The sequence below is a fragment of the Dicentrarchus labrax genome, unplaced genomic scaffold (genome assembly GCF_905237075.1).
Source record: "Dicentrarchus labrax unplaced genomic scaffold, dlabrax2021, whole genome shotgun sequence".
NCBI classification, from domain to species: Eukaryota; Metazoa; Chordata; class Actinopteri; family Moronidae; genus Dicentrarchus; species Dicentrarchus labrax.
This window is the reverse complement of record NW_026136722.1, coordinates 2,815,867-2,937,372: the sequence shown is the minus strand read 5'-3', so window position 1 is coordinate 2,937,372 and position 121,506 is coordinate 2,815,867. Positions and strand designations below refer to the sequence as shown.

At 40.7% G+C, this 121,506-nt stretch overlaps 1 protein-coding gene across 2 annotated transcripts; it reads right to left on the bottom strand.

The window, feature by feature from the left end:
• Positions 1-8,401: 8,401 nt before the first annotated feature.
• LOC127356201 (protein kinase C beta type) lies at positions 8,402-105,481 on the bottom strand. 2 transcript variants are annotated; one of them, XM_051387758.1, is made up of 17 exons: positions 105,023-105,481; positions 103,289-103,320; positions 75,828-75,910; positions 64,634-64,745; positions 64,136-64,264; positions 56,191-56,347; positions 55,457-55,591; positions 53,239-53,335; positions 49,514-49,657; positions 42,020-42,193; positions 39,864-39,955; positions 38,736-38,798; positions 37,640-37,778; positions 36,709-36,789; positions 35,420-35,527; positions 28,653-28,793; positions 8,402-12,345 (listed from the first exon to the last, which is right to left on the bottom strand). In XM_051387758.1, the coding sequence occupies exons 1-17, from the start codon at positions 105,199-105,201 to the stop codon at positions 12,190-12,192; spliced, it is 2,022 nt and encodes a 673-aa protein (XP_051243718.1). In that variant the 5' UTR covers positions 105,202-105,481; the 3' UTR covers positions 8,402-12,189. The 2 variants fall into 2 exon arrangements, with proteins under 2 accessions (XP_051243718.1, XP_051243717.1); XM_051387757.1 differs by lacking the exon at positions 8,402-12,345 and adding an exon at positions 20,709-24,958.
• Between the last annotated feature and the right edge of the window lie 16,025 nt (positions 105,482-121,506).

Genomic DNA, 121,506 nt, shown 5'->3' with positions numbered 1-121,506 from the left:
ATTACTGAATGAAATGGACGGATGAATAAAGCCCATACGTCAGCTCTATGAAGAGAGAGTTGACGGTGACCGAGATCCGTCGTGTGTTTTCCACTCCAGCTGTTGACTCATTGACATGTTTTCCCCTCCTCCTCGGTGTCCACGGTACACGCTACAGAAACTCGTCCAAACACGCAGCCGCTAATACAAACATATGTATTTTTTCTTCTTCTCACAGATTATCTGCAGTGGAGAGACACGCAGCGCGGGTATTTAAGTTGAACGCGATTTAAATAGGCACCAAAAATCAGACCAAGACGGGATTCATCAAATGTCTCCTCCAAAAACGGCCACCTTTCGCTCTCCCTCACCGCCGAAGTTCAACCACAACCGGGACAGACCGTCCGATAAGACGCCTGCTGACGGAGCCTGTAGGACAGCTACACCCGCCTGGGTTTGCTCCCGAGAAACGTGCCCGTTGGTACAAATGAAAAAAATGACAGCCGTCGCCTCCTCCTCCTCCTCCTCCTCTCTTCTTCGTCTTCCTCCTCCTCCTCCTCCTCTCGGTCCAACCAACACAAACTAAAACTAACCGCGCGTCTCCTCAAACTCCGCCTGAGGCCGGATTGGGCTCGTGAGTGACAGCGCCCTTCAGGAGCTAATCACGTACAGTCACCGCCGTATGTCCCGCCCACCGCCGCAACGCCGTCAGTATAAAGCATGGGGGGCTCCAGACCAGAGAGGAGAGGGTATTTTTGAGTTTCAGTGAAAGACGGGTTACTTCTTTTTAGTGGGGGTATTATCAGAGGCACATCTGTATGTGTCTGTAGTCAGGAAGGGTAATATGAGCTAGAAAGTGCTCAAACTCATTAGATATTGAACTGTATCTACACAAGAGTGTTATAAAAACAGTCATTTTGTTCACAGACCAACCGCTTCCAATATCTTAAATGCAGCTTTCAGGTTCTGTAGGCAGTGCCGCGCAGTGCCGCGCAGTGCCGCGCCGTGCCGGTTGCCGCAGACGCGTTGGGAGCTTCTGCCGCGTCCGTTGAGCTGTCCATGGTGCTGAAGGTACGACTCAACGCGCTGTGGCGCTGTCCTTGGTGCTGACTCGAAGCTAGCGTTATTCTCCCCTCTGTTTGCCTCTCTCCTCCGCCTGCGCGGCGCCAGCAGCCTCTGCACCGCACTGATTAGTTAGAAGAGAGAGTAAAAGAGAGAGAGAGGCAGATAGAAAGAAAGAGAGAGAGAGAGAGAGATTGGCAAGCGATGCATGAAGAATCGCGCCCGGGAGAGAAGCAGAGACGCCACTTAAAGAGCCACGGACCGTTTTTAATGATTCCACTCCAGCGAGGCTTCCACACAAGGCGGTCTGAGCTTCACAGTTCACTTAACACACGGGAGTGCGTGTGTGTGTGTGTGTGTGTGTGTGTGTGTGTGTGTGGCGCGCGCGCGCGTGTGTGTGCGCGTGTGCATGGGGATGCACAAGTGTGTGTGCATGTAGGCCTACTGTAGGCCTGTGTCTGCTTATGTCTGTGTTCACATGACTCTGTTGTGTGCAAGTGTGTGCACATATGAACATGTGTAAGTGTATTGTGCGTGTGTGTGTTTGTGTGTGTGTGTGTGTGTGTGCCGCAGGCGGATGAACAGATCTGACTCTTTTAAAGCTTATTGTATTGCCTGTTTAAACAGCAATGAATGGAAGCCCATCTTCGTCACTGGAGACCAATACAAATGACAGGATGAAAGGGCTGCAGGGATAAATAAAAGCATGTATCCTCCCTCTCTAATTGCTGGATATGTTATTTACTGCCAGTTTTTTCTTTCTTTCTTTCTGTCTGAGCATGCAGACCCATATTCATTAATCAATGAGGATCAATGAGTAGGTGGCTCTGTGCGCTCTGTGATATCCAGTGTGCATGTTTGTGCTGAATGAACACACCCACGCACACGTAGAAGAAACAGACATTTCTTTCTCTCTTTCTGTCTGTCCGTCTGTGCATGTTTATCGAGGTGACAAAAGACAGACAAGTGGACAATGATCCTTAGTTAAACGTATGTTGGTGTCAATCTGGTTCAGCATTTAAGTGCCATAAATGACTGACTGACTGATTTACTGACTGACTGTCAGGCTGTAAGTGACTTAAAGATGGAGTGGGTGATGCGCTGACTGACAGAGCGACTGGCTGCTTAGCTGATAGAATTGGTGGTTGTTGGACGGACTACAAAATAAACAGGGAGGAAACAGAGGAATTAAAGCGATCATAAACAAACAGAGAGGGAGAAAAGTGAAGAGAGAGGGAGAAAGACGGATTACAGTTAATAATTAAATAATTGCATGAACAGATCAACAGAGAATGCAGTGACAGGTCCTATCATCCTTCTCACTTGCTCTGCCAGTGTGTGTGTGTGTGTGTGTGTGTGTGTGTGTGTGTGTGTGTGTGTGTGTGTGTGTGTGTGTGTGTCCGAGGCCTTTGCTGCCTGCGTTATCTCACAAGGAGACTCATTAACATAGAAATGACTTCAGGAAGAGAAGTACAGCGTTTCACCTCTGGTGAGGGACAGGAGGGAGGGAGGGAAGCTGGAGAAAGGAGGGAGGAGGAGTGACAGCACAGGAGGAGAGGAGGGAGGAAAATGAGAGGAAGAAGGAAGAGGTGAGAGAGACTGTGGTAGGAGAGTGGGGAGATAAGGGAGGAAAGGATGAGAAGTGGGAAAGACAGAAGGAAGAGAGGCATTGATGGAGGCAACAAATGAATGTGTGAGAGTGAGGATGATAGAAAGAGGTGGTGGAAAGGGAGAAGAGACGAGGATAAAAGATGGAGTTGGGGGAAAGAGAGAGGGAAGAGAAAAACAAGGCAGCCACGGACCAGGGCAACCCTGTCTCCTAGAAATGACGTTTATAAAGAACTAATATGTGTTACCAAATGATGATTTGAGGAGTGTCTGTGTTGTGTTGAGGAAGTTCTACGTTCTACTTGTTAATAAAGTAATTCATTGTATCTAGTGCTTTAAATTAATAAATAACCAATACCATAATATTTTACTAACCATAAAGTTAGAATCTATGCTTCTGTTGCACATACAGCACACAGTATGAGTGGTAGTGGCAGATTGCTTACCTAAACATATACCTATAATACAGCATAATTTCATCTTATTGATATTGGCGTCACTGTTTACTCTTTACACCATGCCAGAGCTGTTACTGCTGCTGGTTCACATGAAAAGTATTAAACTTTTACTGTGAAGACGCCACAGGAAATGCAATGTATTTGTCACTATCATTATCCCTGAGTGTGATCACTCAAAAAATGTATCTACAAAACAAGATAATGGTCATTTTTGTCATTTTGTCCTACAATAGTTTTTTTTTTTTTTCGTAATTTTTTCATTGTGTAATTGTGTAGATAACTACTTTCATCATGTGCGGCATGAAATCACATCGCAGGACTGATGTGGTTACAATCTTAACCATGTGCTGTGGCTTCCTAAACATAACCATGAAATATGTTCATTAGTGTATTTAAAAAAAAAGGAAAATTGTTGCGTGTTCATTACCTTAGAGTGAACCATTCTTATCTAGGGTATCCAGCGAGTCCTCTTCTGTGAAGGCTGCCATATTGAACTGCCATGTTTCTACAGCAGCCCAGAATGGACAAACCAAACACTGGCTCTTGATGGGGCCTTTAGCATTTCTCATGACTTTTGCATCCACCACAGTTTCTTCTACACGCTTGACAGCCCATTCTCATTCACAGGTTGTCAAATACCGACACGAGCGATGGTCAGTTGGTTGCAATCTGCAACTTCACTGCTAGATGCCACTAAATCCTACACACAGGTCCTTTACAAACATTTCTTCATTATTTTTGATGAAGAACCTCATTTTGGAGGCATTACATTTCTACTGAAACATAATGTTAAACCACACAACGAGATAAAGCAGTCTTTTTCCTTCTTATGTTTTTGTGTCACACTCATGGCACACGCCTGCAGATGTCAAAATATCAGCAGCTGTTTTTCTTACCCATTGATGGTGCAAGTCAGCGTGTCTGCACCAAAAAACTGCTGCTGCGGTTACTTACAATATTAACTTCCATTAAAAGTCGGATTACCAATTGGCTTATGACCCTTGTCTTTCTAGGTAGTAGCGAGGGTCAAAGGCCCCTGTGGAGAAAAGTATCATGGGACATTTTTGAAATCATTCAAATCTCTTGTATTTGCCCTTTCTTTGTTTCTCTCTCTCTCCTCGGTTCTCACTTTCCTCTCCTCCTCAGTTACTGGCTGTACAACAGGAGGATGAGGAGAGGAAGACGGGGTGGCTCTTGAAGAGAGGACGAGGAGGAGGAGGAGGACTGCAGGGTTTCTGCTCAGTGAGCTGGAACCTTCTCACGCCTCTGGCCAGTGCTCAGAGACTGGGAGGAAAAGGAGGAGGAGGAGGAGGAGGAGGAGGAGGAGGAGGAGGGCAGGCAGGACAAGAAGAAGAAGTTAGAGGAAACCGAAAACCACAGAGAAATTAGAGAGCGAAAGATAAACTGTTTGGAGGAAAAGAGAGGAGGAGGACGTGCAAGACAGACACACATGTACTGCAAAGTGAGTTGAGCTTGATTCACAGACAGAGAGGGGGACATAGACACATGTCACACAGCCAGTTTTTACTCTAACTTATCAGTTTATGTGTATTCTGGGTCTTTATATATGTATCTATTTGCGAGGATGTGTATGTGCATATTACAATGCATATCTTTGCCTATGCACACTATGTGGGTGTGTGTGTGTGTGTGTGTGTGTGTGTGTGTGCATCTATGTTTATATTTGTTTCTATCTTTGTGTGTGTTTTACCAGATGGGAATGACTCCGGGGCAGAGAGAGGACATATGGTGATGTGGCATGATTCTGGCGTGATGCTAATATGTCAAAATTGTGATTTATGACTTAGACGTCCACAGACACAGCCCCGGGAAATTCTCTACAAAAGAGTGTGTGTTTGTGTGTGTTTATACTGAAAGTGAGACATTTTCAGATGTGAGTTGCCTCATTTGGCAGCAGAAAAAATATGATTTCTGGCCAGATATAAATTCCAAAACGTCATTGCCACTTTTTATAAAATTTTGTAGAAAGTTTAAGGCTCTTTAGGTGGCGCTCTAATGTGAAGTAATAATGTGTGTTTGTGCGACTGTGATGTGTAAGGGAAGACATAAGGTCAGTGGTAATGTGGAAGCATTTCTAATGTGCGTGCATAATGAAAATGTGTGTAAGGGTGTGTGTGCGTGTGTGTTGGACACTGGGTGAGGGTCTGACTGTTAGAATGACTGATTGAGATAGAGAGGAGGTGGAGAGTGGATGAGGGGAAGACAGAGAGAGAAGAAATGTATCTTAATTGTGACGGCACATGTCTGATGGTGTGAAAGTGTGTCTAATATGTTTGCCTAATGAAAATGTGTGTAGGACTGCATGAGAGAGAGAGAGAGAGAGAGAGAGAGTAAAAGAGAGAGAAAGTGAACTATAAAGAAAGATAGTGTGAAATAAATCCAATAAACTCCTCCGTCATGCTCCCCTCTTGAGCGTTTTTAAGATCCACTGAATGAAATAAATAAGAGATTCTTTAGCTTTTCCCTTTTTTTAATCTCTCTCTCCAGTGTGCTGCAGTGCCATGCTGCGTTCCCTTCATCCTTTTCTTTCCATCGACAACAGAACTGGCTTCTTAGCTAGTTAACCACAGAGTTCCATAAATATGGCATCCATTGATAAATCACATTGACAGTTTAGTAAACCCTACCCCCAAACAGCAATTGTCCAATCATAGCTCAGCAACCGTAACCAGGCAGGCCTGCCCAGCTTTGGATTTCTCTGAATTTTGAAGTGGTGTGCATGGGGCTGTTGTAAGAGCGGTAAAGAGTTTGGAGGGTGGTGTCTTTTTTTGTTTGGGAATAAAAGAATGGGTTTAACATAAGAAACAATTCCTAGCATGTTCGGCTCTATACTTGCTACCTACAGTTGTAGTCTACCAAGCCACGGAGCACTTTGTACATTATTTTGTCCAGTTATAAGTTACATAAAACTCTTTGGCTCTGTACATAAAGTGGCTCTGACCTTGTCTTTATTGGATTTGGGGAAATTTACACTCCAGCATGTGATGCATAGCTTTAGCCTCAGTCTTTTAGAAATCATGTGTCTAATGATATTATGTAGCCATTAAGTTCATATCTAAGACCCTTTTACAGGATTTTTGTTTTTAAAACCAGTCAGCTGGAAACATTAAAAAGTCACTCAATAGGTTTTTAACTGATCCATGAAGTTTTAGCTAAATTAGCTGGCTCGTTAGTCGCCACAGCTGATCAAATCTGCTAGCAACAGTTGTCAATTGAGATAGAAAAATCGATGGTGACTGGGATCTGAGAAGCCCGCTTTTCAAAAGGGTCCAACTGCACCACCTCCGAAATCCCTCCTCAGACCCCTCTCTTTAGGCCTCTCTTAAGCATTGAGAGAGGGGCCTATTATCGGCCCCTGGTGTTTGGAGGATTTATTGTATTTTTTTTCAGAAGTCATTTCCTAGGTCATATGGTACACAAATATTACAGGTATATGACTGGTGACTTTCAGCTGTGGTTGCCCGTAGTCATGGCAGCTGTTGAAAACACAAACAGAACACATACCTGTCCTTTAATGCCTTTAATTTTAGTTTATTTTTTACTTTTTCATTTTAACTAAATTATTTACTCATCTGTTAAATATCTGCTCATATATCTCTTCAGCAACACTGATTCACTTCTCATAAAGTTCTTATAATGCGTAAAATATATATTCATATTCAATATATTCATTTAAAAGTGTCATATTCCTCATAAGATGTTAGCTGCACTGCTGATATTCCGCTGAGAGTCGCCAGTTAATTTGGTCACACATTAAACTACAATACTTGCAGTGCAGTAATGCCAAAAGTTGGGACAAGCTTTTAAATTAGGCCTTGTAGATCTAAAATGAGTGAAAATTTAGGGGAAGTTTACATAGCCTACTCCAGATGAAACTGCTACTCATGCTCAAACCCCATTGGCTCATAGAAGTAGGGGCTTCAGGATGAGGGCCACAGTTGGATTCTTCTCATGCTGTTATCTACCCCTGAAACCAAGGTCTCATTGTTTCTAAGATTACAAAAGACTTTGAGTGATAGTGTTATCATTATAAGCTGCATATGTTGCCATGTGAGAACAGAAGGCTTGCCAGGGATACCAACAGTAACTAAGGGGATGCAGGGCTTAGGTTTTAGTTGTAAAATGTCAGAACATAATGTTTGAATTTGTACAGTTTTGTGTATGGAGCCAATGTGCGTGAGTGGTTTATATCACAGTTTTATGTGTATATGCCAAGTGTGTAGGCAAGGGAGTACAGCAGTATATTAGCAACTTGCTGTGTTCCTATCTGATCTCCATCTCCTGTTACTTCTCTTCCTGTCACACCTTTCTTCTTCTTTTCCGATCCACATATTTGTTTTAAATTTCATCCTCCACTCCTTCTGTCCATCCAACGTATCTCATGCTCTCTGTGGCAGAAGATTATATTGATGTTGTCATTATGAGAAGTCTGATTATTATTATCACAGAGGCAGATGAAGCCAAGCATGGCCATATGGGATGTACATATAGAAGTGTGTGTGTGTGTGTGTGTGTGTGTGTGTGTGTGTGTGTGTGTGTGTGTTTGTGTAAATGTGAATTGTAACAGTAATGGCAGCCTGCCAATTGAGCAATATGCATAATAATAAAGATTTATTCCACATTTGCTGTCAAACCTGCACATTGTGCAACACATCATTAACAGATACCCCATTAATCTCAAAACATAGCTTACCGATTTACTGTATCTAATAAACAGGATACCTATCAAGGCCCTGGAGGAAAACCCCATGACTTTTCTAATTGTTGGAAGGCTTCTGAGAGAAAAAAAATATTATTTTGGTAGCACTAAAAATTTGAAGATTTAAACAGTTTGACTTCTACTGAATTTGTTCTGAAAAAAACAGAATAATGAAATGGGCAGTTTCACCTGCTGTTCAAACAAGTACATTCAAACTAATTATATTCACCATTAGTTTAAATGTAGATTTAACTAAATTTAAACAAGTTTCACCACACAAGAAGTTAAAAAATTGCATTTAAAAGAAAAAGATTGCTTGATTGGATAGTACTACAGATGTTTCCTAGCAACTGATTTGCACATAACTAAAGTCTACTAGCTAAGATGTTTCTCAAATTTATTTGTGCAACAAATCATTTGTTTGAAACTAGCTAACTAAGAATGTAGAAAGGAATTAACACACAAAATAAAAGCTAATCCAGAAGTATTTTAAAGTTGTAGTCACTGAGGACAGCACAAGATGCACCAACATCCACAGTCAGTTGAAAAGCACATGACTGGAAACGAGACAATATTTGATCTTTCGACATGATTTATTATTCTACAAGTGAAAACATCACAATACACATTTTCTTATTAGTAAACTATCTCACAAAACACATTCTTACTCTGCTGTATCTTTGCTGTTCTCTGCATGTAAAAACTGTAAATTATTTTCAGGTTATTGTTTAACTATTTGTTAAGCCAAATCAAAGCAGAAATAAGTCCAAGAGGCAAGCATCAGATTTTTAATTGTACTAATAGCTTATCAGATTTCAAGTTTTAATGTCAAGTAGCCTCGGCTACAGACTGCAAAAGAAAAAGGAGAAAAATGAGGCAAATCAGGGAGAGTGAGAGGAGAATGATAAAGAAAGGATTAAAGAAAAGAGGAAACAAGTGGAGAAGAGAAGAGAAGTGAAGAGAAAATGGTGGAGAGGGTGAGCCAAGAAGAAAAGCCTATAGAGAGGGGTAAAGGTCAAGAGGAAGGAAAATGAGGCAAGACAACAAGGAAGAAGGAGAGGGACGGAGGACAGGAAAAGGTCAGAGGAAAAAATAAAATGACAGATGGAAAGGCGTGATTAAAGAAAAGGTCGGAAAGAAAGGAAGGAGTGAAGGAAGGGGGATACTATTTAGGAGTTGGTACACTTGTAGGCCAATACTGTTCCACCCTGCAGAACCTATAAAACTGTATGAGTGGGTGGGTGGGTTGTTAAAGGTAGTATGTTGTTGATGAAAAATGTAATTATATTTCAATTCTCAGATATCTTTCGGCCCTATTTGCATGTTTTCTATTGCAACTAATATTTATATGTTTACCCCTAAACGCATACATTTCTCTGTTTAATATGCAGTTATGGAAATGGAAGACTCTTACCCCTATAGACTTGAAAAATATTTATATATGTACAAATGAAGCAGAACATGACCCTTGTATAATATTTCATAAATAGGTAGCAATGACATGAGATGTACTTTTATCATGAATTAAGCAACATAAACTCTATTAATGTCTAATAAAGTAATTATCACACACCAGTCCATCAATCAACACTTAATATAGGATAAATCCATATCATATGGCACAAGATATGAAAGAGAAAGAGAGAGAGATCATCACATGCATGCATAGAACAATTCCTTATATGATGTGGAATTTTTAACACCAAACATAAACATAATAAGTAACTGGCTGATGATCACATTACTGCTTCTTAAAACACTGTGAATGGAGCTTCACGAGGAGAAAAAACAAAAACCTGTTTCTATATGTGTTACTGTAGATGTTCATCATTTCATGTTTGGTCAGGTGCAGATAGAGGCTGTTAGCTTCTGCCTTTGCCAAAAAAAGAGAGAGATTTCTTATAAGAGTTAAAGAAATACTTATATTAAATTGTACAGTACTTAACATATCTGAATTACATGCACGTACAGTTACACACTCATTCATTCACTCAGTCACACACACACAGGTAGATACAGCTGTCGAGTGCTATTGAATGCTTCAGGGTCTACGATTCCTAACAGATGTTAAGAGTAGGCGTGATTAACATTAGGAGATATTTACACCCTTGACCTGAGCAATATAGAGCTCTACGCTTGAGAAAGGCCAACACACAAATTATACTTTAGTTTTTTACATTATCTAAATAAAGGAACAGGACCCCAGATCCAATGGAATTTCCCTAAAGGTGAGGGAGTAAGGAAGGATGCTGTGTGTTTGTGTATGCCTATATATATATAAGTTATGTACAATATATGCATATGTATTGTATATAGTATACATGAGGGTACTGTTTGTGCTGATTAAAGAGGGGAAAAAACAATCTAGGCCTGTGTAATGGACCTACAGTATATGTTTTGTGTGCCTCCAGGAGTGAACATTTCACAGTCATTGTCCGCCTTGTTATGCTTCACCTAATAATTTCAACCCTCAGTCATGGATTGGACTGTATGGCTGTATTTGTGTGTGTGTGTGTGTGTGTGTGTGTGTGTGTGTGTGTGTGTGTGTGTGTTGTGTGTGTGTGTATACAGTACACAGAGCTTGCTGGCATTATAGCCGATGTAATGTGGTTTGAAGCTGGAAGGCAGATTTACTGAATTTGAGCTGAATTTGAAATAATTGGCACCACACACACACACACACACACACACACACACACACACACACACACACGTTCATACATATATTCTAGCATATTGACATTTGTCAAAACATGCACACAAACACAGCACTGACACCCACATACACAGATGGGTTGGGAGAAGGAAGTGCAAAATAAATAATTGAGAAAAGCAGCATTGCTCTTGTTATTATTGCTGTTTGTGAAATCGCTCACTTGGGGGTTGTCAAAGCAGCTCCCCATTCGCTGCGTGTGCATCTGCATGTGTGTGTGTGTGTGTGTGTGTGCTACATGCTCCACTAGTGACTGCCGCATTGCCAACCCTGTGACACCACGTCATACTAGGCTCCCAGTGAGGCCTCGTCAGAAGTACGGATTAGAGCCAAAACAAAAAAATAAATAAAAGGAGAGCCAACAGGGAGATGGGGGGGGGGGCAAGAGCCAAAGGGAGAAAAAGAAGGGAGAGAAGGACGAAAAGGTTTGACAGGCTGTGAAGTTTGCTCATTAGGCATATTCCTCTGTGATGGCCCTGTGTGAGACGCTCAGTCTGAGAGTGTGTGTCAGCACTTCCACGGTGCAACTCATGACAGTGTACAGGCTGGCTGAAACAGGCAACAACGGTCAAGACACACAAGTTGAACTGATACACAGCGCTCATGGTTTGTGTTACAAAGGCTAAAGCCTGCACAAATCAAGCCTCTGTTTGGCTGCAGAAGAAACTACTCAAACTACAGATACAGATTTGGATGCGTGTTTTCAGGAAGTTATCGTTTTTACTATTATACAGTTTTACAAGATTAAAGTGTATAAAACTGCTAACATCATGACATGCTAACTAAAGCAAAACATTTTTCTATTTGGTCCGCTCGTGATCTAAAAACTTTTGCTAATGCAGAAGCAGCCAGGGTACATTTCCTGTTTATTTTGGTCCCATGTTTCCATGTCCCCTTGTCAAAAACTTAACATTATCATGGGAGAAAAAAAGCATTTATCTGTGTACGGACAGGGGACCAGACACACAATTAAACTAGAATGACCATGTTAAAAAAACAGATTCCCACACATTTGAGACAATGCTCTCAGGGTCTGAGACTGAGTCCACTGCTTGTATCCACTCAGATTTTTTTAACATGGGTTTATGTCATGTCACATGTCAATGATTAGTTACCCTCCTTACATGGTTTGGTTTCAGATGTCACAATGATGCCGTTAAACAACGGAGAACGTATCACAATGCTTCAATTAAGAAAAGTGAAAGATTATGTTGTTGTAGCATTTAAGCAGATTTATGCCATAAACAGACCAGCAAACCAAATTCTATTGTCATTATAATCGTGACCTAAAATTAAGAAAAGGGAGAACTTATCTCATATCATTGTAAAGCATTGTGTATATTATCAATTGCAGTCTATTGGAATTGATTTCTTCCAATAATTCTAGCATACCAGACATCCTTTTGTCCTGTATAAAAAGTAGTTTTTGACACCATACTTCAAAATCTTTGGTATCCGGTCTATTGTGCAAGTTTGGTGTTGTGATACCTTTTTTGTTGTGAAGTATTGGACAAACCCCAGAGTGGCCTAAAAAGGACAGACATTTACTGATCATACACAAAATGATTACATTTTAGTACTTAAGTTTGCCTTCCTATCTGCTCTGAAACCTAATTTTCTACCAGTCCATTAGTGTGATTAAGTGTGTGTTAAATTGCAGGAGCCACATATTCAGGGTTAGTGTAGGAAAAGCCGAGGAAATCGTCCTGGTCCAGGTTCATGATGACGAGCTTGTCTGTCGGCGTCAAGTCCACCGGCATCTTGGTGAATTCCTTGTCAAAGTTACAGGTGTCCCGGCGGTTCCTCTGCAGGTGGAGATTATGAGATTATGAAGGAGAGAGAGGGTATTATGGTAGGGAGAATTGAAAGGAAGGAGGAAAGATAAAAATGATTGGAGGAGAATGGGATGGATTGGAAAGGAGAAGAGGAGAAAGCATTAATGTTAGAAACCATTTAGTACGATATCAATTGCATTATATTTCGACTGTCCCTTCATTCATGTTAGAAAAACATACTTTTTTTTAATGCAACTGCATTATAGTCAAATTCCCTCATTGATGATATGAGCCTGAACAAATGAAATATGATTATAGGAATAATTCCTTCGGGATAAATAAAGTATCTATCTATCTATCTATCTATCTATCTATCTATCTATCTATCTATCTATCTATCTATCTATCTAATTCAACCTTTTGGGAAATAGGCTTATTCGATGATTTTAGACTAGCTGTTTCCCCTTGCTTCCAGTCTTTATGCTAAGCTAAGCCAATTGGCCACTGGCTGTAGATTCATATTTACTGTACAGATCTTCTCATCTAACTGAACTACCAAAAATGTCTAAGCATTCCATTAAGACAAGTGTTGACATCGTTCTGCAGTACGAAGATCTTGTTTTGCTGATTAAGGAGTGTTTTTAAAAAGCAAATGCACTAGTACTGTTAAGATCTTGCAACATATATACGTATATATCATAAATCCAGAAAATCCCTTCATTCCATAACCCCCCTCCCCCCTGCAAATCTGCAATGAACATAATAAATGAATAGAAAAGGAACCCACAAAATTATACTCATTATCTAATTTCATGAAAATGCAATCATTGTCTGTTTCTCACAACATTGTTATTGTTAATGCAATTGTTTCTTAAAAAAAATACCACCATCTGTTTGTGGCAGTGGTGTTTGCACCATCTGACAATCCAAGACACTAGCACCCAGCTCATTGCGAATATAATATACAACATATGAAGTGAATTTGAATTGCTGTCCTTGACTTTTATGTTACTTCCATTCATCTCTCATCTGAACAATCTCTCCAGCTCACCAGCCAATGTCTCTTTTTTTTTTAACATTATCTCTATAATGCCAGGACTGTGGCTTATAGAAATCCAGGTATTTTTACAGCTCTACAATGAGCCTCCTCTTGTCCACTGTGACAGGTACAAGACTACAGAAGACACCTGACAAAAGAAGATGTTGGTACAGTAGACTGGATGTGCTAAGCAATGGTGTGAATCTACAAAAAAAAGCGGAACAAGAGGAACAAACACAGCACCCTCCTCTTGTCCTGTCTTTGCTGAGATGGTCCCTTCTGCTTATGCTATTTGTAGTCAGGTCTCAATGATTTCCTAATATCAAGATGCTTCAAGTAGCACCTGTATGAATGATGGAAGATGAAAGGAGGATAAAAGATAGAGATAGAGATAAAGAAAAAGATCGATAGCCAGACGCCTCGTACCTTGTTCCCAGAGCACAATGAAGTACAAGGAAAAACAAAAAGACATATTAAATAGACAGTATTTCGGGTGGGAGAGTAAGTAAAAGGAAATGCAGAGGGAAGTCAACACTGAGACAGAGGGATGAGAAACAGATGCTAAGCGACGTGAAAGACAGGAAAAAAGAGGGAGACTGGAGTACAGGCAACAGCAACTGTGACTTTGTGTAGGAGGTGAGGGAATTTTCTGTGTGTGTGTGTGTGTGTGTGTGTGTGTGTGTGTGTGTGTGTGTGTGTGTGTAGTGGTGGGTGGGGGTTTCTCCAGAGCAGGGTATTTTCTAACGCACTGCTCGGCTCAGTTGGTGTATGGATAGAGGAAAGAAAAGAGCTAGCGGAATGTTAAAGATGGAGGAGTGTATGTTAGTGAGAGGGGGAGGGGCACGTTAGATGCAGTAAAAAGAGAGCGGCTGCCATTTGATTCACTGACACTGACACACTCACACGGTCGTGGATTTAATTCTTATAGGGGCTTCCCGTGCTATATTATGCACTCATGGCGCTGTAAGGCTCTGTGTGTCAGAGCAAAGGAAAGGTGGTCATACATCATATCACTGTGTGCCATATATGGCCTGTAGCATGTGTAAGGATGTGTGTGTGTGTGTGTGTGTGTGTGTGTGTGTGTGTGTGTGTGTGTGTGTGTGTGTGTGTGTGTGTGTGTGTGTGTGTGTGTCGTCATGGGATTTTGCTAAACTGATTGATTAGGGGCATCCATATACTTCATGTCACACACACCACACACACACACTAACACACACATTTTAATCCTAGGTAGATTAGAGTCAGCACATACAGATTTGTGATACCTGTCAATCAGTTTAGAAGAAGAATGTATGTGTGGCCATTTTTCATCACACTCACCAGCATAAGTCAGCTAATTCTACTCAGAAAAACACACAGAATTATACAGTAAATTCACATTTTAATGTAATTATCATGGTCTGCCCTTTCAAGTGCAATGCTCAACTAATGTGTCTTTTTTTAAGTCTACGTGCTGAATTTTTCAATCACTCCAGGACAGAGTGAGCGGCAGAGAATGGCTCATGCTCTTGCAGATAGCGTTCACGTCAATATCTAACTCATAATAAGGACAGGGAAAAGTTTCTCTGAAAGCTCCAGCATGTCCAACTTAGCATGTCTAAAGCCAAGGCATTCAAGTCCGTTGTTCAATAAAATTAAACCCAAATTTAGTGGATATAGCGCTATATTGTATATTATACGCTATTTTTAAATCTCACACAATCAACACTGTAATCACATTGTCTTGAGTTGTGCAATAACGTGGATGCTCGCCAATCTATAACATGGGAATCTTTCAGATCTCTACCATCATACCATTTGATCAAGACTGCAGCATGAGGCCTTTTCTCTCTCTGCTCGCTCCAGATTTAGCTATCCTTATCATTAAACCTTATCTTTTTTTAGTTAGGCTAAATGAAGAAATATTTATTTCATTTGAAATAAAAAAAATAAAAAAAACTTGATTACTTTGAAGGACTGTGCCTGAGCTGCAGTATGATAAGGTGCTCTTTCACATTTCTTCTCCTTTTTCTGTTTGAACTTTTTATTACTGGAAGCACATTTTGAGCTGTGTTTGCCACAAGATAGATAGATAGATAGATAGATAGATAGATAGATAGATAGATAGATAGATAGATAGATAGATAGATAGATAGATAGATAGATAGATAGATAGATAGATAGATAGATAGATAGATAGATAGCAGAGAGGAAGGGATCGAATAATAGCTGACCACATAAATATTCACAAGCAGAGATCACAGAGAAAACCACACAAGGGGCCATTTCAGAAAATCCACATCCATAAATACATCTAAATACATCCACAAAGTCAAGAGTCGGAGCAACAAATACCATGTTTGAAAAACACAAATAGGCAGTCCAAGTCACAGCACGAGGAAGAGGAAGGTAAGAGGTGAAGAGAGAAAGAGACGGGACTAAAGAAGAGGAGAATCTAGTGCAGTAGATTAAGTTGATTATAATGTTAGTCCAACACTCCTGAAGGTAGAAAGAGCAAGGCGGAGGAAGGCGGGGTCAGAGAGAGACAGAGAGGGACAGGAGAGCTTTCGAGATCACAGGAACCACAAACCAATGTTGCGTCTCCTACCTTCATCTGCCAACTCTGAGAAGAGCTCCCTCCATCCACAGGGACACACCCGCCATAGCTGACCCAGATCCACCTCACGTTCCTGGGCATGTTATCCACTAGAATGCCTCGTCTCAAGGGAGACACTGGTACAACACCCATACGGGCATGGGTGTGATTTACTTTCAAAATATGAGTTGAAGTTTTGTGAACTTTAGATTTAGTTTTATTTAACCTCATGAATCCACGGTTAGTACAAACTCCTGCTGTGCAGCCAAATATCGTTAAAATCCACAGAACTTTATTTTAAACAGTAGTGGAGATCCCAAAGATCCCAAGTATGTCATTTTGAAGAGGTGTGTATAAAATGATGCACAAGATGTAAAGAAGATTTTCATTTGATGGAGGTGGTGCTGCTATAAAAAAACATCTAGTGTAGGGTTTGAATATTTCACTCAGTGTAAACATCACACAGCTTCAATGAAGCGCAGGAACAAGCCGATACAGAATGTGAGCTATATGGTATTATCAGTGTGGAAAAATTAGATTTTTAAACCTAAAACCTTAAACCCACGAGGTGAAACAGGGGGACACTGTATGTTAAAAGTGTTTAGTTAAATTTAGTTATATCAGAGATTTATATCAGAACTTGTTATACATGTTCTTTTTGAGCGGTAGGCTAAGTCTGCCACCATTATGTCTGTGATGAAGCATAGCAACAGTAACTAAGGGCGGGGCTTGGTTAGTTAAAATCACCTGTGTGGGTTTATCCCGAGTGTGCAGGGCCTTTAAACGTTTTTTCTGACGGGTGGTATCCAGCAGTGTAGTTTGAGTACAGCAGTGTGCAAACATATGCTTTCATTATCATATCCTGGAGGAATATTCTATGAAATTGTACTCGTCCAGTCATCCATGTCAGTCCTCACTATTGCTAATCAATATACTGTCAAACTAAATGTCACTCAACGTATGACTTGCAGTTAAGATAAGTTTATCCGACTGGAAATATGAACACACAGACACAATGATGTGTAAGCGTGTGTTTATGTTTCCAAAACCCTTGTAAATCCACTGTGTACACTGCCAAAGACTGTGCACGCAGTTATTTACCACACACACACACACACACACACACACACACACAGCTGCCGGCCATGTAGGCCAGCTCATAATGTGTTCCATCTCAACACGCTTCAATTGCAGTCAGTGCTGTGAGGCAGAGAGACAGAGATACAGAGAGAAAAAAAGGGATGCAGCAAAGGACAGGGAGTGAGATAAATATCAGTGGCCCTTGGTATAGATGTACAGATAGAAAGCTTAGAATACACAATAGCATCAGGGCAATCACACACACAATTGTTTTTCAAGTCACTATGTTCCAGAGGCAGTGGTTTTAATAGAGAAACATGACTGAGTCTTTAATTTAGTCTTTGCCTCTTTATACCCCCCTTCCCTCTCTTCCTTTCCTCTTCTGCCTTCCTGCCTCACTTCCCTCCACCTCTCCCTCCCTCTCTCTCTCTCCCTCTCTCTCACCCCATCTCTTTTCAGTAACGAGAGGATTAGCGGGAGACGAGCCGATGTCAGCTGAGGATGCGGGGAGAGTGGGAGGCACAGAGGAAAGGGGAGGTGAAGAGGAGAGGAGGGTGAATGAAAGGCGGTATCGAACGCTGACCTGTTTTGGGCTGATAAGCGCATGCTGCTTTGTGCTGAAGCCACTGGCTTTAATTTGTGGGCCGCAACATTTGGAATTAATTATCACACGTACTCCAGCACTGCTGCGGCTTACTGTGTACATGGCTATTACATCCACTCCAATACAAACTTTATACAGCTTATGTGCTGGAACTTACTGTTACACAGGAGTTTGCATTGCTGTTATGATAAATTTGCATAAAATAGAGCTGAACTACAATGTTAGTGTACGGTTATACAAAGAGGGATGTGGGGTATGCCGCCTATGAAGAACTGTTCAGGTTATGGGCAAAAGCAACACAAGATTTTTCTTTCAACACTAAAAGATTAAAACCAGTACAATATAGTAGCTTCAGTTGAAGTTGAGTCCTAAAGGCAGTAAGCAGGGAAATGTACTTCACTGAATCTTTCAGTATCCGACGTCAAGGTGATAGGGTTGGTGACTGTTCACATTTTAATCAATACCGGTATCGGTACCTGAAATTCCGTACCGGTATCCAACGGCACCTGTTTTACTACGTAACAAGTATGTAATCTACAGGTTTAGGACATAATAGAATAATTATGAATAAGTAGATCAGCACACTTGCCAACCTCCAGACATCATAGGCTAAATCAGGAGACCAAACCTAACCAGGGTGGCTGCATAGGCATACTAACCTAATGAAAACCTATTATTGGGAATCATCCTCATAACCGTAGTAACTCACTCTCTCTTGCTTGCACACAATGCAGGATGGACACTGACTCTTGTTTGTCCGTGCGTTCTCAGTGTCTCTTTTCGTGCAGTTAACAAAAATGTATTTCTCACTGCATGAGAAAATGGACATGTGGCGTGAGGGCCTGTGAGTTGATAGTCCTGTGGCTTAATCTAGTAGAACTCTAAGCTACCGTCAACCAAAAGTGAGAAACGCTATCTCCAACAACTCATCCAACTAACTAATTATTTACCTGAAGATGTCGACGGATGACTTAAAGTTTCATCCCACATGGAGGGGTCAACTTCAGTGCTCGCTGCAGGTTTGCTAACATTAGCTGCGGATGTTGAAGGGGACTTTGCTATCAGGCTATCAAACACGGTAGCGTTGTGTTTGACCAGGTGTCTCCTCAGGTTAGACTTGTTGCCCTGGCCAGCTTTGCATTTTGCATTACACAGGCTGTGTGCCCTGACTCACTGTGACTTGAACAAGCTGCAGGCGCTCTCTCTCTTTCTGTCTATTATCTACCTTACTCTCTCACCCACATGCGCTCTCAGATACAGAAATTTGGCACAGAGGTATTTAACATGAAATGGTACTCAATCGGTACCCTCAAAAGAACAGAGTTCGGTACTCAACCCTAGAGGTGAGATTAGCTTGCCTGCTAAACATTTTGTGAATGAGTCCGCAAAGCTTGTCAACAGGAACAGTTTAATACCTGCTGAGTTCAATAAAATCGATACCTATAAAAACGAACCTTCAACAGTGTGATATTATAGCGCAGTATTTCACTGGCCAAGAATACGGCCACATTTCCTGTATAAACCATACAGTGGTAAAACACAAGCAGTTGTTTTTACATTTCATTCTCAAGTTTCAGCTAACCTTCTCCTGGCATTAGCTTCATATAGGATGTAGGAAGGGTCCGGGTATCGATCTTCTCGTCTAACTCTCAGCAGGAAAGCAAGCACGTAACATGGTTGATGCAAACAACAAGAGAAACGGCCTAGAGAGAAGCATTTCTGTGTGGCATCTCGGTTAGAAAACATTACGTCTGTTTATGTAGAGGCAATACTGGAATGAAATGAAACATGTATCACCAAGGGCCATGGTGCCAAATCTGCTTAGTAGTTTAGTGCCACCACATTTTTGACTGTAAATCATCCATTGTGACCCATTGTGTACGCTCAGTGTTTATCCGACTGGTTTGAAAAGTTGCCTGCTTGTGTGGGACATAGAACGAGGTTTGTCAAATAATAAAAAATAAGGCTAAAGGCCATGGCACATCAAACACACATTCACCAACAAACACAGATGTTTGCTTGGTGTGCCATAGCTGTCTGCAGTATTTTTTTTTTAGAATTGTTTGTAGATCATGTTCAATCCGTGTTTGATGAAGTTTGATCCATGCTTTCAAATAGACAATTAATAAATGCGCCATGGACAGTTAGTTTCTCAGACAGCTGCCAACATTAGAATATTTCCTGTTGTTGTTCCATACCATGAGCTTAAAACTGTTTTTTTAAACCATCTGAGCCAGATGTCACACTATTATGGTCACAGGCATTGATATTCCACCCAAATGTAAAGAATTTAAAGGTCACCTCAACACGTTTGACTAACTTTATTAAAGTTTAACCCCGCTAGGCAGTTTTTCTCCGTCTACCCGTGGATTTTGAACCGTAAACAGTTCCCTGATCACATCCCCACATTCGCATTCCCAGTGGATAATTGGTGTGTGGTACGTGTTGTTTACCATCACATTGAGCCACGGTTCATACATGGTTCAGAACCACTTGTTAACCCTATACTGTACTAGCAATAGTAAATGGTGCAGGATACAGTAACCCCTATTAAAAGTAAATGTGTGGCTAGTAAGAGCAGTAGCAGCAGCAGCAGCAGCGGCTCGACTACAGTGGATTGGGAGCAGCTTTAGAGGCGGCGTGAAGCGGTTGAGTGGCTCAGCAGGCCTGTGTGTATGTAGGCCGTGTTCTGCATGTTATTTCCTTGAAGTCATCAGACCTACGCTCCCCCATCAGGGAAAGGCTCTTATGATAAGTGGCAGCCATGAAATATGCACAGCCTGTCGTAGCCGCCAGCCTCGCTTCACAGAGCCTCGCTTTGCTTCCTCGTCCCCTCCCTTCCTCCTCTCCACTGTCCCCTCTTACTACCTCTTCCTCTTTTCTCCTCGCCTCGCCTTCATTGTGGAATTGCTTCCCTCTTCTTTTCTTTCATGTTTTCCTTTCTCACTCACATTTGCTCCCATCGCTCTAATCTGTTTCTCCTTACCTCTTTTTACCTCCTTTTCTTCACTCTCCTCCAGATCCACTGTTTTTTTTGAAGCACATTGAAATGTACACAAGGAACATCATGTAAACACAACAAGCAGCCCCTAAAACATCTTTTAAATCCTTTATTTTAGGTATGCCTGTTTTTCCTGAAAAACAAAAAAAATTTGGCACATGGAAAGCATTGTGAAAAGCATTTTTTTTCTCCTTTAGCTATATTTCATTTTCACACATAGCGCACACAACAGTAGCCTGGATCATACTTTTGAAGCACTGCTGACACAGAAAACATGAATCACCCTAATATGTTAAATGTATATAAATCCTAACTAATAAAAAGGTAAAAGCATTATTCATGCAGAGTTCATTTTGCCTCTCCTTCAGCAGAAAGGAACCATACAAACAAACAAAAACACAAATCTTGGAGTTAAGACTTCTCGTCCTCTCGTCCTTTGCAATACTGACCACATGGTGTATAACTATATGAATATATAAACATTTGACACAGCTATGTATATGTTTATGTATAAGTATATATAGTAATTTGTTGCTGTTATAATACAGGAGACACTGACTGTAATAAATACCGACAATGGAGGTACGGTACAGGTAATGGATGTCGTCAAGTCATAAAAAGACAACAGTTGCATTTACTTTCAGACTCACAATTGTGGACGAAATGTGAAAGCACTAAAGTTCCTCTTCTGTGCTGACCTCACCAGCAGTTTAAAGTATGAGACCAGAGATAACAGAGATGACAGACCTTATGCAGATGTTAGTTATGACCTTCCCTAAATCAGTGAATGTTTTTCTTTCTATCCATTAACCCAATCAAAATGACTTCATGTAACAGGTCTCCGTGCCACCAAAAAGCATCGGACGATTGAAGAGCATTACGGGGGACTGTGTGAAATATTCAGACCAGTGATGAGGCAACTAAAGAGAACTGGAAATCCTCAGTGCGTGGCTTATGTCAACTTTAATTGCAGATGACATTTTTCACACTGTGTTGGAAATGTTTGATATTTAAAGCTTATGTCAAATTCTAGTCAACTGTCTAGTGGACAGCAAGTGTAGCTATCAGCCAGTTGTACATGAAGACCTACTTCCCTTCCAGTTACTTCCATACTGTAGATACTCTAAGATATCAGCTACCATCTTCATGATAATCTCCTATTTGTAGTCCTATTCATGGCCTGGTAGCATGGCAGATAACTGTTTGTTCAAGTGAATTAACTGTATGATATTGTTGCATTCTTCTTCTTCTACTGTATAGACAACTTCCTGCCACTATTAACAATAAACACCAGTGAAACCCAATGTGTCCACTTTGCAGAAAAAAACGTCCCTGATGTCCCCCTGTGATGAAGAGGAGTGTGATATGAGGAAGCACTTCAGTCACTTCCACACACTGTTAGTTAGACTCAAGTGTATTAGGTACATCTTTCTCCGTGGCTGAGATAAACCTGCCTACCAATGAGCCTTATAAACTTTTGTACGTAAATGAATTACAGTTTTAACCTGAGCCTTCTGAAGGTCCGTTCACTACCTGCCTTCTTGTCAACATTATTGCTAGCTGGGGAAAACAAAAGAACACACACACACACACACACACACACACACACACACACACACACACACACACACACACACACACACACACACACACACACACACACACACACACACACACACACACACACACACACACACACACACAGTCCTGCTTCAGGAAGCCTAGCTTTAACCTGGGTGTCCATCTTTACTGCTGCTGTAGTTAGGATGGAAATTCTTATTGCGCATGCAGATGGCTACTTGAAAAACACATCAGTGAGTAGAGCCTCAAATCCTTTCTCCAATCCTTTAATCAACTAGACCATAAAAATTAAGCTGCACCACAGAAACTTCTTCCAGGCCTTTGGACATGTTCAGGTAGTTAACCTACATGTCTAAAACAGGCCATAGACCCTAACCTGCAACACGTCCCTAGTACTGACTGGTCATGCTATCCAGGAACTACAGCGTTGGAATTTTTGCAGTGCACAGAAGGTTTAAGACTACAACAACTTATGTACAGCTTCCATCAAGACTCCACATAAGCACTCATTTTCTCTAATATCACTCTTTTTTGTTGAAATTTACTGAAACATCATATTATTCGCTAATTGCTTCAATCTCAATATCATGCATTCCCACAGGAAAACAGCTTTTTTCTTCTCTTCTTCCATCTTTTTCTCCTTTCACTTTCAGAGTATAGTACTAAGTGGATCATACCAACACTGCTTGATATGAAGGGGGGTGCAAACAGTCAGTATACAAACAAATGTTAATACAAGGCCAGGCAAGGTGCTGGGTAGGTATGGACACACATACAAAAATTTAAATGCAAATGTGCATTTTCATACACAGTACTCGTTCACGCACATATAAAACATACATATGCGCACACACATACGTTGTAAACATACAGCCAGGTATCGGAATCATGCTTTTGTAAAACACAAAGAAACTAACTGCTAGTCTCTTTCATTGCTTAAATACTAGATAACAGAAAATCAGAGAATAAGAAGTAGTATTAGCTATCTATTTAAATGACTCAAAGCCTATATAAAGACTACATTTCCTAACAGCATTTTACCATCATCATCCAAATGCTGAACAGCAAATAAGACACAGACAATCTAATATTTGTTGCTTTTTAAAGCACAATTCTGATCTTCCACTATCTCACTAGGTAAAATCATACTCCTACCATGTTTTTTTAATACATATTTTGAAATCCAAGAAAAAACAGCCACACAATGGCAGCACAGGGGTGCAGAGATAAGATGCTAAAATGCTGCTGGGAGACAAAGTCCAGGGCTATTACTGATATAGAAACTCATGCACAAGTATGTGAAGCATTCCAGTTTTAGCTAAGATAAGGATAAACATACAGACACTATTGTTATTATTATACACTGAATAAAAATCACACATTACTACAGGCCAAACTCAGAATGTGCTGGAATAGCCAAGGAATGAGTAAAAGAAAAGTTAAATCACAATTTCCACCAAAAAATGTGTCAACATGGAATGCTGAAGATATGTTATATGTGAATGATGCAGTTGTTTTGGGGGGACTTGTCAATATTCTGTGGTTAGGTTGTGCATTTACTGCATTTGTGTCAGTTAATGCATTACTATCGAGTTACTCATCAGCAAAAAAATACATATAATTTTGTCCCTCAATTGAAATTTTGTATTATGAAGGTCACCATTAATTTCTAATCCTTATTCTGTTGATGTCTGTCAAATTAAACACACACTTTGTTCACACTGTGATCAACACACATTACACCCCAAAAGCTTATGTCGAATCACACTTCCAAGCTTCTTGTTTCTCAAAAACAAAGCTGGGAAAAAGTCAGTGGCTCTTATCCTGTTCACTAGTAATATTTTGATCACATAGAAACATGTGAAAATACAGGATTTCTTTAAATTAAATCTAATCTAAAACTCCCAGTTTAAATTGTATTTTTAAAGCTGCAATATAGTGCTACATGCATTCAGGCCATTTCTTATGGCACATGGACCCTCAGAAGAGGTCATCATATCATCCAGATAGGGTTGGGTACAGTTTTGTCGTGCACGGAGCATTTAACTTCAGCGCTGCCTGCAGGTGTGCTAATGTTAACTGTGGCTGCTGAATGGGACTTTTGGGCTATCAAACACAGTAACGTGACACACTTGTGTTTGACCAGGTGTTTCCTCAGATTTGCATCAGGCCAGCTTTGCAACTTCTCACCCAAATGCATTCTCAGGTACCAAAATTTACAACCAATTGATTTAACATACTTGGTAGTACTGATGCAGTTCGGTCAGTACACTTAAAAATACCAAGTTCGGTACCCAACTCTACATCCAGGTTGCACCAGTGTGAACAACAAATGTGTGTATATTTGTTAAATGCTTACTCGGTATATCTGTGTGTCAGTTTAAGTCATGGCTTCTTGGTTCCTGTGATAGCACAAATCAGGATATTTCTGGATATTTAAAGTTGATATGTGTGTGTGTGTGTGTGTATGTGAATATTCCAGGGGTACACAGGCTTGATACTGGGTAAAATGATTATGTAAGCTATATGTTTGTGTGTGTGTGTGTGTGTGTGTGTGTGAGATTCCATGTGTCCGTGCATGAGCTGAAATCAAGCCTGCTCGGTGGCAGGGGTGGTAGCAGCTCCTGGGAACTCTGGGTTGATAAAGGAGAATCCCTGGAACTCGTCCTGGTCCAGGTTCTGAATCACTTCCTCATCGGGAGGGGTCAGCACCGGTGGGTGGCGTGTGAAAAAACGGTCAAAGTTCTCGGCATCCCGTCCACACTGTTGAGGAGGGTGGGGAGGGATGGAGTACAGGAGAGGGGGGGGATGGGGAAAGGGGAGGAGCGGGGATGGAGAGGAATGGATGGATTGGGGTGGGGTTGGGGGGGAAGGAGAGGAGAACAAAAGAAGGGGAATGGCGGGTTGAACCAGGGTGTGAGATGACATTACTTGAACATGGTTTCAAATATCAGAACAAGGTGCCAGTACTTAGGGTGTGCTTGATTTAACTCTCTGTGTGTATTGGCTAAAAGGCAATTTGTTATTACCTTCAAAGTGATACAGAAATACCACTCTCAGGAGAGGATAAATCAAGCACGCCTCAGGTTTATGCTTTCCTTTTTTTTTTTTTAATATTTGAAACATATTCAACTCCAATTTTAAACAGAACAAGGTCGCTGAAGTCTCAAACGTCCTGTGGCAGTGCACTACATTGGATAGGGGTGCAAAAGTGTAATACACGGAGCAACAACTTTTTAAAAACAAGCATTTCACTGAGAAAGCATTCTACCATGGCTGTAAGTAAAAAGCCAAAAACAATTCTGCTTGGCCTTTCATCTAGATTTTTTGGGTTGTAATGCTTGGATTTAATTGGAATTTCTAAATCGTCATACAAGAAAAGGCTCAAAGCCATGCGATGGTGTAATTGTGGGTTAATTGTATGCCACAGCTGTGGAGACCTGCTGAGATATGATAACCCAAATCAGACAACCAGCTAGTATGCAAAAGAGCGCTGGGAATAACTCGAAATCTCTTTCACATCTACTAACTGAAAATGTCGACACCTACTCTTGCTATTGATAGCGTACCTTTAGCAACAGAAGATCAACTATCAATCAATCAAAAAGTCTTGATTCTTAAATGCTTACAAAAAGTGACAGATGACTAAATTAAATCATCTCGAAGAGTATTGTGCAATTTACATTAGGTAGAATTTGTTTTCTCAAGAAACAACTTGAAAAAAAAAAAAGTCATTGTTCATTTCAGTCCACTTCATATCCTCGTTCTGACTACTGGGAACCCAGAAAGAGCTTATATACCCGAGAGATGTGCGTCCATCTAAGTACATAAAACAAGTTATTAACTGTATGCCTCACAGGGACTTTGGGCCGAGCTATTCCTTTTCCCCCCAATCTCTATCACTGCACTGAGCTTTAATTAACACAACAAGGATTCAGTGTCCTCTGACAACATCACCCAGAGGAAAACTACAAACTCATTAAATCTCTGTAACTCGGAAAACCAAATGAAATTAAGCCAGACTGTTTATAGTTTGGGGAAATATGTGAAATGAGAAATACACCAGGGTCAAATAGTATTTGCAGCTAATTACTGCATGCGTTTGTTTTAACCTGTTTGGGGAGCCAGATGGAAAGAATTTGCCAAATAGGGAGATGATAAGGGCCACAAAGTTTAGAAGTATAGCAATTCAGTACACAACCTTAACCAAGAATTGGCAACTGATGGGGTAACCATCTCTCATTTTCATATTAATACGAGGGATGTGACTAGATTTGGTTTTGATAAAATAACCCTTTACAGGAAAAAAGGTGCTTTTATCGCATATGATTTGAAAATAAGAGCCTAGCAGATTCCTGGACACAAGAAAAGTTACTGTATGATTTAAAAAGTTTGGTTTTGATATAGTTTTATTTTTATTTTTTGTTCTAAGGCTGTGAGGTTTCTGTGAACTGTAGTGCACTCCAGGACAGGTTTCATTTGAGACTGAACCCCAGAGCATGCAAATAAACAGAAACAAACATGAGAAAATGTGAACACAGAGAGAAGGACAAATAAAAATGTGAAAGGACAGATGGGTTTATGCGTGGCAGGAGTAAACAGTGAGAAGATGGATGGATGGAGTCTAGGTGGAGGATGGATAAATGGACTGACAACAGACTGCTTGATGTACAGACAGACAAACAATAATAACTTAAGGGAACAGCTATAAATGGATGTCCAAGGTGATGGCATGACCTCGTCTGTCGGATGAATCAATAAAGCAACCAGTTGGCCAATCATCACATTCAAAAGCTCATCTGATCAAACATCAAACAGACTCTTCAAAGGCATTCACAGTGTGTGAAACCACAAGCAGACCATAATCACAAACAGTTAGGAAACAAACTTCTGACCGAAGTGAGGCTGCCACTGCAACCACTGATTTTAAAAGCATCAAACATCCGTCATCGGTACAATCAGTGGCATAAAAAAAACACCATCACATACCACCCTGAGGAAAACTGATTGGAGGTGGTTTTGAGTCTGAAATATAGAAGAGCCCCTCTTCCAAACAATACACACATAGCTCAAATAACTCTGATAGCATAGCACCAAAAGAGATCAAAGAACCACCTTCAGATGCTAAACTGAACCCTAAACTTTTACGCAGGGTAAGAATGGTTCTTCAAAAAGCTGAACCTTTATTTGTTCTCAGAAGGAATAAAAGAGACATGAAAGAGAGAGGCGAAAGAAGAAGAAAGAAAAGAGAGAAGAGGAGAGCAGACAAACATATGTTAGTAGTCACATCAGAGGTAACACAGCCAGGTCCTAATGGTGACCTCTAATATCCCCACACACAGACACACAAACACAGGAGCATCCATACACACTGCAGCATTACCAATCCAGCTTAACACACACACACACACACACACACACACACACACACACACACAGACACACACACACACACACACACACACACACACACACACACACACACACACACACACACACACACACACACACACACACACACACACACACACACACACACACACCCCCAGTGGGCCAAGACAGCTGCATGAAAAGCTCAACTCAGAAAAACTCTTTAGCAGCAGCCAGGCCTAAGGCTGTGTGAGTGTGCACACATTATTTTGTGTGCGAGTCTTAGTACAAGATGACATCATTCTGACTCCAGTTATGATCAAACTAATTTTGTCGTAGAAAAAAAACAACAAAAGCACAGCAAAGAAAAACACAAAGACACAGTTGTTTCGGGTCACTGTTGCTGACACTGTATGGACGTACACTTGTTCCCTTGAGGTTTATTCTAAACTCAATCTAACCCCCACGATGAGGACGCAAACTATTTCAGCTCATGCAGAATGCGAATGCACCAAACTGGGGGCCGAGTTTGTGTTTTAGCTCAACAGCTGACACCGAAAATGTCTTCAACATCGAAAAAAAGCATCACCACCCAGCAGTCGTTCCTGCTGTCACCATCATCGCCAACGTCTTCTTCATCCGACCCACATTCATCACTGTGCCTTTATATCACCATCATCATCACATCACCACAACCCCTTGCCCTCATCACCACACATTCATCACCACCAATGCCATCATCATCATCATTTCCTGACTTACCTGTGTGCAATGTCCCATACAGAGGAGGGGGAAGAGACAAAAACATCACATTGGAAGTGAACAGATGAGTAAGATAACAGAAACAGAAGAGAGATAGACCTCGAGGGGGAAATAGAGGAAGTTAGAATGAAAGAAGGGAGCAAGATGTGTTCTGCAACCGCACCGAAACATTGTTCAAAGCAGCGTCTTTACCAGGAGTTTAACCACTAACAGGAATTAAAGCCCTGGTCTCTGCTGTGCTGGGAGAATAATTAACCCCCTGGGCCCTGTGCCACTCAGGTGAATTGCATTTTCTTATTTGGGGTCAAGCCGGGTTCAGACTTACAGCTCTGGGTTTGAATGGCGGCTGCACCTCCTTGTTCTCCAGTTTCTCCCAGTCCATGTAGCGGAAGAAGCTGTGGTCCCTGATGTCTCTCTCGCCCTCTGGGCCACAGCCCAGTCGCTTTGCTGGATGCTTCGTCATCAGCTGGACAAAAAGGCGGAAGAAGAAGAATTACTTTGTGTCTCTCCTTCCTTTCTTCCCTCAATCTAACCTTTTCTGTCTCTTTATATTCTCATTTACATCACATCCTTTCTTTCATTGCTTCCTCCTTTTCTGTACGACCTCAATCATTCCTTCACCATCTTCTCTTTCCTCCCGGCCCTGGAAACTAACATATATCCAGTGTTGGGCTAGTTACTCAAAAAACAAACAACCAATATATTACTCATTACTCTTTTAAAAAGTAATATAATGACTTTACTTATTACTTCCTGCCAACAGTAATTAGTTACACTACTAGTTCTATTACTTTTCAGCTACTCCCCACAAAATTGGTCATTGTGTATCTTCTCCCCAAAATTCCGACTTACAACGATTAAAATACAGTTTTGTTTGTTAAAATCAAAGTAATGGAATATTTCCAGCTGCTGAATGTAAGTGTTTCCATCTTCCAAACTAGTTTCCTCTTCGATTAAAAAAATGAATCCAAAGATGTGATTGGATTGTTGGATTTTAGAACAGTGACAACAAAAGTAATATTGTAACTAATTATTTTTTGGAGGAGTAACTGTACTATTATAACTGAAATGTATTAGTAATTAGTTACACTACTAGTTACTGGGAAAAGTAATATTATTACTAGTAGCAGCTCTGTGAGGCTGGGCTTAGGCACAGTGGTGCATTGAGCTAAATGCTAAAATCAGCAAACCAACTAGCTCACTTTGATCACATTTTAGTTAAGCATGTTATGTAATGTTAGTATAGCTGGAACAGATATTTGGTCATAAACCAAATAATTGGACAATACAGTTTTGATGTGATGGTACATGAAAGGTTAAGGGATCACCAAAGTTTTTGCAGATCATCCTGGAGGAGACATGAAAGTGTGTGTAACTAATTTCATGGCAATCCATCCAATCGTTGTTGAGATTCCTCAGTCTAGACCCAACCAGCCATTAAAAGTATCATGCTGCATGGCTAAAAAGTGCAATGAGCTGCTAAGTTCTCTCCTTCATAGCACCTTTGCTTATGCACAACCCCTGACCACACACAAGCTCCACTCAACTACACTTTAACACAATATTAGCAACAATTATCGAAGTTGCATGAGTTTTTTTTTAGCTAGAATAAAACATAATAATAATAGTTAGCTAACTGAGGCTAAAAGGTTTTAATTATTACCCTTTAATGTTGTATGGTGTCTTGTTTTGTCACATTTACATAAGATAAGTTGTAGGCATCATCCTAAACTACAAGGCCAAGTCTGTATCTGATCTACACTCAACAGTGTGCTGCTGCAATGCCCCAAATCTTCCCTCTGGCATCATTAAAGTTTCACGTCATTCATTCTTTTTCTTTCTCTGTGTTTCTGCCTCTGATTCCTTCTTTCATTCATATCTGTTTCTAAATAAACATTACTATTAGTATTATTTCTTCAATGTCATTTTTTTCCTTTCATTCCTTTTAACCATCGATCAATTCTACTATCTATCATCTTAGATGTCCCTCCCCGAGGACCAAATATAAGCCACCAAACCACGGCCTGCAGATAAATGAATAACTGTTGTTTTTCCCTCTTTTACCAGAGCAGTTTTTCCACAGGCGTAATTAAGCACCGTTTACGATGTCTGTCCACACAAAACCTTAAGAACAGCATCAAGGCTAGTGACGTCAGTGTGAGTGTGTGTGTGTGGGGTGTGCCCCCCTCAGGAGCAGCAGTCATAACTCATTACATTAGAACTAAAATAACATTTTCCACGGGTCAGTCAACCTTACACTGTGCACACACACACACACGCACACACACACACACATGTGTGCATATAAACAAGCTGGCTGCTCAGAGATAACTGCATGAGCACACACATACACACACGCTTGTTTGCTCATCCATCCATACTGATGCTTAAATTAACCGGCATCCTCAGATTTTTATCTTTCCACATTGCAAATATATGTCACACAGCCAACTTGCAGATTCCCCGGCACATTCCTGTACAGCTCTTCACTTCTTTTATTGAAGTATCCAGCCATATTGAACATTCTTTTTATATTTGTATATATTGGCTGCTTTTATTGTCTCTATTTTTAATTGTTATGCACCAACTTACCAAAGCAAATCCCTTGTATGTGAATACCGATTCTGATTCTGAAAGTCAATGGCTAAGTTAAGAATAACTTTTTTATGAAAGTATTTCCTCTCTTTCTTTGTATCCATTCCTCCCTCTCACTCTACCTTTAGCACCTCTCTTGCTGTCTATATTGATGTTTTTCTTTCTCTTTTTGCTGGACTATGGCTAAGAAGACTGACTGTCTGGCACACATTGTTGAAATGTGCATGCACAATGTTTTCAAGGCGACCCAGTTGGGCACACTTTAAAACCACACCTGTGCTGCTACAGTAGATTTTAATATCACTGTTACTTTATTTCACAAGAGTATAGCAACATATCTGATGACGTTTTGGGCAGACAATCCCAGCAGCTATTTCTTTTGAGGAGAGTCTAAATCTGCAGGTTTCCTCCCTGTGGTTATGCATTCATTCAGTGAGGGAGAACAGGACATTGAGTAGACCACAGAGCAGCCAGACTGAAACAGGGCACTAATTGCAGGAAATAATGGCATATATGAAAATGGCATGGTTTACTTTTTCTGGTCACCCGGCACTGAGGGGCTGCATTCACCATCTGGCAAAACTGTGTTTACCTAGTTCCAATACAATCATGGTATTTCTGTTACTTTCTGGGCATCCCACCTTTCTATTTTCATAGAATTATGTCAACATTTCAATGACGGGTGATTTAATTGTTTTCAAAATTGGTGGCAGGAAATAAAAATGGTGATATTAGTAAGTTCGTGGTTCCAAAAGAAGCTGCTTGCACCAACATACGTGGAGCTGTGAAGCTGGAGTTATTGTGTTTATGCAGATCAGGTGGTGAAGCACAATTTTAGGCCCCTTTTTGGCAGAGTGCATTTCCACATGTCCAGACAACCTCTTATGCAAAGATGTTTGTTGCTTGAATTATTACCAATAATGTCATCTGTTTGTAGAATCAATTTAGTTAGTTAAATACCTGCAGCCATTATAGAACAGAAGGAATACTGTAATTCCCTTCCAACAATGATGTGTTTCATCTGCAGTCTCTAATTTTAGGGATGTGCTTTGTGTAGTCATGCAGGGCGAAGCAGCACATATATATGGAGAATCTAACAAAATAAGTGCACATCCTCTTCTGTTTATTGTTCATGGGGTGTGTTGCAATAGCTCTGCCATGAAAACATAGTCTTGCTTCCTGCATTGCTGAAAGCAACAGGGAATAGCATTGGAAAAAGGCTGTGTGTGGGTGTGTGTGTGTGTGTGTATGCCTTCGCATGTGTAAGGACATATTTGCACAATTACTCTTTGCAGTAGAATCATGTGAAGTTGAAGACATCATGTACCTAACACTACAGCACACAGGATATTCTGTATGCAGCTTAAACGTGTGTGTGTGTGTGTGTGTGTGTGAGGCCCATTGCTGGCTATGAAATATGGATGCTGGTCAGGGTGGAAGCAGGGGAGTGGAAATGTCTCTGATCACTCCCTTTCCACACATGTACGCACACGCACACGCACATGCACACACACACACACACACACACACACACACACACACACACACAAACCACGAGCCTGCACACTGTAGGCTATTTGAACTCAGTACTTTACAGTAAGCTGGCAGGAATTAAACCCCTTCTAGTCCTGATTATACTAAAGGAAATATGCAACTTAAAGGTTCCAAATGTACGATTCTGAAACCTTTTCCTATTATTTTTATGTATTTAGCACTTTTTATCACCAATGTGTGAACAGGTTGTAACGTAACTTTAAGAATGAGACCTTGCCCGACTTTCTTGGTAGCCTGTGGAATGTTTTATTTGCATTTCTATGCAGGGATTTTCCATTTAATTCCAAGGATATGACGTTTATACAGTCTCCCTGAGTGCCTTCTGTCTCGGCTTCACTACAGTGTCAACAGTGTGCAACAGATACAACCACAGTCCAAAAGTCCAAAGTCAAAGCTAACATTTATGGAGCCATTATTGTAGAAAAACTATTTACAAATGTGCGTGGAGAGTTGTGCAACTGTATCTCAATCTGTGTGTGTGTAATCAGATTTGTAAATGTGTAAAATAATCTGTAAATATGTACTTAGATTTGTGAATGTGTACAGGAATCTGCCAATGTGTGTTTAAAAAATCTGTAAATGTGTATATAGATCTGAAAATGTACACACAAATCTGTAAATGCACAGATGAATTGTCTTCTCAGGCATCACTATGTATGTCTGCATTTACAGATTTGTCCACACATTTTCAGATCTATATACACGCTTAACACACATTGGGAGATTCCTGTACACATTCACAAAACTACATACATATTTACAGATTCTTTTACACATTTACAAATCTGATAACGCACACATGGATTAAGATACATTAGACAACTCTCCAAGCACATTTGTAAATAGTTTTTCTACAATAATGGCTCCAAAAACATATCTATTGTAATATTGTAGGCTTTAGCTGGCTAACGTTAACTTGCTTTTGTTATTTCTGTTATTTAAAAACGGCGACATTGACTCTTACAAAATTAATTTATAGCACAACATTAAACCCTGTCACCTTTGGGTGTTTTTCAAAGGACAACAGGCTAAAGTTAGCTAAAGTTCAACACAATACCAGACCGCACTGTATTCTTTGCAGAGTACTGAATAATGAACATGATCTTTTTTTTTTTTTTTTTTTCAAAATGGAAATATCTTGTAACATTTGAAGAGGAAAGCTTCATGTAGTCTTCACATGCACGAACACACACACATCTCCGCATTGAGTTAACCCAGGCAGTGCTGGCAGCGCGCAGTGGGAGCTGTGGGGGTGGAAGGAGGCGAGCTTTCATGCTCCACTGAAGATCTACTGTTGTAGCAATACAACCCAGTAATCATCACTAATACATAACACAGTGCGAACAGTGTGTGTGTGTGTGTGTGTGTTTGTCATCAATTTGCCTATGAATGCCTTTGCCTTTAAATTTAGTGGAAGGATGTATGACCAAAGTCATGCTGGCAGAGATGTGTGTATCTCAATTCAAGCTTGCACTGTATCTTGATGTCAGTATATATGCGTGTTTGTGTGTGTTTCAGTATGTAGGTTTCTTTCTTTCTTTCCTCTCTTCTTTTGTAAAAACAACCATGCTTACCTTGTTAATGAACGGAAACTGTCTTATTCATGTTAATATTTTTTTTATGCTTGTGTGTTTGTGCGTACAGTATGTGATATAAAGCAAAGGATGAGGGTGATACACTAGAGCTATAAAGCACAGCTCAGTCAGGTCTTGAATGTCAATTAAATCACTAGCAAGAGATGACCTGATGTGTGCAAAAGGACTATACGTGCATCTAAACATTACATACATCCTCCAGTGTGTGTGTGCACGTGCTTGTGTGCATGTGTGTGTTTGTCGTCATGGTCAGTGAAGCGTAGAGTTAGGTGATGAGACAGAGAGGTGGTGGTTTGATAGAGAGGACTCACTGTGTTTATAGCAGTAATCATCTCACTCTCGTGCTCTCTCTCTCTCTCTCTCTCTCTCTCTCTCTCTCACACACACACACACACACACACACACACACACACACACACACACACACACACACACACACACACACACACACACACACACACACACACAACACACACAAACACACTCCAGTCCAGTCCAGTTGGGAAGTGTCAAGGCATAATTTGGGTCTTTTCTGAAGAGGAGTTTCCACAGTCAACTGAGCACACTGCACAAGCTTAGGCTATTAGAGCAGTGCAATGTGTATGTGTGTGTTTGTGTGTGTGTGTAAGAGAGAGACAGAGAGAGAGAGAGAGAGAGAGAGAGAGAGAGAGAGAGAGAGAGAGAGAGAGAGAGAGAATTTGTGTGTCTGCATGTCTGCGTGTGTGAGAGAGATAGAGAGGATGTACAATGAAAAAAGCGAAACAGCGGCTTAACAATGAACACTGCAGAGAGAGAAGGACGGGAAAGTGGAGCGTTATGACAGAGAGAGAGAGATGCAGAGAGAGAGAGAGAGAGAGAGAGAGAGAGAGAGAGAGAGAGAGAGAGAGAGAGAGAGAGAGAGACACACAGACAAACAGGGAGAGAGAGACAGGGAGTGAAATAAAGAGAGAGATGGAAGCAGGACAGATAGTGACAGCGGACAATGTGGTTTCACTCCAAATAAATGTTCCCCCACAATGGTTTTAATTATGCAGATAATTTTGATGTTCCTCTCTGTCTCCTTCTCCTCCTCCTCCTTCCTCCATTCACCTCCTCCCTCTTCTTGTTCCTGCATCCTTCCCTCAAACAAATGTAAACCCCCCCAATTCTCTCTTCCGTGAGTGTGTGAAAGAGAGAAAGAGTGTAGAGAAGAGAGGGAGCAAGACAGAAAGAAAGAAAGAGATTTTGTGAGGAGGGAGCAAGGTTGAGCCTGTGAGACAGACAAGGACTTGTGTTGTAATGTGTTTGTGTGGGTGGGTGTGAGTGTGTGCGTGTGTGTGTGTGTGTGTGTGTGTGTGTGTACACTCACCCCTTTACAGATAGCGACAGCCTCCTTGGACATTGACTTGGGATAGGAGACGTGATGCTCCATGATGGACTGAAATAACTCATCCTCATCTTCACCGTCAAATGGAGGCTGGAGAGGAGAGGAGGAGGGAGCAGAAGCAGAGGGCAGGACAGGACAAATAGAGGATATTTAAATTGAATCATTAAAGGCTTTTTCGTCTGAACGCCTCAGAATCAAAATACCGCAGGCCTGTAAAGCTCACACATTCACATTATCCACTCCAAATGAGATATCCAGGATTTGAAAAATGTCACACCTACTCTAACAATTATTAATGCCATGAGAGAAAAACTCATCAAGGGGTATAATTTCATAGCTAACCTTTCATTAAACAACGTCAAATTTTAAAGGCTACGATCATGAGTGTTTGTTTTTTTCACATTTTTCAGTCATGAAACAAATGCTGTTGTGGGAGTCGTTTTAGTAGCATATTCACGCTGTCTCAAAAGATTGACGTAAAGGTCCAGTGTGTAGGATTTTGTGGCCTCTAGCGATGTGGTTGCAGATTGCAAATCTCTCACTTCATCCCACCCTTCCAAGCGTGAAGGAGAAACTACAGTGGTCATGAAAAATGCCCCCTATCTAGCCATTTTTTAAATGGGGGGCACAAGTGGGGCACTGACTTATGCAGGGTTAGGGTTAGCAAAAGGGAGACTTGTGAATAACCAAAGAACCCATTTCCATTCAGAAATCCTGAGGTCAGAAAATGAAAATGGCCAGGCCAGTTTTTCATCGTCAAAATTTTGCCCAATTTTGGAACGTCAGCCCCCTTCCCGAAATGCTAACATGACATAGTACCAATGGATGCGTTAGGTCATATAGTTTCATATATATAGATACCAGTATCTACTTCCTCTGAACGATGAGTGGAAGAGGGAAGGATAATGGGGTTGCACTTGGGGTGGCCAATCAGATTTCAGGAGTGGCCACCCTAGGCACCCCCCAATTTGGACATGTCCCTGTATTTAGTGCCAATATTTCGTTTGTGCCTTCTGGGCTACTGTAAAAAACATGGCGGTTCAACATGGCAGCCTCTATGGAAGGTGACCCGCTCCCTATAGATAAAAACAGCTCATTCTAAGGTAATAAAAACATAACAATCCTTATTTTCAGGTAATTATACACTACTAAAAACATACTTTGGAATATTATATTCCATTTCTGCCAACAGAAATTCCTAAATGTTACACACTGGACTTTTAATTTCTTCTTTTGAACAAGGTTTAATAATTACACAACACAACACTAACCTGTCCAGCCAGCATCTCATAGAGCAATACTCCAAAGGCCCACCAGTCCACAGATTTCCCATAAGGTTGGTAGGCTATGATCTGAAATATAAGAGACTCTGTTTTAAAGTTTCGATAGAGTCTTAAATCATTAAGGCAAAGCAAGGCAGTGTATACAAAGAATACTGGGAACACAAACTAAAATACCTGAAAGAATGTATTAAGAAATGTATTTAAAAGAGACAGAGAGGGAGGAGACACAATATTATTTAAATGTTGAGATAACAGAGTACATTTTCAGATAGTTCCACAGTGTTGCAGTCTGTTTTTTACATAAAAAGTGCCACAAATATTTGTGTAAAGAATGTAAAAAGATAGAGAGAGAACCCCAAAGCCAGCTGCCTGTCTCACCTCCGAACAGCTGGCCAATCACTGCATGAAGTGGGTCTACATGTTGGATTGTTAGTTTTAGAAAGTTACAGAAATGGCAGCCCATTAAAATGCAGCTCCAATGAGATCAAACTGATGTAGGACATTGAATCCTCCACATGCTTAAAGGATAGCTACCAATGGCAGTACTCAAGGTTCTGATAAATTGTGAACTTTAGAGGTGCTGGTATGTAGATTTTGTTTCCTGTGTCCTGTTTTTGTGCTAAGCTAAGCTAACCGACTGCTGGCTCCAGCTACATATATATTGTATAGATGATTTTGTGGTATTAATCTCCTCTAACTCTAAAGCAAATAAGTGTTTTTCCCAAAACGGTTAAACTACTGCTTTGAGGAATTGGGAGTGTATAGTGTATCACTGTGTGCTACATTACGCACGCTCTATAGCAGCTGTGCACTTCAGGATTCACTATAACATGTGAACATACGGCGGGCCAGATACAACGACCAGAGCGCCTGTGATGCCGGCCCACCCACCGTCACGCACACCGCACACACACTCTACCTCAGGAGCTATGTAGTCTGGTGTTCCACAGAAGGTCTTGGTAGTGACTCCATCAATCATATTTTCTTTACACATGCCAAAATCTGCTATCTTAATGTGACCCTCACAGTCCAGCATCACATTGTCCAGCTTCAGGTCTCTGCAGGAGAGAAAAACAACGTTAAAGGGAAAGGACACTCAATTTGATGACCCTACATGGAACATGAAGGCTCATCATCTCAACATTTTATTTTTTACTCTAATTTTTTCTCCTCCTCTGCAATCTCCCTTAATCATTTCACTAAACTGCGGGTTTGATAGGGAACGATGCTCTGCCTGATCCAAAGATGCAGAGCTACAGTTGATGACGTAGATGTTTGTGATGTCATTTGTGGGGGTGGATTCTCTGCATGATATTATATTAACAGCAGAAAGCAGCTAATTGTAGTTGAAGTCTAAAGGTTAAAACCTACTTGAAATTTCTTCAGTTGCTACTGGGGGTGAGTCAAGTACGTCATCCTGTCCAAATATTATAGATTAATGCGCATTATGTTCAGTCCTTGTGCACTATAGAAACAAAACAGGGACCCAATCGTAAAACATTGCTTGATAGTGCTACTAGTGGTGAAAAATTCCACAGAGTGCCTTTAATGAACAAAATTAAACAACTTGCTACTGCTGAGCTTTACAGTCTCTCTATTCAGATTGTGCTGAAATAAACCTGCAGCACTTCAATGATTAAGACACATTACCTGCTTTTCAATCTTGCGTCATAAAAGGTGTAAAAAAATTCTTGGGGTGCTCATTTTAAGTCAAGACCAAATCTACCAATATAATTGACCAAGAAAATACATCCTTTAATAACTAGAGAATCCTCAACAATAAATAATAAAGTTCCTGTGTGAGCCATCTCTGTGACAGGATGTCACTGAGAGAGTGGTAGAGAATAAAATAATTGCAAGAAAGATGGTTATTGCACTAAAATAATAATAATTACTTTATCTGAATATCTGACTTTTATTGGGATATATGATTTGGAGCAGCGGATATCATAAAAATACTCTTGGTCCAGATGATATTATATATGATGATACACATGGTTTGGTGGGAATCTTACCTGTAGATGATGCCCTTTAGATGTAAGAAGAACAGACCAATGGCTATCTCTGCAGCATAAAATCTACACACATACACACACACACACAAAGAGAAACGAAAACAGTAATTAGAAAGAGGCTGAGAGAAAGGACAGGAGGAAAACAGAGGGATCATTTGTGTGTGTATGTGTGTGTGAGAGTGTGTGTCTGCATAAAGGTCAATGCTGTCTCTTCAAGGCCAGAGAGCAGCTGATAAGATCAACAGGAGGAGTCTGGACACACTGACCACGCAGTCAACTATTGTTTGCGTGAGTGTGCACAATCAGTGTCTGTTTGGAAAAGTGAACCTAAAAGATGTCGAGAGCAGTGTTTTGGAGAGCAGCGTGGAATATGCAGGGCCTGTTCGGGGGCTCGTTGGATGTGTTATCTGTGGACAGGATGACGACCGGAGGGCCGTTGCTGCTGCTGCGAGAAGCTAACACAGCTTTAGATGCAAAATATTAAACACACAGGAAGACAAAAGAGACAAGTTCATGGCGTCCTCACCATCATCCACAGAGCAGAATATCCTGACTGTTGTCTAATAAATAAATTAGGCAGAGCAGAACACATTGATGGCCTTAGATAAACGAGGTCTTCACCCTATTCGACTTGCCCTTCAGCACTCTAAACCTTCTGCCAGAGGGAAGAAGCTCTAATTCCCTATAAAGCAGATGAAGGGCAAACTCCTCCACGGCTCTCGCTTTTCCCCCGACAGCCTGCTTGTCAAATATGTCAGCCCGCTGGTTTGACTTGACACCAGCGATCTTCGCCAGCCACCTTAATTATATTCTGCAGTTTTGGAGGTATCCTACCACACACTGAAAACTTGCTGCTGGATTACTCTCATTTCTTTGAAGTTCTTCAGAGCAGCAACGTGCATCGGGGCGAACAACATATTTCACCCCCGGGCTCGGTTGGGATTGCTCATCCATCACCTGAGCCCGTCAAACTGCTGATGGCTTATTCAGTATGATTTAAAAAAGCATTACCAAAGTGTGAAACACCTATAAGCGTGGGATTAAGATTTTGTGTTATGATGGCATAAGAATATATCTTAGCCTTTAGTCCACAAAAGCTGCTTTGCGTGTGTTTGTGTGTGTACTCACACAGCATGAGGCTCTTTGAACTTGCCGACCTGCTGAATCTGATACATGAGATCACCTCCGTTTATGTACTCCATGACAAAATACAAACGGTCCTGCGAAGAGATAGAGGGGCAGACAGAGAGAGACAGAGGTCAAAATGTATGTGTTCATAAATGTAGGTGAGAGATCACAGAGAAATGGGATGATAGCGAGAAAAAGAGATACTGTAGGAAGAAAGGGATTGTTCAGAGGTATACAGAGAGTGATGGGTCAAATGAGAGAAGATTAAAGGAGAGATATAGAAGAAAAATGGAAGGATAAAAAAAATAAGTCTGTGTGTCCAATCGGTCTGCAACTGAGGGGACACAGCAACTTCAATTTAAGAGCTAATTCTCCTCCATTATCTACAGAAATTGCCAATAAGGTACAGTATGTGAGGGAACATGGAGGGATTTGGTATGTGTTCATGTGTGTGTTTGGAGAAAATACTGTGGAATTGTGTTGTGTGTTGGGCCTTTAATGTGTGTCTGTGTGCTAGTCCTCCTTTCATGCACTGCCTGGTGAGTCTTATGAGCAGTTGTTTGTGTGCAATATGTGCTGATGACGTGATTAAAATGCATTTGTGTGTGCGCACTACACAACATTTGGTATGACTGTGTGTATGCATGCATGTTATAATTGCCTTTGTGTGTGTGTTTGTGTTATAACTGCCTGCTAAGTCCCATATGTACAAATCCTCTGGTCAGAGAATTATTGCAGAGGAGGATTAACACACTCGTTCTGGTTTGTGTGTGTGGATGTGTGTGTGTGTGTGTGTGGTGTGTGTGTGTGTGTGTGTGTGTGTGCGGGGGGTCAACTTTGTCTGGTCAGCCTTTAACCACAGCCTCAAATGGATTCCCAACACATTATGTTCATTAATCAATGAAAACATGTACAAATGAGTGTGTTTACTGTGAATGTAAATGACATGTACTCAGTGTAAAGCATAAGGCCAGTGAACTATATTTACTCCTCTGTTGACTCATCTTTAGTGTAAAATGGATTATACGTCACAAGATGAGCATGAATCAAATATGAATCCAGCCTGTGTATTCCAGCTGTGAGCTGGTGACAGCAGGCAGGGTGGCTGCTGTTAAGACCACAGCGCTCACCAGCAGTCCGGTTCTGCCCTTCAGCAGGACACCACACTGTGGCTCCCTTCATATCAAATATAATGTGAAGACCTGTAGGGGCCTAGGAAGGGTGTCAGTTCAGCTTGCAAAGAATGTAAAGTGGATAGTTATTTTGGTTTCTAGTCACTGTGGGTTTGTTTGTGTGCGTGTGTGGGTGGGTGTATGCAACCAACCAAGCTGTTTCACATTAAACAGAAGTTTTAATGGAAAAATGGGAACTAACAGCAAATAAAACACTTAAATAAAGTGAAAATTGAATGGACATTTGTAATTATCTGCTATATGCATCATTTTGTGAAACTGGGCCCAAATCTGTATTTCTAGTGATACTTTGAACAGTTTCTTACCTCATCATTCACTTTTACTTTATCTTACTTTTACTTTAGTATGACAGTGTTACATTTTGTGCATGTTTTGCTGTTGATGTTGAACTTACGTGTGTAAAAATCAGTAAGGAAGCCCCTTCAGAGAGATGTTTGTTATTTAGCCAGCCCTCATTGATATGAATGGGGTGGACGAATAGTTTCATATCTGTCCATTAAAGCTGGGGTAGGCAGCTTTTTTTGACATCACTGGTGAGCAGCTGGTTAGCTTAGCATAAAGACTGGAACCATTCAACAGTTAGCATGGCTCAAATGGTGTCAAAACAAATTTGGGTTTTTGCTGTTTCTTTTCTAAATCTGGTCATCACCATTCAAATTCTGGCCAGATATAACAAATTATTATGTGTCAGTTATGAGCTTTAGAGGGGTAGGTGGATTTTGTTGTGTTCTGATGGAACCATTTCTCCCTGTTTCCAGTGTTAATGCTAAGTTAAACTAACAGTTTGCTGACTGGAGCCTTATACATGGTCATGATATCAACTTACTCTTGGCAAGAGGTCAATTAACGTATTTTCCAAAATGACACACTATTATTTAAGTTGTGACAGTGTTGTTTTTTAAGATATGAAAGTATTTTATACGATATAATACACCTATTGTGAAAATACATTGGCCCACCTACCATGCTCTGGAAGGTGGAGTGCAGCTGTGTTAAGAACGGGGGCTTTCCAGACAACGCTAGCACTCTCTTCTCCACCATGGTGCATTCCACGTCATCATCCTGGATCACAACATCTTTCTTCAGGATCTTTACAGCGTACAGTTCCTCGGTCCCTTTACGCTCTGCCAGCATCACCTAGAGCGAGAAGAGAGGACAGAAAGGATAGATGTGAAACACAAGGAAGATAAATTCATCAATATTCAAAATGTTTACAGCACGCACCTCCTGTCATGCCTTTATACCAACCTCGGCAGAAAGAGGAGCGCAGGGAAGAAAAGGGAGAAAGAGGGACAGGGCAAAGAAGGGATGGAGGCAGAGAGATGTGAGAGGCAGGGAAGCAGGAGAGACAGAAGAGGTATTGCAAAGGGCAGGGACAAAGGAGCGATAAAGAAAGCTTCTCTGACTGTTTTGGGTTAGTCAGACAGTCAAAGTAAAAATAAAAAGACTAAGGACAAGAGGGAGAAAACTGATTCATCTTTCAAGATGTCATCTGAGGAGAGGGCAAATAGGACAAATGGGAAGAAAAAGACAGGACAGAAGGAAAGGAGTTGATAAAGTACTACAAATAGTGATTCCATGTTACTCTACACAAGGTAGATCCAGTAAAATAAATCTTGTTTTCAATTTGTGTCAGACTGCACAATATACATTTTGAGGTATGTCAAATCATCCCTTTATGCTACCCTCGTTTTTGAAAATGCAGCAAAATAAAAAGGCAAGTTTTGGCTGTAGTGCTGGCATTATTATTATTATTATTATTATTATTATTATCATTTTTAACTTTATTCATTCATTCATTTTATTACAGTCATTCCATGCATACTCTGAGTGGCTGGTTTGTGGACATTGGCCATAGCACAGGCCACGCTGTGAGAATTGACCGTTTGTCAAACCCCTTGACAAACAATGATTGTCCAATCATAGCTTTGCAACCATTAGTCTTTTATTTCTCTTATCTCAGCGTCCTCTTTAAAATATGATGATGGCACAATGTGGTCTAATGCTGAGTGGTATTTGTATCACTGTATTTCTTATTATAATTTGCATGATTGGGCCTTTACATAGATTTATAGTGGTTAATTCTACTGTCAGGAGTACATTACATATAAAAACACCCCCAGGCTCTGCTTAATATAGGGTTTTATATAATAATAATATTAATAGGCTACAATATAGGAAGGAATCAGAATGTAAACAGTTTTTCTAGTCCGAGCTGGGTCATAGTAAAAACAGCACTTAAAAATAAAAAAGATATGGCGACAACTTTAACAATGCTTCCTTTTCCAAATAAAATGTTATAAAATAGTTGTATAAATGCTATAAACTCACATAAAATAGGCGGGATAGATTTTCAGCCAACACACTGAGGTAAGCTAGGCTTGATTAGCTAGCTGGCTACAGTTAATAAGAAATAACCATGTACAGAATCGATGGTTGACAGACGGAATTGCTGCTTTTATTTGAAATCAAGGAACCATGGTTTCAAAAACAAGAATTTTGTGTGGTAAACATGCTGATGCATATGCATCACTGAATGTGATGTGTGAGCATGGACAGCTTGACGGACACAGCAACAATAACTAAAAGGCAACTGCAAAGATGGCCATCTTTGGGTGCCGAAGCTGAATGGTGCACACGTTTCACAACAACAAGGATTTCTGCCCAGAATCGCAGTTTATAGAGACCTAAAGTGCTTGCCTTTACTTCACTGAAGAGGAAGAAAAAGAATGAGCAGAGGTTGGATCAAAAGTTTACCATACAGAGCAGGCTTATTTAGCACTTCTGTAAGATTTTTCCATACTGTTCACCTTCTCTATGCCCTTCACAAACACTAGAGAGGAGAAAAAGTAGGAGAGAAAGAGTATGAAGAGAAAGAGAAAGGAAGGGACTGAGGGAGGAAGAGGGGATTATTTCACATTTCTTTTTCTTAAGGGCACACAGTGTGGGGGCGGATGGAGATAAAGGAAGGTGAATGGGTGAGGAGTGTGGGATTTAAAAAAGTGGGGGAAAGATTGAAGGAGGAAGTGAAGGGCAGGAGGATTGGAAGGACAGATGGAATGACATAAGATTGGCAGCAGTCAAGCAATCCAAAAATCCTATTTCTTTTAATTGTGAAGTCTGGAGGCACATCTACACACACACACACACACACACACACACACACACACACACACACACACACACACACACACACACACACACACACACACACACACACACACACACACAAATAAAAGAAACACACACTCACGCCACGGGTGGTGGTTTCGTATATATAATCTGTGGCTGCAGATTCCCGTGGAGGTCGACCAAACAGATGCCCAGAATGAAACCACTATGAGATGCCTCTGCGTTACTGTGTATATGTGTGTGTGTGTGTGTGTGTGTGTGTGTGTGTGTGTGTGTGTGTGCGTGCGTGTGTGCTCAGCAGTTTAAATGCCTTGTAGCCAAGGTCAGACTCATACTGCTTACAGTCTCTCTAACAAAGGAGTAAACGTTTCTGTCTCGTCTTCCTCTCTCAGGTCTTTTGTTTAGCGTATCCTGTTCTCCTCTCCTTTTTCATCACCATTTCTTCTCTCTTGTTTCTCGATTTCTCCCTTTCCTACTTTCCTCTTCCTTCCTCCTCTTTTGTCCTCATATCTTCTTTCCTGAAGAAGCCAGTAGCTGCTGCTGCTGCAAATAGCAGGCAAAATGTAGGTCAAGTCTCAGCTCGCAGGTCATCTCATAAAAGTTGAAGAAGGCTTGTGACCAGGTCACAAAAGTTCAGCTCTCTAGACTGAAATATGTGCGGAGGAAACCTTAATAAAGAGGAGCTTTAAAGCACTAGTTTTGGGAAATGCATTTATTCACTTTCTTGCAGAGAGTTAGACACTTAATGTTACATCCGTCTGTTCAGTATAAGGCTATAGCCATAAAATGTTTAGCTTAGCACAAAGACTGGAAACAATGTCACAAAAACGCTTTTGAGGTGCTTGAAGGTGTATTTTGTTACCTTTGGACAAAGCCATGCTAGCTGTTCCCCCCTATTTTTAGGTCCCAATGCTAAGCTAAGCTAGCTGACTGCTGGCTGTAACCTCATATTGAACGGAGGGACGGACATGACAGTGGTATAATATTGTCGTCTATCTCTCGCAAGAAAGCTAATAAGTGCTTCATAAAATGTTGAACTATTTCTTTACAGTTGATTTTGTAACTAGAGGCACTGTCTGAAAATAACACAACAATCAAGTATTACAAGCTAGTTTTCATACTAGGTTCAAAGAATAGACAGTATGTGCACAGCGAACCATTTTAACAGGCTGGATTCAACCATTTTAATAGTGTGCAACTTCATTTTTATTTTGAATTTAGATTAAAGCTCACAATGTCAAGCGTGCCATGTCTCTCTTTACTTTCATTGTGACAGTGAATTAATAGCAGAGACGTCCCTAAGGCTCTAGGCCTCAGAAGAACACAGGCAAATTGTCACAAACTGAGGAAAGTTATGTAACTTATGTAAATGATCAGCACAGATAGAGCTCTTTTCCACATGTTAGACTGCGTAGCCTTCCTCTTCCTATCATTCTAAAACTAATACAAGTACTTTAAACGTTTTATCTTAAAACAAGGCAGTGAACGGGCAAGAAGAATGTGGAAGAAAAACGGCTGAGCTTTACATTACATGGCTAGCGTGGTGTGTTTGTAGTTCCCGCGAGGCTAATTGAGTTTTGGGACCTCAACAAAGGATCTTTCATCACTTGTATTTCATATTCAAACCTTTTATTACATTTCTTATGTTGATTTGCATAAAACACAGGGTGAACCTAGTGACCCCAAACTCATGCAACTGCTCAAATGCTCATGTTAGGCTGAGTTTGATTGATTTATTGATGTGTTTAATATGCCATTCCTCTGGTGAAGCAAGCATTGTGTAGATGAAATGCCACAGGCTTAATCTCCACAGTGAGCTGACATATTTTACGTTTGCAAACGGAAACATGTGCTGTCAAATGCAGAGTGAGCAGAACTACTACCTGCTCACTTGTTATAAGCTGCTGTAGATGAATGTTAGCTTAATGGTGTGAAATTAAAAAAACGCATCACACTCATTATTCGTTCCAAAACCGCCACGAATAGAGCAAGAAAAGTGATCTCATATCTACTTATTTTTTTCCCCCCTAAGAGATTAGAAACTTTGCAGCTTTGCTGTTTATGCCTTATAAATATTCAGGCATGATAATGTGGAGAGGTTATTGGGTTTGGGATACTACAGGGAGTGCAGCACAGATGGACAAAGACATACAGGTGTATATGTGTGTGTGTGTGTGTGTGTGTGTGTGTGTGTGTGTGTGTGTGTGTGTGTGTGTGTGTGTGTGAGGGTGTAAATGTGTGTTTGCATAGAGGGCAGCCACAGTTCAAGAATATGAATTCCAATCTTCAGCATTAAAGTTTAGATATCTGTTGAAGTTGGATTGAAGCTGGAGTGTGTGTGTGTGTGTGTGTGTGTGTGTGTGTTGTGTGTTTGCAGAGACTCATCACATATGGTGGCAGTGTGACTCTATGTAAATACAAACTCTATAAAGTTGAAACAGAGAGAAAGGACACCATCTGGTCCAAAACACATTTTATGCAACGACAAGGACAAGATCAACACAAACGAAAGAAGACATTAAACCACAGGGTTTCATCCAAAATCCAAACGCCTCTGCAGACAAAAGGACAAAGCAACAACCAGAGTATTTTGGCATCATTACACACACTCCGTGGTCACATTTCACACATTATACCTTTTATCTTTTGTGTGTTACCTGATGCCTTTAGCTTCTAAATTACATGATCTGATCAAAGTTCAAGGTCATTTTGGTCACTGTGTTATTCATAAACTGCCTACTCTACTATGAATTGTGGCGTTTGTCAGCATCGGCAGTGCCCTTTTATCCAAGAAAGTTGTTCAGGGTCATTTGACAGAAAAGCAGTCCTCAGGATATTAACTGTCATATGTCGTAAATGATGCCACTGTGTTTTCTCTGCTGACCTTGCAGAGTGAATTTACCCAGGGAAAACTAATGAAACCACACTCCACTGCACTGCTATGTTGCATTACACTGGGCTATGTTGTATTACTCTAAACTGTCATATATCATACTGACTACATAGTTTGATCATATCCACAGCGTCAGCGTGTATTTCCTGTCCAGCCCCATGCAGAATCAGAATCCTATGCTGTGGCCTTCACTGTCACCAGATCTCGGCCCAATTAAACACCTACTCTATGGGAAATTTTTCAACTACATGTTGTATAGCGCTCTCCAGCACCATCAACAAAACACAAAATGAAAGAATATATTTTGGAAGAATGGTGGTCATCCCTCCAGAGACTTGTAGAATCAATGGGTGCATTGAAGCTGTTCTGGTGGTACGTGGTGGCCCAACTAGACACTTTATGCTTCCTTTACTTTTTGACCCGTCTATATTAGAAAAACCATATAGCATAACAGTAACATGACTAGCTGGTTCTGGCGTTGTGCAGGAAACTGATCTAATTAGCCTTCTCTGTAGCTGCCCCCTCCTTCTGGAACTCTCTCCCCAAACAAATCTGTGACTGCACCGACCTTCCAGCGTTCAAATCATTGACAAAAACTCACCTTTTTAAAATTGCTTTTAATGTTTAGCTTAGTCCGATGTGTTTTTAGTGTTTTTACTATTTTATGTTGTTTTTGCTGCTTTTATGTTGTCTTTATGTAAAGTGTCTTTGAGTATCCAGAAAAGCGCTTATAAATAAAATGTATTATTATTATCATTATTATTATTATTATTAATTAGTGCCACTAGGTAATGCATTCGGTCAGAGAGGTTAGGCTTTAAGCAGCGAGACTTGGCTTTAATTCACGTAACACAGATATGAAAACATGAAAACACATTAACATATGGTAATTAATGCAACTACATACATGTGTGTTTCTGCATGCATGCTTGTGGTGTGTGTGTATAGAGACATGACAGGTTGAGGCATGCACCTGCCTGTGTCTGCCCATGAGATGTGTGAGTGTGTTATAATCACACTGTAAGCATGTCCACAGAGAAATGTAAGCAACAATGTTCTGATGCAGATGTCCACAGACACTAAGGCAGCTCTGAAGGCACCAGCCTCCCACACAAAAACTCAGGAACCATTAAATTGACACACACACACACACACACACACACACACACACACACACACACACACACACACACACACACACACACACACACACAAACACACATACACACACACGTCATCACATGAACGCCTGTTGTGCATGTGGTAACGTGTGTGTATCTGCGTACATACAATAGGCCAAAATGAGGAATGTGTGTGTCTCTGTATGTTCCAACACCAGCTGCGTGTGTGTGTGTGTGTGTGTGTGTGTGTGTCTACATTTTGTGTGCATACAGAAGGTGTGCACTCATGCATATCTGTGCATGTTTCTGTGTGTCTCCATGCGTGTGTGTGTCGGGTATTCCAGTAATGATCGACCCTCGACTCTCTCCACATTGACGCATCAGTGTTGCTTTAAATGCCTGTTACCATGGAAACAGGCTGCCGGCATACAGGTCTGGTACACAGACAATGGTCTCTCTCTCTCTCTTTCTCTCTCTCTCTCTACCCCTGCTGCTCTACCAGTCGTTTACCCAATTTTCTCTCTCGCCACATCTTCCCATTCTTTCTGTTTCTTGCCTTGATTTTCATTCATTCATGTCAGTCTTCCCTCTCGAAGGCCTCCCCCTTCTCGCTCCCTCCCCTTCTTTTCATTCAGTCTGACGTTTTTACCTCTCTCTCAATTCATTCATGTCAACCTTGCCGCCATGCTCTCACATCTCTGTCTCCCTCTCCTTTCATCTCTCTCTCCACTTGTCACGTCATCCTCTTCGTCTCTCTTTCCCTTCATCCATCTCTGTCTACCTGTGCTTCATCTCCTTTAATTCCTTCTGTCTCTAGCTTCGCTTTCTGTCCGTCTTTTCTTTCCTCTAAGCTACGTGTGTGGATACAGAGCTGTGATGCTCGAACACACACAAATGCTCACAGACATATTCATCACAGCACACAACTAGAACCAATATACTTGTTTTAACTTTGTCTTTGCATACGCATGATGGCTACCACACATGTAATACGTTCCCTGGGAGCATTGGGTGTGTGCATCCTTAAAAATGAGTGTTATATCTACAATTAAGCCGATGAACAGTTGGGGCAGTATGTCAGGATGTGAAGTAAGGTCAGCAGCATACACTTAAAAAACGACAGCAAGCTTCGAAGACAAACTAACATAGTGTGTCGCCATTGCTGGGTTGTTGTTTTTTTGCTGTTATCTTAAAGCAAGACTGTAGCTTTTGAAAGACGTCTATGCAAATATACAGTAATACAATAAAATATGCACCTGTGGCAAATACATAGTAGAAGACGGGACAGACATACAAACGCCATGGCCTCACCTTGCCAAAGCTGCCCTTGCCCAGCACCATCAGGAAGTTGAAGTCAGACAGCTTCATGCGATCTTGGTTGCCATTGGAGTCGAACCGTGATGCAGCGTTGGCCGACTTGCCTTCTGAGTTCTTGCCTGGACCAATCTTAGCCCTCTAGATGAGAGGAAGAGAAAAAAAGAGACTACAATAGACACACCTTCCAACATTCAAAGAAACCACAGGCTGTAAGTGGACTAATAGAGGTTAAGTTGGCCCATAACTCTAATATAACTAGGCGTAATAAAATTAAATAAAAAAATTGGCCAGCTGATGATTGCGGGGCCTTTCAACAGTATTTGTTGAGGTAAGTAAAAGATGTACTACTGACTTTTCTTAATCACATTTTTCCCATTGGTCCTGGGATTGAAACCAGCCACCGAGGTACTATTTGTAGCATTTACTTGTTAATAAAAACTAATATTTTCACTAATTTGAAACACTATCTAGTATCATAAACTCAAGCTTTCAGATATTTCCATAATAGCAGATGTGAGGAAAAAGCCAGTTAGTTATATCAGTTAAACATTCATCTCTTTAGAATGTCCCCTAAACGTTTAGAGGCACTTTCTCAAAATTTTAATAACACAGAGAAAACATTTTTGGAAGTGGAAATGATAAATATGTTTAAAAGATAAGTTTTTAGCCTTTTGTTCCTTCTATGCCATTTATTCTGTGCAGGCACTTTACACTCCACTTCACACTTTCCATTACTAATATGGCCTCCCTGTGAGTCTGCCACTCTGTTCAATCATGACTGTTGTCACTTCTTTGTTTCTGTCCTTCAACCAATCTCTCCCACTCACTCAGAAAGTTTGTAGCCTCTCTCTTTTCTCTAAAATTCATTCCTACTTCATCTTTATACATTTTACCTGTGTCTCTGACTCTCCATTTGTTCATGCCTGTCACCACTTCCCTGTCTCTCTTCTCTATTCACTCTGTTTCATTTCTAGCTCTCTCAGTTCATTCGGCTCTGCCCTTGACCTCGTCCTGTCTGTCATAAGACACAATTATATTCTTAAAATCTAATCTAATGACAATCTTATTCTCCACTTTGTTAAGCCATGCTTCAATTTAAAAATCATTCTTAAGACATTAACAAAATGCCTGCACTCTCACAGGTGCAGGATGAGTACATCTTATCCTATCTTATTTCAAATTGCTGATCCACACTGAAGCTATCTGCACTTCTTCTGTCCTGTGCAATAATTTCTCCATTGCCTTGTCTTGAAAATTGTGAAGCATCCAAGTACTCTGCCGCTCCCTCCACTGTTTGTTGAGTGTTGTGTGTTCGTGCATGTGTGCGAGTGGTGCAACCCATACGGTTCTCGACTCATCAATGGATAAAAGGCTCTATCTGTCTCCATCTGTTCTGACACACACACACACACACACACACACACACACACACACACACACACACACACACACACACACACACACACACACACACACACACACACACACACACACACACACACACACACACACACACACACACACACACACACAGGAGCAGTCGAGGTATTTGTGAGCAGCAGAGCATGCTGAAGGCAACACTCTTAAAGCCTTCAGAGACTAATGCTGCTCTCTCTGCTGCCTGTCTCTCTGTCTACAGCCATGTGTCCAAGTCCAGAATCAGATACATGGACACTGACTTAAGGTGGTTTTTGCTTTTGTGGATAATAAGTATTTTATGCAAACCAATCATCCGTCTCATCCCAGTTACAGTCCTGATGCAGCCTCTGTAGCAACTAGAACAGACAGCTTAACTATTTAAAAACTATTTCTAGCAACATTTAGCCCTTTTTACTGACACAACTACTGCTTCTGATTATATAGTTAGCATCCAAGATATCAGTGCACCTCCATGACACATAATGCATAACATTTAGTTTGCTCCAACCCATAGACATTTAGCTAATTCCTACAGTATTTTTTAATAAGAAAAGTTGGTGGTCAAGTTTGGTAATTATAGTAGAAACATGTTGTGTATCTCTTAATTCCAATAAATCTCCCACTGTCTTTACATCTGTCTCTCTCTCTCTCTCTTTCTCTCTCTCTCTAAAGACAACAGTCCACCATCCTTTTTAACAACCCCACCCCCCCGCCACACACACACTCACGCACGCACGCACGCACGCACGCACGCACGCCGCACGCACGCACGCACACTTCCATTCGACTTAGATCCCTGTAAGTGTAGAAAGAGAAGTGAGATAGAAACAGGGACAGGCACAAGAAGGACAGAGAAGGGAGGAGGAGGAAATGGAGAAACAAAAAGAGTGAGAATGAAAAAAAATAGAAGTTAAGGAGGAGTGAGGGAGGGAGAAGAAAAAAAAAATTGATGGAGAAATAGTGACAGTGAAAATGTGTGTAGTATGTATCATTTAGTTTCCTGTGTTTGGATGTGCTTTGGATCAGAACTCCATGCTAATGAAGCTTGATTAAAGCATTCAATTAAAACTACTCTGCTCCTCAACTTTCTCTGAATAACGTTTTGAGTTTGACTGTGTGTGTGTGTGTGTGTTCATACGACATACATTATTTATTACTGTGACTGTTGTGTGATTCTGGATCGGGTGAATGGAGGCATGCAGGTCATGTTACCAAAGTGAAATCTTCCTCTGTCTGTCTTTGTGTCTTTCTTTTTCTGCCATCTCTCTGACGGCCTCAGCCTTGAAGATTCCTACATTCTTGTGTGTTTGTGTGTGTGTGTGATAGCTGGCCCCCCGAGATTGTGTCTCAGTGAATGTCTGAGGACCGTGACCTTGAGGAGATGGAGGGAAAGAAAAACAGATAAAGAGAGAGAAACACACAGGGGGGCACTGAAGGTGAAAGAGGACAAAACAGATAAGTGAAGGAGAGAAAGGGAAGCAAAATGAAAAAAGGGGGGGTAGACCGAAGAGAAGACTACTATACTTCCCCATAAAGCCAACATCCAGGCTCTTAACTAACAATGAAAATAATGTTATTTCATAGCAATCATCTCAAACTACAATTTGTTTCAACTGATTTCACCATTGAACAAGTAACCACAATATCCCACTACCTTAAAAAATGCAATTTTGAGAGTTGTTAAGTGAGAAACTCGACAAAAAAAACCTTGTGTAAAACCTATATTTTGTTTCACCTACCAATGGAGATTTAGAGGTCCTTCCAGACTTTGCGCTAAGCTAAGCTAAGCAAACTGCCTGTTGGCAGTCCTCTAACCACAACTGAAGCTGAGCTAAGGGACGGTGAGAAAACAAAGGTATTATTGCCCCAAATGGCTCCACTTAACTCTGTGATCAACACATTTCAGAATGACTCTGATGTTTTGTGGCCTAATGTCAGCAAGACAGAAGGAGAAGCGGAAAAGAGAAAAAAAAAAGTGGAAAGGCACAGAGCAGGGTTATCCTCTCCACTGCCAAATGTGTTAATGAGTGGGCCTACTGGTCAGCCACACACACACACACACACACACACACACGTCTGGACCTGCAGTGTGCCAGACCGGATGGTACTACAAGTGTGCCTGCCAACTGCTAACAGCTCTCCCAGAGAGGCCCTCACTCAGACACACAGACGCACAGTGTATACACACACACACACACACACACACACACACACACACACACACACACACACACACACACACACACACACACACACACACACACACACACACACACACACACACACACACACACACACACCTCAAATTTCTGCCGTAGCTCCTCGTTGCCCTCCTCCCCTTCCGGAGCAACAGGAACATTGAAGTACTCGCCTTCTTCCTGGGAGAGCAGCTTAAACCTGAAGAGAGAGAATATTTCCAGTCAAATCAATTCCCAATTAGTTTATACAATTTAAGTGTTTAACTGCTGCCATTAGCTGAAGCTGCTGACAGTTAGCGCACCGATTTAAAGTCCCAAAGAATAATCGGCTGATTATTTAGTAATTCACTCTCCTTCATGGTGATCTAGCAAAGCCTGACAGAGATGGGCCCAAAACGCAGTGGAGATGCTTATCATTTAACAAAATCAATGAATATAATTTTTCTTATTGGCCTCATTACAAATGATGCCGCAACCTCACAGCATCACCACCATATTCATAGTAAATAACATTGTGACGGTGTGTGTGTTTATGCTTTAGTGACACAGATATCGGTGTTTTACTTTTACGCAGTTGATCCTGTTTCATTCCGATTTCATCTTCTCAGAAAATGTGGCTCCTGCTGGTTGAGCAAGATTCCTGTTGTATTCTTTTCAGTGACTTGATTGCTGTGCTACCAACACACAACAACAGTTTGAAATAGATTTATGCGGCTGCTGTTGACAATTTACCAACCTGAGAAGGAGCTTAAGATCCTGAAGCAATCAGACATTTTGACTTGAGTGTTCATGTATGTTACTAGCTGCACAACACACACTGTAACTAACATGAATCCTTTAAATACGTTCATGCACCAAAGGGCTGTGTCTCACTTGACACCAGCAGTTTGGGCCTTTGTTGAAACTTAGAGGAAAGCATCCAGTAATTTATATTTGTCTTTGTATCAGATCTGTACCTCAAGAGGTTATAGTTCATATCCCTAACTTATTGTAGTTAAAATATTATCAATATTATTAGAATTTTTTAGCAATTAGTGTTTTTAGGTGATAAAACTGGCACATTCTCTGAACAAATTTTGAACAGAGGGCACCTGTGCAACATTTTTCCATCTTAGGGCTCTATTTTTATAATTTACTCGACAGCCTCGCCTGGGTCACTTGGATATAGGCGGGATCTGAAAGTATACGTTATACATACAAGTGGGTTTGTCAGAGGCCAATCACATTCATGACATTAAACAGCTCTCTCCACCATTAAACACTGATAGTTTAGGAATCCTGTGTTTTCCCTAGATTGTGTGCAGGGTAGCATTAATGAATATAACAGCTCAAATATACTTCAAAGAGCAGTAAGTTTATAATCTATTGTTAAGGTAAACATATTGATTATAGCCACTTTACAGATGATTGTAAATCTTGGTTCGGAAGCCTTTGCACTGTGGAAACATCTAAAAGGAATGAAAGGTGATCAAACACTGCAAACAGATTGCAGTTCTTCTTTTAGACAGTTGATTTTTCAGCCAACAATTCAACCTTCAGCTGGCTGTTTAGATGAATGACTTGTAATAAATACTGAGCCCTATTACTGATCTCAGTTTGCTTACTACATAAATTAACATTATATGAAATTAACAACAGAACTAAAGTACGCTGTCAGTCCAGGACATTTTTGTGAAGCTGGATAGCCATTTTCACATGTCAGTAAAGTAAGATTATGTCACAAGTTCAACTCTTTTACATTATTTCCTCCCATAGAGGGCCATAACATACAAAAAGGAAGGAGTTCAGCTTTAAACCTCAGCAGTCATGTTCATGTCACTCTCACTCTGTTCCTCCTCCTGGCTGCTGGTGCCAGCGCCAGCAGGTGTGAGGCTTTGGAGGTGCACATAGAAAACACACACACATACACAGGTTCTCTCTGCTCTGAATATCAGCCTTTTAATGGCATCTCTCTCGCACCTCCACCATTCTACCTCAAAGCTGGCATCTCATTAAAAACCCTGACAGAGCAGCGTCAGCAAAAAGAGAGGAAGATAGAGAGATACAGAGACTGAGCTAGAGAGAGGGAGGGAGAGGGAGGGTGGTGGAGAGATAAAGAAGAAGAGATAAAGAGACAGGGTAGAGATTCTTTGGCACAGAGTATCACCAGAATAAAAAAGAGAAGCTCCAACTAAAGTATTTCTCCAACAGTGCAGTAATGAACAAGGTCACCTTCACTCTCCCTCCTCCTCTACCTGTGCTGTTTCTCTGCCTCACGTCTCTCCACCCCCTCCTTCCATTCATCCATACATCCATCCATCCATCCCTCCTTTCATCTCACCATCCATCAACTCCTAGCTTCTGGAGCTCCGAGATGCCGAAGGACAGCGATCCCATGAAGTCATTGCGGCTAGTCAGGTCCCAGTCCCACACCTCCACTGACAGACGGCGGTCCTTATCGTACTCCTTCAGGTGGCTGTGAGTGAAACAAGGACAGTCAACAGTTGGATGTTGGCTGACAGTGATGCCTGTGGATGTTATTTTCATAGTTTGAACATTTCCTTTTAAGTTTTTAACTTTTAAGCCACATGACAGCATTCTTGGATTAATCATTTCCAAATATAAGAGACATAGCCTCCCATCTAGCCTGTGTTACATTCAGGGTGCATTCAGACCCCATATTTGAAGCAGTTTATTAAAACTCTGTTATAGGAAAGGTGCAAAAAAAGCCTTTCAAACTGAACATCTGCACCCTGCAAATCTTCTTCCAAGCAAACCGTGATGCAGCTTATTAAGAATGTAATTGGAGCCAACTGCAGGAAACAAGCCCAAAAGGAAGGTTTCCTGAATAGAAGGAGCCAGATGTTTTTATCTGAGCGCCAGCGGTTACACATGTGGAAAGCCGAGCATAATGTGATCCTCTTAAAAACACTGTACTGAACGAGAGAGAGATGAAAGAGAAGAAACGCAGATAAAATGGGCAAAGACTTAACAAAATGGAAGAGGTAAAGAGGAAGACAGACAGAAAGATAAATAACACAAGAGACCACCAAACATGGTGTATTGAAGTCTTACAATTTAAAGGTCTCATTCCAGACGGGGTTGAGGTTGCACTTTATGGTCTTGGTCTTCTGTTTACTCTCGCTGCGGGGATCTGGGATCAGTTTAAGCTTCACGTAGGGGTCTGATAGACCATTGGGGTCCATAGGGACCAGATTTCTGCCCTCTTTGACTGTCGGGGGAGGAGGAAAGAAAGAGGAGAATGAGATGGGAAAAGAGAGGGAGAAGATGAAACAAAAAAGAGAGAGATGAAGTCAATTTGATTTCAAATAAGCATCAGCAACAATGACAATCTGAAATTGAAATTGATTTTTTCTAGCAAACCAAATCATGACTAACTGTCCATTAGGAAAAATAAAAGACACAATATTATAAATCTATAACATTTAACTGGTATCCATTTTGTGAGACAAACAGAGACACACTGGAATACAGTACAGAGAGAATCATGAATTGGTTTACCTTAAAATATTATGTAATATTAATCACTTAAGTAAATCAAACTAAATGAACAATAATGTAACACATTTCTTTACATTTACTGTACATATTTTAACAACAATTTGGTTACTTTATCAATCATCACCTTTTTAGTTTTATTTACTTAAATGGGAACGGCAATGGGAAGGGAACACCACTTGCTGCATTTCCAAACTTCCTACTTTGAACCTCATGGACAACAACAACTATTGGAGAAGCTGGTATGGACTCTCTGCTCCACTTTGTGAGACATTTTCACGCTTGTATTCACACTCCGCACTAGGTAAGTATATTCAAACACACCTTCATTATACTTGGCCACATGACCTGGAGCAATTGTGCCATTAAATGAGGGTCTTAGGATTTTATGCAGAACCTGGCAGTAACTTATCAACAGCTTCATTCATTTGAACCCATATTAGGTTGGCAGCTTAATTTCAAGTCTTGTGTGTGTATGAGTGTGACCTGAATTCGGGGAGAACTTTCCTGTCAGTAATCTACTTAACAACAAAACTCTCCCCTGACACCAACAAATTTAATTAGGCGTGGTAAACTTGAGGCAATGGAAAACACACACACAAACACACACCAGGACCCTAGAGTTGTATCGGAGGTTAAAGTCTTGAGGTTGCTAGATCTGTCTGTAATGACCATGTAGACAGACGAAGGTTGCCAGTTCCAACACTAATCCTTCTTTTGTGGCCGTCTGTTATTGGGCTGTAATTGTATTCCAGTGGCGTAAAATCCCCCACGACTGGAGTGTGTGAATGTGTGTGTGTGTGTGTGTGTTTGTGCACAATTATTGTTGCTGGTCAAGTTGTGAGGTCACATCCAATTACCACAAGCAGGGTTGGTGCTGCTGTGTCTTAGGCAACTCGCTAGGGAAGCACTCAAGAACATAAATGCACACACACACAAGAACCTTTCCCACCCTTCATACAAACACCCACACCCACACCCACACACACACACACACAGCACAAAGTACTTAGCTGATGTAGCTCAATAATTGTGTTCTGTGGAAAATGACAAGCATAAAAATGGCGAAGGTAGTTGTGTTGGGGCAAACAGTCACATCAAACGGGAGGGCAACGCTGCAAAACTCCTGACCAGGAGTTAGATTCATGAGCCAGTGTTGTTCATAGAAGAGACCAACTCACTGGTTCAAGTTGGTGCCTCTCAGCTTCACACACCTGCTCTGGCTTCTCCTCGCCAGAGAGATGACATTACTTATTTATCACCTTCAAATCTGATCTGATCCTGCCCATGATCCAAATATCCATTTACAAATGCAGGAACCTATAAAAAAACTTCTCTCGGCATCTCAATTTACTAAGTAAAAATGTGGTTCCCACTTATAGTTTATTTTCCTGTGCTAAAGAAAGGTGCAGTGACGAACCAATCAAGACTTATAAACATGAAGCCATATGGACTGACATGTTACTGATTCACTGGACCATTTTAAACTCTTGTTACTAGAGGTCCTCATTGAGACCTGACCCTGGACCTGAGCTGGGCTGTGTCCACACTTTTTTCAGTGTAATCAGTCTAATTGTGTGGTGCCAGCGTCTCAATGGGTCCAATACCCAATCTGCTGGCCGTGTTGGTTTGTTCCATCTCTAATTGGGTCTGTATGGCCGACAGAAATTCGAAACCAGTCTAATCGTCCTACGATGGTCTGTTCCAGATATCAAATTTTTTCCTTTCTAGGGTCCCTTTGAGGTTCATTTCAGACCAGACCTTGCATCATTAGTACAGCACAAACACGGTGTGAGGTGGGGTGAGTAAAAAAAGGTAATTAGGGTGGCAAGTTATACTGCACCTAAATGTTTAGTGTATCTTTCCTGATAGTCTGACAGGCAAAATGAAGAAATATTTAGATTTGAGTATTAGATGAGACTGCAAGTGGACTTCATTTTACAGATTACAAACAGGGGCTGCTTGAGATAGAGAAGGGAGGAGACAACATGTTGTGTACAGCAAATGATGGGGGAATGGTGATGAATTATGAAAATCACACCTGTCACATAATAGGTCCTTCTAGTATTATCACCACAAATGAAGCTCACCTGAGTTCACCTGAAAACAAGACTTTTCAGGCTGTCCCTTACATGATGTGAACACATGGGTAAAACAACTGTTCCTCAGTGGCTACTGAAAAAAAAACTAAAGCACACTTTTAGAACAAAAGTCAAAACGCTTTTTTACAATTAAGAACTGAGACGCAAAGCTCTCACAGCTGCGGGGAACATGCCACATCTTTCTTCAAACCATGACTGAAAGGAGAGCTTCCCAGCAAGCTCGCAGCATGAGAGAACCTCAAGAAGTCAGAGAACTTAGGTTTTCATGCTGTTAAGGCGCTATGCTACGCTAAGCTGCAAGAGGTTAACCACAGCATAGACCCAATGGCCAGCATTAAACCCTCAGCGGAGCAGGTCAATAAATATTAGATGATGCCTGTTAAAGTGACCATCAAATGCTGGTTGAGGGGAGCCATAAAGAGGGTAGCATGCCAAATAGTCTCATAGGACACTTACAGTAAATAGAGGAGGGTGTGTGTGTGTGTGTGTGTGTGTGTGTGTGAGTAGATCTGCTTGTGCATGCCCAGGTGTGTAACGTGCTTGTGACTATGTATGCATGTGTGAAATTCTTGCTTGTGCACAGTTTGTGCAAATTGCAAAGAGCACGTATGGGCCCTTGTACAGATGTGTGTGTGTGTGTGTGTGTGTGTGTGTGTGTGAGAGAGAGAGAGAGAGAGAGAGCGAGGGAGAGAGATAACGTGTGTATTTGAGTCTACAGGGAGGGCAAGTGGAGATAAGAGTGCAGAAACAGCAGAATACTGTATGTGGACATCAGCGTGGGTGTTGGCAGTGCACCTTTTCCCATGTGAACTTGCCTCATCGGAGTCTTAGTAGGTTTCTTATGTTCTGTCCAACCGCCGCTTGCTGGAATGTGTGCTGGAAAATTCGTTTATCCAGATAATTTCATCCTGGCGATGTTGAAACGGTACTGACAGCCATGCCGAGCACATTTACATGTTCAGTTTGTCTGGTCCACTGCGTACGAGTGTGACGCCAAGAGGCCTGATAAAGAGTCTACATCTACTCCTGTAGAACAACCACAGAATGAGTTTAATGGGTCTTAATAGACAAATGTTGACTTCATTTCAGCTACTATATTCCTACATGTGTTGCCAACACCAGAGAGACCATTTGTTCTGACTTTTAACTCTTCCCTCTTAGATTCACACCTACATACAATATGCATTCTGTTAACACAATAACTTATCGAAGGCACTAAGATATAACAGGTGTTGTCTGTCTGTCTCCAATTTTCAATCGTCTGAAAGAGATTCTGCTGTGTCCATTCTGTTATGGACATTTTGGGTAAACAAGAGTCTCAATAATCTCTTATTGCTTGGTTTGGCTGGCATTTAATGCATTTAAGTGAAACTATTGACATTCTATTGAAGATTTTCTTATTGCTATTTGCTACTGATGAAGTGTCTATTATATGTAAATGAGCTCGCCATATACTCAACAAAACTCCAATTTAGCCGCTATGTGTAAATACCTGAATGTATGTACAAATGTGCTGTGTTTAGATGCCTATCTTGTGTTAATATAGTATACGTATAAGATTATGTACAGACTGTGGCAACAAATTGTGGCACAAATTTCTAGGAAAGGACAATAAAGAATCTATCTATCTATATCACTCCCATTTTATTGCCCAGTTATCCTGCCTTTTGAAACATTTGTGCCCTCTAATGTAGCCGTACAAGCTTGTTCTTTTATACTCCAGCTATTAGGCAGTACCAAACAAAGGGGTCACCTTTAAAGGCCCCAATCCCAGGTCTGCATTTTCCCTTCTGGAGCGTCCTTGAGCTAGATGCTGATCCTCCATCTCCATGGGCCCTGTTCTCCCACTGACCCAGAGCTCTGATCTCACAGTGAAGGGGTGGGAGGTGACTTACTAAAAAGTGATCAATAGTGTCACTTTACACCCATGCTTTGATCAAATCCACAACTAGTCCACAGCACAGATGCATCTGTCAGTGTAGCAGCCATTTCCAGCAGCTCCTGCTATGTTAAGCTGTAGAATAATTCCTAGTGGGTCTTCAATTCATTCTCTGTGGTGGTGTTTTTTTTCTCCACCTCACTGCAATAGAGGGAGCAAGCTACTGATGGCTCCACACTGACCCCTGTGGACAGAAATGAGCACTACACCTCTTATTGCCTCATATTATTGCCTTTAAACTATGGATTTTATCACAGCTGGCTGAAAACAGGAGTGTAACACAACATCACAGTATTTTCTGCACAGAAGATTTAGTGTGCAAGTAGTAAAAAAAACATTTGTATCTGTAAAGTACCAACTACAGCTTAAAGATGAATGTAATGGAATAAAAAGTATTGACCTCTGAAATGTAATGGAGTAGATGTATAAAGTAGCATAAAATGGAAGTCCCCTTAATGTGTGTATTACTTAAGTTAAAATATACTTACATTACATTCCACCACAGACCAGTCTATATAACATAATACCATTAACTGTTCATTTTCCGGTTTCCAGTTTCTACAATTCAGCTGTATTTTATTCTATTCTGTTCTATTATGTAGCACTTGTGAGGTTTGGCCTTTGTTGCTGTTGTAGCAGTCTCTGTGTGATAAGTCTGCTCGCTTATCATTTCCCACAGTAAATCCCAGCTAATGATCAGTCTACGAGCGTGGGAACCAGGAAGAGAGAGCAAGAGAGCAAGAAAGAAAAAGAAGAAAGAAAGCCAGTAAAAGACCACAAAGGGAAAATACTTTTACATGGAGAAATGGCTACATCCATTGCACGTATTGTCTCTTTTTAATAAGCTCTCATAATTATTTTACTGGTTTTTAGTGGAGACATTTTCCACTGAGGAACACATCTTGTATATTGATTATATGCAATCAATATATGTGTAATACCAAAGGAAACAATGATTTCTGACTTTCACAGCAAAACTGAAAAATCGTATTTTCTTTCAACATCGTATTTTCAAAATTTCTATTAAGCTACATTTAATTAGTAATTACTAAGTAGCACGGGCAAAAATAAATCAACTAAATTTGACCTTTTAAGTCTCAAAAGTGGCGGTACAACACAGACTGTATGATGATGCATTCATGTGCTCATTGGAAACGCCCTACAAGTTTGTAAGCTTAAGATTTATGGCACATTAAACTGTTATCCATCCATCCATCCATCCATCCATCCATCCATTTCCTGGGTCAACCTATATTATCTACTTGTGTATAAATTGTTGCACAGCTGAGGTTGGAGCAGATTTGCTAATCCACCCAGCAATAGTCAAATAAAGTCAGCTCTCCTTTTTTAATGCTGTGGGTTAGCAAACTGGATTGATTCCACATTACACAGGATTAGAGTGAAATCTGATTTCAACCTAAAGTCAGATGTTTTCAGTTTGAGGCACAGCTGTAATTGAGTTGACAAAGTAAAGGTAATGCAAACCTCTGCTGCTACCTGCAGGTAAGACAAGGCACTGCGAGAGAACTGCTCTCCAGTACATTTATTTATAAGTTAAATAAAAGATGAGGCAAGTCGGGAAACTCTCTCCAGGAAAGAGGTGTGCCTACACTTAACCTATCCCATGAGACTTGAGCAATTAAGTCAGTAGAGATTAATGTCACTGGTAGAAAGCATACTGATGATATTACCCTAAGCAATGGACCCAGATTAAAACTGACAACCCCAAATAATAAAAATAAATTCAATTTTGAAACTAGTTTTCACCAGAAAAAGTCTCCCTGGCCTCAGGCGCCAACGTTAAAGAGATCACAATCAGTCTGAGAGCAGTTGTGGATAACACTGCTTCATATTCACAATCCAGGAAACAATCCAACATTATCACTCATAATATATGCTGTGTATGTTGTTTGATGTATTTTGTTCTGCAGATGCCTGGACAACCATGTATAAAGATGCTTCCAGAAACATTCACACTCACAGTATCCTCAATACACCAGAACACAAAAACTCTCACCCTCCAATTCTAACTCTCACAATCACGTTTGCTCTCAGGTTATAACCCACAGATGCCGACCACTTTTGGCTAAGAGCGACTAGGCAACAAGTCCTACTCTGGGGCTGTGGAAAGGCATTCTGGGAAACATTATGCCTTGAACATTATCCTCCACAAGATTTAACTGAAAGTCTAAAACCAGACGGCTGGAAATCAATGAAGTAGACTGAGGGAACATAAGTACAATGAAATTAAATACATTCCTCTCAAACCAAACAAACAACCATTTCACTTCCCACGTTGCTCTAATCACTAATTTTCTGTAAGAGAGCAACTTCAAAGGCTCCGGATATTTGTCTCAGCTGGTGATTAGTTTCCTACATTACTACTACAGCAAGAGTCACTGGATGTATTCATCTTTTATTAGTTTTCTTTTACCGGTGAAAACAATGTATTCCATCAGGTTTTATGTACCTTAGTCCATGTGCTTATGATCTGTGTGTTGTATGTTCTATCTGGTTGCCAGACAAATTTTCCCATAGAGGCGATAAAGTTAAAGTTGAAGTAGAAGTTATCAATCAGTGTAAGAATATCCTGACAGCAGCTGCCCGCTGGTCTTTACTTAAATACCATTTACTGTACCACATTTTATAGCTAGAAATTGGTACATAATATAAACATGATGGCAACTGAGATGGATTTTGAAAAAGAGAAAAAGAGGACAAATCCTGAGCTGTGATCCTGCACTGTAACAGCTCTTACCCAGTGGTAACACTGTAAGGAAGGCCAGTCATACACTAACTGTGTTAGTGACAATGAGACTAATAGCTGTTTGTTTGGCTCAGTGATGCCTCTTCTCAGTCATCACCCCGACAGCAAAACACAAATGCTTCAGTGGGTGAATGTGTGTGACACACTGTGTAAATGGATCTGACTCCTGCTTTTTTTCTCTCGCTGGCTGGACACACAGTGAAGTATCACCTCATTCGGTCTTGAGAAACCATGGAAATAATCTCATTTACAGATAAATATATCTTACAGTTCATACTTGTTTCATTTCGACAGCCAGATGGTTGACAAAATGATGCAAAATAACAGACAGAAAAGGCCAGTAATATACATGCAGTCTGCGTCTATAATATGGTACTTCAGCATGCAAGAAACTATGATGTATATTGAATTGATTTACAAATTGACACAATACACTCACTTGTATCCAGCTTGATACAGATACATGGTAATCAAGCAGAAATTCTTGCATGGTCCAAGTAACTGACACACAATAAACTAATGCTTTGTGAGTCTGATCCCATATTTAAGTTCTGTGGCATCAATTCTGCACCTCTGCAGGTCCACCAGCAGATGGAGACAGAAGACTGGTATTCATGAATACACACTCCGGGCAAATGTCTTTGTAGCTGAGGGCGTGCAAATGTGTGTGTGTGTTCTCTAAGATATACTTACTGGTAACAGTGAGTACATTAGTCTTGACCTCGGCAATGATGTTGAGGCGACCTCTCCTCTCAGTGTGGTCTGTCCCACACAGGCTCGGCACATTGGCCACACAGCGCTTATGGATGTTCATCATACAGTCTGGAAAACACACACGAACACACACACAGATGTATTTGTAATGTTGTTTAAGCATGTATTTCTTTTAAATATTCGCAGCAAAGACGATGCACAATATTATATTATTTTGGAAAAAAGGGCATTATGGGAATATAATGTGTAATACAGTACTGATGTATACTGATGTCAGCATGAGGTATAACTGTTTTTTAAGGATATATGCCAACACTTTGTAAGGCTGATACAGCTGTGACTAAATTCAAGCAAAGAAGAAACTGTTAGTTAGATGTCTACCAGTATTGACAGAAGATGTAAACTGACATAAAGATGTAGGATGTAGGGATAAGACTGATATAAGGATAGGTGTTAATACTGATATATGATACATACGGTCACATCTCATGCCCTGGTGTATGAGGCCGTAGAGCAGAGAGCCACAGTGGTCGCAGAAGGTCGGGCTGGAGTAGGTGTGGATCTTAAACTTGTGCTTTGCCCTCGGGTCCTGGAAGGAAAGGAGGAAGAGTGAATCATTAAAATCTGTATCTGCACATTTCCACTCTTCGTCATAAACCATAATAAAACAGTCAACAGTATTTTTTGTCAAACATTTGAATGATATTCTGTAAATATCATGTAAAACTATAATAAAAGTTTAGTGCATGTACATGTTGTTTGTTGCCATATGTGCATCATCCTATCTACCGGTATTGATTAGAATAATAAGTGATTGTCTGCCACATATGGTTTTCCTTATTCTTCCGGGTTTTATACATACCCATCTTTTATGCTCCATCTCTGTGCACATTGTGTATGCCTAAAATTTAGCATTCATTAAAATGGGCATCTGCACTGGAATCTGATCGAGATAGGTTTCATCACAATTTTCTTTGTTCACACCAGTTTAGAAAGACTACAAAGGCAGCTACACGTATGACCTCTGTGTGTGTGTGTGTGTGTGTGTGTGTGTGTGTGTGTGTGTGTGTGTGTGTGTGTGGACGTTCATTAGTAAATGAGAGGTCTTTATGGAGTCAGGAGGCAGGCAGGAGTTCAATCTCCACACACACCCACACAATATGGTTTGGCCTAGTTGTTCTTCAAGGTTTCAAAGTTCAGGCCTCTCTGCTTATGGTAAGTGTTTCTTAACTAAAAACTAAAATAAAAACTAAAAAAGATCAGTATTTCTATCATTTAGTGAATAGATTTATTTTTTTCATTTTGATGCAAAGAAACAATAAAAAAAAGAAAACTCAAGTACTAATTCCTCTTTTATTAGGATTCATAACAAAGGCGTAACTAGGGCAGAAACACAGGCTATTTCTGTCTAATGTGTGTGTGTTTGTGTGGGTGTGTGACTGACACCTGCAACCATGGCTCAGTGGGCATTCACACCTGCACCTAAGCACTGTGGTTTCAGTGGCTGGCACACACACACACACACACACACACACACACACACACACACACACACACACACACACACACACACACACACACACACACACACACACACACACACACACACACAGCAACATGAACCCACGGACGGTGAGAATATCCAATCCACCACTTGAGACGGATCCAGGTTGTGCGGTGAAGCAGGGATACTTCAGTGTAGGAGTTAAAATATTTCCATCAAAGTTACCAAACACTCAGCTACAGTAATGATCTCCTCAACCCTAAGATGCTTTGACGGCATCAAATACCCGTGCTTACCGCTAAATGTGTTTTGTTATAAACCGTTTCAGGAAGCAACCGGCGTGTTTGGTGTCTGTAGACATGTGTGTTCATGTCTTTTCACCTCATGAGCCAGAAAAGGGAGCTGATTGATTTCTTCCTCTCCTCCACACCTGTCCTGGAAAATAATGTTTAATTTAGGCTGCCACTGCCTGAATTATACCCAGCTTCCCCAAGGTGTCTTCACAAGTGTGTGTGTGTGTGTGTGTGTGTGTGTGTGTGTATGTGTATGCGCGTGTGCTTGTTAAGTCTGAATGATTGCGTGGCTGCCTTTGCGTAGGTGTGTGGGTTTCTTTGCTGTGTACGTGTTTGAATTTGTTGGTGTGTGTGTGTGTGTGTGTGTGTGTGTGTGTGTGTGTGTGTGTGTGTGTGTGTGTGTGTGTGTCGTCTTTCTCAAGGACGCGACCAACTCCTGCTTGTTTTTGTTCCTCTGAAAAAAACAAGGGAACACTGTGCTGCTGGAGCTCCAGTCATGAGCAACAGCAGACAGGGAGCGATATGAGGGCAGATGAGAGCGGCTGCCAGCTTCTCTACAAACACTAATGACTAAATACATCCATCTTAACGATTCAGGGATTCTTCAGGAAACAGAAAAGCAGGAAAAAGACAGAGAATAGTGAATAGGGACAGAAAAATTAGAGAAAAGATCTATAAAAGTGCTGTTTTGCCAATACGTCTGTTTATCAATTTTACTGTACAAATGTTATAAAGGAGATATTCGTCTAAGACTGTTTTATTTGAAGAATTTTAGCATCCAGTATCTGCACACATTGCAAAAGCAGTTATTACAGTTCATCCTGAGAGGAACATGACTGTCTGTATCAAATGTCAGGGCAATCCATCCGATAGTTACTGAGACATTTCACTAAATACAGAGAATGTCAACCTCATGGTGGCACTAGAGGCAGTAGTTAGGGTATCACCAAATGTCAGCAGGATCTATCCTCTAAGCCAATCTTTGCGATAGCTGTTGATATATTTCCATAGAACCATGATGCTAGCACAATATAACACACAATAAATAAGATTAAACTTTAAGTAAGCTACAATAAAAAAAAAAACAGCCTTGAAGACAAAGCGTTGAATATTAATCAGTTCTTTCCACACAGCATGATCAATGAAGGCATAGACAAGGCCAGAGACCCAATCAATATAATCTATATGATTCAGCAGCAGCTCTAAGATTCAACTCCAGAACTGCTTCTTTCTTTTTAATTAAATTATACTGTTATGTGATGTCTGAAAGGTGGAACACAAATAGTCTTAATTTACTCACAAAGTAGTTATTTTTATTATTTCACACTACGGTTTGTGCACACTTGACTTTTTCTTTCTTCTGCCTTCCTGTCGCCAACTTTTTTTTTTCAACAGTTTCACTTGATTTTACTCACAAAGACCCCACTAATTAAAAGCAGATGGTACAGTGTGGTGCTCCTAGACAAATGAGTGTATTTCATGGCATATGTTGTGTTACTGGGTGTCTAAACCGAAGGCCCGCTCATAACATCAGCAAGCGATGCCAGAGCAGTGTCTACCCATTAGTCAGTGCGAACACACACAGTTTTGACTGTTTTTTGTCATTGTGCTTTCACTCACTCCCTGCTTTCCTTTTGTCTTTGGTTTAACACACCGCTGTCTATTATTTTCCCTGCCAACAGCATCAGTCAACATGCCAGACACACACAGACACACACACACACACACACACACACACACACACACACACACACACACACACACACACACACACACACACATCCTGTCATGTCATTCATGATGCTGTGTGACAGGCAGATTGACAGCAGACAACACAGAGCCATGGCTCACAGTTACTGTTTTCATTGTTTGGTTCCTTATTGATTTTGTCTCCAGTCCACACACTCTTCTTGAGTAAGTGCTTACTGACTTTCTGACATTTCTGCAGTGGCCGTCATCATCCACTGTGCAGAGTACCCACGACTGCATGGCCACCCACAGCTCCAATACCATCATTAAGTCCGCTGACGACAGGAACGTCATCACCAACCACGATGAGACGGCCTACAGAGAGGAGGGCAGAGCCCAGACTTCTTGGTGCCAGGACAACCATCTCAAATCTCAGCGTCAGAAAAACAATGGAGATGATTATGGACAACAGGAAGTGGATGAGAGAAGGACACGCCCCCATCACCATCAAGGGGACTAAACTAGAGAGAGGCAGCAGTTTCAGGTTCCCGGGGTCCACACACTCGGCAGGCAGAGGCTCACCATGGACTCCAGGATACTCTGTAACTTCTACAGGTGCACAATTCAGAGTATCTTGACCAGCTGCATCCCCTCCTGGTACGGCAGTTGTGGTCAAAACTGTTCAGGATATCACCGGGATGAAGCAGCGGTTTAGGAAGGAGGCCAACAGCCACAAACTCTTCTGCCTGATGCAGTCTATATTATATTTAGAGTTGTTCTGATACCAGTAACTGCAATTTCTCCAAAATTGCCACAAATGTAGTATTGGGTATCGACAAGTACGTGTGTTTGTGTACAGATCCGATACCTTTTTCTTTTTTACAAGTCATGACCCACACTACTCAAAAAGCGTTAACCTGAGCCAGGCCATACAATTATGATAGCAATCATAGCTTAGTAAAAAAAAAAAAAAAAAAATGTATGTGTGTGTGTGTGTGTGTGTGTGTGTGTGTGAACCAGCAGCCAACTCTGATTGTATGCTGTCCTTTGTATAAAGCATAAGACTTTATCTGAATAGAGACAAACTATCAGCACTTTGTTTTGTGTACTTCTAGTGTTAAACACTAACTGTATTATTTCCTACAATTATCACGATTAAAGAATATTGTCTACAACTAACCTGAATTTTCTTTGTGATAGTAAACTGAATATATTTGTGTTTAGGGCTTTTTTACTCAGACCAAAGAAGCTACTTAAAGATGATGTCCAAAGGAAATGGTGACAGGCCTTTTTTCACTGTTTTCTGACATTCCATAGACCAAAACAATTAATCAATTCATTACAAATTTGCTACCTGCACTACCTTTGCTAAAAGCACCTTAGTGCACTAAATAACAGATGCAAAAACATTAAACTGGTAACACGCCTCAAATTGCACAGTGTAAAGTTAATCAAAGTGCCCATAAGTGTGGATACCAAAATACTAAAACTGAGTAAACCAATGAGTCTTTCATCCCACTCTGTTCTTTTTTTGTAGAGAGTGTGCAGTCTGTTGATGAATCAAAGAAAACGTGATATTGCTTCTGATCAATAAAACAAATGCACTGCCATTGTGTTTATCCCCCTCAGGCCTGTAATTCTCCCTCTGGGAATGTTTAAGCATTTCTGGGAGATTATTTAAATGATTTCTTGTTTATTTGTTGGGAAGCTATGCAAAGCAATAGGACTAATTGCGCCAGAGGAGCAGTGAAGAATGAATGAGTGACACAAACAGAGGGAGTGAAGAGAGGGCTGAGGGTGGTGGTTTCATCTTCACACCCTGAATGTACTCCCTCTCCTCCTTCCTTCCCTCCTTATGCTAATCGCAATCTCTCCATCACTTTGTCAGCCATCCTCCTCTCCGAAGGTTACCTTGCGGTTTCAGTGTGGTTTTTTAACCATCTGGTCACACATACCGTTACTGTAAATATATCAGCGTAGTTTTACTCAGTGACGCTCTATCGGAAATCACGTTTTTTTTTGTTTGTTTTGTGTACATGTATATCCACATATTGGAAAAAAAGAGTGACCCAGTGTCCATAAAAAAGATATTAATACTCCTCCATTTTAGAAATAAATTGCTGTTCAACTGCTGCCCTAACGCTGTTACCGGCAAAAAAGACTTTTAATGCATAAGATTTCCGCCAACTCAAAGTGAGGAATTACCAAAAAAAATTCACAACTGTCAGTCTTCCTGACCTATATCACTTTAACACCAATATTTTGACTTTGCAAGAGTCACTTGCTAAAACATAATCACTTAATAAAGGGATAAAAACATGGGAAGTTAAGGTTCAGAAGTTCAAAAAGCCTGCGTCACACACTCTGATTTAAAAAGATGCTAAATGTTCTCCCGCTTTCTTTGAAATGACAGGAACTGGAATCAAAAGTCATAATTACTGGCACACACACTCCTAGTTGTGCTCCACAATATGAATAAAAAAAGGAAAATACTCTACACTCTAACACGCGTGAGAAGGACCTGGGGTGTCACATCCCTGCATGAAAATGTAAACTGATATCAGCTTTGAAATGGAAGCGCATTCTCACATGAAATGGGGTGTAAAATATTTTTGCCAAGGAGTCAATAGGAAGGTGATATATATTTCACACTTGGCTGTTAACAGTAGATGAGTTCACAGTGTCACTGGGTTGAAACCTGAAACCTGACAGGGCTCTTTCAGTGTGGAGTTTGTTCTCCGCGTGTCTGGATGGGTTTCCTCTGGGTGTGTCTGTTTCCTCTCACAGTCCAAAAACATGCAGATCAGGTTAACTGTACACTATAAATTGCTGCCTAGCTGTGAATGTGAGTCTGTTTATGGGTGTTAGCCCTGTGAAGGACTGTCCAGGGAGAAACCTGCCTCTCTCATGCTGAGGGAGACTCTGTGGGGGAGAAGTAATTATCATCCTGCTTCAGTTCTGTGCAATAAACCAAACACAAAGACAACCAATGTCTGCAAATGAGAACATCTGTTGCGATGTGTTCGTACATTATTTCTGCATGCCGATTGTCATTCAGTGTTTGTGTGTGTGTGTGTGTGTGTGTGTGCAGAAATGTGTACGGGAATATATATGAAACGTATACTGTGAGTGCATGTGTGTATATGGGAAGGGGGCGGGAGAAGAGGAAGTAAATCTGTTTGACTACGATTTCTCTTTTTAAATCTTCTCCAGAGAACTGATAAATTCCTTTGATATTGCTCGACATCCTCTTGTATCAATATTCTTGAAATATATTATTGCAGGGTATCTATTCTGTACACACACACACACACACACACACACACACACACACACACACACACACACACACTTTTTCTTCAGGTTTCTTCTATTTTCTCCCTGTTGAAGAGTTCCTCCTCTGAAACGAAGGTCTAAGGACAGAAGGTGTCATATGGTGTACAAAGTAAAGCCCCTTGACGCAAATGTGTGATTTGTGATTTAGGACTATATAAATAAAATTGACTTGACTTGACAGTTCTGTCTGGAAAATACATTTCACAATGTCATGATATTCCAGGAATCCTGTGACCAGTGGAAAATAAATATATCATTAATCATAGACCCACACTGTCTTCCTGTCCTCTACATTAAACTGTTCAGCTAGTTTGGAGCAGTGTACATATTCTAGTATCTCGCCTTTCATACACAAACACACACAAGCACAGACAGACAGACAGACAACAACACACACGACAAACAACAGAAACAGACAGACAACAACAGACAGACACACACACACACACACACACACACACACACACACACACTAGTTCTATACCATTAGCAGGCTGTGGGTATGAAATGTAGGTTTCATTAGAGGATCTCATCCCTCGACCTCTCCCACAGGGAACCCATTCTATTAACCCAGATCTATAATTGACTTCTTCTTTTAAACATACATAGCTGGCAAAGAGATGAAGAGAGGGACTGGCATGAGGTAAAATGGGAGTGGTGGGCTGATTGCTGCAGACGATGAGACAATATCCCTGATTACATCTGCGTTCTGCCTGTTGGGTCTTCCTCTACCTGCATCTATCTGCTGTTCTTTAAAAGCATCTCCAGCTTTGCTGTTCCTCCATGTATGTGACCCACAAAGAACTATCTCAACCTTATTGGCTTCAAAGACTCAGAGAAATGCTCAGGATTGGTCGATGCCTAAGGAGACATAGATTAATCCTACTATAACACTGACATGGCAACTAATGATTAATGATTATTATTTAAATTATTGATTAATCTGCCTGTTGTTGTCTCAGTTAATCAATTGGAATACAAATGGGCAGAAAACGTCCAATCAGAAAAGAGAAAAGAGACAATATTCAGCTTAATACATATAATAAATCTTCCCATTTGAAGCTGGAACCAGAGAGTATTTGGTATTTTTGTCTAAAAAGATTTATCAACCTGCCACCTGTTTTTAAATTAATGAATTTATTTTCCTTGATCATCTCAGCTCTACACTGACACTATTGGCTCCAGTAATCTTTTGAGTTTGTAAATATTTGGCTATTATATGAGCATAGCATTACTCCTGAATTTGGACATTACATGGTGGCACTTAAGTGTACTGAAAATGATCTACAAACCAAGAATCTGCCTACGTGATCATTTGAATATGCACTGTTGTCTTCTCTTATAAATACAGGGAAATGGAAACCAAGCAGGATTTCCATATTCTTGAGGAAAAGCAAAGCAAAGGGGGAAAAAAAACAAGCTTTATCTTCCTTCGGCAGCATAGCAAAGCTGAATCTTAAACAGTATGACTCGCCCTAACTATTCATTGTTGTAACTGCTGTAACTATTTGACAGATAAAGCTGTCCAGGACGCCTAAATATAATGCAATATAAAGCTGAAATGTAACCGCTGAAAAGGTTCTCAGTGTTTCGAGTTCATAAAGCCGTTTCTGTGCAGGTGTGCGTGGGTGAAAACACTGTGTCAAGCAATGCAAATCTGACGCCATTATTAGAAAATCTTCGCCCAGCCGTTCCATAATGTTCAATGACAAAGTCTGAACACAAATACAATGAAATCATTTATTTTCTTTCTGGTTTGGTAATCTTACAATGCGGAAAATATGTAAATATCTGTGATGTTCCATCAATTCCCTCATTTTTTTCCTGTCCCAATTATGTATATATATAAAAAACTTCATTATATTCAAGGGATAACATGACCAGGGGAAAAACCAGTGTACTGTGAGCCTCCTCCTCCTTCCATAACCTCAGAGCAGGCTACCTGTCTTGCTGTCTCCTATATTTAAATGTGCAGCTCTTTTGGAGCAGAGATACCTTACTCTCCCACTGTGCAGGAACCGAGGTCATAAGACCATGAACTCATTAAGGAAATGACATGGTGGAGGTGGTGAGGCCCCGTAATTAAGAGCAGGGGGCCCCCTGGGTGGAGTGGCATTTTAATGGAGGATGTACAGAACAGAGTTAGATAAAGAGGGAGGGGCGGTGTAGAAAGAGACGGTGGGAGGAAGATTCAGGGAGAGAGGAGTTCAGCGTACGCCAAATATAGAAATATAGTGTCAGAAAAGGAGAGAATAGATGGAGATATTTAGAGATTTTACGTGACTAATGAAGGAACAGGTTGTCTGCTGGTTCAAAAAGTCAAGTGAAAGACCTTTAAAGGAGGTAAAGGAATGATTCAAAGGGAAATTGGTGTATTTTCCAACCTGTATTTCCCATAAATGTGGCCATAGTGACTCTAAGGGTATTTCTAACTTTGCACTCGTCCTCTATGTTGCAGAGAAACGGCTGGTTTACTGCTAGTCCACTGATCAACAGTTGGTGGCGGTAATGCACAAACAAGCGAAGCAATGTGCCCGCAAAATAACAGTGAAGAAAAATCTTAAATCAACAATATTATATGAGGATAAGAAAGTATTATGTAAGGAGGAGGTAAGGTAATGGTAGGAAGTGTATGGTTGTAATGGCCGCACTGTACACCTATACAAATATGATTAGATGTTACTAACCATGAAGCTCTGGATGAGCCAGTCTTTGTGAAACAGTGACCAATGAGCTAATACGAATGCAACGTCACTGCTTAACGTTGTGCTTTACATTTTAATACATTCTTAAAGTTTTTATTTTAAGGAACCTTAGATATTATAAGAAACACATAAAAAAATGGTTTCAGAGAGGCCTTAGCATGCATTTGGGTACCCGGCTCTGTGAATTCATGACCCTGACTAAAACAGAAGTTATCAAAGAAGAAGAAGCTATTTGCGGCCCTCCATGCGCCACTCAAATGTCACCAAGAAAAAGAGGAAGTAGCAGTCAGGTGAAAGGGGACCGAAAATGAAGTAAGGTTGTTGTTAGACATATTATAAGATGAGAGGAAATACTTATCAGTTATACAGAACACATCACAGGAAGCCAAACAGCCAACACCACGTTTCCTCTGGAGGCGGCTCACTTAGTGTACTCGTCAGTCTGAAAGGGCACTCCAGAGGGAGGTAAGGACATGGCTGAGGAACTCAAAGACCTCTGGGTTTTTGAGAGGACTGACGCTGGTATCCTGTGAGTGCTCTTAACAGAATACAACTAATTTTGTCCTCTTGATAGGACAGATTAAAGAAAAGGTTTACATTTTAATAATATGAATCAGAGAAAAGACACTACTTCTCAGCTTCTTGAAAGAATGGATAAGATTATGATAAGCCACTTAAAGGCACTTCCTTTCACAGCAGATGATGGTGAAGACAATGTTTATAGAGAATTTATAACCTAAGAACAGACAGAACTTTTAACCTCTAATAACACTAATAGATAGATACTTTATTTATCCCGAGGGAAATTCAAGACATACTGTGCAAGCGGGTTAAATAGTGCAATGTATTTGTTTCATTAGAAGTCAACTGCTGTGTACTGTGATTTGGCTGATACGAAAAGCTGCTACATGTCACCACAGAGTACGTACATGATGATAGTTTTTTTCTTACTTTCAAGATACTTAAGACGAGATAAGTGAGATAAGAGTTCAAGTCAGGCCCCTCCTAGGGCTGAATAAAAACAACCAATCAGAGTCTCATTCCCAGGTCGTCCAAACGAACAAACAACTATCTTTTTAATCTCTGATTGGTGCTTTTCACTCAGACGTGGTGGATTCTTAAATATGACAAAAATTGATTTATGAAAAAGTAACCTACAGCAGCTTTAAAGGGAGGGGGCAAACAAGAATAACAAGAGTGAATTTAGACTGCAGCTAAAGAAAGATGGTGCTGCTTCAGGATCTACGGGTGGGTCGATACTGAATTTCTTCATGGAGAAAAAACTATTAAATTCTGTCTCAGAAAGATTTTTGAGAGACTGAGCCCACCACTTAAAACAAGAGATATATTTTTTTGTAGAGATTTTACTTGGAATACCTGTTGGTTGTTTTTGGCTACTTAGGGGCAGGTTTTGTCTGTCTGCTGTTTTGGTGGTGCACAGTGAGTTTATTGGAACTTTTTAGCTGCCTGCTGTTGCTGAAAAAGATCCTGATAATAGTAATGTTAATGGCCGTAAAACTTTGAGTTAAAGACGGGGAAAAAATGTTCCATAGAGCTGAGAGGAACTGCAGAGTCAGGTTATAATTCTCTGTGGGTTCATCAGTAACACAATATACAAATATAATGTTTGTCTCTTTCTTTTTTTATTTTTGTCTTTGAAAATGCTATGCAAATAAACTTGAAACTCAAAAATATACTCATTACATCCACTGATGATCAAAGCACAAAAGGCTTCTAAATATCCTTTAACCTGTCTCCTCCTGCCCCCAATCAACATACTGTACATCCCTAACATCTGAAGTCAACATGGGACTTAATTTCCCATCATGCCAGAGCTGCTCTGTGGTCAATATCGGTTGTATTGGGCAACTTCCGGGTGTTATTTAACTATCTACAGTATTGAGTCTATCAAATATCTAGAGAAATTCCTGTGTCTGACGATACAGTAGAACTGTAAAGACGGGAAAAGGAAGGAGAGAAAAAGATGGAGGCAGCTCAACCGTAGCACTGGCGATGACAGGTGATGGGGTCTCATGAGCTGGTATGCGCAGTCTCGCTCGTCTTCCTGTCTTTCACTACTCATTCTCGCTCTCGTACTGTACTCAGGCATACAATTTTAAAATGATAAATTTATTTGTACTCACATCTGATGCGGGCCCTTTATCAGCACCTGGACAGGAGAAAGTGACGAACTCATGGCAACGTTTGTGAACCACGAAACAACACACTGCGGAGAGACAAAGAAAAAAGAAAGAGAACATTTATGAACATTGGCCGTGGTAAAAAAGCTTGACACATTCATGTGCACAAAATATAATGTTATTCAGTAATGTATGAAGAAAATCGGTTTTGCCCAGTAAGCACACATATTCAAAGTATTTGTTCTTTTTTTTTTTTTTATTTAGAACGTTCAGGGTAACCTAAATGGTTTGGATGTTTAGTGTCTAAAATCCTGGCCTGGTTTCAAGACTCAAACCATATCATGATGAAATATGCGCTGGTATCCTAGTTTTTCCTCAGCGTATTTGCAATAGATGTTTAAAAACCCAGATTGGTTGTTTTTATAGCATTAAAAGGAGTCACACTGTGTTCATCAGGATGAATAAGTCATGCAGCACTGTATCTGATGTGAGTGAGTTGCAGAAAATAAGAGGTGAATCTCCTCATTGTCACAACTGACTAGGCTCGGCTTTAAAATGTGAAAGTGCAATTTAAAATGTTTAAATTGTATAAGTTAAGTTGAAGAAAATTATATTTTTTTTGATGAAAGCTCAGTTATTTTGCTGTCTCTGAGCTTTTCAAAGCAGCACTCACTTAACCTATGAAAAGCTTGAGCAGTGATAAATGTACAGAGGGATGCTGTGCCTCTGTCTTAACACCCACGCACTCTTATTGTCACTCATGCACTGTTGACTCATTGTCAGCTACTCTGGATGAGAGCCCCCCTCTACAGCCAACATCCACAATGTAATGTAAAATGTAAACTCACATTTATATCTCCGTATTAACAGAATTTCCTGTGTTTACACAGTTTGCTGTCAACCGAATTTAAAAATCGGCATTAACAACAAATTCAAAGTTGAGGTATTTTTCTCCCTAGGCACATATTTGTTGAAAATAACAAGTGTACACAGAAACACACGTGAAAGATCAAAGAAAGCCTGTACAGTCAGAATTCTTAAATGAGATGAAAAGCGGAACATGGCTCCACCTTTTCAGGTCGGGAACGATCAGCGATGCTGAAACATGTGAAAGCTCCGATGCATAGCAAGCCTGTCATCTCCACCCTGATCAATGTCAGCTCCACTGACAGGCAAGACGAACAGGAAGGCTAAAAATACCCCACAATCACACAGACACACATACACAGTCCTTATGATTGTGCCCCAGAGTATATTTACACAGTGCGTATCTCTGAGTGAGAGATACCGAGTAGCGCTGTAAATGCACTGAACAATAAAGATTTTGATGATAGCAGCAGCCTAAACAGGTTATAGAGCGACCACTGAAAATAATAAAACATATTGGAAGTATTTTGCTCTACTGCTGGCTTATGAAATCTTGCAAAAGCTGCTTGTATATGTATTGTTATCCCATTAAAGTAGAGCTACAACGATAAATGAATGAATGCATTAGATAATTGATAATCAGCGAGCAAAAATACCAAATATTCTCTGGTCCTGCTGCTTTCTGCTTTCTTTGTTTTAATGCGGTAGTACACTGAAAATCTTTGGATTTTGAAATGTTCAGACAAAACAAGCTTTCTGAAGACATCATCTTCAACTTTGGGAACGTGCATTTTCACATAACTTCTGACATTTTATAGAGCAAACATGTAATTAATTAATCTAGAAATTAATCTGCAGAATAATGGAAACTGGAAATACCGCCCTATGGTTGTATGCCTCTGACAGCCAGTCAGGTTGCACTTGTGGTGAATACTTGGATCACTATCTTTCTGACACATAGGAATGATTCCAGTGAATATATTGTGCATTACACATGTACTTGATTAGTATGTAAAGATCTGTAGCTATACAAAATGTAGTGCTTTTGATTTCTCCTGGTGGGTGACACTCAATCACAAGATCATGATTAGCTAAGCGCACAGTACGTTGTTTGCAGTCAAGTGATTCTGATGACGACTAAAATTGTATTCATTGCGTCATTGTCAACGTGTGTGTGTGTGTGTGTGTGTGTGTGTGTGTGTGTGTGTGTGTGTGTGTGTGGAAATATGGAATCGCCCAATTCATTCTCAAATTATGGCCAAAAGCCCATTTTAAGATCACATGACTTTTGACCCTTGAGAAAAAGTGTCACCAATTCACAACATTTAACCGCTGTGGTATACTTTTACCTGTAATGAAATGTGTTTACATTGCAGTACTGCTTCTTCTATTTCAGTAACTTAATTAACAGCTTACAGTCAGTATATATCAGGCTCAAAAATGCATTGGTACAAGAAATTAGGATGTTTATTTATGAGTGTTATAAGGTAATCCACACCTTCAACAGGCCAATCAATGGGCCAGCTGACACAGGGACTGCCATCTTCTTTACATCATGTTTCTATGCATTTTATATACAGGAGGCACAATCTGCTGCCCTTTTAAAGCTGCTTACTACCAGATAACATAACCCTCATGGTAAGAGAAGTAAGGCCACATAAGCCTGAAAGAATGACTTTGGCAAACACAGTTTTGAAGAAGAATATACAGATTTGTTTTTCTCTCTGCATATTTGTCTCATGCACAGTTAGTATCAGTGATCAGATCAGATATTTTCACTGTCAGCAGTCTCTACCGTCTCATTTACATATTTGAAGACCGACTATTCTATCGTATTCTATTTAATTCTATTGTCAAACCGCCGCTGATCAGAGGGGTTATAATTAATACAAAGAATCTGTCTCTAACACACACACATGTGCACCTCAATGGTGCTTGACTCCCACGCAATATCCTCTTTTTGGTCACACCACCCACTCACTGCGATGATATCACACACACACACACACACACACACACACACACACACACACACACACACCCACTCATTCCAATGATATTGTAGATTGAATACACTGAGTGAGGGTGGAGGGATAGAGGTAGAGATAGAAATGATGAGAGCAGTGTGCACATATTGCTTTAAGGCAACTGTTCTTTTGAAGTATTGTAACTGCCAAATCCTGAGACCAAAACACACACAAACACACAGGCACACAGTCCACTCAAACACTCTAACACCACAAACCCTACACACAAACACACACACACACACACACACACACACACACACACACACACACACACAGACACACACAGACACACACACACACCTGTCACAAAAATAGAACTGTACGCTATCCAACAACATGACCCTTGGGCCAAAACAAAATAATACCTCCTTTCTAAAATACACTGTGACAGAAATGAAGTGTGCCCTCCATTTCTCCCTTTAACCACACTCACAACTCTTCACCCACTCTGACCCCATCCGCCCAATAATTGCCTCACTCCATTTCCATTTACACATCTGTTCATACTTCTCTACAACGGTAGTAATTCAGAATCAGTAAATGTACTCATTATACTGAATGGTGCCTGTCAGTTATGTTGTAGCAATGTAGCATCTGGTTGAGATGGTGCTAGTTTTGAATATATTACATATACATTACATACTACAGTAAGGAAGTTCAATGTCACGTTTCTAGATTTAATTGTTTTCTCACTTTTCTACATTTTTTCCACCATATGTTGCACAGGTGTTGTCAAATTGGAGAAGATGTTATTGTCCCTTCCTTTTGCTTTGTCTCTGCATTAAGCTCTCAGGGCCACCATAGTATATGAGAGGCAATGTTAAGCTTTCTTTGTAAGCTATAGCATCTGTTTGTGAAACGCTATAGTACCCTGGCAAACCTTGAGCTCCAGATAATCGAACTAATACGATAATTTAGGTAGATAAGTTCAGATGTGTCTGTGTCATAAACTATAAATGTCTATAAATTCTTCTCTTCTGTCTCTCCCTTGGTTTCTCTCTCCTATATTGTATCTCTTGTATCTCCCCGGGTTCCCTGGGGGTCAACCGAGCCTGGAAGGTAGATGCTTCCCGAAGCTTTCCCCACACCGCAGCCCCATCTGCCAGTCACTTATACATTTCAATAACAACTATTTCTGCATCTCAGTTCATGGTGTGGTCTTTGCGAGTAAAACCAAGATAAAAGCACCACTCAGTTCTGGTGTCCTTCCAGTCAGTGTAGATACTTCATGCTTGCATCTCTCACAAAACCTCCCCCACTCCTCCTCCTCCTCTTCTTCCTCCTCCTCCTCCTCCTCTGCTGGCCTCTTGGTGCCCTCCATGAGCTGGTCTCAGTCTGACTCTGGTGTAGCTGGCACCCTGCCTATAGTGCCTTCATTATTTATCATATACATTAAATATCCATGGAAAACACACACACACACACACACACACACACACACACACACACACACACACACACACACACACACACACACACACACACACACACACACACACACACACACACACACACACAGTTTGATGCACGTACTAAGACAGGCACAGTTACAGTTTCTCCACATCCTTCTCTCTGTGTCATTCCTCTCTCTGTCCACCTGTTTCTTTGTCTTTCTCTCTATCTCTCCCTCTCTCATCTCATCCGTTGCATCACTGTGGCTGTGATCTTAGGTTAGGGTTTCGGCAGAGGTAAGCAGCCATGTAGTGTACCTGTAGAGTCTACCTGTAACACTGGCTGGGCATTAGGTTACACTACAGGCTGCAGTTTGCACCTTAAGAATTCAGTCTTTGTTAGACTGAGACGGCTAAGCTGCTGTAGAATCAAAGTGTGTGTTTTAATAATCACCCTTACAATTGCTTTTGTGTTTATGTTGTTTCTGAAGATAAAACCAGCTTCACAGTCACTGACACTCTGCAACTAACACCTTCTCTCTAATTTTGTGACTATTATTACTGCTATGCAAGTGTTGACATGCTCTCATGTTGTCCAAAAAGCAGGGATTTTCATGCAGCTTTTTCCCAGGAAGGAACATACCACTGCTGCATGCACAGTCATGTCAGTTGTCCACATGATTCCCTCCTTTATATCCTTCTCCAGTGTACAATAACGGTGGAACTGCAGGGCAAAATCACATTTATACTATGTGAAATATCAATTGCCACTTGCCAGAAAATTGTAATTAATTAAAACAATTTGTAATGTCTTTATAAATGAGTAATAATTCCTAATTTTTCAAGAAAAAGGCGCCTGGTTCTAGCCTCTCAAATGTGAGGATTTGCTGTGTTTGGTTATAGCATTGAACTGACTAGTTTTGGTTTTAGACTGATTGTCAGATAAAATAAGGAATTTGAAGGCACCACTTCAGGCTTTGGGAAATCATAATGAGCATTTTTCACAATTTTCTCAAACAACTGATTCATCAAGAAAATAATCAGCAGATTAATCTATAATGAAAACAAGGGTTAGCCGCAGCCCTAGTGATTTGATTCACTAATTGCTTTTAAGGATGTTCAGTTCTCTAATCCTTATGCATAACATTAACTGATGCAGGCCAAAAAATCCTGTGCTATATTAGAATTTAACAGATACAATTTCATCACGACTGTCATATACTATTACTTGCAGTGTTGTGCTTAAAAGCTTTTTGGTTAATGGTGAACTGAACATATGTTTGCAACTAATGAACGAGGGCGTGAGAGTTTGTGGGGGCTGGACCTTGCACTGATTACTGTACAGAAGCACATTATAACTCTATCAGGGTGAGAATGGATCATATTTTATGGAGAAATTATTGCCGGGTTTTCCCTCTGACGTCCTTTTCTACCTCAACTCGGCTAACTGCTAATGTAGCTGCCGTTGGCATGAAGCAGAGGCAGGCTCAGCCGCCTCCCAGTGAGCACAACCTCAGAGACTGAGGGAGGCCATTTTGTAATGTTAGCCATAGTTAGCTAGTTAGCTCATGCAACTAACATTAGCTGACTTAGCCAACTCGATACTTTATTCCCTGTCGTCAAATTTGACTGGGGGAAGTAAAACATAGCCCTATTGGCGACTGTCCCTACCTAGCGGCCTGTTTTTACAAAAAAAATACTTAATTACGCAGAAGCAAATAGCACTCATTTTCATTTGAATCTGTGTGAACTGAACATTGAGCTAGCTTTTGTAAAATGTGACTGATTACTTATGACTTATGGGTAACCAGTGATTTAGGCACTGAATTCCAAAGTGTAAATACAGATTTCTTTAATCACCTGGTATACAAAGCAATTTTTTTAAAAATGTATTATTATTCCGTGCAGTAGAGCAGTTAAACAAAATAATGCACCACGTATGATTCACTAGCAGCACAACTTCTCTCTCTCTCTCTCTCTCTCTCTCACACACACACACACACACACACACACACACACACACACACACACACACACACACACACACACACACACACACACACCGACTCCCCCTTGAAACTTGTTTTCGGCAGCTTAAGCTCTTTGAAGTGTCCCATGTTGCCCCAATTCCTCCCCAACAGTCACATGACATCATTATGTAACGGCTGCTTGCCAGTCCATATCATCCTGCCATTGAGCTTTCTGTATATCGATACAGCGTGAAGAGGGGGGCTCAGACAGACAGCACCCACCTCTTACATTACAAGAAGAGCACATCACCTTACACTCAGTACGATGAGAACAAATCACTTGTTTTGTTTAAACAGATGATGTTTTCCTTTCACCCTATTAGAGTCATCATTTACTACTATGTTCAGATTGACTTATCGCCAAGGGCAATGGCTTACTCACAATTTAAAAAGCATTAACAGGCAAACTACTTACAAAATGTCTTTGGTTTGCTAAATATGATCTCCTATACATGCTGAACCTTCAGGGGTTTGGATTAATGCAATGTTTTTTCTAATAGCTAAAGCCCCCCCCACCCTTTCATTTCCTGTTCTCTCTTTTCCCCATGCATCTCCTTTACTTTCTATTCTCTTCTTTCTCTGTTCCAGTATATTCTGTTATGAAATGTTGGCAGAACACTGATGTTGTAGATAGCCGTTCCCTCTAATGAGCTGCCAATGTGTGCATGTGCTCGTGTGTGTGCGTGTGTGTCGTTCAATGCTACGACACACGGAGTGAAGAAGCTTTCTAGTTAGTCCTATTTATTAATCTATAGCTGCAGCAGTACATCACCCATAATATATCACTGACACAAACACAGCTACAGTGTTCGCTGTCTGGCTAAAGACCTGCTGTAACTGACTGAGAATCTAACTGTGTGATAGATCGGTCTATCTGAACTATGACGACCTCACGCAGGGTTACACTAATCTGTTAACTGCAAGTTGTGACTGTATGTATCAGTTCTGAACACAGCTCTCACTGTATTAACACTGTGGTTGGATTTTCTCACATGGTATTAAAATTCTTGCACAAAAAGAAATCCAGTGGTGTCACAAACAAATGCATTCACGGCAAATAAGACAGCATTTGTTATTGCCAGAGACTGCCTGAGCTTTAATCGAATTTCTATAAAATCAGCGAAAAGAAAGTGTGAACAAATGCAAGTTTCCGTACTGCTGGGGGCGCTAATTCTCCAGTCGGATGGCATTACCTTAGCACTGCAGAAGAAGAGGGCACAGTGATTACAATGATGTAACCAAGCTCCAGTCAAACCTCTAATGGAGTAAAACCTGATGTAATTTATGTTTGCTTCATGTATTCATTTGAGGAAATCTCCTCATCATCAGTCAACACAAATGAGTCTAATGTAACCGTCTCTATATTTTTATCTAGCTTGGCCTTACTAGGCTTTATCAACACAGAATTTGTGTCTGATCCACTTTCCACCATGTTCCCAAACAGCGGATCTAAATGATGTGGGAGGCTCTTCCAGCTCCTCATTTGATTTCTACATAATGACACAATATACTGGAAAATTAGGACGCTGCACGCTGCTGAGGCACACTCTCCACTGCTCTTCACACTATTGCACATGTGCATTTGATGTGAAAGCCTGGCTACTTTTTGACTGACATGATAAGCTGCTTGCTTGAGACAACAGCTGCCAATTTGATTTTCACATTTACTGCTATATTGACTGACTGGCTGGCTGACTGGCTGAGTTCACTGACTTGACTACAAAACCTCTCCATCAGATCTTCTCCCTGACCACGGCCTGGCAGACCTGGCACAGTGTTGAAACAGCGTGGAGAGAGAGGTCTGGGCGAGCCAGACTGCTGCTCCTGTTTCTGTTTCTTGCTCTTCCTACAGTCTCAGTGAAGAGGAAATATCCTGATGAGTGGGGGTGAAAGACTCAAAGAAGAAGCCGATGCAACAGGAGGAAGACAAAAAGAAGAGCAAGGTGATAAAGGAGAAAAAGCAAGAGGAAGAAAGTCAATAATAAAAACACACCATTCACCTTGGGCACCTCCCCTTCTCTGTGTGTGTGTGTGTATATGTGTGTGTAAAGGCTTATATAAGGGGGCTGAACAGCCTACGCCAATGTATAAATACCCACGATGCTGCTGGTGAAGCAGGGAGAAGGGTCAGAGTGAGTCAGCACACCCATATCACTCCTCCTCTTTCTCTTTCTCACTTCCATCAATCCATCCTCTCTTCTTTTTCTTCTCCTCCTCCAGCTCTATATCTATAATTTTTTTTACATTGTTACAGTATGTCTTTTCATGGGAAAAACACAGGAGATTTCACTTGGCAGGCAAACTATGACCTCCAGTGTAAACAAAACAAAACAATCAATTACACTTTCACGTTCTAAATTGTGGTTCTTTGATGTCAAGTTTTCAAAAGATCTGTCATGCTCAATGATTGTGCGTTTGAGGTTTCAGAACTGCAATTCTATTCATTTTTTTCTTCTATTCATAGGTTTTCAAAAAGAAAAAAATTCTGCGACTGAGGACAAAGTCCATCTGTTTTTTAAGTGGCCTTGCTGTGTTTTAAATTTCAGAATAGCCAAGAGCACAGCACAGAGAGATGCCTGGTCCTTTCATTTCACTCTTCTCAGGGCGCACTGTAGAGGTGTTTGCTTGATATCCCCTCATTGGAATTCTTTATTACTTTTCCAGGAGAAAAGCCAAACGTCCTATAAATGGGTCAAAAATGATGCGTATGCATTTCCTATAGAAATGTAAAGGAACCTTTTATCCTTATCAGTCATATCTGTCAGGTATAGTGAACCACATATCAGCTGTCATGAGCATTATCTCCATATGTAAGTATAAGTATATTATTTAATTGGATAATTAATGCCGACGCAAGTACCAAAAACTGCAGTCCCTCAACCAGCCACTTAAGGCTGCTGCAAAAGTAAGTTGATCTCCATAAGGACCTGTGTTAAATCGCCCAAAAAACGATTTCCGTCTCCAGCAGAACGGTGGCTCAGTGGTTAGCCCTGGTGCCTCACAGCAAGAAGGTTTGCATGTTTTCCCCGTTTTCTCTGGTTTCCCTCACCATCATAAACATGTATGATAGGTTAATTTCTCCAGTTACTACCCTTGACCAAGGCACTGGCTTTAGATCTGGAGTTGGTCCCCATGGCTTAAATGCCATTAAGAGCACTAGAATGAACCCCAGGAATTTTTTCATAGATTATTTGTCTCATGTAGTTACCTACTGCAGCTTCAAATGCACAGGACAAATTTCACTGTGTATGATTGTATATGTGATAAAGTTGATTCTTCTTCTCTCTTCTTCTAAAATCCCCGTTGATGACAACTGTACGGACGGAAAATTTCTATATAACTTACCCGTTTAAATTATATATTTATAGATCAGGAGTCAGTGATACGGTTAGGGTTGGAATCTGACATAAAGACCAAGACCTCCACAGAATTATCACAGCAGAAGAAGAAGAAGAAGATGAAAGAAATGGATCCCATCGTTATTATAGACTATATAGAAGAAAATACAGTATACACACACACGTATATCTGTGCCACCTGTGAATATCCGTTCATACAGTGTGGTATCCCTTTTAATAGTGTACTATCTTACATTCAATTAGAAAAAAACAGGAGACACTACAGTCTGGCTGGCTTCACGCTCCGTTCGATTTCAGTTTCAGCTCTGTGCCAGCGCTGTGAAAGCATTCTGGCACAAGCCGATTTTACGTGGTCCAGCTTACACCTCCATCCTAATCCTCCCTTTCATTCACTCCCTACCTCTCTCTCTCTCTCTCTCTCTCCTTCTCTCCCATTCACTGCATCCCTCTCACTGTCTTCCATTCACTCCATGTTTTCTTTTATTTCTGTCCGTCTGTCTGTCTCTTTGACTTTTTCCTTCCATCCTACTCTCTCCGTCTGATTCAGTCATCTGTCTATTATTCTGTCACTTTTAATTCCATTTCCCTTCTCTCTTTATCACTTGCTGTCTCCATTGTAGCCTTGTTCTGTCTCTCATGCTTAATTTTATTGTAATCATGCTTTTTGTCAACATTGCCTGTATTCACACTCATGCAGTTGCGATCCTCCAGACCTGGGAGCTACCCAGTGTCTGCTCCACTACAGTGTGGGTTGTTTGACAGAACTTGATGAGAGTTGAGAGGGAGTCTAAGTCTGTATCATTTTCTTCCAAATGTGCTTGCAACCTCAGCTAAACGTGACAAGCAGAAATGAATTCAAATTAAAATGAACCTCATTATCAGTTTCACCTAGATCACACAACCAACAAAGTATGTATGAATAGTAATGTTCCTATACTGTATCTATTCTTTATGAGACAATAAGTTCATAATTTTGGTTTATACCATATCACAAGACCATTTTTCTCTATGCAGGTAAAACATTTTACTCCGAATCTCCTGAATATGGAAGATTAATGACAAATCATTCCATCATCATTTCCACTTGGGGATGACGATGGGAAATATCCCAGTTATCTTTATAGTAAGTCTGATCTTCACAAGTCTATTCCAAGGCCAAAGCATTTGACGTTTATGTCCCTTTGTCTTTAACAAACAGAAGACCAGCAATAATGGTAGGCCAGGTGCTGTGCTTCATCCAGTTCTACCTCCATCCTATCCATTCTAGCAGAAAGCTGTCCAATATCCAAATCAAGGTTATCTTGAGTTTGCCTTACTTTATTTTCCATCTCAGCTTTTAACTCTCTTTTCTGTGATAAGTCGCTCAAGACGTTCCACTTTGCAATCAAAAAGTTTTTCGAGGGAGGTATGCACCTCATTGCTTTGTGAGTTAAGTGTCTTGAACTCATCACGGTCCATCAAGTTAGCGTTAATGTCGCTGTTTTCCGCTTCTTTCTTCTCGTTTTGCCACATGGAGTCCTCTCCTTTATCAGTCTAATGTATACAGACATCAGACTGATTTTAGCACATAAATATACTGTCATAATCTGACTGCAATGCATGCCATGTACTAAAAAGGGAATAGAGTGTACAGCAAGCCCCCAGGAAGAGCAGCGGGATTAGAAGCCAATTTGACACAGTGGCCAAACTATGTAATGACAGCAATGGCATCCATCACATGATGGTCCATAAGCGTACATTGTGAAAGAAGAAGCCGAAAAATGGTAGATAAATGTTTTTAAACCCTGCAAAATGACTCGTTTCACTATCAGAATTTCTTCAGTCCAATAACATTTGCAAAGTCTAAAAAAGTTAATTATTTTGTCCCTATTCAAGTTAGCGGAGAGCTAAACTCCAGGTACTTTCTTTACAGCAGGAACTGGCTTTTTTGGTTTCATGCACTACTGACGGAGCGCCACCTCCAACACTGTATCCAGTTCTCCATTAATACATCCATTGTATGCTAACAGCTCTACGAGTCTGTACTTAGCCACAGCAGTGCTTTAACCCAAATGCTAACCTCAGCATGCTAACATGCTCACAATGACAATGCTAACATGCTGATGTTTAACAGGTAAAATGTTTATCATGTTCACTCTGTTAGTCAGGTGTATAAGCATGCTGAGATACGTTATTTAAAAGTACAGCAGAGGTTGATGGGAATGTCATTAGTTTTGCACCTATTTGGTCATAAATCAAAGTATTGGACCCCAATGATGGCACTAGATCAGAAATTAGGGGCTCACCAAAGGGATCAGTGTTTATCCTCTGGTTACCATCCAATTCGATCATCAAAATAGTTGATCTTCTGTCGATGGACTACTAATTAACTTGTTTCAGCTGCCAGGTTCTGGTACTTCACACTTTTCAGTCTGTATCCAAAAAACTACTGAGATTCAATATCCAGTCCTCCTTATGAGAACAGTTTATAATAAAACTTTAGAAAGAAAGAAGGAGGCTGAAAAGCAGAACAAATTGTAAAAAAAAAAACAATGACATTTACATTGTTAATCTGTGCACCAACAACAGCTGTCTCTTCACTTTCCCTGTCTATGTTTGCCTGTGGAGGACACTTAGTTTCCTCTCATAGCAGAAGTACATCTACCTCCACAATATGACCTGAAAATGTCCAGCCAAAACACACACACACACACAACCCTGTAATCTCCTGTACTGTACATCAACTTTTCTCCTGCACTCCTCTCTCTCTCTCTCTCTCTCTCTCTCTCTCTCTCTCCCTCTCTCTCTCTCTCTCTCTCTCTCTCTCTCTCCTCTCTCTCTCTCTCTCTCTCTCTCTCTCTCTCTCTCTCTCTCTCTCTCTCTCTCTCTCTCTCTCTCTCTCTCTCTCTCTCTCTCCCTCTCCCTCTCCCTCAACTCCCCCGCAAACAATACCTGCTGTTTTGGTCCAGACGGCAAGAAATATAACTGAGGGGAGGGAAGAATAAGTGAAGAGAAATAGAACGCTTGAGTGCATAAATTATGGCTGTTCACTGTATTTAATTTGCTGAAGAGTACAGTCATCATCCTCAGCATGTAGTTTTATCCAATCTGCTGATTTACTCATTAATTCAGAGAGAGAGAGAGAGGTGTGGCATGAAGAGGATGAGGGAGAGAGAGTGGGAGAGAGAGGACAGAGGGGTGAGAGTGAAGAGCGGCAGATATTAACAAGAGAGTCGATGAGACTAACAGGTTTGAATACCAAATAATGAACTATACACAAGTTGTAAAGCTGCTACCATGCATACAAGGAAATATAATAAATGTCCTGCATTTTACAGTACAGTGGTTGTAAAATTCAATGTTTTCTGTCTGGCCAGAGGCTTAAAAAAAAAGAAAAACTAAAACTCAGAAAATGGATTGCATCACTCCACCGCTGAAGACACTCCACTGGCTGCCTGTATCTTCTAGAATTGATTTTAAAGTTATTTTACTTGTTTACAAAGCTTGTGACCTTGCTCCTCCATACATCAGAGATGTTCTTTAAATTTATGTTCCAGCCAGGTCACTTAGGTCCTCCACTGCTCATCTTTTAAATATAAGTTATGTGAACCATAGCAGTGCAGGTGAGAGTGCAGTCTGTTTTAATGCCCCTAAATGGTGGAACTCATTGCCTCTAGATATTATAATGACAAGCTCTCTCAGTATTAAAAAAAAATTCTTAATTCTTAATCTGGCTTTTAATTTGGAGTAATGTTATAATTTTTAGGTTTTAATCATTGGTTTTTACATTATTTTTCTCCCTGGTGTTTATGTTTTATATATTTTTACTGTTTCTATTGTAGTAATCTTTAGCCTTGCAACATATTATTTATTGTTGTTGATTTTTGTTTTTATGTGCTGTTTCGATTTTGCTTTGTGAAGCACTTTGGGCCACGTGTTTGAATTTCCCTCGGGATAAAGAAAGTATCTATCTATCTATCTTTCTATGTATGTTTGTATGAAAGGTGCAATATAAATAAAGTTGAGTTAAGTTGAGGTGTGCATTCAAGTTGTTTTGTTGTTGTACTGGACGGCTCTGACTGGAGGGTTTGAATGAGAAACACAAATATGGAGGAGCTCCTTTCAACTTTCAAATGTTACAGTCTACTGCAGTTTTGTGCAACAATATGATTTATCAATAACAATATAACATAACAGTGATGCAAACAACAGTCCACTTTGTGAGAGCTTCTACTGTATATACGCCCATCTAAACAGTGAGTGTGTCGTACATATTTATAATCCTGTGGCACACAATAAGTGATGCATTAAGGGCTGCAAATGGGCACCATTTTATATAGCACTTTCATCCAATGAGTTTTCCTCTCATTCACTCATTCTCACACACACACACACACACACACACACACACACACACACACACACACACACACACACACACACAGATGGCAGAACTACCATTCAAGACACTAACCTAAACACTATAAACTGTAAAAACTTTTCTGATATTTTAAATCTACATACACATTTAGCTTTAGTGTGTAGGTACACTGTGAAAAGCTGTCAGGTAATCATGTGTGCAGTCTTGTTTGAATCCTGAAAACATTCCAAAGGTGGCAAAATGTGTATATTGCATGTAGCCACTTTTACCATGTCGTTCATTGTATTTACTGTTTTTAATAAAGGTACAAAACAGAAAATATAGTATGGTGCTGACTTGGTGTAGTTATCAGTGTAGCGTAAAGCCAAAAACAGTAAAAGCACAAAACTACAGCTAAAAAAACAGGATACGTATTATTTCAATAAACAAAGTTCTACAGTTATTGTAACCCCTTGGCCAAATAACAAGTGGGAGGCAGTGTGTGTGTGTGTGTGTGCTTGTGTGTGTGTGTGTGTGTGTGTGTGTGTGTGTGTGTGTGTGTGTGTGTGTGTGTGTGTGTGTGTGTGTGTGTGTGTGTGCTGGGATTCTGAATATGAGATTGAGTTAGGAACGTTAACAAAGACCGCAAGAGCTTATGTGTGTGCTTGTGTGTCGGTGTGTGTGTGTTTTTGAGGGCAAGGCAGGACATTGTCTACAACAACTCGCTTGAAGCTTGGCAACAGACCAGTGCTGCCTGGCTGCCTGTTATTCTCTTTACATAGAGACTCAAACACACACACACACACACACACACACACACACACACACACACACACACACACACACACACACACACACACACACACACACACACACACACACACACACACACACACGTATTTGAACAAAAAAAATAATAATTTCATCTAGTTTATTCTTGTTCTTTCTGTCCCTCTGTCTCATGTCTTTAAATGGGTTGGAACAGGAAAAACGCCATTACGGTTACAGAGGTTAATCTTCAAAGAACGAAAGATAATGATGATGTCAAATTGAAGATACTGTGGGTGGGTGATATTTAAACAGTACACCGTCTCCTACTAGCTTTAGCACACAAAGTCTCAAACTCAACAATATAATATTCATAAACTGAAAAAGACATGGGCAGGAATGAATAAAAAGGACAATAATGAGAGGTGAGCAGGGTAGAGAGCGACTGCTGGAGTTAGAGAGAGAGAAAGGGAGGAGGAAAGGAACAGACGACGGATGAGAGAGAAAAAGCAAGAGAGTTGAAAGGAGAGTGGCACAAAAGCAGAAAGTCAAATAAAGAAAGACACACAAACGGAGGGAGGGACAGAAAAAGAGGTCTGGGATCACTGCACTCCTGTCGGCTCGTGTCACTGTTGCTAGGTTACCATCCATAGACGAACGGGTTAAAGTATATCTCAGGAGCAACAGTGACATAGTTAGCTGCTGTCTCCATCAGACAACACACACAACTTAGACACACACTCAGAAATGGAGCAACTCTAAAACTGTGTTTAACCCTATTGAGATTTAGATTTTGCAGTTTGCTGATATAAGAAGATGGGCACGCAAACAGACACACAGCCTACCACATAAACAAACACACCACAGACAGAAAGCCCAAACTAGGAGTGAATCCTCATGGCTGTGAACTGAACAGAACCACTGTGGCATGTCTAGAAACACAACATGTTTAGAAATAAATGTATTTTTTACTACCAGGAACGCTATTAGGTTAAACATGTCATAAACGTACAGCAAAACACTGTAAAATAACCATAAACATGCCGTAAACATGGATATTATCGCAAAGTTGGCAAAGCCTCCACCAAAATAACCTTCCAACAACATCTGTTAAACGTCAAAAAGCTAATTGTTTTAGCTGTTTACATTAGTAATAATAAGTAAAAGTAAAACTGCTGTTTCCATGTATGTTTTGTGCACTTTGTAATAAAAAAAATCAGATCCACGGATGCCTGGAGCATCTGTGCAACCATGTATAAAAGGAGTTTACTCCAAACTTTTCAGATTCAACATCAGTATTCAGTCTGTGAAACTGTGTCCACCAACAAGCTGAATGACCTTATGTCCTAGAAATTATATCATAGTACATTTTCAAACCCACAACAGCAGTATCTCTCCCCCAGCAGTTAGTAATCCAGGTGGGCCACCCCACCTACACACCGTGATTCACATTGTAGACATTTAGCTCATCTCCTCATTGAGTCAAATTGCCCTGAGAGCAACTGATCAGGTTCAATTCGAAGATCACTTACATTACAAACAACAAATACAGAGCCGTGCAAAGGTCCTGTGACAGTGATCATGTAGGAGACAAGTGGTGGGAAAGTGAATAATTAAAGAAAGAACGAGCAGAGGGGGCACATGATGTTATTGCGGTGAGAGTAATGTGGGTGGAACGGAGTTAGAAACACACCTTTAGCTTCTTTCCTGAGTCTGCAGTAGATTTCCACAAACCTGGCCCAATATACTTTCTTTTTAATTTCTTTCTGGGTGTACTCTGGTGTCTCTCTGGTATGAACAGTTTCATAAAATACAAGGTGATGGTGTAGCCATTGTTATATGTGCTGTATTTTGGAACCATATGAAGAGGAAACTCATCTGTACAGAGTCACGCCATCATAACATCCATTTCTCACCACAGTAATTTTCTCAGCTTAAAGGAACAATACACGACCACATTTGAGAAATTAGAAATTTACCAATACCTACATTACACGCGTCAATGATGCTTGGTGCTCAAATACAATCAACCTGAATGGTTTCTTTTTATTTAAAGATGAAACATATTCACTATCCTGTTGCTACTGTTTACATTCAGCCAGATGCAAATTCAAAGGATGCACTGCAGAATTATTTCCTGGGTGCATACGTATATGTATATATGTATGTAAATAACTGTAAATATTGTTTTCTTTTAATGTATTCTATTTGATTTATCTTTGGTGTGAGTCCATGAATTTGATTATCTTTTTCTATGTGTGTAGCATGAATGATCTACAAGCTTTCATTTCGTTTTACAGCCTTGTGTTGTGTTATGATGAATACATTTTCCATGAATCCTTGATGTTAGTATGTTCACTTAAACTTCCTTGTTATCTAAAAAAACATCCAATATATTTGTCTAATGCAATAAAAGGACAGGGCCTTGTCTTGTCAGGGCTACAGTATTGGCACAAATCACAAAGTATACAAAGAGGTAATAAAATGTGGTTACTCTGAGCAACAGCACAGCACCTCAGCGCCAATGTTGCTGCCATTAATCCTACCACCAGGAGTCACCAAGTCAGAAACTTTCCCGTCATGCTCACAGAGGCTTTAATGATGCCTGGTTACCCGCCAGAGTGGCTGGTGGCGGCCACCAATATAGCAGCCACAGGCAGAATGAACCATTTCCCCTCTGTGCTGTAGAAAGGCAGCTATTGACAGAGTTAAGAATAGACGATGGTACTCTCTGGGACTGACACAGATTCACAATGAGTTAGCACCTATTCATGTAGTACAACTGTGCAAAAATGTCAACAGCCAAGAACACATTGGTTTAATGAACTGGCATTTTGTAATACCATGAGCTTTGGAATACTAAAGAGTTGGTACCTCTATCTGACAAATAGAGCTAAATTATAAAGCAGGAGATTGCTGCCTATTACTGCAGTCTGATTACCTAAATGACTAAATAGGTCTTATTTTGAGTGCCTTTTTTGTCCTAATATGACCCTTCCAAACAAGACCCTGTATAATGGGAGAGCCCTGATGGCAATAAGCTAAGTGCGTAATAAATAGAGAAAGAATAGAGTGTGTTCTTCCTGGTTTCCTTCATACTTTCCTGCTGCAGATTTAAGGAACGTTTCACAGCATTTGTTGTTGTTGGCGACACAGAATTAGGGCTTTACTAGATCCTTTCTTTTTAGTCATGCTAGTGACATGGCTCAAGATGTCAGTCTGCTGGTGGGTTATCAAGGTTCGCATTGTTGTTTTATTGTTTAATGTGTCATCAACTATTCCATTTTAATTTCCATGAAATATGGTACAGACACTCTGCACTGATTTACAATGTTCTTACTTTGTCAATGTGAGGAGGAATAATATCAGTTTAGTTCCTGGTAGTTGCTTCTGGCTCTTTTTGTTTGTTTGTATGTGTTTTCAGGCTGTGATGTGAAACAAGCTTGACCCACATTGGCTGTCTGATCCGTCCTGATATGTCTCCAAGGTGTCACCGTGGCAACGGGTGTACTATTGCCGCAAATGTCAGCAGCAAGGACAACCAAGCCCTGAAGGAGATAGTCTGTCAATCTGTAACTGAAAGTGAGTACAAGTACACACAGACAAACAAACACACTCTAAGTGATCAGTCTTCAGATGTGTGAAAGTAGATCAGAGCAAAAGGAGCCGGCCCTCACTGACAAGTAAAATTAGACTTTGTCACATGCGCAGACACACACACTCACACCTGTGGAACAACCAATACACACACGTACACACACACACAGAGATGCATCAGATAGCCACCACTGACACCGCTGATAAACAGAAGCAGCGAGCACTCCTGTTTTGACGTCGGCTGCTTCACTCTCTCCCTCACTTTCTCTGTACAAGTGAACAAGGCATGCACGCATATGCAGTCTCTCACATTAGACCCGCTCTTAAACATGTTCACACACTGACAGATACACACGCACACGACAGCTCTTTAGCACCCTCCACATTAAACTGAGAAGAGGAAGCAGTTATGGGAGGAAACACACTGGGTGTTACTGTAGAGTGACTATCAGAAAAACTATTAATATAAACAAAGAGTATCAGTTTATATGTGTGTTTAGTTAAAACTGAAATCAGCTTAATGTCTCAAAACAAAAAGACCAATCTGCATGCAGTCCCTGTCTGTTTTCTTAACTCATTTAATTCATCGGTTTGTTGGATTTTCTATTGCAAGTGCCTTTACTATCTTTGGTCGCACTGCATAATTCTGCATTCGTTTTGCCAATAACTCCCCTTCTTGAGTTCCTCTTTTTCAAATTGTGGCATATCCTGCATCACATTTACTCTTAACAACGCACACAATCAGCTACTGCTGTAATCTGATAGCTCAAATGGGTGCAGCAGTATAGCAAAAATCATTTCAGTAAAACCTACACAGCAGTGTCTCCTCCACTAGTAATAATCAGAGTGAGCCTTCCCACCTCAAACATATGATTCATATTATGTTGTTGTGTGCCATGAGCACAAGCTGTTTAGGATGCAAGTTTGTTGTGTCTGAAAAGCACCAGGGGAATGTAGGAAAAATCAATACACTGTAATGCTGCAATATTTTTGGCCCCCATCGATAAGCCGACTGAGGCTCACTATCAGGGTTGTTATACACACTACAGTGATGTGGCGTGAAAGACAGCACAGTGGACTTATATAACATGAACTCTTGAAAATGCTGAAAATAATGTCCTTGAGAAACTGTTTGGACGAGGTCTGTGCCTCACTGACGACAATCAGGAGGCAGACTTAAAGGACTCGCATAATGCATCGACAGCATTTGCAGGTTTTGCTGCTGTCGTCAGGATTTGCTTGACGCAGGCTTGTGAAAGCCAATAGCGATGCTGGTCGACACAGAAATATCTCAACTACTGCACTGATTGTCGTGAAGTTTTGTAGAGACATTTTGTGCCAGCCATGATTTTATATTGTGAAGTTGAAAGAAGATGAATCCTACTGACTTTGGTGGATTCGGGATGTTAAGTAATCCCTTTATTCATCCCCTGACATTCCCTCTTGAGACATCATCAGGTCCAACACTTCGTTTAGTGACCAGATACCTACAAAAACTCCCATTCCCATTCGATGCGCCTATAATGTATTTTCTTTTATTAAGGTGAATTCAATTTTCCAAAATTTCAATTTTGTCACGACAAGCTTCCAGTTTTCAAAAATTTCCATCAAGATCTCTGATGCCGTATTATTTCACATAACAGCAGAAAGCGAATTATTTTTAAGATTTTAAAGTATTTAAACCTTCTGCCTCTTAAACCGCAGGACTGAGAACCCCCCAGTTTCATATCTTCACTCTGATCGACGCTTTCTGTTATCTCAATAAACACCTCTGTCGGCCTCTGTCGCTTTTTAATCCTTTCCTTTTTTTCTGGTGCTTTTCAATGTTCTCCCTTCACACCTACACACTCAGCCCTCCCTCCTCCTCCATCCCCCTCTCCACTCCCCCATCCATCTATCCATCCATCTATCCATCCATCCATCCCCCATTTGGTGGTACTCTCAGTGGAACACTTGGGCTATTTATAAAAGCATCAAAGCCCACAGCTTCCAACACACAGCCACTAGAGAGAAAGAGGGGGAGATAGAGAAGGGGGGGAGAGAAGTTGGGAGCTTGAGGAATGGTGGAAGGGGGTACTAAGACGAACACAGAAGGGAGAAATGTGGAGAGAGACAGCAGAATGAAGGAAAAGAAGAGGGAATTATGAGCAGGGACAGGGAAAGGAAGCTGGAGAGAAAGAGGGGGGAAAGAAGAGGAAGATGGACAACAAATGGGAGAAGGTGGGGAAGAGAGAGAAAAACTGAAAAGAAACAGGGAGTGAGATACAAAAGGAGAGAGCGGTAGGTCCAAAGAAATCAGGGGAAACAAAGAGCACAGGAGGAGGCGGAAAAACAAAAGACTGGATGACAAAGTCAGATATGTTTTCATCTATTTCCCTTTGCTTCAGGATCTCAATGATACACCTCAACATCAGCTGTGTGTGTGTGTGTGTGTTCATGCATGAAAATCCGTTTTGGTTTTGTGCATGCATTTGTGTGATCTGTGTGTGTGTGTGCGTGTGTGTGTGTGCAGGCGTACGTGCATGTGTGTGTGTGTGTGTGTGCATTTGTGTAGGAGGCAGGTTTTGGATCCGGAGACCTCCCACCCACACAGGTTGGAGTTGCAGAGGCACCTGAGCTGCGTTCGGCACCGCCAACAGACACAGATGTTTGCAAATGTTCACTAACTCATTTGAACCTGAACAGGCTCATAAAAAGGCAGAAAACATGTTATGTGAATCCAGAGAAACTGTGGGCATGGCGCCCAACAGCACCTTGATGCGTACTGGTGAAAGCAAGAGACACCCGATAAAACCTGAGCACAAAACATGCCATCAGTCAAAGGGAGCCTTGAATAGTCCTCTTCATAAATACATACATTTTTCCAATTTGAGACCGCTAATGGCTGCAGCAAACAACACCTTTATGGGCTTGTTCAGGTGCAATCTACACCCCGTGCCTACACCATTTTATCCCTCCCTCTTCCTCTCTCTCTCTCTCTCGCCTGTTTTCTACCTCTTCTTCCATGTCCATTATCTCACCCACTACCTCTCTGCTCGAGTGTCATTCCAACATACCTTTCTCATTCATTTTCAACCATCTGCCTTGTTTAATTTATTCTTTTTATCACAATATATGAAATGTCCTCTGCTTGTGGGAACATACCACTTGAGTTTTGTGCAGTCCTCTTGATCAAGAACATGATCGAATTCTTTTGAAACGTAAAAAAATAAATTTAAAAAAAATGTACTGCGATTTGCCTTGCTGGCATCATCAGCAACAGCACATCATGTTCCAGTATGCACAACAAGACCTCATATACACTATAAAAGGATTATATTTAGGATGCTGAATAGAATGGTGGATTGAATACATTATGGAGAACTTACAGAGCATGCATGTCTTCTATTTCTGCCCTAATTTATCCTTCCTCAATCTCTCCCCTCATTGATTCCTCTTCTTTAAAACCCAGCTTTCTCTTTTTTCCCTCTGTTCTCTTGCTATATACTGTACTGTATGTTCTCTATACAGCGTGTTTCATATTACATCAAGTTACTTTACAAAAACAGCATTTTTTGTTACTGCTCTCGAAGGACATGTTGTTTTTCCCTGCACTTGCTATGAGCTACTTTCATTGGAACTTTCAAGGAAATCATATGCAATCCTCCTCTCCTTCCTACGCCCTTCCCACTCACTTTCTCCCCCTTTTGTCTGTCCCTCTTCCCTCTATGAATTCCACCCCCACTTTATCTTCCTTCACCTCTCCCTCCTCCCATCTCTCATCTCACCATCCTTCTTATCCAAATGATCATGCATTTTTTCCTCTATCCGATTCTCCCTCTCTCCCCCATAATTCCCCTATTTGCCCTGTTTCTCACACTTCCTGCCACTCAGTCCCCCCTCCATCCCTCTCAAGCTCTCTAAAGGAGTAATTTGTCCATTAAGTCTGTGAGGAGACAGTGGAGGATGCTCGACAGCCTGTTACACACTGAAACCCAACTCATTATTAACACACTCATTTAGGACTGCGTGCACACTCACACACACACACACACGCATAAAACCAATCATGTGGAAGCATTAGAGCACACACAGTTCTGCACAAACAGCCATTAAGGAAATAAGCGCTCACCAGCTCATTAAATGGAACATGAAGCACATGCGCACGCAAATTCCCAACACAAAAAAGTATGACATATTCTGTAAACTCACAAACACTTCTTAGAAACACCACATTATGTAATACAAGCTATTACCACCCAGTTAGTCCTACACTCTTTCTAGTGTATGGAAAACAGCAGAATCCCACTGAGGTATTACAGTGTACTGTTTGCAGCTACAACGACACCGAGGCAGTGAGCTGCTCTGACCAGCAATGCTGTATATAGAGTTACACAATATGCAAAACCCAGCCAGGCTCACTGCAACACACTTTGCAGACCACCTTCGAAACATCAGGGTTGGGGTGTCCTAGTAGGTCACCTGGTAGAGCTGATGCCTTATGTACCAGGGCTGAGTCCTTGCTGTAGGGGATATGCGTCCAAGTTAGGGGTGAACAATAATTATCGGGCCGATAGTTATCGGGCAAAACAGGAAATTATTACGTCATTCCGATAAGTCCGATATCATGACGAATAGCCCCGATAACATATATAACTTTGTCGGCACGGCAATGCCCCACTCCCACTATGAGACCTGAATAGCCTGCAGTGAATGCTGCGTTCAAGTGACGTTGGCATAATCAGAAAAACTCTTTCTGACTGGGATGTCGGAAAATAACTTGTTAACTCGGTCATAATTTTGGTAGTTGCTTACTTGAATTGATATCCACAGTATTTTTCCACATGTTACACATAAACAATAGAAACTTGAACTTAAAAAGGCCGAAAGAACGACTAGCAAACGTGGGAACAGGGAATTTCCGTTACACCGTGAATGCAGCACAGCGTGCTTAAGTTTGAAAACAGACAACACGGCATCGATTGTGTGGGACTTTTACAAAGTTTCTGAAGAAGAAAGGTCGCTTGTTATTTGTAACAAATGTTCCAAGCAAGTTCCACGAGGAGGTAAAAGTAGCATGAGCTTCAATACGTCAAACCTGATAAGTCACCTGAAACATAGCCATCGCTTCGACGGTCTCTCTCTCTCGATCGATAAAACAACTGAACCTCATTTACTTTAGTGAAAAGGTATTCATTTGAATGGAACCATAAGCCAAAATCATTTAAACTTAATGTTTTGTTACTATGGAATGCACTTTTTCAGTTTGTTTACACAGACAAGTGTAACTTGTGTTTTATTTATTATTGAGTTTTTTTTTTATTTAAAATTTTTTTTTTTTTTTTAATTATTTTTTTTTTTTTTTTTTTTTTTTTTTTTTTTTTTTACTTTTTTTTTTTTTTTTATTTTCCGTTTTTTTCTTTTTTAGGGGTTTTTTTTTTTTTGAAGGCTTGCCAATAGTTTTTCATTGGAAAAAATTAATATCTCCATTTAAAGAGTCAAAAGTGTTTTTGGGTTTGTTCATAGTATTAATGTCATGATCTTAGGTCATGATCATATATATATGTATATGTGTGTCTGTTATCGGTTATCGGTATCGGCCTTTAGGAGCTGAAAGTTATCGGTTATCGGTATTAAAAAAAAATTATCGTGCATCCCTAGTTCAAGTCTGATTTGTGGCCCCTTGCCACGTTTCATCATCTCTCTCTCTCTCTCTCTCTCTCTCTCTCTCTCTCTCTCTCCTCCTTTCCTGTCACTCTTCAACTGTCCTATCTGATAAATGCAAAAGCCCCAACAACACATGTAAACATCGTCTTCAATCAACAAGATGAAAATAAAGGTGTTAGGGTGGACGGTGAGTGACAAAGTCTCAATTTTTAGAATCTAAAACTCACCTCCTATAGGCTTCAGATGGCTATGGTCATCTTTGAATATATTTTTGAATTACTATCTGTACCACATGTTCTCTCGACAGCAGATATTGGTTGGTATCTAATGGAAAGTTAAAATATTGCTGAAATAAAACAAGGCAATTCAGTTTTTCTGTCAGTTCAGACAGGAAATATACGTTATTTGCATCACATCAGCGGACAGTCAGCAGACCTAAACAACATCAGATCATGTGTGAAACACTGACAACACAACTATCTACACCACATCCTTCTTAGTCATGCATACTACCACAAGCTGCTGCTGCTTTCTGAAACCTGTTAAAGGCTGCTTTCAGGGGTGCTGAGTTCTCTACCCAGCCCCCCAACGTCCTTCTGCTCCGCGCTGAATCTACAGCATGCAGCTCGAATTGATACGCCAGAAAGCAGGACCTGTATGTACCCGTAGTATGTAAACTAGCACTGTCTATCCACCTTACTCATGTTAACAAAAAGCAACTGAAAATATATCTCATTGATTTAACAAAGGCAACTTCCTTTTTTCACCCGTGACTCTGCAGAATGAAGACCAAGAGGAACAACTGTCACTATCTCAAATTCTATTAATGAAGCTCTTTTTTAACCTAAACATTTGCTTTGAAGGCCATCTAACTATTGAGGTCAACAGTACCAATCACCAAGCAGGAATTTAAGTAGACAATATTCATGTCTGGACAGGAAACTGTGGCCTTTTTTTTAAGTCAGCCTTGCATGCCATCTGGAAACAGTGGTCGTTATGATCATTACGACCTCAACCATCATGTAGGGACTTTGTATGAGAATAGCTCAGCTACAATATCTTTACAGTGAAGGGATTTCGTTGTCATAATACGTGAGTTGCAGGGAAACAAGTAACAGATGCTGCAATAATCTTCCTCTTTTGGAGAAGTGATAAGAAAAGTAAAGAGACAAAAACTGGAAGAAAATATGATTTAAGAGAGAACAGTGGAATATAACATTAGAAGCTAAGATTTGATTCAGGTATAGCAAGTACAAACAATCCATAAACACCATGTAAGACAGTAATGGCACTGATTTGTCCATTCAGGTCTCAAACACACTCACAACAGACAGAGGAGCTGTAGTATACACAGCCCGCCAGGTCTTATTGATGAGTTGACCTTTCATTGAAAGACATGTAAACATGCAGGCCATAAACATGATTTCACTCACATTCTGTTTGGATTATTCATACATTAATATAAAAAAGTCTTCATTTAACTATCTTTACACAGATATAAATACATCTAATCATACACTACAATGTATCACACTCCATACACACAAACACCCCCCCATTTAGTTCTGTGAGAACTATGTGACTGTCAAACAAACCTGAAAGACAAAGCACACCCACACACTATATTTGTGTGTGTGTGTGTTTGTGTGTGCGTGTGTGTGTGACCTTGCAGAGGAATTCCCTTTCTCCCTGAGCTCTGGGGAAGCGATACCCTGCCCCAGACGGACAAATGGGTCGCAGAGCAACTCATACACACACGCAAACACACTCACACACGCACACACCTGATGAAAGAAGGTAAGTGAAAACTGTTGCTTTTTCCTGCTTTATCCATCCATTAACCAGTGCCCTTTTCTATCGGAGTGCATAGGTGCCCCAACACCTACAGCCACACCCGTTCCTCTCCAGAGGCACCAAGGGTCCCTACAGTGCAGCGGATACTTCTCCTAGAGGACACTATTGACCCATTACACATACACAAGGGCTAATTACCAGCTAACCCACTGCTGTGTTGAACAGCACCTCGTCCATCCTACAGCATATAGACGGTTGCGTCTGAATATTTCACTGTTGCTAGGAGACGTGAAAAATCCTTGAACACATCCAGTTGGCTGTTAATACAAGAGGAAAAAAAACATAGACTTCAAGCAAATTGATAAGAAAAAAAAAAAAGACAAAAGCCCAACACATAACATTTTTGTCATCTGGATATGTTTCACTAATAGCTTATGTCATTTCCTGAAGCGACTCCTACAAAGCCGACACTGAATCCATCTCTACGCTACAGTATGAAGATGGATGGATGGATGAAAGACAGGGAGGGAGAAGAGAGGAAAGAAGTTTTCTTCATCAGTATGGCATGTCAGAGTGGTTTAACTGTTTTCTGTGTAAATGAAACCAGCAAAAAGCCACAAAATCAGATGTCTAGCTATGCTTTATCGTCACAGGAAGAGAACTCTGTTGTCATCGATCAATTTATCCAAAATGAAATCACTTACACATCCTTAGTCAGCTTCCTATTATCCATATCTAAATCTATACATACAGTATGCTCCACTATGAAGCAAGCACCAAATTCCTGCCTCCACTTCCAGCCTCTGTCGCTGTGTGTTTCCCTACAGGGACTTTTTCTACTGATCCTAAATGGCTCTATTCATATGAAAAGCTAAACCAATAGCTGCATTTTAAAAAGGTACCACATTTTCTTCTAGTAGTGAATATGTAGTTCTTTCTGTTCAAAATGTTTTATTTTTCCCCCAGACTGAAGTAAGAGCTCATGATTCTTTGTTAGGCTATTTTAAAACAGCTATGCTTTGAATTAATTGCACATCAGGGAGGTTGACCTGTCAAGCCAGTGGCGTTTTGAGTGAAGATTTGAGCTTCGGAAATGGTGTTCATTAAAACTCACTTGAAAATAATATTAATGAAAAAAACAATCGCAGGCCCTCGTTTATTTCAGATTGCAGTCGTTGTCAAAATAAGTGAACGTTTTATGTTTTTATGAAGAAACAAGAGCTCAAAGCTCAAAACCTTAGTGTTCACTTGAGAGGAAAGGAAGAAGAAAGGAAGTCAAGATAAAAAAAAGAGTTACTAGCGGGTACAAAGGGAAGAAAGTAAAAAAGGGAAAGAAATCTGGAGACGGGAGTAGAGAGATGGAGAGAAAGAAAGAGAAGCAGGTAGTGGAAGGAAACGACAAAGGTGAGGAAGTAAGGAGAGGAGAGAGGATTAGGGAGATTAACTATGAGACTGGTAAAAGAGAAAGAGAGATAATTAAAGTGGAAAAAGAGAGAAACAGAAAATAATGAGACATGGTTGGGGTGACAAAGTTAGCCTTGGATCATTTAGCAATGGCGTGTGCGTGTGTGTGTGTGCGTGTGTGTGTGTGTGTGTGTGTGTGTGTATGTGTGTGTGTGTGATAAAGCATTTAAACCACCTACCTTGACACTGGAATCCCTGCTTGCCGAAACCCCTGTGGAGAGAGCATACACAAAAAACAGGTTGAACGGTGTGCAGGCATGGACGTGTGTACGCACATACACTTCTCTCTCTCTCTCTCTCTCTCTCGCGCACACACACACACACACACACACACACAGAAATAACTTGAAAAAGGAGTTCTGAAACCATCTCCCTTTCCTCTAAGACATTTGTGTAGAGGCAAAAGTCAAATACTGTCTGCCGTTTGTGTGCAGCACTAAACAGCACAAATTAAAACACACACACACACACACACACACACACAGACACTGAAGTATGCAGGCAGGCAGGACATTTGATTATTGTGCAAACAGCACAGTACATGTCCTGAGGTCAACTTAGGTCCACAAACACACTCACACATAGGCCTACTGCTGCCCCGGGGCAAAATGGTCAACCACACCCAGTCAATGGTATGGTATGGAGAATGCTGGGATTGCTGCAGGTTTACGTCCACACACACACACATTCAGTCCTGCTCATTTTCGTATTGTTGCTACAAATAGATCATTCAGATCTCTAGGGGTGTAAAATCACTCAGTGCTCTCATTGTTCTTTTTCATTATGCTTATTGACCCAAATAGACAGGTGGATACAGTAGATAGATAGATAGATAGATAGATAGATAGATAGATAGATAGATATAGACTTTTTGATGATCTAAACAGGTTAAGCAATTATACAGGGTGCACAGTGTTCCTGTCTTTAGGGGTATTTACAACCAGTGAGACCATCTCATTTGATTCCTATGAACACACACACACACACACACACACACACACACACACACACACACACACACACACACACAATCTTCTAGGTCAAATCATTTAGCCATTCACAAATTAAAAAGCCCATCACAGGACTTAAATAATGGCCGTTTTGGGAATAGTGCACGGCGCAGATAATAATAAACGGGACAATTTAGGCCAAGATAGAGCCGGAAACTCATTTAATAACCCCAGCGCTGTCACTGTCTAGTAAACCCTGGTGGGCTGCATGGTAACTTGTCTGCACAGGTGACTGAGAGGAGAAAATGAAGAGAGGAGGAGTGTAAGGAGCAGCAGGAGGAGGAAGGCTCGAGTTGTGTCAGCGTTTGACCCATGTTGAACACTTTCGTTACTGCTCAGGCGGTGCAATCCAATGCTTCTCACTGCTTTTGGAGAACCTGTGTCATTTTTCCTCAGCCTCTCAGTTCCTCTGCCTACTTAATACCATCAAACAATGGTCTGCAGCTATTCTTCTTTACTGGTGCAGCCCACATATCTCTCCGTCTTCCCTTCTGCCCTGCCTTACACATATAGCATCAACAAGTACACAAATAACGCTGAAATCGATGTTTATTTTGAGGAAACTGTGCAACCCTCCCACTTTCTTTATTCCTGCTGTATTTTAATGATGTAATACCATCAAACACTACAGCCATTTTGTCTTTTTCATATCATTAGGCCTCATCTCTCCCTTCCTCTCTACTTTTCTCATTTGAAGTGTCATCAAATCATTAACTTGTCCTGCCCCCTGCTTTGGTGCACCCCGTAATGTATTCTAAACTATTTTTTTTTAAAAAACATCTTATTACATGGCCTACCAACATCTTGACCTTATTCCCAAAACAGCACCAATAAATAAAAGCATTAAACCAACTTAAAACCAATGCATTTGCCCCTCCATCCGTCCCTGTGTCGGCTCCTCACCAGATGAAGTCGGTGCAGTGGCTGCAGAAGGTGGGCTGCTTGAAGAAGCGCGCGATGAATTTGTGGTCCTTCACCTCGTGCACGTTCTTCTGGCGGAGGGCTCCCTGGCGCGCGAAGCCCCGCATGGGCTCGCGGGGTCCGTCCTCCCCGTCACTGTTAGCCGCCGCCGAGTCTGCCATTCTGCGACTATCTGTGTCTTTTATTTGTACTTTAACGGAGCGACGCAAGTTTGTGGCTGAAAAACAAAAAACAAAAAAACAAAAACAACAACCGTTTCTGGGGTTGCAAACAGTCGGTGCTCGTGCGTTGTTCCGAGTGGAGGCGATACGGCCAGCGGACGGTTAGCTGTCGGTAGTTTTGTTTGGGTTTGTGTTATCTTGTCCCTCAGTTGAGTACACGGGCGGCCGCTGCGCTGCTCTCTCCCCGCTTCCTCCTTTTCTTCTGAGCGCACTGAGAGCCGGTGACTACCAGAGAGAGAGAGAGAGAGAGAGAGAGAGAGAGAGAGAGGGAGGGAGGGAGGGGAGCTTTAACTTCCTTACTTCTCCTTGACATTTAAGGTAAGTGTTATTTGGAGAGTCTGAACCGTAAGAGCTCATTTATTCCTCTTCGCTCTGACACCTTCTACTTAAAAGTGCAATTTAATTAGGCCAGTTCTTTAAATGTTACTAAAAATATGTACTTTGAAATATCAATCCTTCCCAGGGTTGGATGGATGTTTCTCCCTATTAAAATATTTAAGCAGAATCTGTACAGGAATATTTTTACCCCATCAATTCCCTGCGTCATATTAAAGTCATGTGACTAGTATTCAGTTGGGTGCAACCTGCTGCAGCTTCACCTAGATGCCACTACGTCCTACATCTTGGTCCTTTCAGCCAAGTGAGGTCTAAAGACCAGCCAACCATTAGTAAGTCGAGTCATTAGCATGTTTAATAATGATGTTATTATTATTATCTGACCTGTTCAAAAAGCATGGCGTTACAATGCCAACGTTAACGTTTGATGTTGCAGTCTGGTTGTCAGTAATCTTTGATGGACAGGTTTTTTCCTTCACATGCAAAACTCCTGAATCCATATGATCTGATCCATAGTGTCCCAGAGTGCGCTCACAGACCAGCGAGCGTTACGCGAGTCATTCACCATGTCTCATGTCAAGTCACAAGTCTTTAACGTCCAAGTCGAGTCTCAAGTCATTTATTTTCTGTAAAGTCAAGTTAAAGGCATCAAAACAGTGACTAGAGTCAAAGTCCAAATCTCTGATTAAAGGTAGTGTTAACATTTAAGGTGGTATATTGGAAGAGCATCCGTTTTGATGAAAGCCTGTGGTGATTTTATGCTGTATGTTTTATACTCTGATATTGATAGGCTGTACAATCAGGGCATAGTCAATTTGCTATAAAATCAAGTGATAAGTTGTTAATGGATTAAATAATCAGACAGTTTACTGAATAGATTCACATTTTATTTATTGGTTGCTGTTGTTCCTGATGAGAACATTGACAAAGAAATCCCTTCCTGATGCCATTTGCCATTTTAGTGTACAGTAAGTGATGGGGAACAAAATCCACATACCACCCTGTGCAAAAGTGCTTTCCAGAGTTCAGGCAAAGCTAACACGAGGCTTTAGCTGTTTGAGGAAAAGAAAAAGATAACCACAAATCTTGTGTGGTCGTTGAGTTCATCTTTTCAACACTGCAAGTGGAGACCTGGTTGGCATTCAAGTTCAACTTCGAGTGGTACGTCGTGACAAGTGAGTGCTTATCACAGACCTCCATACCTCGGAACTCCATCTGCAGATCTGGTCAAAGGCTTCAATCTCATTTTAAATTATTAAAATATTCTGAACCGCTCCCTTAACATGTAAACTGGTCATACATGTCACATGTTTCATTTCAAGATTCAGTTTTATCTGGAGCCAGTTATGCAAGTACAGTGTATAAAACAGAAAACTAAATGGGATTTCTTGAATTAGCAATATATACAGCCAGCAGTAAACACAAAGTATGACTTTCAATATTTGAAATTGAGGAGCTCATTTCCAAAAAGACATACTGTGTCTCCCATTTGGGAAAGGAAAAACACAGACTCTCTTCCCTTAAAGTCTGAGAGTGCTGGCCTTGAAAGCAAGCACAGTTGCTGAGTTCTGACTCATCTTAAGACTTTTGCTTTCAAAGGGATTTTGGAGGATCATCATCTGCGATTGTTGGATGAATTTCATGTCTCCGAGAGTTTTCCAAGATGCATTTAAGGCATTAAATTATATGACTTCCTGAGTCATTTGATCAGGGAATATGGTGATTCATAGAAAGAGCCAAGAAACCTATTTAACCACCTGCATCTGTCAGTGTAGTAAATGTAGAGGGATGAACATGTGAGGCATGATGACAGTGATGAAGGGACATAATGATTGTTACTGGCAGTGTGAAGCACGACATCGCTTCTGACAGCAGGTAAACATGCTCAGTGGCTATACACATCCTTCATACACACACAGCAAAGTAGTATTGATCTCCCACCTGTTTTAAGGCCACAGAATCTCATTTCAGGACAGTGACAACCCCCCTCCCAACTGGTCCGTGCTGTACACACACACACACACACACACACACACACACACACTCACTCATTGAGGCAGTCAGCTGGCGATGAATGACCTAGATGAGATTGATTTAGCTGCAGGACAGATAACAGTGTGTGCAGTTCACCCTGGTCTCATCAATACAAGGTTTACCCACATCTAAGTTTTAACCTTCTTGGTCCCTTTTACCTCGCATATTAACTAATACCACCTGGAACATTATAGGCACACATATCTGCATTGTTACATAAGCGCCTGTCTCGACGGCCGGCAGACTGTAAAATGATCAGAACGGCTTAATTTGCAACGGTGACAGGCGTCAGGAGACGCTGGTAGTGATGTAAGCATACCCTGCGAGTACCAGAATGGGCCTGTGTGTATGTATAGACTGTGAGAGGCTGACCCATAGTCACACACACATAAGCCGCTCATCTCATTTCAATTTAATCAATACACAGGGTCTGATGTAACTATTCCCCATGGCTGCAGAACTAGGACGGGTGTCTATGCCGGCAGGCCATCCAGCTTGGATATCTGATGAGGTGTAGATGACGGCAGGTATGTTACTGATGTTATCATGACCAAAATTACATTAAATCACTCTTTTTTTGCATCTCACATTTCCATTTTAACCACCTGCTACCGATACATTTGTTTTATCGTCACCAAAATCACAATATTTCTCTTGACAACACTGAAACTCTACAGCCACGCTAGCAGCTCTGAGGCGGCACAGCTGAATGCCAGCGTCAGCGTGCTCCCAGTGACAATGCTGACCGGCTGATGTTTAGCAGTTGTAATGTTTACAGTGTTCACCGTCTTAGTTTGGTGTGTTAGCATGCTAACATTTGCGAGTACAGCTAAGGCTAGTGAGAATGCCAGTTTTGCAATTATTTGGTCAGAAACCAAAGCAGTGGACCACACAACCTGCTGCTAGCATGGTTGTGAATCAATGAGTTGCAACTCAAATTTCCATTTTGCTTATTGGACACATTTAGACAACCTGCTGCCACTGAATTGGAGACAAGGAGACATATCTATTAATTTAATGGTTAATGTCAGAGCTAAGCTCACACTTACCATTTTATGTGGACTTATATTACAGTATTACATATTAATTGTAGAAGAGGTAGAGATACATGTAACTTTGGCAAACAGGTTTGCATTATTTTAATAAAAGGCCTACTCATGCAGTTAAATGTAAACTAGCATTAACGCTTTCTGTTACACTTGTGATTTGCTTGCTATGAAAACTCCACAAACTGGTATCGGAAAGATCCACTTCACCAATATCTTTAGCCTTCATTAATCAGAATGCAATTCAGCCACAAGATAGGGTGAGTTAAAGGGGAACTTTGGCAGATTTTTACCCTAGTCTGGATCACTAGAGGTCACCGAGTACTGTCGATAGGAAAAAGAACGACCAGAATTGGTTCTAGCAAACTGGAGATGCTAGAGCTCCCAGTTAGTTATAATACACTTCTTGGGGGCATAGACTAAAGAGTGCCTTTTGCTCCTCTTAACAGACACAAAATGCAGTTAAAATGTTTGTGCAACATGTTCAGGGCCCTTACGTGACAACAACATGCCTTTTCAACTCATACGTTGTGCAGAAATCGTACAAAACAGTACTGTCGCCTACCTGTTTTTCCACCGCTCGCTTCACTGAAAGCCCAGAATAATCGATCACGGAGATAATGCCTTCGCGACGAAAAAAAGTTTATTTCCCCCTCAAAAATGTCCATGTCTTCACACACCACTCCCCGATTTGCACACTTCCTGCAACAATCTCTTCTTCTGTGTTTCCCTGCAACAAGTGAAATCCCACGGGACTTCAGCGCGGGACTGCTCTGGCGCTGAAGTCCCGTGGGATTTCTTGTTGCAGGTAAATGCAGAAGAAGAAATGAGTGGAGATCGGAGGTGTTCACAAGGGAAGAAGCTTGGAGTAAGAATAACGTGTGTTGTTGATCTACTGTGGAGAAGAAATGGTTCGCATTTGTGCCTTTCCAAATGGTGGCAACAGAATGAGAAGGTACAAGTGCCTACACTTTCATCGTCTACCTTTCCATGACCATGAGATACTGCAGTTGTGGCTAGTTGTTCTTAAGCTGGATGTGCAAACTCCCATACAAGTACTATGCGATCACGGAGATAATGCCTTTGCGACGAAAAAAAGTTTATTTCCCCTCAAAAATGCGTTGCCGCACATCCCTTCTCAAGCTGTGTCTGCCAAAACGAAGCTAAATGAAGTTATGAATATAACATTACCTAAACAGTGGTTGCAGCAGTCTTCAGCCGGCCCCGCTGGGTTGTGTCTCTGTAGTCATCCTCCTCAAAATGTTCGCTGCAAATGCGGTGATCATTTTCAAATAGTACTTGTATGGGAGTTTGCACATCCAGCTGAAGAACAACTAGCCACAACTGCATGGTCATGGAAAGGTAGACGATGAAAGTGTAGGCACTTGTACCTAGTAAACTAAGGCGGCGTGTTCCGGTGGAAGCGCCATAAAAAAAACAACACGTAGAAAAGCACGAAAACTCTCTGAAAACAACCTTGTTAGAGAGGAAAGGACTTCACATAGTTACAGTGAAGAAACAAGAACGAACAAAAGAGAATCAAAGTTAAGAAAGTTAAAAACTTTCGCCCATGCGCACATAGCTTTTCTACGTGTTGTTTTTATTATGCCGCTTCCACCGGAACACGCCGCCTTTGTTTACTCTGGAGAACAGCTGATCCCGCTAATGCCGGCCGGCGTAGTGGCCAGACCAGCTGATATACCACCTGAACTCTGGAGAAAAACACACCGGGGATGCAGAGGAGGGAAGCAACGTCGGGGAATGAGAGGAGGGTTGAGACGGGACGGGCTTATGGAGAGGGTCCCTTAGCAACAAAATGGACGAGCTAACGGCGCTGACACGGAGCCACCTGGTGTACCGTGAGTGCAGTCTGATGTGTTTCACTGAGACATGGCTGCACAGGGACATTACGGACCAGATCGTCTCCGTGGATGGCTTCCACACCGTCCGGGCTGAAGTCCCGTGGGATTTCACTTGTTGCAGGGAAACGCAGAAGAAGAGATTGTTGCAGGAAGTGTGCAAATCGGAGAGTAGTGTGTGAAGACATGGACATTTTTGAGGGGGAAATAAACTTTTTTTCGTCACGAAGGCATTATCTCCGTGATCGATTATTCTGGGCTTTCGGTGAAGCGAGCGGTGGAAAAACAGGTAGGCGACAGTACTGTTTTGTACGATTTCTGCACAACGTATGAGTTGAAAGGCATGTTGTTGTCACGTAAGGGCCCTGAACATGTTGCACAAACATTTTAACTGCATTTTGTGTCTGTTAAGAGGAGCAAAAGGCACTCTTTAGGATATGCCCCCAAGAAGTGTATTATAACTAACTGGGAGCTCTGGCCATTAGCTGCAGGATCTCCAGTTTTCTAGAACCAATTCTGGTCGTTCTTTTTCCTATCGACAGTACTCGGTGACCTCTAGTGATCCAGACTAGGGTAAAAATCTGCCGAAGTTCCCCTTTAAGGTTATGGATCATGTTTTCAGCATAATTACTGCCATGCTCTTATTGTGCCTCCGCTCTCTCCCTCTGTCTTTGTTTGCACTACAACTTGACCTTTGTAACAACAGACACTTGAACTCGTCAGAGCTGCATTTTTATTTTATTTCACCTTTATTTTACCAGGAAGTCAAAAAAGAAAGCGGCTACAAAGAAGAAAGTATCTCTCTATTTCTCAGTTTCTCTTAACTTTCCATCTTTGGCTTTCCCTTTTTGTTCATTGTTCATTTTCTTTTTCTGATGTGTCCAATACTTCAAAATATTGCCCCTGTCTCCTCTGTCTCTTTCTCTGCTGATTCATGTCTCATTTTCTGTCTCAATGCTCCATCTTCTGCCTCTCTCTGTCTCTGAGCATCTTTCGTCTCCAATCCCATGGTCCTTTTTTATCATCTTTTTCTTCCACAAAGGGAGGGAGTTGTTATATAAACCTGTTGTTTCCTTCGTCATCCTCTGACTACAGCACAGAACACACTCTGACGCACACATACGGATACACAAATGCATGCGCATACACTCACACACAAGCTATGCGGCTTTAGGCGCATTGTTGTATTGAGTTTTAATCACTTGTCTTGACTCACTTCTTTTTTAACCTTCATATAATACATAATGCTTTCAACTCTGCACCTTCTGGTTAAACACACACACACTCGCATAAACGGCCAGCCATTAGCACAACAACGGCGCTTTGAAGCTATAACCCTTACACACACACACACACACACACATAAACACATTTTGTCTACCTACTCCCACACGCTCCACACTCTTTGTGGCCTATACCAGCCACCCAGCAATCTGTGGAGGGTACTGTAGGTTCTGTTGTATTGGATACCCAACCCCACATACATCCTAAACCTTAACCCTAACCACATTTACAAGCACGTTTACCTCTCCGATGTAACTTTGGTCTCTAATGAGTTCCTCTTTTCCTTTCTCTGTCTCTCTTTCTCCGCGCCCCTCACCCTCTCCCTCTCATTTTAGGAGTTGTTAAATACAGCTCAAACATCATTGATCTGAAACCACAGAGTGCTCATTCTTCTGTTTTCACACTGCATTTGCATTTCTGCACTTCTCTCTCTCTCTCTCTTTGGCTGTGTGCACCAGTGTGTGTAAGCGTGTGTTTGCATGAATGTGTTAACGGTGCATAACTGTAGGCATGTTTGGAGGTGTGTAATTATGTCTGCATGTGTGTTGCGTTGCTGTTTGAAAGCTCCAGCAGCACAGGCGAGCATAGGGGTAGATTGAGTGTGCTCCAGCTAACTGTGATCTGTGTAATCATGTTAAAGGGTGCATTGTAACTGACTCTTTACAGTGTGTTTGTGTGTGTTTCTGTGGGAAAGCAGGAAGTGTATGTAGCATTTATATTAACTGTTGATTTGAATTTTTATCTGACCTCAAATTTGAATACTGGATAAGATTGCATAATGTCCAGTTAAGCAAAGGTCACAAAAAGGGCAGAATTTATATTCTCATCAAATATCTAAATGAATATAATCAATACGCCAGCCCCCTTCTGTTCCATCTACACATTACATTGGTTAGACAGCTGTGATTCCTTACAACACCCCAGTTTAGAGTAATTGGCAAAGGGTGATGACTTCATTGCTAATGAGGTCAAAGAAACTGCCAGAAATCTTGTTTAACCCCTTTGAGCAGCACAAACAGGTCAGCTCTGGATCTGTGCACACGACTAAAAACTCTGTTTCTTGTCAAACAAGATACTGCATGAGGGCTGGTCTCACATACATACAAACACACACACATGCACACACACATGCACATACTGCACACCCAAGAGGTGAGTTACAAAGGGGAACGGCTTAAGCATGCAGAGTATTTTGATACTGCCTGATGATTCGTTCATTTTTTTAACCAAACTTGGGAAAATGGCGTTTAAAGAACAACAAACATCATATCTGGAGTACTCTATTACAAAATGACTGCTGAAATTATAGTTAAGCACATTTGGCTAGTTGTTTAAGTCATGAGTCATCATAAGACCTTTGCTTACATAACAGTTTCTTTATGAGGGCAGAATCTGTTTTAGATATTGACTGATGATTCTCAGGTGGGTCATTTCTTTTCCAAACTGGAAACACTGTATAGTGTTAGCTTGTAAAACATCTTCAGATTTTTGCAAGGACTGTGTTGGTCCTTTAGGAATTTTGGGAACCGTTGTTTTACATTTAGGAGCACCAGTGGGGTAACAAAGGAAAGTATTATAATAATGTACAATGTTTGGTGAATTCAGACCCTTATTTTTTCCTCTTGTCTTCCTCTTATTCAAATCATTTTTTTTCCAAAACCTAAAATGCGTTATTATATTATTATATATTATTCACAAAAACAATTAAATATAAAAACTGGTTACACATATTCATATTCTTTCTGTATGGAACATACAGTAAATGGATATTTGGCAAGCTCTAGATGCAAAATGAAAAAATAACTAATCAACAATAACTGATTGGCTGTATGCACCTTAATGTCTCAGCACACCTGTGTTGGCAAGACAGAGATTAGCTGGAGGATATCTCACAGTTATTATTGTATTTTTCTGCACATTTTCCCTTTTTCTCCCACATCAGAGCAGCCAATTCCCCTCACACTGCGCTTCTTGTTGCTGCTCACTCCCACTGTTGGCCTGGGGAAGGTGTAAACAACATTTCTCTTCTGATGCACATGGACTTGTGCCAGCTGCTTCGGTTCACCTGTCAGAGAGGAGCTTCAGCAGGAGAAAATAACACGCGCACGGAGGTTCAGGCCGACCCCATGTCCTCCTGCTCCCCCCTATCACAAGCACCAACCAACCTGTAGGGGTCACTAGTGGAGTGACGAGAACACAATCCCTCACTGGCTTCCCATCGACAATCACTTCTGGTTGTGTTTGATGGGATCCATGCAGACCTTTTTCGCAGTAGGAGGATATGAGGCTCTTTAATGAGTCTGACTATGTGCTGAAAGCTCAGAGGACAAAATGCTTCACCTGCATGGGCACAGGGTGTACAAATGCTTCCCTGGCAGTTGGAACCAGTGATATTTATCTGTCACAAACAAATCCTGGTTTGAAATCATTTGTACGCACATAGGGTTCACTGGGAAGTCAGTGAGGCATCTTTCTGTTACTACATCTGTTACAAATTCTTCTGATTGATTTTATAATATGTGAGTTTTTTCAAGGGCTTTTACACACAATGTAATAGTTACACACGAGCTGCTTATTTCGCAGCTGTTTCAGGAGGAGAGTGTGGTAGAAAGCAAATCCTCTGCCCACCCAAGAATATACATATACAACAACAATAATTGCTAAATTCTTGATCTCTGAGCATCATATGAGGAAAAGGACTCATTACACTGTGTACAGTACTGCTATTTATATATAGGAAAGATTGGATCTTGTGGTAGAGACAGAGAGATAGAAGAAAGAGAGAGAGAAAGAGAGATGTAGATGGAGGGAAATAAAGAGAGGGAGAAAATAGTGAGAGACTTTCTACCTCCTGATCTCCATCTCTCATCTGGCAAAACACACCCACACACCACCTTATTATGACCCCCCCCCTTTGTCTCTGTATCTATCTATCTATCTATCTATCTATCTATCTATCTATCTATGTTCTGAAACACAGAGAGATTAATCCAAATTGACAAAATGGTGCACTCTAGTGGCCACAATTTGGAGTTTTGAGCTAATATACTGTAATTTTGCCTTGCTTCTCATAATTTCTCATATTCTGTAGCTCTTTGTACTTTTCCACTTTTTGCCATGCACCAACTTATTTTTTTAATCAATGTTTTCCTTTTTCCTTGGTTTCACACTCCACTGTCACACTAACCTAGCAGTTCCAAAACTAGACCTTTGAAGTGCTGCAGAAAAACAGCGTGACGGTAAAATGTAATGCTGTCAGGAAAAGAGAACTGTTTGATTTCTGTCATAAAGGTTTGTGAAAGAATTTGCAAATCATTTGAGAAATACCTCACGTGGAGCTTTATTTTATTTCATTCATTTCATCATATGTTTATTTACATCATAAAGCATGAAACAATGAAGGCGTCAAGTTAGATAGAAGTCTACATGGTTTTAGGAGCAGTGTCTAAAATCTCACATACCACTAGAGGGAGACAGAGCTATATATTTTGCATACATGATGCTGTACTGTAAACTTACACTGTACTTCACAGCTCTCTAAATGCTCAGGTCGCAGTCCAGTGAAGGTTTGAGAACCTCAGTAAAAGCTCTACAGACTAAAGCAAAGCCCAACATTGATTAAACTTAACTTTAGCAATAGTATACAGTACCTGTGCACTTATCATGTTTGTTAATGCAAGGACAATAACCATTGTTACCATTTTAAAAAAAGCCATAAAGACCAGTTTTATACCTTGGCTCTGGTCCATGTCCATAATGGCTACTTTAATGGGATTTCTACATACAAAAGGGATGTATTGTAGTTCTTCTGGCCTTTTAAATAGCAGGAGCACACTTTTTTTGGCAACACCAGCAGAACCAGTCTGATTTCTGATCTTTTTACAGTAGCTCCACCCAAAGCTTGGCCGCCCATTTAACATGGACATCCACAGTAAGTACTGCAGTTATTAGCCGTATTTTCCCCCACCCAGCCGGCCTTGCTGTGACTGATGAAACACCACTCCCAGTGGATGTGTGTGGTTTGAGGAAACACCCAAACTGAAAAACTTGTTAGATATCCTTAGTCTGTGATGTTCAAAATACTCCAGAACATTTGTTGTATCAGGCTGTAATTTGCCATCTTTACCTCGGCCTGTTTGTCTTCTTAAATTCCCTGGACTTCTCAGAGTGCCTTTAGCTCAATGGGCGTCCTATGTTTTTTTTTTTCACAAGCAAACAGATTTGTTCTTGTGTTCTTTCTTTAACTGTGGAGTACAGTTGACACACACATACTACAGCTATACGACATACTGTAGAAACTAAAAGCGCACAATCTCGTGTTTAACTGGTTCCCGGACTTTGCTGACATTTGTGAAAATGTCCCAGTTCCACCAAATCTTTTGTACGCTGAACAACAGCGCTACCACGTGACCACACATGGACCCCAGGCAGGGAATCTGACACTGATTATAATAACAGCCTTTGTGCTGAGCTCAGTTAACTGGCCTTTCACAAAAAGAATGAGAAAGAACAATGATTTCAAATAAAACACTAGCAGGTCATCAAACAACTGGGTACTGTATGTTTACCTGATACTGAAAGTAATATGACTGAATGTTGTAAAAATTTTGTTAATTTTGACACTACTTTAATAGGAAAAGAGGGAAGAGGGTAAAACTGTAGATAAAAGAGAACCAAATAAAGTTCAGGTCCAATAAAAGATTATTTATTCTGTGACTTACCTTACACAAGCATGTACTCATACAATAACATCCCTTAAGTCAGTAATGTTTCTATCCCGTACTTACCCATATTAGGCTCATCAACAGCTGCTTGCCAAATTCATCACAATTTAACTGAGATATGCAAATTTGTTAAATGACTAAAACATTATAACAAATGTAATGTCATCTAATGGTCCATGACTTGCTCTTGTTTCCATAACTGGTTTTGTGTCAGCCACTTTATTTTAAAATCCCCCCAAAAGCCCTCTTTGGCAAATGTATCAACTGACACACAATTCCCCTTTAATTAGCTCATAGTTCCTGTCAGATGTTACTGTTAGGGTCAGTTTCATTGTAATCAGACGTACAGTGTAAGAATGAAAGGAATAGTTCAACATTTTTGGAAATGCACTTATTCGCTTTCTTGAAAAGAGTAAGATAAAGAGAATCAGTACCACTTTCATGTCTGTACATAAATGTGAAAAACAAAAGTGTTAAAATGACACATAATGATTTTACAGGTTATGTGCGGGACTATTTCTTGGCCTTAACCAGTAACTTCCTGGTTGCCTGGCAACTTGTCCCAGCTAAGTAACAGTAATATTCCCCTGTTTACACTGAAGTTTTTGTACCGATTAAACAAACAAGATATAACGTGTTCATTAGTGAGCTTTAGAAGAGCTGGAAAACAGATTTTGTTATCTTGAGACAGAGTCAGGCTAGCTGTTCCTCTCTGTTTCCAGTCTTTGTGCCAAGGCTAAGCTAACTTGCTGCTGCATGGGTCCAACTTATATATATATATATATATATATATGTGTGTGTGTGTGTGTGTGTATAACATATAACCATACTCATCTAGTTCTCAGCAAGAAAACGAATAAGTGTATTCCCCAAAACGTCAAACTATTCCCTTTAAAGTCTAAACATGGCACACACCATCTGCAGGAAATGTTGGCATCCAGGGTTTAGTTTTCTACCTTTTCTGATGAACAGAATTTAACTTGTTTTGAGAAATGCTATATATCAATGTCATTATTATCATCATCCTTGTTATTGTAGGCCCTACCTGTAATCAACATTTGTGTTGTGTAATACGGCAGACTCAGCCAATCCAGAGTTTAAGCTCATGCAAACACTTCATCAGCACTTAATGATCCGTGACTTCTCTGTCACCAAACTGTCTTGGCTTGTAAGGAACTGCCAGCTTCTATATTGGTGTGAATGCCAAATCTGATCGCACAACAAAACTGAAACTCACCTTAACATTTTAAACATTTCAATGCTAAATCAAAGTTTGTGTGTGTGTGTGTGTGTGCGCGTGTGTGTGAGAGAGTACTTACTGTAAATGGTTTACATAGATCCTCTTCTTCTGAAATGCTAAATTATTAAAGAGAAGTGCCGTTTCCCTATTTCTATGGCTTCACACACACACACACACACACACACACACACACACACACAGACATTGGGCTATATAATATTTGACCACTGTACAGTACACAGACTCATTGTTTTAGTAACAGTAGCATCCTATTCCTTTTTTGTTTAATGACTGACGGCATGACGCTGACATCACTTTCATTTCATCATTTCATTTCTTTGAAAGTGAAAGGCGTAAAAAAAAAGATCAAAAGGCTGCATCATTCCAGGAGCATCAAACATTTTACAGTGCAGACACTGTTTTTAGCACATGACATCAAGTACGCTAACATGATAAAAACCTGAAGTGGGTGTCAGGTCTGACACTGTTGTTAAAATAGATCCACCCCACACACAGTAATGACGCTGAAGCGAAGAACTTGATGCAGTCATGTGTGTGTTTCCTTTACAAGGTGTTGTATAGATACATATTCACTCACACAAACTTACCTGGTCTTCTGGGTTATTGGAAAAATACATTACACGTAATATTATTTACAGTATATATATGTATATATATATATATATACATATACACACAAACACAGATATACATCCGGTCCCTACAGACTGAGCTACTGCCGCCCCCAACATGCACATGTTTCAAAACTTAATAAGTTTACAAAATTACTTTAAATTAGACGGCAGTTTGCTACATCTACACCTAAAACAAAGTAAAAAATTAAACTGCGTAAACTCCTAATGACGTCACAGAGGGCCTCATTTTATTCCTTGATGACCTTTCAATGAAAGACTTGTGTCACATGAGGACAGTGAGGCAGATGAGGCAGAATCCACAACGTTTTCTGGTAACTGTATGCGACAGAGTGATTTACAGCCGAAAACCAAGATGGTGCCACATTTCCTTTCCAACTTGATCTCTATTCCTCTAGGGGAATTATTTTTTTCATGGAGGTGTAATGTTTATGAACACCAGCTGTGTACTCAGATGTGTCTCTTGGATGCTGTGAATGCTGAATGTCTGGACATATCTGCTGAAGACTGTCAGTGATGGATCAGGATCATGGAAAGAGAGAGGACAGAAGTTATGATGTGGATAAGAACTTGAGGCCAAATTTCACAAGACAGAGTTGACTGGCATTGCTATAATTCTTTATATCTGTAGCTCTCCTGGTGGGTAAAGTGAATATGTATAGTTTTGTATTGAATTGCTGGAATTACTCTAGTTTCATCTTGTGCAAAAATGACACCAAAAAAAAGCATATTAAAGCATATAGCACCATTAATTTCCGTGACATACACTATAAAGAAGCATGCTGGAGATGACCTTGTTGTTGAAATGGAATCTTGGTTTACTCTAAAAAAGGTCATTGTGTACTGAGTGACAAAGTAGTTACTGTTAACAGACTAATGTCGTCAGTGTCAGTGTTTTCGTGACATTACTGCATTTGATAAAGGAGATTAAATATGCTGAGCAGTCGAACAGTTTCAAAAAGGTGAAGTCAGTATTCAGAAATGTGTGTTACTAATTGTAAAAAAAAAAAAAACTGTCAAACCGAGTATCAGATACTACCATGTTGACAGGAGGTCACATGACTTCAGTGTGAAAGGGACAACCACAGAGCTGCGGTGTGTGTGTGTGTGTGTGTGTGTGTGTGTGTGTGTGTGTGTGTGTGTTGCATGTGTGTGTGTTTACTGAAGGTTAACCTCTGACTTATGACTGTGTTTAGTGGAAAGATTACAATGTGTCTGTGTGCATGTATGTGTGTGTGTATTCCTGTAAGTCATTTTTGAGCAGAAGCAGAGGCGGAAGTAGTATTAATAATAACTGAATGCGTTTAGATGCACATAGGTAGCCCCATTTGAGTAGTTTCTTGGTTTTGATCATATTTGGGAATATGATATTTACATGGAACATTAGTATATCCCTGTATACATGATTCCAGGTTTCTGATCATTCCTGTGCAGTTGTGTTTCAAGTCCTCGACACCTCATCCAGTGCCACACATTTCTTTACAACAGGAAATGTTCAGAAACAGGGATGAGGTGTTTACATGCCAGTTTATCCCGGTTTCCTTCCAAGTAGCATATCCAGATTTGTCTTAATTCCTTTCCTTTGAGCCCTAGACCATAAATAAAACATCATGGCTCAGCAGATGAGAGGAGTCCGCTGGCGAGTCGAGGGAGAGCGGTTAGTTCAGTTTGCCTTCAGTGTCTACAATAACAGCAAAACACTAGGGACTGAACAGATGACAGCTAAACAGTTTACCACTGGACCAATGCCAGAAATGCCAGAAATGTTGGATGGGAGGTGGCAATAAGTTACAGAAGCTACAGGCAAGCCTGGATGGGACATCTCTATATTACTGAGGTGATAGTAATACTAGTAGCACAAGTAGTGGACATCTCCATGGTAGATCAAACATGATAAATTGACCCAGTATGCAAGAAAAGGTGAAATAAGTGCCCTCTGGGGTGCTAGGGTGCTGTAGTTCTGTGCGTTTTTATTACAGAGCTTCATGGTGTAATTTTTTGTCCCTGCCTCTCAGACAGCCTGATTCTGCCACTGAGTAGCACTGGTAGTACGCTAGTGGTTATAAGTGGGAATAATGTTGTATGAGCGTAATAGAAATGGCAGTAGTAACAGGACCAACAGTCTGTGGCAAAGTAGTAGAAACATACAGTACTGCTAGTCAACACCTGTGTTGCCTACATTAGTAGTGCACTTAAACACAATGCAAAAGATGCTCTGTCCACTTAAAGACACAATTTATAGGTGACTGTGAGCCATTGAACAATCCAAACCAAAGGCTGGATTGGTATAAAGAAACAGATGTTATCATTTGAACGGTGTCACGTGTCACATTTTCAACAATAATAAATATGCAAAGTGCAAATAGTCAAAATAAAGCTTGTTAAGATTGTTGGCTTAGGTTAAGGTAACACAATTACCTGATTAGGTTTAGAAAAAGATTGCAGGTCACAATACGGATGTGATGTAAGTTAAAAGACCAGTGTGTAGGATTTAGTGGCATCTAGCGAAGTTGCCGATGACAACTAACTGAACACCACTCGTGTCTGTATTTGACGACCATGGAATGGAGGCCGTGAAACTTGTGAAAAATCAGTCACTAGTCCATATCCACAGCCGAGTACATTACATAAGTTTTCTCACATACGTAACTTGAAATAAGTCAACTTTTGGTTTAGCACAGGACACAAACAGTGGCCACCTGGGTAGAAGTCCTGTGTTTAGTCTATATACTGCCTTCATCCTTTGTTCACATCATTACCGCCCCATGCTGGTACTGCACCTTCATACACATAAAGCTATGTACACACACATCACATGTTGTCTCTCTCCTCTGCAGGACAGGGGACAGGGCTCAGCTCCAGACACACAGAGCAGACAGCACAGCAGAGAGCGTGTTTGGTCAGGAATATTCATTTATGTTATATTATTATACATTTTAAAATATAAATCAATTCTAATTCAGGACATCTTTCTTGCTAATACCTGAGTGTAATGTAAAAAACTACAACATGTGTGTTTGATTTTTTTTAATAGTGTAATGATAATAGTCTAAAATTATGTGAAAATGC

Bases quoted from the DNA above. Each gene is read 5' to 3' on its own strand.
- LOC127356201 (XM_051387757.1), bottom strand. From the start codon at position 105,201: ATGGCAGACTCGGCGGCGGCTAACAGTGACGGGGAGGACGGACCCCGC. The intron at 42,194-49,513 runs GTGAGGCCATGG...TTCTCGCTCTAG, and splicing joins GCAAGGGCAGCTTTGGCAAG to GTGATGCTGGCAGAGCGTAA. The intron at 38,799-39,863 runs GTGAGTACACAC...GTATGTGTGTAG, and splicing joins TTCAAAGAGCCTCATGCTGT to ATTTTATGCTGCAGAGATAG.